General features: G+C 37.9%; 1 protein-coding gene across 7 annotated transcripts; it reads right to left on the bottom strand.

Annotated features, from left to right (window-relative positions):
* Positions 1-5,388: 5,388 nt before the first annotated feature.
* Positions 5,389-99,693, bottom strand: AP4E1 (adaptor related protein complex 4 subunit epsilon 1). 7 transcript variants are annotated; one of them, XM_067746868.1, is made up of 23 exons: positions 99,461-99,692; positions 97,404-97,475; positions 94,332-94,455; positions 90,561-90,634; positions 88,051-88,172; positions 85,291-85,450; positions 83,556-83,722; positions 80,062-80,135; positions 73,525-73,647; positions 73,313-73,422; positions 69,833-69,972; positions 68,677-68,789; positions 68,451-68,569; positions 61,752-62,054; positions 59,471-59,585; positions 50,398-50,521; positions 46,244-46,502; positions 36,317-36,874; positions 35,020-35,210; positions 33,335-33,492; positions 32,160-32,302; positions 28,605-28,728; positions 5,389-5,572 (listed from the first exon to the last, which is right to left on the bottom strand). In XM_067746868.1, the coding sequence occupies exons 1-23, from the start codon at positions 99,608-99,610 to the stop codon at positions 5,556-5,558; spliced, it is 3,540 nt and encodes a 1,179-aa protein (XP_067602969.1). In that variant the 5' UTR covers positions 99,611-99,692; the 3' UTR covers positions 5,389-5,555. The 7 variants fall into 7 exon arrangements, with proteins under 7 accessions (XP_067602969.1, XP_067602988.1, XP_067602958.1 ...); XM_067746887.1 differs by lacking the exon at positions 28,605-28,728; XM_067746857.1 differs by lacking the exon at positions 5,389-5,572 and having other exon boundaries at positions 21,012-28,728.
* Between the last annotated feature and the right edge of the window lie 20,256 nt (positions 99,694-119,949).

Here is a 119,949-nt window from a genome sequence, read left to right as displayed (position 1 = left end):
CTCCTCTCTCCACAGGTCACGGCACAGTGGGAGGTTCTGAGCCTCAAGCCACTGAAGGAATGGGGTGCAATGACGATGTGGACCAAAACGTTCTACCACCTTAGGCTTCTCCACTGAGGCAGCCAAAGGGCGCTCTACCACGAGGCCAGCCAGGTGTGTCTCCATCTTATCAACAGTAGCCAAGGGAACCTGGGTTACCCAGGCACAAGTAACCCACCACGCCTCTAAAAAGTCAACACCTATCCCGTGTATGCCTTTCAAATATACCGCTGGCATGTAAATTCATGTGATGATTGAGTTTCATGGGCCAACAGAAAAGCTTACAAATTTCAAATATTTTACATAACAATCTAGTGGCCAAGGAATCTCATTATTGGTTTATCCTGAAGACTCTAACCACGTCACTTAGTGCCCCTAAAAAGCTGTTTTGGTTGAAAACAATGTGACAGAGGCCAGCAGATGCTTATAAAAATAAGACTCTGTAGACATACATTTGTGCTTGGAACTCTGTACTAAATTTTCGATAGTGAAAACCCACAAAAGCAAAGTTACAATATCTACATGTAGGTGGCACCTTAAAGAAAACCGATTTCAAAAGAAGCAACAGTACTGAAACACTCACTTGCTCAAGCCCCACGCAAACTTCAGAGAGCAATGCCTGGCTCAGCAACCCAAGGGCAGAGACAGGACCCATTCTTTAAGGGTTGTGGGGGTGGCAGGAGCAGTTTCATCTGGAAACATCACTGAGTCTTCCACCATCCCTGAGCACTCAGCTCTGTCCCCAGGGGAGGACACCACCCCTGGTTGTGTCCTTCTTTGTGTGTCTGAACCCTACAGAAACACATTCCCTGCTGGCTGTGCCTGCCATGTGTCTGTTATCACTCTTCTTCCCTGTGTTTGCATTTGTGAGTCTTGACACCCTCAGCAACTCCAGGTCTCTGCTCAGTGACAAATCCAAATGAAAAGACTTCATCATCTGTACTTCTCCAAACTCCCATCTCACCCATCTGCACATTTTTCAGCAGCAAATCAGTACATTCATTGGCTGCTCCAATGAACTTCTTGTATCCATTTATATAAAAAAAGAAATGAGCTCAAATCAGGCCTATGCACCCTCTGCCCCAATATTTTGGGGGCTTTTAAAAAAAAATTCAACGTGGTCCCAGATGTCAAGAGCAAAACCAATCAGTGAAAATTCTAGATCAGCCAACTCTGGCTGCAAAGACATTGCATTAGCAGGAACTGTCCAGGAATGGAATGGGATATTGACAATAGAGTTATGAATCAGATGGCCTTTGAAGAAAGGGTTTCCAGGGCCCTCCCAACTCAGAACTGTGTGGTCAGTGGGTTTCCTTTGTTTAGTGTGATCCTGCTATTGGGCCACAGCTCAAACCAGGCCACCTCTTGCTCTTTCCTTAGAGGGAGGCCTTGCTTGATAGGGGAAAGACTCTTCTACAATCCTGTTCCTCAAAATGGCATCTGGAAATCCCTGAAAGTTCTGGGGGAGCAGGGGTGAGTGGGTTAAAGTCCATGAGTTCTAAATGGAGTTTTTAAATTTTTGTTTCATTCTGACAACTTAAAAAAAAAAAATCAAAATCAGGGACTTCCCTGGTAGTCCAGCAGTTAAGACTCTGCGCTCCCAATGCAGGGGGCCCGGGTTTGATCCCTGGTCAGGGAACTAGACCCCGCATGCCACTACTAAAGATCCCACACACTGCAACAAAGATCCTGCATGCAGCAAAGAGGATCCCACGTGCCGCAACTAAGACCCGGCGCAACCAAGTAAATAAATAAATATTTTTTTAAAAAAATCAAAATCAGCCTCAGTACTTTCTGAGTCACATAGGGATGACTACCTTATAGCCATGTGGTGCCATCCGTCTTCAGGGTCCGAGTTTCTCTTTGTGTTTACAGTGTTGTTCATGCTGATTGATCAAGTGAAAGAAGAGAACTTAACTTAATGCATTTCTCTAACTACCTGGGCATCCCCTAGGGGTCTGCAGGCATAGCTTGGGCATCCATGAGTTCTTCATTTTGAGAAATGTTGCTACAACATATGAAAGTATAGGCTTGCAGAGAATGAATGAGTGTTACCCTGCCCCTGACGGTGACTCATTTTTGGGGGCTCAAAGGTTGAGGGGTGAACCTGTGTCTGGGGGACACATAGGCCTTCTACGGAAAGAGGTGGGATCCCACATGTCCCGCCTTCCCTTTGAAAACTGGCCAGAAAAAGCTACCATAAGTAATCAAAGACTTGACCAACCCATCCTGGCAATTCTGATAATAAATCTCAAAGCACAAGAGAGGCCATCGCTGGACACACCAGACACTGCTCCTCCCAAGGAAGGGAAGAGTGGAGAAACCTTGCAAAACCTCCTTGTGAAGAAAAGTCACCTGCACCTGCTCATACTCTCCCAATCCAGCAGCAGCTGTTGGAGTGCAGAGGCCCAGGTATCAGTTGTGTGGTCCCAGGATCCTAGGAGCTTATTTCTTATCTGAACTTAAGGCGTGTGACACTCAGAATTCCTCCCAGTGTCAGAAGAAGGAGTGGTCAGCCAGAGCAAGCTCTCTTTCACACCTTACCTCCAGCACTGGTATATTCTCATTATAGTGGTATAGTGGTATATTTATATATTCCTCAGTGACACTACTAACCTGTCCTTTCCCTACCTTGTCATTTCTATGCTGAGCTGGGGCAGGTCTCTACAGAGGAGAGGTCTGGCCACTCACCCAGGAAGCTGGAGCTTGGGCAGCCAGTGTCCCCCAGGCTGTGGTATAGAGCTCCTCTTGCTGACTCTAAGGCCTTTCTGGACCAGCTCCTGGGACAAGGGAGTCTGGGGTTTGGCTCCGCCTTAAGGAGGAGCTGGGTGGGAGCCAGAGCTTGGCACAGAGCAAGTGCGGAGGCTAGCAAGGAAGCCGCAATTAGCCTACTTTATGGAGGGAGAGAGCACTCTTCCAGCCTCTCTCACTTGTGAAAGAAGAGCTTGTGGGCTGGTCCCTGGTGGGTAATTGGGGTCCTTCCACCTATCAGAGCAGCAGCTTCCCTGCTGAGAGGGTCATACTTCCTCAGTGATAGGATGGGGCTACCCCTGCTCTGTGATTCAGAAACAGTTACAACTTGATTTTAGAAACAGGTTGTTGAGTTTGGGTTTGGGGAGACCAGGGAGATGAGTATTTTGGGTTTTATTTTCTTTTCAGCTTTCATAAGCAGCAGAAGGTATAGAATATGAAACAAGCCATGAGTCAGGAGGTTTAGTCTCAGCTTGCCCAATACCTGGTGATTTCCTTATATCAATACTTCACTTCTCTGGGCCTCAGTTTCCTCAACCGTAAAAACAGAGAGTTGCACAAGGTCTCTAAGAATCCCTCCAGTCCCAAAATTTCACATTCCGAGTATTGTAAGAGGGAAGAAGCTCTGCGCATTTCTATATTGTATGTTTCTTAGAAGTGAAGCTGTTCATTATTTAAACGAAGCAATACTTCCAAATGGACTGAGAAATGACACCTCAATGATTCCCTTCTTCCAAATGGACTGAGAAATGACACCTCAATGATTCCCTTCAAGATCTTTGAGCATAGAAAGTAAAAACAAAAATGAAAACAGACAAACAAAAAACCTAGGAATAAACCTAACCAAGGAGGCAAAAGACCTATATGCTGAAAACTATAAAACACTGATAAAGAAAATTCAAGACAACTAACACAATATTGTAAATCAATTATACTCCAATAAAAATTTGAAAAAGAAAGGGGGTCTTCCCTGGTGCCGCGGTGGATGAGAATCCGCCTGCCAATTCAGCGGACATGGGTTCCATCCCTGGTCCGGGAAGATCCCACATGCCACGGAGCAACTAAGCCCATGAGCCACAACTACTGGGCCTGTGCTCTAGAGCCCGTGAGCCACAACTACCGACCCCGTGTGCTGCAACTACTGAAGGCCACGTGCCTAGAGTCCATGCTCCACAACAAGAGAAGCCACTGCAATGAGAAGCCCACGCACCGCAATGAAGAGTAGTCCCCACTCACCACAACTAGAGAAAGCCCGTGCGCAGCAATGAAGACCCAACACAGCCAAAAATAAATAAATAAATTAAATAAATTTATTAAAAAAAAGAAAACCAAGAAATAAAAAAAATAATTTAAAAAAAGAAAGAAAATTGAAGACAATTCAAAGAAATGGAAAGATATTCCATGCTCTTGGATTGGAAGAATTAATATTGTTTAAAAGGCCATACTACCAAAAGCAATCTACAGAGTTAATGCAATTCCTATCAAAATACCCATAACATTTTTCACAGAACTAGAATAAATAATCCTGAAATTTATATAGAACCACAAAGGCCCAGAATTGCCAAAGCAATCCTGAGGAAAAAGAACAAAGCTGGAGGCCTACCCCTTCCAGACATCAGACTATACTACAAAGCTATAGTAATCAAAACAGTGTGGTACTGGCATAAAAACAGACATATAGTTCAATGGAATAAAATAGAGAACCCAGAAATAAACCCACATACCTACGGTCAATTAATCTATGACAAAGGAGAGAAGAATATACAATGGAGAAAAGACAGTCTCTTCAACAAGTGGTGTTGGGAAAACTGGACAGCTACGTGTAAATCAATGAAATTAGAACACTCCCTCAAGCTATATACAAAAATAAACTCAAAATGGTCAACTATAAGACATGACACTATAAAACTCCTAGAAGAGAACATAAGCAAAACATTCTCTGACATAAATTGTAGCAATATTTTCTTAGATCAGTCTCCCAAGGCAAAAGAAATAAAAGCAAAAATAAACAAGTGGGACATAATTAAACTTACAAGCTTTTGCACAGCAAAGGAAACCTTCAACAAAATGAAAACACGACCTACAGAATAGGAGAAAATATCTGCAAATGATGAGGCCAACTAGGGGTTAATGGACCTAGAGAATATTATGCTTAGTGAAATAAGTCAGACAGAGAAAGACAAATACTATATGATACCACTCAAATGTGGAATCTAAAAAATAATACAGGGCTTCCCTGGTGGCACAGTGGTTAAGGATCCACCTGCCAATGCAGGGGACATGGGTTCAAGCCCTGGTCCGGGAAGATCCCATATGCCACGGAGCAACTAAGCCCATGCGCCACAACTACTGAGCCAGCGCTCTAGAGTCTGCAAGCTACAACTACTGAAGCCTGCACACCTAGAGCCCGTGATCCGCAACAAGAGAAGCCACCACAATGAGAAGCCCGCGCAACACCACAAGGAAGAGTAGCCCCCACTCTCTGCAACTAAAGAAAGCCCACACGCAGCAACAAAGACCCAATGCAGCCAAAAATAAATACAATTTTTAAAAATTAAAAATAATACAAATGAATGTATATACAAAACAGAAACAGACTCACAGACATAGAAAACAAATTTATGGTTATCAAAGGGGAGAGGGAGGGCAGGAGGGACAAATCAGGGGTATGGGTTTAACAGATACAAACTACTATACATAAAATAGATAAGCAACAAGGACTTACTGTATACCACAGGGAATTATATTCAATATCTTGTAATAACCTATAATGGAATATAACCTGGAAAACAAACAAAACTGAATCACTATGCTGTACACCTGAAACTAACACAATACTGTAAATCAACTATATTTCAATTTTTAAAAAAGATTTTTGACTGTAGATCTAAATTCGTGATTTCAGAAGGGAAAAGCTTTAAGCCAGAAAATGCAAGGTAAAAACCACAAAGACCAGTGAACTGCACAATGTGGGCCCAGGTAGTCAGCCAGTCACCAGCTTAGTAGGGGCTCACTGCTATTCAATGTTAGGACTGATCTTTTACTGAGACATACATTTTAAGCTGAAACGTGTCCAACTCCAGTAATGTATCTCTGTAGAGATAACAGGGTAATATGCAAAGTCATGAATAAGTCACTACCGATTTGAGTCAAATATCATGGGAAACTATCAGAATTACTTTAAAATATATTAATAAAGCCATTCCCCCCAAAAATGGGACATTTTATGGAATTCTCAAAACCTTCCCCTGCATTGTTTGAATCATCTTTAATACATATCTTTACACAGTATATTCCATGCACCTTGGTGTTGCGAACTCACTTTTTTATTTTTTTATTTTTAGGCATTTTATTTTAAATATAGCAGTGTGTAAATGTCAATCCCAAATTCCCAGTCTATCCCTCCCTCCCACCCTTCCCCACTGGTAACCATAAGTTTGTTCTCTAAGTCTGTGAGCTCACCTTTTTAAAAATAGCTTTATTGAAATATAATTCACGTAACATACAATTCGCCTATTTAAAGTGTAGAATTCAGTGGCTTTGGGTATATTCAGAGTTTTGTGCAACCACAACCACAGTCAATTTTACAACATTTTCATGACCTCAAAAAGGAACCTGGTACCCTTTAGCTATCACCTCCCAACCCCACCTCACCTTACTAGCAATATAAAAGTGGCTCGCCCCTCCCCCAAAAATATCATAAACAATAATTTATCAATATTGGAATTGCCCTATGATTGTAGATTCAGAGCAAACAAATCCTGATGACACCCATGACTAAGACTCATTATGCTGACCCAGGTTGAGCCTCCAGCATCCTCTGTTGAAGACAAGCCTCATCAGCCTCTGCATGGGGGGAAGGGGGGCGGATTCAGCTAAGTGTAAGGAAGAGTGGGTACTGAAGTCTCGAACTAGTATTGTAGAATATCTATTTCTCTCTTTGATTCTATCAGGTTTTGCTTCATGGCTTTTGATGGTCTGCTATTAAGTGCATAAACGTTTATAATTGTCATATCTTCTTGCTGTATTGAAACTTTTATCAATATACAATGTACTTCTTTGTCTCTTGTAACATTTTTGGATTTAAAATCTATTTTGTCTGATATTAGTATAGCCACTCCTGCTCTGTTTTGGTTTCTATTTGCATGAAGTATCTTTTTCCATCCTTTCACTTTCAACGTATTTGTGTCTTTGGATCTGAAGTGAGTCTTTTGTAAACAGCATATAGTTGGATCATGTGTTTTTATCCATTCTGCCAATCTCTGTCTTTTGATTGGAGAGTTTAATCTATTTACATTTAAAGTAGTTACTGATAAGGAGGGACTTACTTCTGTCCTTTTGCTATTTGTTTTCTATATGCCTTATAGCTTTTTGTCCCTCATTTCCTGCATTTCTTTCTTCTTTTGTGTTTAGTTGATATTTTGTAGAGAAATGTTAAAATTCTTTCTCATTTACTTTTGTGTATAACTATTTTCTTTGTGGTTACCCTGGGGATTACATTTGACATCCTAAAGTTATAATACTCTAATTTGAATTTATACCAGTTTAACTTCAATAACATACAAAAACTCTGCTCCTTTATAGCTCTGACCCCACCCCTTTCAGTTGTTGATATCACAAAATGACATCTTTATGCATTGTGTCCCTCAAAACATAAACAAATAATTCTTTTAAATGTACTAGTCCTTAAATCATGTAGAAAACAAAAAGCGGAGTTACAAATTATTGTTACATTAATATTAGCTTTTATAATTGCCCATGTATTTACTGCTATTGAGATCTTTACTTCATAAGCTTCAAGTTACTGCCTAGTGTATTTTTTTTTTTTTTTTTTTTTTTGGCTGCCTTGGGTCTTTGTTGCTGTGTGTAGGCTTTCTTTAGTTGCAGTGAGCGGGAGCTACTCTTCATTGCGGTGCGCAGGCTTCTCATTGCGGTGACTTCTCTTGTTGCGGAGCACGGGCTCTAGGCACATGGGCTTCAGTAGTTGTGGCTCGTGGGCTCTAGAGCGCAGGCTCAGTGGTTACGGAGCACGGGCTTAGTTGCTCTGAGGCATGTGGGATCTTCCCAGTCCAGGGCTCGAACCCGTGTCCCCTGTATTGGCAGGCATATTCTTAACCACTGTGCCACCAGGGAAGCCCTGCCTAGTGTCTTTTAATTTCACCCTGCAGGACTCCCTTGAGCATTTCTTCCAGGGTGGGGCTAGTGGTAACAAACTCCCTTAGCTTTTGTTTTTCTGGGAACATCTTAATTTCTCCGTCACTTCTGAAGGACAGTTTAGCCAGATATAGGATTCTTGGATGATGATTTTTTGTTGAAAACTGGACATTTGAATCTAATAATATGTTAACTTTGGAAATCAGGTTCTCCCCTTTCCCAGAGCTTGCTAGATTTTGTTGTTTCTGTTGTTGTTTTATTGTCATAGGCTGTCTCTGTGCCAAGCCTGAGGTATAAACCTAAGGTCTCCTCAGCTCCTTTCTGAGCTTGCACTTTTCCCTGGGCATGCATAGTCACTTTCTAATTTTCCCCATATATGAAGGTGATTTTGAATGTCCTTGTCTTTGATACCTGGCTCCCAAAAAGGAAAAAAGAGAAATATGACGAGGGGAAGGTGCCAGTTCTCTAAATCCCCTAGAAGTCACATCAGCTGGAAGATGAGGGACTTACAGCAATGGTGGGAGGTACGACAATGATCACCTGCACCTCTGTGATCAGAAGGAGCAATCAGTGATCAGAGCACAGATCCCCGATATTTGGAAGACAGGGTCCTTTTTGCCCACCTTGGTTCCTGCAAGCTGTGCGTAAGATGCTACAGGGACATGCGCACAGCTGCCTGCCACGTGGCTGGGGATAGGGAATGGGTAGCTACTACTGTGCTAATAGCTGAAATTGACCAAAATTAACCTTCCGGGTCTTCCTCTGCAAGTGACAAGCCTTATTCAATAAACTCCGGAGTTCCAAAATAGTTATGTAAGACAAATTCTGCCAGTGCAATTGTTATTCTAGGTGGGGAAACACATTTCCTGTTGCTTCTTACTCCACCACCTTCCCAGAATCCTCCTTGGCACATTCACCCTTGGGTCCCCTGTCTGTTCACCCCATGCCCTAGCACATCTATATATGCAGGACCTCCAGTTTTCCTGTTCCACCTCCTACCTGGGTGTTCAGACTATTGAAGAGGTCATGAATTCCTCAGCAAGGGGCATCACAGCCACATGTCAGGATTTATTGGTCCCAGAGAACCAAGGACCCACCTCTTTAAATCTCTCAACTCCTCCTCATTTTCTTGCAGTCATATATCCTGTTACATTTTTGCCTAATTTTCTGCCAATGTGATCAAATTCCTGAGAAAAAGAGAGGGATCTTCATGCTCTGTGTGTGTGTGTGTGTGTGTGTGTGTGTACACACGTGTGGATATACCAGCACCTTCTTCTAAATCACAAAACCATACCAAGTTTTGGGTTTGGTTTTCTTTTTTGTGTGTGTGTGGTAGGCAGGCCTCTCACTGTTGTGGCCTCTCACTGTTGTGGCCTCTCCCGTTGCGGAGCACAGGCTCCGGACGCACAGGCTCAGCGGCCATGGCTCACGGGCCTAGCCGCTCCGCGGCATGTGGGATCTTCCCGGACCGGGGCACGAACCCGTGTCCCCTGCATCGGCAGGCGGACTCTCAACCAGTGCGCCACCGGGGAAGCCCTTTTTTCATTTTTTTAAAGTTAAATTCTGTCAACAAATTTCCCCCAAGCTCTCTAACTACGGACAGTAGGGTTGTTTGAAGGATTCTTGGCAAAACGTAACATCTGCAAGAACTTGAACAAGGAAAACCAGCCCATGAGCATGCATGCTTGATGCCTCTGAGCCTGGAGCAGGTCCTCCGACCATGACTGGTAGAGAGAAGTGGTGACATGTCGCCTCCCATCTCTCCCCTCATTGCCTCTCACCCTCTGAGTGATGTTGGTCTCACTTGTGGACTAATAAACACTGGGTTGATGGGAGGGGAGACTGCAGGCTTCTTTACCCTGAAGAGAACTGCAGCTTGACTGGGCTGCTGAACTGGGCCTTTGTGAGGAAAGAGTTCCCCCGGCTCTCCTCCCCCACCTTGTAAATGCCCAGGGAGAAAAGGCCCACAGGGGAGTGAGTAACCCTCACAGTCGTAGCTGGCCAATTCCTTGCTTGCCTGTGAGTTCCCAGAGGAAATGCAAACAAATCAGACTACGCTTGGCTGCTGGCCAATGAATCTTTTAACTTCTTCAATAAAAAGTCTTTAAAACTTTGATTCTGACCCAAATCTGCTCTAGCATAAAAACTGCTGGGCCTCAAGTCTCTCTGTTGAGGGAAACAGTGTGTCTGTGGCATTTGAATAAGGATGTTTATCTCAGAAATGGTTCCTTGAGCTCTACCAGGTTCTAAAATAAGCTCACTGCATCTCACTTCAGCCTTCAAACCTTCCTGAATATCAGGTGTGTGCTTACCTACACCCCTTATAGCAGTTGTTGGGTGAATTTACTTGTGAGTGCTCTTAACTCCATCTTCTTTCTTTGTAAGCCCCCAATTTTGCTTTGTAAAAGGGCCCAGAGGTTGCTGAGTTTCCACTGAAACCAGGATAAGAGAGAACAAACACTCAAGCAGGAGGCACTTAAAAGGTGTTGGTCACTGGTATTCACTATCCAAAGTGGTCCTGGAGCTACCACATTACAAAAAATAAAAAATAAACTTAAAGAATTGGTGAGATATAAGGTATAGTTTTGTTTTCTTTTAGACTAAATGGTAAATTAGATTTTTTTTCATTCCCCCTTTGTTGCCGCTTACTTCCAAAGCAGATTATATGGCAGATACCTGCTCTCTAAAGCCACATCTCCTGCCCTTATAAACAGAAGTCTCAGGAGGAGGAAGAACCAAGTTTTCCAGACCTAGGCATCTCTCCTAGTCTCAAATCAATACTCTTACCACCTTTACTTCCACTTCTTCCTAGAAATAATATTATTGAGTTCACTTTGAGCCTTTGAGAGGAAGTCTGGAGGAAATCAGTTGCCAGCAAACCACTAAGCAGTGGTTTTTTAATCTACCCTGTCACCAATTTACCTATACAACATGGACATTCAAACAGCAGCTGAACCCTCAATGTGTCTCCTGGGTATTAAACTTGAACCTCCTCAACCTGAAATCTGCCAGCTCCAAACTTGTAGCATACCTGGGAACCCAAAGCCATCAATAAGGTTCCCCAGAAAATCTCAAATAGCTGGAAAAGTAACTGGGAGGAGAGGATTCCAAACTCAAAGAGAGAAGAGAGAATCACAGATCAGACCCCAGGCATATTTTTTCAGAAAACTGGCATGAGCAATAATTGTTAACCCATTTCTTTATTTTTTCCCTTAATTAACACCTTCACAGAGTCAACCCCAAACTGTTCATTTCCACCTAAATGACTTTTAGTGACAATAGATGGGAACCAACTCCATTTTAGAATTAATTTCCTTTAATGGCACACTTCCCGACGTGTCACAGGGCACTGAATATTATAAAGTAACATTTTTTGTTACTGTTAAAGTGCCAGTTTAAATTTATATATGTACATAAATGTGCTGAGTCTAGTCTGTTAGGTCCCCACCAAATCATTTCTAAAGATGAACACCATTAACCAGAGCGGGGGAAAAAGAGGTTCTAAAGATGTCTGCTCCTCGCATTCCCAATTTAGGCATCCTTTCTCTCTTTTAGCCTGGTGGCTATACACAACACACATCATTTCCCCCCACCCCACTTCCACCACACACACACACACACACACACACACAGACACACACAGACACACACACACACCCCCACACACAATTTACTTTAGTCACCCATTAAACAATTTCATTCTATCATAATGTTTGTGGATGAAATGCGATACTTGACCTCATTTTGTTCTGTTTTCATTATCTTGTTACCACTATATTGAAATATTTACATGGAAACTTCTAAAATTGGTCAGAACTTTGTTGGAGCAGACAAATTATGAAGCAGATGAAATAACATATTCGTAGATATTTATAATGTTGTAACTTTCTAAAGCACTATGAGGTCAACTCCTCATATGAAAATAATATTGCAAGTGTTGGTATTTATGGCAAGTCATAAATGACTATGTTGGATGCCTATTTTGGGTAATGGCTTTTCGGGTTTTGGAAGAATCCCTCACTGTAGGTCATTTTATTTGACATTACTCCTTTCCCTGGGGAATTTCTGGATGACTGTTTAAGGGCAGGCTGATCCTGGAGGGAGGCAGCCAAGGCTTCATATAAAGGGGTGTGGTCATTGTCACCTGCCCAGGTAAACAGTGGTTTCTGTTGTTCTCAGGTTGTAGCAAGTCCTATCTCAGGCTGTCTTGAGGCAGTTGAGGATTCACAAAGCTGCGCATTTGCCTCTTCTTCCCCTCTGCTTCCTCTGTTTCTATCCTTGTTCCCTACAAGAACTAGAACCTGATTGCTTTGGAGCTCAAACACAATTGCCTGCCCTGTCATTTCTCCATCTCACCATCCCTGCCCTCTCCTGAGCCATTAACCCAAATTCCTCCTCTATGCTACAATTTTACCCCTAGAGAACAGGACTTAGCTATTCCGTTGATCAGCAGACCTTGCTTGGAAGCCCACTTCAGAAAAACAAATAACAGAAAATTTCCTGCTGTTTTCAATCTATGGTCTCTCTGAGCCCATCTTGTTTCACTTCTGGCTTCCCAAATTCTGGTCCGTTTGAGAAAACGATAGTCTCTCAGCAGAAAGGACTGACTTAATGTAAGCACCACACACTTGGAGAAATTTTAGGAGTTCCTAGGGAAAAGCCTAAAATTCTAACACTGGGACTCTTTCTTTTGAGTAAAGCATCATATTGCCATACATTTCTGTGCAAAGTTTAAATATTCCTGAGAAGGATACACAGTAATCCATTATCATGTCTAACACCTTGGCACAGCTGTAGGTCAAATAGCTAGCTGTTTTCTTGGAAAACTATGTAATGGAATATTGATGTGGCAAGTTTTGATAGAAGATAGAGGACAGGGTATATAAAATACAGAAAACCCAGGAAGGCATAGCGCAGTAACCCTAAGTAGATTCCCATAATGGAATAATGTGGGCAACATTAAGCACTTAAAGATTATGACAAAAAGAAAATAGAGAAGAGCTCTGAATCAATCAAGGTTCAGTCAAGAAAACAGAAAGCACTCCAGACATTTCAAATGAGAGAATTTGGTACAGGGAATTGATTATCAAGTTGATGAAGGCTGAGAAGCCTAACAGGGTACATTAATGCACCCCATAGATTGGCAATGACATGAACCCAAGCTGCCACCAATCCCTAGGGCTGAAGGGACCATAAAAAGAGGGAATGTTACTCTCAAGAGCTAGGGTATCTTTTTTTTTTTTTTTTTTTTTTTGTGGTACGCGGGCCTCTCACTGTTGTGGCCTCTCCCGTGGCGGAGCACAGGCTCCAGACACGCAGGCCCAGCGGCCATGGCTCATGGGCCCAGCCGCTCTGCGGCATGTGGGATCTTCCCGGACCAGGGGCGCAAACCCGTGTCCCCTGCATCGGCAGGCGGACTCTCAACCACTGCGCCACCAGGGAAGCCCAAGGGTATCCATTTTTGAATAAAAATTTGCAGTAGATTTTAGGCATGTTCTTGCTTCCATTTCCATGTAACCCCTTTCTTCAGGATTCCCAGCCTGGGGGTGAAGATCTCTTTGTAGATTACATAAAAGATTAAAGAAAGCCACTGTACCCCCATGGAACTCAGTCTAGATCCCATCTGGCATCAAAGAAATGTTGAGTCCTTTCAGGTCTTTGAATAAACGTAAAGGAGAGAAATGAATTTGATCAACCCTTGCCCCAGCTGCCTCTCTCCCCCAGTCCATCAGAGGTAGGGTGACCATATATCCTTGGTTTGCCAAGGACAACCTCAATATATGCTTGTCCTGGTATCACATCTTTTTAGCATATGTCCTGGAATTTTCACCTTTTTTTTTTTTTTTGGTTTGTTTGGGGTTTTTTTTGCAGTACGCGGGCCTCTCACTGTTGTGGCCCCTCCCGTTGCGGAGCACAGGCTCCAGACGCGCAGGCTCAGCGGCCATGGCTCACGGGCCCAGCCGCTCCACAGCATGTGGGATCTTCCCGAACCGGGGCACGAACCCGCGTCCCCTGCATCGGCAGGCGGACTCTCAACCACTGCGCCACCAGGGAAGCCCATTTTAATAAAGTATTATTAAGAGGTAAAACTATAAAACTCTTAGAAGGAAATATAGGTGAAAAATCTGCATGACCTTAGATTAGGCAATGATTTCTTAGATATGACACCAAATGCACAAGCAATCAAACAAAAAAATAGATAAACTGGATTCATCAAAATTAAAAACCTTTGTGCTTTCAAAAGACACTATTAAGAAAGTGAAAAGACAACCCACAGAATGTGGATAGTATTTGCAAATCATCTGATAAGGGTCTTGCATCCATAATATATAAAGGACTCATGACTAAACAATAAAACAACAAATAACCCAGTTTCAAAATTGGCAAAAGGTTAACAGACATTCCTCCAGAAAAGACGTGATGTTGAGCACATGAAAAGATGCTCAACATTAGAATTAGAGAAATGCAAATCAAAATCACAATGATATATCACTTTACCCACTTCACACGCTAGATATAACAAAAATAACAGACAATAGCAAGTGCTGATGAGGATGTGGAGAAATCTGAAGCCTCATGCATTGTTGGTGGGGATGTAAAGTGGTGCAGCCACTGTGGGAAACCATGTGGCAGTTCCTCAAAAAGTTCACTATAGAGTTACCATATGACCCAGCAATTATACTCCTAGGTGTATACCTAGGAGAACTGCAAACATATATTCATGTAAAAATTTATATACAAATGTTCACAGTAGCATTATTCATAATAGCCAAAATGCAGAAACAATCCAAATGCCCATCAACTGGAGTGGATAAAGTAAATGTGGTATATCCATACAACGGAATATTAACAATAAGTATTGTTAAATGCTACAACATGGATGAACCTTATGCTAAGTGAAAGTAGACAGACACAAAAGACCACATATGGCATGATTCCATTTTTATAAAATGTCCAGGATAGGCAAATCCATAAGTATGAAATAACACTAGTGGTTGTCAAAGGCTGGGGAGACGGCAAAATTGGTACTAACTGCTAATTGGCACGGGGTTTCTTTTGGGGTTGATGCAAATTAGATAGTGGGGATGATTGTTCAACATAGTTAATATACTAAAAAACACTGAACTGTACACTTTAAAATGATGGATATTATGTTATATGAATTACATCTCAACAAAAAATGCTAAAATTTAACAAACATAGTCTTCAGAGAATATTATCAACAATTTCAAACTTATTAACTATAAAATACAACTTTGAAGAAGATTACAGGCAACTTTGAGGAAAAAGTTAATAACATATCTTTCAATGCATTCTTCAGAAAAACACCAGTGACGTATCTTGGGACAGAAATGGCTAGGAAATGTGAATATGTTCCAAGAAAAATAATTCTACTTATGTTATTTTTTTTTAAATGATCAGATAATCAGTGTAAAGATATAAACTTTTGCTTTGATATACATAGATTTGTGTTGTTTTTTTCCCCCAAATTTGTTGAAAATAGTTTTTTATTTTATTAATCCACCAATATAACAAAAGCAATTTGTTCATCAATGAATATTTCAAAAATTATATAATTTAAATTATATTTAAGCCATCATTCACTTTTAAGTGTCTCAGTTTCCACCACAGATTATATGATCACCCTACTTAGAAAGAAATAATCCAGAGTAACAGGTAATAGCTCCTCTGTACCCTGAGGAACCAGGACACTGCACACCCTTACAGAGGAGAAGGTCCCCTCTGAACACACTGTGGGGCTCCTGCAGTTACCTGTGTCCCTACCATCACTGCTCTCTGCCATTGGATAGTTCCCGCAAACCGAGAACTCCCTAAGGGCAAGGACCCGGTCTCATTCTCCAGGAACTAGCACGTAACTGACCTATAAAAGGTGCTCGAATGATGAAAGGGAAGAAATAAGGGGAGGAGGAAGAGAAAGAGGGAGGATTACCCCCACTTGCTCTATTCCTGCAGCCCCAATCCTCCAGAGGTCGTGCCCCCCTCTGTTCTCTAGTATGAGGTCTGGGAAGAAGCATGAGAAGCCTGGTGTGAGAACTGGCACTTGCTCCCTCTCCTCTCTGGGCTTCTGGACTGGCAACAGCACCTCCCCGGACCCACAGTAAAGCCTCACATCCAGCCTCAGACAGACTGCCCTGCCCCAGAGAGAGATACGCATCCCCTGACCTCTGGTCCTGAGGCCCTGGGTGGTCTGATAATTCTATACTATGCCCTGTTGAGAGCAGTCAGGGCACAATGGCCAAGAAACTTAATATTAAGAGGATCTCAAGTTGATGTGGCTGAAATAATTCTTTATTTCATTGAATAATTATATATGTACCTGTGTGTGTATCTGTATGCTGGATTAATCTGCTTATCACTCATTTTTGGTGGTGATTATTCCTCTAATAAAAAACAAAACCAAAAAAAAAAAATACCAGTGAATAATCAATTACCAATGATTAATTTGTTAAACATAGTTTTCCTCTGGCTTCACAATTATCTGTTTCAATTAAATAAAATAATCACAGCATTATATAATTTCCTGCCAAATTAATCTAAAGTAAAAACAAATTACTGTAATTTCTCAATTTTCTTTAGACTAGCTGGACTTTTATCATTCCGAATGGCTCCAAATCTGGAAGTAACCAAGAAAAGAAAAAGCAAAATGTGTCTCTCTCCAGTAGAAAAAGAAAAACCCTCCCAGTGACAGGCTTGTCAATCTGCTCACGGAAGTTATGGCACCTTCTTATTGGCAGAACACCTAAAGGGCCAGCTGCTCCTCACCAAAGCCAAGAGGTGTGAAAGAAAAAAAGGAAATAAGAAAATAGGCAGATGTTATTCAAGGACGATCATAAAATCCCAATCTAAGTCCTAACTCTACTGCTAGATATCTGTGTGACCTTAGGCAAGTCACTTAAACTCTCTGAGCCTCCGTTTCCTCATCAATAAAATAGGAAAATAATATCTGTCTTCAGGACTTTAGGGAGATTAAGCCCATGACAGTGTTTGGAACAAACCTCTGACCCAGTGGCACTCAGTAAATGTTTTCTGGTTGTTTTGATGACAAATTACTTTTCGTTGGAACCCTTTTGGATTTAATTAGGGGTAGAAAGTCATTATACATAGTAGATAAATTATATAGAGAAGCTTGCAGAATACAAGTTGGGAACCCCCTAATGTAAGGGAAGTTGACATTTTTATTTTATTTTATTTTAGCTGTGCCACGCAGCATGCAGGATCTTAGTTCCCTGACCAGGGACTGAACCCATGCCCCCTGCAGTGGAAGCGTGCAGTCTTAGGCACTGGACCACCAGGGACGTCCCGGAGGCTGATATTTTAAACCAGCTTTGTACTCTTTAAAACAGAGAGGACAAATAAGTTTCATTCTGAGTGGCAACTCAGACTAACTAGTAGTGGATGCCCGAAAGGATTCTGAAGCTGAGTCCTGAATCCAGGGGCAGGAGGGATGTGATAGATTGCGATGTCCACCCTGACCTCAGAAGAGGAAGTGATGGCACATGCCATTCCTTATCTTCTATGCACAAAGGACAAACCTGCAATGACTGTGGTAGCCAACTTGACAAGAGAAACTCAGACAAGTAATAATACTTCTTAAACCAAGATTTTAGTTGAGAAACAATTTACTTAAAAAAAAACTAACAGAAGTGCCAATACTGGTAAGATCTATGACACTACAGGGACAACTCCTCATGAATATCCTACTTTTCTGACTTCTGCCCTTGAAACTTGAGGGAGAGGTCAGGAATGTATACTCTTTTGGACAGCCCAGGAGCTGACAACACTTTCAACATTTATAAGTTTCATGTCCTTGGAAGGAAACTTTGAGAAACAACAACCCTCTCCCCCGCTCCCTCACTCCCCAAAATACCTACTATTCACAGACAAATCAGTAGTTCAAAGTCCACGGTATTCTCCCACAAAGAACATTCCCAAATACCACTGCCAATACTGGAGTTTTTAGCCTGCAGTTGTTCCAGCAAAGGCCTCTGCTTGCGCCTTTCTGGCCTGCCTGGCAATGTCTGTTGATGCAAGTCTTCAGAGGCTTCACTCTGATGGGAAGATTTAAGAAGTCCTCTTCTACTCCACTGTTTTCTTAATCAACACTTAGCTGCCACAATAAGGGGCTCTCCCTTTTGATGCTAACTGCACTCCCTAATTATAGGTTCATTATCTTTAATAACCTGGCCAAACCTAAAACATACAGAGGAGGGTTGTGTGTCTACAAAGAGTGACACATGCCTCTCCTTTCCAAATTTTATACAGAATTTGATCAAGTGCCTCAGGAATCCCTAGAACAGGGTAGGAATGTGTCCTTCATGAAGTCAAAACCTGGTTAGGGCACTACCTCCTTCAGCCAAGAGTAATAAGAACTGAATTTACCCTCTTGCCTTAAATAACTAGGAAGCTGGAGAAATTGTATGAAATCGTGATTTGTTTAGACTTTGAGAAACAACCAGCAAAAGATTCTAATTTCCCTGAAAGAAGGGGAACAAAAGCAAGGCAAGCCCTGTGATTGTCCCACCTTACTACCTGGAAGCAGTTTCCAGGGCACAGGATAGGGAGGAAAGTTCTAAGAGTTCAGGGAGGCCAGGATGGTTATATTTGGGGATAGAAATAGTTGATGTTTCACCAGCCAAAGTGCCCTCGTGACACAGAGGAAGAATCCTCAGAAAGGTGTTGCCTTAAGGGGGATAAACTAACCCTCGACTAAAGATTGTTCTGGACCAAGCCTAATAAACCTTAAAGGCAGGTCTTGAAAAGATCAATCCGATTCCAAGTACCTTAATCAAGCACCAGAACAAACCCAAACACCAGGTAAAAGAATATAGTAAAATCTAGTACCCAACAAGCTAAAATTCACAATGTCTGCCATGTTAAAAAAAAAAAATACCAGGCATGCAAAAAGGCAGAAAAATATGACCAATAACAGGAGAAAATACAATCAATAGAAACAGACACAGTCCCCATGTATAATGGTTAGCACTCTGGACCCTGAAACAGACACAGAAATGCCAAGAGATGCTGGAATTATTCAAAAAAGACATTACAACAGCTATCAAAAATACACTCCAGGGACTTCCCTGGTGGTCCAGTGGTAAAGAATCCACCTTCCAATGCAGGGGATGCAGGTTCGATCCCTGGTCAGGGAACTAAGATCCCACATGCTGCGGGGCTACTAAGCCCATGCACCACAACTACTGAGCTCATGTGCCTCAACTAGAGAGCCCACGTGCTCTGGAACCCACGCGCCACAACTACAGAGTCCACGCATCCTGGAGCCTGCACGCCACAACTACAGAAGAGAAAACCCACATGCCACAACTAGAGAGAAGCCCGCATGCCACTACAAAAGATTCCACATGCCTCAGCTGTGTGCTGCAACTAAGACCCAACGCAGCCAAAAATAAAATAAAAATCTTTTAAAAAAAATAAATAAATAAATAAAATTACACTCCATATGTTTAAGAAACTAGGAGAAAACCTGAGCATGATCAAGAGAGAACATGAAGATATAAAAAGGACCCAAATGGAACCTCTAGAGATGAAAAATATTATGTCTGAATTGAAAAACACATTAATAGCAGTTTAGACAAAGGTAAATTAGACAATTTAGGAAGGAGACAAAGACAAGAACAAATAGATATCAAATTCTTCCAGAAGCTGAGGGAAATTCTTCCTTTTATTATTATTATTATTATTATTATTACTACCACTTATGTTTTGGCCATACCACTCAGCATGTGGATCTTAGTTCCCTGACCAGGGATCAATCCCATGCCCCCTGCATTGGAACCGTGGAGTCTTAACCACTGGACTGCCAGGAAAGTCCCTGAAATTCTTCCTCTTAAGAAGACATAATTCTCTTGGAATTGCCATTAAAGTTTAAGGAGAATGGATTTAATGTTAGGATAAGCAGCAAGGAAGGAATAATCACTGATTGTTTTTTCTAGATTTGATCTTTTTAGGTCTATAAATTGAGATCTTGGTTGAATGTTAGTTCCAAGATAACACTCTTCCATAGAAATATAATGTAGTCACATATTTAAATTTAAATTTTCTAGTAGCCACATTAAAAATAAAAATAGGTAAAATTTTAGTAATATATTTTATTCAGTCTAATATATTTATTTGAATATTATAATTTCAATATTGTTAATATAAAATTTTACATTTTTGTACTAAGTCTTTAAAATCCAATGCTTATTTTATACTGAAAATACATCTCAGTCCTGACTAGTCACATTTCAAGGGCACAGTTACCACATGTGGCTAGTAGCTAACATATTGGACAGCATAAGTCTATGCAGTTGCATTAGTCAGGGTAATACTAGGTGTTGCAACAAACCAAAAAGTCACAGTGGCTTAACACAACCCAAGACTTATTGTAAATTCGGGTTACAGTCCAAGGAGGTTGATTGGGAAAAGAACTCTGCCTCATTCAGGGACTCAAGCTTCTTTTAGCCAGTGGCTCCGTTGTCTCCTTTCTGGAGACTTTCACCAGATTCTCTTTATCCAGCCACCTAATGAGCAAAGAGTAGGGCATGCCACTGAAGGAGCATCAGCTACGGGCACAAACTCTCTTCATAGCAAATCACCATCATACAAGAGCCCAGCCAAACCACATATGCACTTAAGACCTCTGCTTGTATTACATTCACTAACATTCCATTGGCCATACCAACAAGAATGGAAGGAGAAAGGAGAAGGGGAATGAAATATGCTGAACAAAGAACCATCACATCATGGACGGTTCAATTTGAAAAGTCTCTGGAAAAGGAGAAATTAAAGCTGAGCAACTGGTGTGTTTCCTTCTCCACTGGTAGTGGTAGCCTTGCTGCTCCCATATTCTCCAAGAAAAACAGAGCATAGATTAATAATAAGCAAAAATATGATATGAAAAAACTGATCATTATAGAAAGTGGCTCAAACTTCATTACTAGGGGCATCTTAATGACCTACAATCTTTTTTTGGAAACCCCTTTTTAAACAGTAAAATAAAACATAGATACAGAAAACCACACTATACAAATGGATAAGTTAATAAATTATTTTTTCAAATTTTATTGAAGTATAGTTGATTTACAATGTTGTGTTAATTTCTCCTGTACAGCAAACTGAATCAGTTATATATATATATATATATATATATATATATTTATCATATTCTTTTCCATTATGGTTTATCACAGGATATTGAATATAGTTCCCTGTGCTATACAGTAGGACCTTGTTGTTTATCTATCCTACATGTAACAGTTTGCATCTGCTAATCCCAAACTGCCAATTCTTCCCTTCCCAAAGCCCCCTCCCCCTTGGCAACCACAAGTCTGTTCTCTGTGTCTGTTTCTGTTTCATAGATAAGTTCATTTGTGTCATAGTTTAGATTCCACATATAAGTGATATCATATGGTATTTGTCTTTCTCTTTCTGACTTACTTGATTTAGTATGATCATCTCTAGGTCTATCCATGTTGCTGCAAATGGCATTATTTCATTGTTTTTCATAGCTAAGTAGTATTCCATTGTACATATATACCACATCTTCTTTATCCATTCATCTGTAGGTGGACATTTAGGTTGCTTCCATGTCTTGACTATCGTGAACAGTGCTGCTATGAACACAGGGGTGCATGTATCTTTTCAAATTATAGTTTTGTCTGGGTATATGCCCAGGAGTGGGATTGCTAGATCATATGGCAACTCCATTTTTAGTTTTTTGAGGAACTCCAGTACTGTTTTCCATAGTGGCTGCACCAATTTACATTCCCACCAACAGTGTAAGAGGGTTCCCTTTTCTCCACACCCTCTCCAGCATTTGTTATTAGTAGACTTTTGAATGACAGCCATTCTGACTGGTGTGAGGTGATACCTCATTGTAGTTTTGATTTGCATTTCTCTAATAATTAGTGATATGAACATCTTTTCATGTGTCTATTAGCCATTTGTATGTCTTCTTTGGAGAAATGCCTATTTAGATCTTCTGCCCATTTTTTCAATTGGGTTGTTTGTTTTTTTGTTGTTACTGAATTGTATGAGCTGTTCTTGTATCTTGGAAATTAAGCCCTTGTTGGTTGCATCATTTGAAAATATTTTCTCTCAGTTCGTAGGTTTTCATTTTTTTTTATGGTTTCCTTTGCTATGCAAAAGCTTGTAAGTCTGATTAGGTCCCATTTGTTTATTTTTGCTTTTAACTTAATAAATGATTAGTAAACGGGAAACTGTTGTAATACCACCCAGGTCAAGAAATAATACTTTGCCAACCACCCAAAAAGCCACTCAGTGGGCCCAATTCCAACCACAATCTCCTCCCTGCCCCAAAGTAACATCACCCAACATTTATTACAATCACTTCCTTGCATTTCTTTTAGTTTTAATAACCAACTATGCATCCTTAGACACTATAGTTTAGTCTTGCCCATTTTTAAGAAACTTGGTATGTCTCTTTTAATCCAAAGATTCCATTCCATCTCTTTCTTTTCCTTATCTGTTGAAGGTCTCTAGGGTTTTCCACAGTCTGAATTTTGCTGACTGCAAACTTGTGATGCAGTTTAACTTATTCCTGTCTCCTCTGTATTGTGAGTTGCAAGCTGGTAACTTTATCCAGAGACTTAACAAACTCATATTATTCTACCACTTTGGTTAAGATTATAGGTGATTTGTATTCTTTCATTGGGAGGCACAAAACATCTAGTTGCCTTTCTCTGTGGTATTAACAGTCTTTAGTGTTCAATACCTAGATCCATTTATTCACTGAAGATTACAAAGTATACATATTCTATCATTTGTTTTTCATTTATTAGCAGGAATAGTTTATTAAGAGATGCTTCTCTTTATCTACCATTTGGTTATCCAATGATTTAATCTCTTCATTTGCTAGTTTTCAACACAATGAATTTATTCCCTACAATCCTCCAACAGTAAGCATTATGAACTCAAGGATTTAAGCATATTTGGATTTCAATGTATACCTACATTGAAGCTCAAATTACCTCATTTTTGGCCAGTGGAAGCCTCTCTTTGTTATGACTTTACTGGTCTTTGATAGATTGTTACCTGGTATAAAAGATATTTCAGGCTCATCTCACATACTTTCTGTCCCAGACCTGTAATCAATCATTTCTTTGGGAAGCCTTAGTTTTTTTTAGTGGGAAATAGTGTTATACTTCAGGACCATAATCTGGGCAGCAGGGGTGTGTGTGTGTGTGTGTGTGTGTGTGTGTGTGTGTGTGTGTGTGTGTGTGTCCTCAACACAAAACGAGAACTACAGAATTTATACACCATCTTCTACATTATATCTGTATTTACTTTCCTCCACTCTGAGAATACTGGTCTCAAGGATATAGACTATGATAAAATTGAAATACACCATAATTACTCATTTGTTTTATCCCACATTACACAGAGTCTCAGATAATACTACCACAACTGTTAAAATTACAAAAAAAAATTTTTGATTTTGCATATGCTTTTTATATTTCCCTCCTTTCTTTCCGTTGTACTGTATCTGCATTGTTAGTGCATATAGCCACTATATATTATACCTTCTCCCTTTTAATTCTCATTTATTGCTAGTTCTACAAATAACCATACATTCAATGCTCACAACCAGTCCTTATGAATCTCATCCTCCAGAAGGGTTCATAGGAACAATACTCCCTGACTACTTATATGTTGATAGCAGTTTGTTCTCTTTAAACTTGGAGATCAGTTTTACTGAGTATAAAATCGTTGGTTCACATCTTCCTTTGAGTATCTAAAATATATTATCCTATTTTCTTCTGGTATAAGCATGTGTCAGTCTGATAATAATCTGACTTCTTTATAAGTTTCTTGCTATTTTTTCTTAGATGACTATGGAATTTTTCTATTTTTAAAAGAGTTTAGTAATCTTACTAGAATGTCTTGTCTTGGTGTTTATCAGTTGATAGTCTCAGGTATACAGTGTACTCCCTCTAGCTACAAATTTTTTTTTTTTTTTTTTGCGGTACGCGGGCCTCTCACTGTTGTGGCCTCTCCCGTTGCGGAGCACAGGCCCCGGACGCGCAGGCTCAGTGGCCATGGCTCGTGGGCCCAGCCACTCCGTGGCATGTGGGATCTTCCCGGATCGGGGCACAAACCCATGTCCCCTGCATCGGCAGGTGGACTCTCAACCACTGAGCCACCAGGGAAACCCCAATTTTTTTTTTAAATTGTACTTTCAGGAATGTCCCCTTGAGTTACCCTGTTTAGGATTTGTTTTGGTCCTGTGCTTTGGATTTCTTCTTCAGGAGCTCCTATAATGCATATGTTGGACTTTCTTTGCCTATCTTCAATATTTGATACTTTCTCTTGAATATCTACCTCTATTTCATTTTGTTTAAAAATATCCTCAGGCTTCCCTGGTGGTGCAGTGGTTGAGAATCCACCTGCCAATGCAGGGGACACAGGTTCAAGCCCTGATCTGGGAAGATCTCACATGCTGCGGAGCAACTAAGCCCAGGCACCACAACTGCTGGGCCTGTGCTCTACAGCCTGTGAGCCACAACTACTGAGCCCACATGCTACAACCACTGAAGCCTGCATACCTAGGGCCCGTGCTCTACAACAAGAGAGGCCACCGCAATGAGAAGCCCATGCACCACAAAGAGTAGTAGCCCCTGCTCACTGCAACTAGAGAAAGCCCGCGCACAGCAATGAAGACCCAATGCAGCCAAAAATAAATAAATAAAATAATTTTTTTTAAATCCTCACTTTCATCCTCTATTTCCTTTATGGCATTATTTTTTGTGTTTATTCACGTTTGTGTTTCTTCTAGTTTAGTTTACAGTTCTGAAATTTTTAATTTTTATTTCTTCCCTAATTTCTGTCACATTTCTGAGTTTATACAGTACTAATATATGCTGTCCTTTCACATCTTAAATCATTTTTAAAATTTCATCTAGCTTGTTCTGAAACAGTAGGTTAACAGTTTTGATCTATTTTGTGAGCATGTTATACTAGTGTGCTTTTATTTTCTGTAGAGATATTATCCCATGTCTTAATATCTCTCTCCCTCTCTCTCTCATAATAAATTTATATGGGAGTTGACCACAGTATTTTTCTGTTGCTTATATTTTTATAAAATTATTTTCCTAAATATTTAGAGACATACTTGAAAATAGCTTTTCTAACTTCACAAAGCTTTCTTTTTCTGTTTTTTCTATATTGTTAAAAAATATGGCAACTTGCTTTCTGATGTTTTCTGACTGCTAAATTTCCTCACTTTTATCTGGACCCTTTCTTTCCTTCATCTTTACTGTCCCCTCTTTTTTCTTTTTTTCCATAATGATGTTAATAAGCTGATATAAGAAACTGGTAAGATTATGATCACATGAACCACTATGTGCATTACCTCATTTCACAGTAACCCTATAAGGTAGGTATTATTATTATCCCCATTATACAGATGAGAACTGGGGCACAGAGTGTTTAAGTAATTTTCCCAAAGGCACAAATTAGTAATTAGTGAAGCCAAGAATTAAAATTTGACGATCCAACTTCAATTTGCAAGTTACCTAATGACTTCTACCGTACTTTCCCACTCGGACTTGAGAGACCCTCATCTCTCAAATCCTACCACGCTATCATTTTAAGAGCAAACCTAAGCCTGCTAAATTCAAACACTAAGCTGATACTGCCATAGGACCTACAGCTTTTTATATATTCACACAAGATTCCTCCTCTGTACCTACCCAATCTTTCCAAATAATGCCATTACTTACCTCCCACTCAATAGCTAATTACTTTTAATCAATCCCCATTGCAGGAAGGAGTGTGGGGAAAACACAACCAAAATAAAAATCCCACTGAGGAAGCATGGGGTGAGATAGCATCTAAAACTGGGCTTCTCAAACTTCGCTGCATGTTATAATTACCTTTGGAGTTAAAAAATAACTGGAGCCTATGTCTGACCCCTCAGAGAATCCGATTATGGTCTAGGGTATGGGATTTTAAAAAGGTCCCCAGTCTAGTGGATAGCATGGTGATTATACTTAGTAGTATTCATGTTGTATATTTGAAATTTGCTAAGACCTTAAGGGTTCTCACCACACACACACAAAAGTAACTATGTGAAGTGATGGATGTGTTAATTAACTTGATTGTGGTCATCATTTCACAATATATATTAAATCATCATGTTGGACAACTTGAAAAAAATCACACTGCACAACCTAAATATGTACTTTTTTTTTTTTTGGTCAATTGATGCATTTTTTTCCCCACACCACCAAGTAATTCCAATTCTAAGTGGACACACTGGCTGTCCTACAAATTAACTCAATTCTGACACTATCTACCTGGAGATGGCACCAGATCTTAGAAATTAAAGGCTGTTTCACAGGACTGCCCCACTTCAGACACCAATCACAAGTCCAGGTTGTCACCTATGCTAATGACCCAATGACTATAAACTGGAAGGTCCCACAACCCACTTCTCCGGTTCAATTAATTTGCTAGAGTGGCTCACAGAATTCAGAGAATCACTTACTTACGTTTATCAGTTTATTATAAGGGATATTAATATAAAGGATACAGATGAACAGCCAGATGAAGAGGTACATAGACTGAGAAACAGAAGCGTCCCAAGCACAGGAATTTCTGTCCTCATTAGAACTGGGGTGTGTCCCCTCCCAGGATGTGATGCATTCACCAACACAGAAGCTCATCAAATCCCTTTGTTCAATAGTTTTTTTAGAGCTTAATCTCCAGCCCCCAAACCTTCCCCTTCCTAGAGGTCAGTGGGTAGGGCTGAAAGTTTTAACTGTCTAATCACTTGGTCTCTCTGATGACCAGCCCCTTTCTGAGGCTGTGTGTGGGCTCCACTCCAAAGTCACCTCAATAGCATTAACTCAGGTGTGCTCAAAAAGGCTCCTTATGAGTAACAAAAGACACTCCTATCACTTCTGTAGGTGAAGACTCGTCCAATATTTGGGTTCAAATCATTTCACCTTTCCCATAGATCACAAAAACTCTTCCATTTAACCCCATCAACCATCAACTAAGATGAAAAAATTAAATTCTTACATCTTGATATCCATCATCAATGAGGACCAGTTTGTTCTAGTCACTGATATTGCCCTTACCTTTATTAAATTATGTGGTAGCAAGTCAGACCAAATGCCTCTCCCTAAGAATATATAAGCCTTGCCTCTGTTCCTATTTGTCACATAATATAAAGGGTGGAGATGTGCAAACAAATTTCTAATCACTTTTCTCTCACTGAAGCACAAATAATCTCTAGACTCTAGTCTCTAACCATTTGGAATAAGTCCTGTCAGACCCCATCAGGGAAAAAACTTCCTGAAGTCAGCCATTTAGTCACATTGGCAACTTAATGTTTTAAGAAAGGAAAAGTATGCATCCACTTAGGAAAACAGTTTAAAATAAGTAAAGGAAATTGATTCCCTCTCTTGGAAAAAAGCCCATAAACTAGCTGCAACCACTTACAAGGACCCATTATTTTTTCAGCATTATAGGTAAACATGTTTGACCCTCCCCACTCGTAGGGCCATCTGCTCTGCATCCAAGCCACAATCTTTAAGTTTTCACAGTTTTCTGGGATTCATTTTTGTGGGTATCCTCCTATCCTGGATCCATAAAGTTTCCCATGTGATGCAAATGAGACACATTTCCTTTTAAATAACTCCTTTTCCTGTGCTTCATCCCAGAGGGCCAGTTCTTTCCCAACTTTCCTGACACTATTGACATTATTAATGTCAATACAGTTGTCTCTCCCATTATCAGTTCTTACTTTGATAAAGAAATAAGTGATACTAATATAGCTGGTAAATCTGCCTTATCATATTCACTAGCTCCCTATCTTTAACTTCACTGACCAAATGTCTACTGCTTCCTGTCCTAGAACAAGTTCTTCTAGACCAGTAAAACTTCGTGGACATCAAAGTCCCCATTCTCCAAGTCATAACTTCTAGCTGTAATCACATTGCATTTGCAGAGATCTCTTAAATGACATGGCAAATTATCATGGGACTTAGCCTTAAGCTGGTAAGGTTCTCATCAAGTGGTCATATTTTCTCTCTCCTACCTGGTTCAAACTGGAACGAGCTATTTTCACTAGAACGCTTTTCTGCTGACTTACATCTTTAAACAAGATCAGATCACTTTTCTTTATTTCTGGGAGAGCCACAGGATCACTAAAATCAATCCCTGGATGTTACGTGCTCTCAGATTACTTATTTAGAGGGAACAGGTCTCTTTAGTCATTCATTCAATAAACCGAGTGACTGTCAGGTACCAGGCAAAAGGGACATAAAAATACACACCTGGTTCCTAACCATAAAAAGCTCATGTCTCTCATTATGCACACACATAACGAGTAACTTCCATATAATCATTAACTCCAGTCCATTTGGCTGCAGGCCACCCTTCTTTTTACTTACTGCAGTGGGTGTGAGGCATTTAAACCTCCTTTACCTTCTGTGGCCCAAAGATGGGGTTTCAAGTCCCAGAACATTTTTTCTGCTACCCAGTATAGCCAACAAGAGGCATCAGTGAGATCCAAATACCATTTCTGATCTAGCTTTGTGTTTTAGGATACACAATACAGAGATGGTCAGGAGACTCAGAGTCTTTGGACACTAAGTCACCACCTGACTTACCGTGTTTCTTGCATCTTGAGGAGAGGAATACAGAAACAAAGCACTCTGCTTTGAATGCTCTGGTCAGGCCAGGATGAAAGCAGGGGATAGGGACAGGCACCTGAGGATCGATCCATGCTCTAACCTGTCGGAAGCCCATAAAGTTTTCTCTGAACATCACATAGAAAGAGCAGTTATCTTTATTTTTAACCAATTAGATGACATTCTTTGGGGCTGTAATGAGTATACTACTCTTTTCATCCCATTCCAATTGCTTCTGCTCTTTTTAGCTAATGCCTATCTAATTACTGAATAGTATTACTTTTATTCAGCTATTTAGATGATAAAGCATATATATAGACCAAAGAACAATATAGATCACTTAATATTTATTACGTTTAAATGATTTTTTTCATATTACAGAATTCAACTCCAAAATAAGGTAATTAATGCCTGGTAAGTTGTTATTCACTTGCATTTTTCCCTCCTAAATTTTGAAAACAAACACCTTAAAAGACATGTGAATCGGTTCAGTGCACTTTTAGTGACTCAAAATCATGAGACAAAGACCACATTTATCCATTAAAAAAAAAAAACTCGATATTTTAAAATATTCATGACATGAACTAAAATAAAGGAACAAATAAAATACTGCATTTTCACCACAATTGTTTTGGTAGATGACAGAATATTGTCTTGAATAATGCTCCTCTGCAGAGCGTCTGTGGCGCTTGGCATGCTTGGCACATTAGCACTTGGTAACCGCTCGGCCTCCATCTGCAGTTTTTTCAGAAGGACCCTTACTCGGGGGCCCACATTCCCCTGAGACTAATCTGCCTGACTCCACAGGGACTATTCTGGTGGGAGCCTGATCCTTCTTGCTCCACCTGCTCTTAAGGCTTTCCTGTCTTCCCTTCATTCTCCCCAGATTCACACTTGTTGCCACCTGCATTCTCAGCAAAGATGCCCAGCACAGAACTCACACAGCTGAGTCTCCCCCACAATAGCTCTCACTCCAGATGTGGCCCCTTTACTTGACTAAATTATGACTAGAAGGTAAAGAGACGATCTGCCCACAAAACTTGTTCTTCCTACTTCATAATCACATCTCCTACAATGCAAAAAAGTTTGGTGATGCCTGATCTAGAACTTAAAACATTAATTAGTTTAGGTAGAATATATACTGCTCTAAAGTTCTTTAAAATCTACTCTTTCCTATTACTGTTTGTTTTTAAAAACCATAAAAATATAAAAATGTAAACATTCTACTAAACATTTCAGTAGAAACTGTTACCCTACTTTCTATGTAGTGGGTTTAGAAAGAACAAAAGTGACACCATGTTCCCCTTGGCAGACCCCAAATCATGCTCCCAGCCCTAACCTACCATTACACATTTCCCACCATTAGACAGAGCTGTAGGCCAAGCATGTCTCTCATGACAACTGCTACTGTCACCCATGAACACCCTGTAACAAAGCAGCATAGTAGCTCACTGTAATCTCTCCCAGCTAGCTGTCCATCTGCTTGCTGGGCACCTTACATCCACTGCTCCACACCCAGCCTTGGTGACCATGCAAACACATGGAAGCAGGGACACAAAAACCAGAAGCACCTCTTTTGCCACACTCTACATTCCTTTGCAAAGTGAGAGGGCACTTCCTATCTCTGTCAGAGTATCAGCAGAACCAGGTAGGGTGGTAGGGTGCTGCTGACAGACGCAGGAATAAAGAGAAAGCTGATGAGTCTAGCCACCAGTGTCCACCACTCCCCCATCATTCACATTCCCTTCATCATGACACTGCTGGGAGCTTGAGGATGAATCTGATCTTCTATTCAAAAGAAGAAACCTACTCAGGAAATTCTAGCCACTTCTCATTGCTCTTGCAGCAAGGTTTCACTGTATGTTTTTCAAAAGCATGAAATTAACGTGTTATTTTTTTTTATGAGTAACTTATAAATTAATTTTTTTTAATGCTGCTTTTGTTTTTAGGGAGAGATATGCTAAACACAAATGACTAATGAACTCTATCAGCTTTGGGGAATCTCCTCAGCATCTTTATCAGCTATGATTAATAATGAGATAACCTAAAACCACAATTCCACACCCAGGTGATAAACAGTACCAATTAACCAGAGTATTAACTGCAATGCCTTAAAACTATATTACCTGAATAGTTTCCATGGTGAAGTATCAGAAAAAGTGAAATAATAAATATTTTCCACAGCACCATAAGGTTTTATAAAATACTATTTCAGTTTTTAACATTAATGTATAATCTCAAGATTCTGGTCTATCATTCATGTTAGGCTTAACCTCTTTTCTGACAAAGGCCATATATATAGACACAACTATAACATAAAAATCATATATTTTACTGAAGAACCTGTATGGTATACTTAGACAGTCACTCTTCTGGTTGTATCCATTGAGTACTAGTGGATTCAAAGCCCAGGAAAGATGGTTTTGCCATTTATACTCTAATCACAAATTTTAATTTGCCAAAAAAAAAAAAAACCCAAGTGGAAACTAAGATATTTGCCATAACTGAAAAGTCCTTTTATACCTGTTTGCTTTAGTACTGTGTGCTCTTACAGGTTTTGTTTCTATACAATATTTTGTAAATGGCTCTGAGTTTGTAAAACAAGAATACAGTGATTCATTTTGAATTTTAAAAATAAACGCAAGTGGAAAACAAATTTTATAGCCTAACTGTCTGCAATTATGTGTAACAAGTTACCTATAATAAAAACTGTACCGGGCTTCCCTGGTGGCGCAGTGGTTGACAGTCCGCCTGCTGATGCAGGGGACACGGGTTCGTGCCCCGGTCTGAGAGGATCCCACATGCCGCGGAGCGGCTGGGCCCATGAGCCATGGCCGCTGAGCCTGCGTGTCCGGAGCCTGTGCTCCGCAACGGGAGAGGCCACAACGGTGAGAGGCCCGTGTACCACAAAGAAAAAGAAAAAAAAAAAAAAAACTGTACCACAGATTGGATCCCCCCAATATCCAACATGCTCATGGATCTCCTGAACTATTAGTGTGTGCTGTGTCAACTTAGTTCAATACTGATCTAAGCAAAACATTATTGAAAGTAATGACTTGCCTACCAAATAGCATACATTGCATTCCAAAGCCAAATTTGAATTCGATTTGGGATTATTAAGTCCATGTCTCCCCTCCACTAATGCAGAGAACTGAGACTTGGATTTACTATACATCAGGCAGCACTAGAGTAAATCTGCTATAAAATTATTTATAACAAAATAAATATTTTCAGTCCCTCTACACTAAGTGATATATAAATCATTAGCAGTTTATAACATTAGCTTAGGTCACTGTTTTAGGACCCAAACATACTGTACAATCCTGAGTAAAAGGTTAGGGGTACAGTTTCTTGGGGATCTTTCTTGATCAGGAATCATAAAGAAAACACATAAAACCACACTTATAATAATCCCCATTTTCATTAGAAGTACCATGAGTCCTTTTTACTTTGGTAAATAAGTTTATCTATGTAAACAATTTATTTTGAGGGAGTAAAATATAAGCAGAGCTTCTGCTAGGATCCTTCCATCACCTTTTGACACTGATATAGTAAATAATCAGGAAGAGTAGAGCAGGAGGATCTGAACCACAGGGCTAACATGTCACCATGAACTCGGAAATGCAGCAAGCAGGGGATGGATGGGAGCAGCTGACAGGCCAACAGCCCTTCATTGCCTACAGCAAAACAAATTGAGAAATTCTTTAATACAAAAAGACTTCAACAGACATTTCTACAAAGAAGATATACAAATGGCCAATAAGCACATGAAAAGATATTCAACATCACTGATCATTAAGGAAATGCAAATCAAAACTAAAGTGAGATACTAGTTCATACCCATTAAGATGGTGATTATCAAAATAAATAAATAAATAAATAAGTGTTGGTGAGGACGTGAAGTAACTGCAACCCCTGTGCATTGCTGAATGTAAATGGTGCAGTTGCTGTGGAAAACAACACAACAGTTTCTCCAAAAATTAAATATAGAATTACCATATGACTCAGCAATTCTACTTCTGGGTATCTAACCAAAAGAACTGAAAGCAGGGACTCAAACACAGATTTATTTGTACACCCATGTTCAAAGCAGCGTTATTCACAATAGCCAAAAGGTGGAAGTAACCCCAGTGTCCGTCAAAAGATTAATGGATAAACAAATGTGGTATATTCGTAAAATGGAACAATATTCAGGCTTAAAAAGGAAGGAAATTTTGACACATAATATAGATGAACCTTGAAGACATTATGATAAGTGAAATAAGCCAGTCACAAAAGGACAAATATTGTATGATTCTACTTAGATGAGGTAACTAGAGTAGTCAAATTCATAGAGACAGAAAATAGAATGGTGGTTGCGAAGGGCTGGAGAGGGAGGGGCAATGGGGAGTTAGTGTTTAATGGGTACAGTTTTAGTTAGGAAAGAGGAAAAAGTTCTGGAGATGATGGTGGCAATGGCTGCACAACATGAATGTATTTAATGCCACTAATCTGTACATTTAAAAATGGTTAAAATGGTAAATTTCATTATGTATATTTTACCACACAAAAAAATTCTTTAATAAAGTCTGAACAACACACTTATCTGAAAGATACTCATAACATGAAATACAGCTCTAAGAAATCTGACACTTCTAAGAATTGATTTGCTATCTGATTGTAAGAAAGCCCCTATAAACACAAGATTGCCTTTTTAGAACACTACAAACCTATAATGTCAACAACATGAAGTCTTAGTTCCTGTTGCAGGGCCTTTAAGGTAGAAGGCAGAGCAGCTTGTGATTCTGACATCTTCACATTTTGTTTCACATCATTTGCGAAGGATAACCAGAGTTTACCAAAGTCTTCAGTCGAGATTTTTAATGGCCTGAAAATAATTTTTAAAATTAGATTTATGTCCATTAAGAATGAAACGATTCTAAACAGACAAATACATTTCAAATGACTCATGGGAATAAAAAAAATCACTGTAAATCTAAATCCCACAAAATCTATGTTTTTTAAACCAAATATGATTAGAATACTTACCATTATCCTCCAACCTGAAGAAAATGCTGAAAGCAAATGTTATTAAAGAACAAATGTCTTTTCAATAAATCACCCAGTTCTCTCTTTTTCTGAGTATTAGTCATTACAGTAAAATTTCGCCAAGTAATTTCATGAATCATTCAAATATAAAACTTTTCTTTCATGCATACTTTAGATTTGGGGATGAGATACTCTATCAAAGCCATGTACAAGAGTAAGAATACAAAGAGTTAGCACCTTAAGCAAACTGGACCAAGAGAAAGGATTTTAATAAATGTATTTTTTAAATGGTTCAGGTGATTAAAGATCAAATAGTTAACAATGGGGTATCTCTGAGAGGAATTACAGGAAATTTTTATATTCTACTTATATTTTTCTATAGCATTTAAATCTTTATAACTATGTATTGAATTTATAATTAGGAAAAATATTTTTTTAAGATACAGAGGATTTTATTAATAAGCACAGAAGAACCGTCTGTGTCATATATGTTGTGCTTCTTCAGGTTACTAATGCTCACCATGGGACATACCTTCATAGTCACAAAATGTAAGTTTTTTGAAGGCTAGATTCTATCTTTTCAGCACCACAGGTATAAATAAATACTCTGACAGATTTATAAACATGTTCTTACTAAAAGACTTTAAAGAATGGGCAAAAATTATAGTAGTCTAACACAGGTAGATGTGTGAAGGTTAAAAAATTTTTTTACAGATATTCATTGGTATTCTGCATTCTTGGTTCAGGCAGGCTTCATTTTTAAAAATGTTTGAATACAGTATAATATATTCATAATACTAAATAAGAGCAGAAGGGTTAAAAGGTTGTTTTCAATTATTTGGGTAACTGCACAATGCTAGTAAAATACTAAATACTGTATGTCTAATAAAAGTTTAGTAACTTTGTTGAGCCATTTTCTTGCAGATCTCTAAAACTTTAATGAACAGACTTTACGAAAGAATTAATCAAATAAATGAAACACAAATGAAAAAAACTTTAAAAGCTTTTTAAAAAGTCAGGCAGAATCTTTGAAATTATTTCAGTTTAAACATTACTTTAATATTACTTTCTCTCGGAAGTTCTCCAAGATCACCAGCCAACTCGAACCTATATCAGGTCCCACACTGTAATGGCCCATCATATCATTTACTTCCTGTTCATAGCACAATTCACAATTATACATGCATTTATGTGATTGTTCGATGTCTCCTCCCTAGACTGAACACTCCCTAAACGCAGGGGTATGTGTAGTTTTGAGTTGTTACACTCCCTAGCACCTAGTACAGTGCTCTGTCCAGAGAAGAGGCCTAATAAATATTTGCTGAATGAAGGAATAACTTGAATTAATATTCTAAAAAATATTTACCTAATGAAATCTAATAGTGATAAGTTTACTGAAAATTCGAGCTGAACAGAATGAGTATCCATCACTTGATAATTTATAAAACCAGAAAGATTCCCTTCTGTAAAAGGTTTTTCCATCTGCACACTGTATTGAAAGTTTTGGGTGCTTTCTGCTTCTATTACAGGCAAGCAGCATCCAGGTTGCTCAGTGATCTGTAAATAAAAGTAATGTAAGTATTGAAGAAGGGATCAATACAGGCTATCATATGAATAACTATTTTCTATTTAATTGAAGTGGTACAAAAGCATACAATTGTGAGATGTTAATAACAAGCCACACCATGAAGATAACTGACAACTTCACTTGAGAAAAATTCACTAGCACAGACAATTAAGAAATAATAATACATAGGTCAGAATTAGGTAACAAATGGTATTACAATGAAAATGTCTGTATGGTTTAACAACAACAAAAAACAGATTAAACTCTAGTCCTGTGTCTCTCAATACTAGCTAGTATCAGTTTTTTTTTTTTTAATTAATTAATTTTTTTTTGGCTGCATCAGGTCTTAGCTGTGGCATGCAGGATCTTCATTGAGGTATGTGGGATCGTTAAGGCATGCGGGATCTTTCACTGCGGCACGCAGGCTCTTCGCTGTGGTGCGTGGGCTTCTCTCTAGCTGTGGTGCACAGGCTCCAGGGCATGCGGGCTCTTGTTGAGGCACATGAGCTCAGTAGTTGTGGTGCGCAGGTTTAGTTGCCCTGGGGCATGTGGGATCTTAGTTCCCTGACCAGGGATCGAACCTGTTTCCCTACATTGGAAGGTGGATTCTTTACCACTTGACCACCAGGGAAGTCCCTAGCACCAAATTTTTAAAGCTAGAAGAGTGCAAAAAAAAAAAATCTTTCCCTCTCATTCTCCACCCTTACTCAAGCTCTGGTGGTAAAGCTCAGACAACTGAATTGGGTTTTGTTTTGTGTTTTTAAGTTCCACAGGTGATTCTAATGCACATCTACAGTCAGGAACTTCTGCCCAGGTCAGGCCCAGGTAGTATCCCATTCAATATATTCTAGCTCATAGAATAAATTGGGTCAGTTTTCTCAGTCTTTCCCAATACAACTTTATTATGTTTCCTTGTCTCTTTTGAATAAATTTTTCCTACTTAAAATAATAAAACAATCTGTCACACCTTTCACTGTTTTTGCTAAAGAGGAAAGAAGGATGTGGGAGAAATTTACAAGCCATCAGATGACTCAACAGCAGAAACACTAAGTAATGTTTCTTACACTAAGAAACATTAAGTAATTCATTGTCTTACCTTGAAATTTTCTGCAGGAGCAATTTCTAAGTTAGCACTTTTCAGTTCTGAAGCACTCTTATTAAAAACTGACCAGACCATCAACAAACACTCATCTTTCCAAATTTTGTAAGAAGACACTGATATGGTTTCATTATTACAGACCTCCATAAGATCTGAATGCATGTGTTCAGTAGTTTCTTCCAACAAAGAAGCAGCTAAAGAGATTTCATTGGCAACTGAGGCTGCAGTGGACTGAGGAGGGTGAAAAACTTCCATGTTGTTATCAGCAAACAAAGAGGGTGTAGATAGCCTGCAATTTGAGATTTTCTCAACCAAGGGCAGTTCTGTGAGAGACTCAGAATCTAAAAGTTCTGAATTAAGAGAAAATTTCTTTACTTCTTTGTCTCCTCTATCCTGCAAATGATCCAAATAATAGTCTTCTTCATAAGTCACATTTGATGAAGAACTAAAGGAAGAACAGGTCATATTTTGAGCAGTGGTTGTTTGCCCGCTTTTGGTTTCCTTGACTTTTGATTTCCTTCTGAACTTGTGAGAAAGGGTATCTGCTTTTCCTAGCTGCAAAGATAAAACATAATAATAGAAAAAGAAACCATTCTACTACGTCATGAGTTTTAAACTTTTTTTTAATAATTTCAAATGAGCAATGTACTAACTTGCTAAGGTTCTACCTATAAAGCATAGATTAACAAAAATTCAGAGATGAATAAAATGTTAAGCCCTAAAATTCTGACAGCTACATAACTTTGAACAAGCTAAATCTATTTCTCACTAGAAACACATAAAATCAGAAAAAGAAATAACGTCAAAAAGTCAATCATGAACAATTCTAAAAACTTGTTAGACTTAAGAAAACTAGAGTACAAAACTGCACAAATTAAAAACAGTGAGAAAGCTAGCCATTTTTTGAGTTTCCAGAGTTGTCCTGTAGAAGCTAAGATACCCTCAAATACAGGGATGGGTCAAACTTTGGTTCAGTAATCCATAATAATCCTGTTTTCATGACCTGTGAGTCGATAAACAGGGAAGAAAAACTGACTTCACCTCAAGAATCAGCTAGTGTGGCTTACTGGAACACATGGCAGGAAAGAATTCTAAAAGTAACTAGGGATGTTTGGTACAGACTCAGGAGATGGGAACAGCAAACTTGTGATTCTTGCGCTAAGCCTCCCAAGGAAATGTCTGCGAATCCATCTAAGAAGAGTGATGGCTCAAGTGCCCCCTTGCCTCACAAAGTTCTATGTAGAATCAGTGCAGCAGACTGGGTCTACTTTAAGTTCATCCTCCTGGAGGCTTTAACACTGAGTGGCCATCTTTCACACGATTCTAGTTAACCAGAATTCTAGCTCTCTTCCAAGTCTCAGCAGCTAAGTTTGTCTCTTACCTTTCAATTCAGAAACCAAAAAACAAGAACTAACATTATATTAACACAAAAATGAAAACAAGTTGGGGGACTTCCCTGGAGGTCCAGTGGTTAAGACTCCGCACTCCAGGTTTGATCCCTGGTTGGGGAACTAAGATCCCACATACTGCAACTAAGCCCATGTGCCACAACTACTGAGCCCATGTGCTCTAGAGCCTGTATAATGCAACTAGAGAGCCCGCACGCCACAATTAGAGAAGACCCATTGCAGCCACAATTAATTAATTAATTAATTTTAAAAGTTGGGGGTTTCGGGGGGAGGAGGACTTCCATTTCCAGTAGCCATGGGACTCGAATTAGATGTACATTAGACTGCTCAATATTGTTCCTCAGGTCACTGATGCTCTGGGTTGGTTTTTGTTTTGTCTTTTCTTTCTCTCTGTGTTTGATTTTGGATAGTTTCTATTACTTTGTCTTCAAGTGTATGATCTTTACTTTTTAAAATATTTATTTATTTATTTATTTGGATGTGCTGCATCTTAGCTGTGGCACACGGGATCTTCATTGCAGCATGTGGGATCTTTTAGTTGCAGCATGCAGGATCTTTAGTTGCGGCACACGGGATCTTTAGTTGTAGGATGTAGGATCTAGTTCCCTGACCAGGGATCAAACCCAGGCCCCCTGCATTGAGAGTGTGGAGTCTTAACCACTGGACCACCAGGGAAGTCCCCGACCTTTTCTTCTGCACTGTCTAATCTGCTGTTAGTTAGAATTAACACAAGCCAGAAGACACCAGACAGACATCTTTGTTAAATTACTTAAAGAAAAGAAACAGTCGGTTTCCGCAGAGCTGGCACTCCCAGCTCGGGGGTCTCTTCCCTCCGCCGTCACGGAACTGCCCCGGAGCGCGAGGGGAGGGCGGCCTCACTGAGGCTACCGGCTCTGGAGGGGCCCCAGTGGCCGAAGCCGCAACAGTCGTGGGGACAGCTGGCCGGCCATGTGGATGAAAGGCTCTTGGTGCTGCAGCCAGGAGTCAGTGCTGTGCCTCTGAGGTGCGAGAGCCAACTTCAGGACACTGATCCACAAGAGACCTCTCAGCTCCACGTAATATCAAACGGCAAAATCTCCCAGAGATCTCCATCTCAACACCAACACCCAGCTTCACTCAACGACCAGCAAGCTACAGTGCTGGACACCCTATGCCAAACATATAGCAAGACAGGAACACAACCCCACCTATTAGCAGAGAGGCTGCCTAAAATCATAATAAGGCCACAGACACCCCAAAACACACACCAGACATGGACCTGCCCACCAGAAAGACAAGATCCAGGCTCATCCACCAGAACACAGGCACTAGTCCCCTCCACCAGGAAGCCTACACAACCCACTGAACCAACTTTAGCCACTGGGGACAGACACCAAAAACAACAGGAACTACGAAACTGCAGCCTGCAAAAAGGAAACCCCAAACACAGTAAGATAAGCAAAAGGAGAAGACAGAAAAACACACAGCAGATGAAGGAACAAGGTAAAAACCCACCAGACCTAACAAATGAAGAGGAAATAGGCAGTCTACCTGAAAAAGAATTCAGAATAATGATAGTAAAGATGATCCAAAATCTTGGAAATAGAATAGACAAAATGCAAGAAACATTTAACAAGGACCTAGAAGAACTAAAGAGGAAACAAGCAACAATGAACAACACAATAAATGAAATTTAAAATACTCTAGAAGGGATCAATAGCAGAATAACTGAGGCAGAAGAACGGATAAGTGACCTGGAAGATAAAATACTGGAAATAACTACTGCAGAGCAGAATAAAGAAAAAAGAATGAAAAGAACTGAGGACAGTCTCAGAGACCTCTGGGACAACATTAAATGCACCAACATTCAAATTATAGGGGTCCCAGAAGAAGAAGAGAAAAAGAAAGGGACTGAGAAAATATTTGAAGAGATTATAGCTGAAAACTTCCATAATATGGGAAAGGAAATAGTTAATAAAGTCCAGGAAGCACAGAGAGTCCCATACAGGATAAATCCAAGGAGAAACATGCCAAGACACATATTAATCAAACTGTCAAAAATTAAATACAAAGAAAACATATTAAAAGCAGCAGGGAAAAACAACAAATAACACACAAGGGAATCCCCATAAGGTTAACAGCTGATATTTCAGCAGAAACTCTGCAAGCCAGAAGGGACTGGCAGGACATATTTAAAGTGATGAAGGAGAAAAACCTACAACCAAGATTACTCTACCCAGCAAGGATCTCATTCAGATTTGATGGAGAAATTAAAACCTTTACAGACAAGCAAAAGTTGAGAGAGTTCAGCACCACCAAACCAGCTTTACGACAAATGCTAAAAGAACTTCTCTAGGCAAGAAACACAAGAAAAAGAAAAGACCTACAATAACGAACCCAAAACAATTAAGAAAATGGGAATAGGAACATACATATTGATAATTACCTTAAATGTAAATGGACTAAATGCTCCCACCAAAAGACACAGACTGGCTGAATGGATACAAAACCAAGACCCATATATATGCTGTCTACAAGAGACCCACTTCAGACCTAGGGACACATACAGACTGAAAGTGACGGGATGGAAAAAGATATTCCATGCAAATGGAAATCAAAAGAAAGCTGGAGCAGCAACTCTCATATCAGACAAAACAGACTTTAAAGCAGACTATTACAAGAGAAAAAGAAGGACACTACATAATGATCAAGGGATCAACCCAAGAGGAAGAAATAACAATTGTAAATATTTATGCACCCAACATAGGAGCACCTTAATACATAAGGCAAATACTAACAGCCATTAAAGGGGAAATCAATAGTAACACATTCATAGTAGGGGACTTCAACACCCCACTTTCACCAATGGACAGATCATCCAAATGAAAATAAATAAGGAAACACAAGCTTTAAATGATACATTAAACAAGATGGACTTAATTGATATTTATAGGACATTCCATCCAAAATCAACAGAATACACATTTTTCTCAAGTGCTCATGGAACATTCTCCAGGATACATCATATCCTGGATCATAAATCAAGCCTTGGTAAATTTAAGAAAATTGAAATTGTATCAGGTATGATACAATGCTATGAGACTAGATATCAATTACAGGAATGCTGACCACAATGCTATGAGACTAGATATCAATTACAGGAAAAGATCTGTAAAAATTACAAACACATGGAGGCTAAACAATACACTACTTAATAACGAAGTGATCACTAAAGAAATCAAGGAGGAAATTAAAAAATACCTAGAAACAAATGACAATGGAGACACGACGACCCAAAACCTATGGGATGCAGCAAAAGCAGTTCTAAGAGGGAAGTTTATAGCAATACAATCCTACCTTAAGAAACAGGAAACATCTCGAATAAACAACCTAACCTTGCACCTAAAGCAATCAGAGAAAGAAGAACAAAAAAACCCCAAAGTTAGCAGAAGGAAGGAAATCATAATGATCAGATCAAAAATAAATGAAAGAGAAATGAAGGAAACAATAGCAAAGATCAATAAAACTAAAAGCTGGTTCTTTGAGAACATAAACAAAATTGATAAACCATTAGCCAGATTCATCAAGAAAAAAGGGAGAAGACTCAAATCAATAGAATTAGAAATGAAAAAGGAGAAGTAACAACTGACACTGCAGAAATACAAAAGATCATGAGCAATTACTACAAGCAACTCTATGCCAATAAAATGGACAACCTGGAAGAAATGGACAAATTCTTAGAAAAGCACAACCTGCCATGACTGAATCACGAAGAAATAGAAAATATGAACAGACCAATCACAAGAAATGAAATTGAAACTGTGAGTAAAAATCTTCCAACAAACAAAAGCCCAGGACCAGATGGCTTCACAGGAGAATTCTATCAAATATTTAGAGAAGAGCTAACACCTATCCTTCTAAAACTCTTCCAAAATATAGCAGAGGGAGGAACACTCCCAAACTCATTCTACGAGGTCACCATCACCCTGATTCCAAAACCAGACAAAGATGTCACAAAGAAAGAAAACTACAGGCCAATATCACTGATGAACATAGATGCAAAATCCTCAACAAAATAATAGCAAACAGAATCCAACAGCACATTAAAAGGATCATACACCATGATCAAGTGGGGTTTATTTCAGGAAAGCAAGGATTCTTCAATATACAAATATATCTTCAATATACAAATCAATCAATGTGATACACCATATTAACAAATTGAAGGAGAAAAACCATATGATCATCTCAGTAGATGCAGAGAAAGCTTTCAACAAAATTCAACACCCATTTATGATAAAAACCCTGCAGAAAGTAGGCATAGAGGGAACTTTCCTCCACATAATAAAGGCCATATATGACAAACCCACAGCCAACATCATCCTCAATGGTGAAAAACTGAAAAAATTCCCACTAAGATTAGAAACAAGACAAGGTTGCCCACTCTCACCACTCTTATTCAACATAGTTTTGGAAGTTTTAGCCACAGCAATCAGAGAGGCAAAGGAAATAAAAGGAATCCAAATCGGAAAAGAAGAAATAAAGCTGTCACTGTATGCAGATGACATGATACTATAATAGAGAATCCTGAAGATGCTACCAGAAAACTACTAGAAATAATCAGTGAATTTGTAGCAGTAAAGTAGCAGGATACAAAATTAATGCACAGAAATCTCTTGCATTCCTATACACTAATGATGAAAAATCTGAAAGTGAAATCAAGAAAACACTCCCATTTACCATTGCAACAAAAAGAATAAAATATCTAGGAATAAACCTACCTAAGGAGACAAAAGACCTGTATGCAGAAAATTATAAGACACTGATGAAAGAAATTAAAGATGATACAAATAGATGGAGAGATATATCATGTTCTTAGATTAGAAGAATCAACATTGTGAAAATGACTGTACTACCCAAAGCAATCTACAGATTCAATGCAATCCTTATCAAACTACCACTGGCATTTTTTACAGAACTAGAACAAAAAATTTCAGTTTGTATGGAAACACAAAAGACCCTGAATAGCCAAAGCAATCTTGAGAATGAAAAACGGAGCTGGAGGAATCAGGCTCCCTGACTTCAGACTATACTACAAAGCTACAGTAATCAAGACAGTATGGGACTGGCACAAAAACAGAAATACAGATCATGGAACAGGATAGAAAGCCCAGAGATAAACCCACACACATATGGTCACCTTATCTTTGATAAAGGAGGCAGGAATGTACAGTGGAGAAAGGACAGCCTCTTCAATAAGTGGTGCTGGGAAAGCTGGACAGGTACATGTAAAAGTATGAGATTAGATCACTCCCTCACACCATACACAAAAATAAGCTCAAAATGGATTAAAGACCTAAAATGTAAGGCCAGAAACCATCAAACTCTTAGAGGAAAACATAGGCAGAACACTCTATGACATAAATCACAGCAAGATCCTTTTTGACTCACCTCCTAGAGAAATGGAAATAAAAACAAAAATAAACAAATGGGACCTAATGAAACTTCAAAGCTTTTGCACAGCAAAGGAAACCATAAACAAGACCAAAAGACAACCCTCAGAATGGGAGAAAATATTTGCAAACGAAGCAACTGACAAAGGATTAATCTCCAAAATTTACAAGCAGCTCATGCAGCTCAATAACAAAAAAACAAACAACCCAATCCAAAAATGGGCAAAGACCTAAATAGACATTTCTCCAAAGAAGATATACAGATTGCCAACAAACACATGAAAGAATGCTCAACATCAGTAATCATTAGAGAAATGCAAATCAAAACTACAATGAGATATCACCTCACACCAGTCAAAATGGCCATCATCAAAAAATCTAGAAACAATAAATGCTGGAGAGGGTGTAGAGAAAAGGGAACCCTCTTGCATTGCTGGTGGGAATGTGAATTGGTACAGCCACTATGGAGAACAGTTTGGAGGTTCCTTAAAAAACTACAAATAGAACTACCATATGACAGAGCAATCCCACTACTGGGCATATACCCTGAGAAAACCATAATTCAAAAAGAGTCATGTACCAAAATGTTCACTGCAGCTCTATTTACAATAGCCAGGAGATGGAAGCAACCTAAGTGTCCATCATCGGACAAATGGATAAAGAAAATGTGGCACATATATACAATGGAATATTACTTAGCCATAAAAAGAAATGAAATTGAGTTATCTGTAGTGAGGTGGATGGACCTAGAGTCTGTTATACAGAGTGAAGTAAGTCAGAAAGAGAAAGACAAATACCATATGCTAACACATATATATGGAATCTAAGAAAAAAAATGTCATGAAGAACCTAAGGGTAAGACGGGAATACAGACACAGACCTACTAGAGGATGGACTTGAGGATATGGGGAGGGGGAAGGGTAAGCTGTGACAAAGTGAGAGAGTGGCATGGTCATATATACAGTACCAAACGTAAAACAGACAGCTAGTGGAAAGCAGCCACATAGCACAGGGAGATCAGCTCGGTGCTTTGTGACCACCTAGAGGGGTGGGATAGGGAGGGTGGGAGGGTGGGAGACGAAAGAGGGAAGAGATATGGGAACATATATATATGTATAACTGATTCACTTTGTTATAAAGCAGAAACTAACACACAATTGTAAAGCAATTATACTCCAATAAAGATGTAAAAAAAAAAAAAAAAGAAAGAAACAGTCAACCTCAGGTTCACAGCCCAGAGAAAATACTTTTTTAAATGACGGTGAAATAAAAGGCAAAGATGGGAAGAGAAAAAAAAAACCTTAACCCCTACAGTGAACTATGTAAAAAAATTAACTGAAAATGGACCACAGACCTAAAAGCTAGTTAAAATGAAATACTCAATACAGCCTAGATCTATGTAACTGAGAACTTTAAACACTAGGAAACTCAGAAGAGAATCGGACTGCTAGAGAGAAGCAGCCATGCAGAAGGACTTATGATACAGATGAAGCATATCCAGTGCCAATCCTGTCTGCTTTGCCTGAGTGAGAGAGGAAAAGTTGGGGATGAGGGGTAAGAGAATACATGCTAATTTTATGTAATTATTTGCTTCCCCGCCTTTCTGCAAGGTGCCATCTGAGTTATAGCTCCTCACAGAATTCATGGCCCCATAAAACAGGGAAATAACCTCTTTTTTTTTTTTCAACTATTCTAGCGATAGCTGAGGAGAAAAGAAAAATGTAAAGGGGTAACCAAAAAAGGATTTAACCTAACTTAAATAGAAAAACATCCTAATTACATTTCTGATTTCAAGCCCACCACAAAAAAGTCTGGTAATTAATTTATCACCCTGAATGTTGTCCAGGGAAATACTCTAAGTGAAAGCTATGCACTTCGTTGAGAAGGCAGGAATCCTTCAACACCAGCAATAAGGTTCACAAATCAGGGCTCCATAAGCCTGGATGCACTCTGAACTTGATGCACTCTGACCACTGAGAACTTGCCCTATCAGTGCCAGATCATTCTCTGGTACCCTCAGCACAGCCTGCTGGAACAGCTCAAAGACCCAAAATCAGTCACTCTGCTGCTGAACTACAAATGCTGACTGAAACAGCATTAAGATACTTAGTAATACTTTTAGGCTGAATTTGCTTTTTCTCAGAAATGAATATCAAGTGAAAAAAGTGGGGTCTGGAAAAGAAAGAGATACAGGCAAAGAGTGTAGCCTACAGACTGGCCTAGTGTTGACAGAGATGAAGGGAAATTCCACCAAGGGAAATGGAGGATGAAAGAATTATGATGATGTAAAACTGAAGAATCACAGTTTTGCACTAGGTGGGATCATCTGCCCACCAAACAGGAAATTACATGTGGAATTCTCAGATACTCAAAAATAGCACTTGTCCTTCACTCCAGTTTTTTATTTTTTTACTAAGAGAATAATATATCAGCATAAAAAGTTTTGAAAATAATAATCATGTCTGAATATAATTTTCATTTTTGTATAATTCCTTTCAACCTCAATATACTTTTACTTAACAGTTTTAAGCAAGGTATAAGTAAAACTTCATATTCTGCTTTTTTTGCTTAATAAGTATTAATTTTACAATGCAATATTTATCATTTTTAATGATGAAGTAATAATCAGAGCTAATATAATTTATGTACCAATTCTCCTGTTAGGATATCAAAATTGATGCCTCTTTTTCACTATTAAAAATACCATTTTAAGAAGTACTTTTTCCATAGACATATCAATATTGTTGAACTATTACTATTGGTAATATTTCCATCAAGTCCCCTTTCCACTGAGACCTGTCCTCTCCACCAATGGGGGTGAGAATACACATAGTCATATTTTTAACTTAATTTGGACCCGGACTCTTGCCCCAGCTGACTGGACTAAAGAGAATACCTGACTGAAGCTGAGCCAATTAGATTTTCTCTTTCAGGAATATAAAAGGTATGTCACTGGTGGCTCTGGAGCTGGGGAAGCCATTCCTACCATGTGTATAGATAACAGTCACGAGCTTTTGTAGGGCCAGTTTTTTTGTTCAAAACAGGGAACACAGATTCTCAAAGGAATATAACTGACTACTTACCAAATTGATTGTACTTTCTGATCCTAGCCCAACAAATAATGATGATGCCAGCAGCTGCTTTTCTTTCTCTTCTTTAGATTGGGTAAGGGCTTGAGATTGATCGTTTTTTGTTATAATTTGATCTACATTCTCCATTATTATATTCTCTTGAGGGACTGGCAGAGCTTCTGTTTCATCACCAGTTTTGCTTTCCTTCTTGGGAAGATAGCCCTCTTTCCCCCACAATTTCTTTATACCTTCCAGCTTCAAGCTATTTGTCCTAAGGAGATTGATAATGAAATCAAGTCAATTTAAATAATTGCTAAATACTTACCTTCTTGAGGCGTTTTTAAAAACACATCATTGTCATGACCTTTTAGAAATAGCTTTCATATTATATTCTACGTGCCAGAAATAAAACCTAGATCTTTAGATTTTATTTTAGTTATAGCCAACCTCCCCTAACTCTCCAGCCAAAAGATTTAAGGCAACAGAACTCTAGACTTAGTTAAAAATTTCAGATTATTTAATTTTCATTTAATTCCTTGAATAAGATGTCCAAAAATAGAACTACTGTAAATCAGTTCCTTTCACCTATTGACTTTTCAAAAATACCTTTAATTCTGATGGGTTAAAGATCAGAAATGATATAAGTTTCATACCTATAATCACTCAGTGAAGGAATTAACACTACATAAATTCACTACATAAAATCCTGTTGAGAGCAAAAAAAAAAAAAAATCATTCAAATCTACTCCTGTGTGTAAATTTACCTTTAATCCACAAGGTTTTCTTAATGTGAGCACAAGCTACACTTTCAACTATTATAAATGTACACTTATAAAAATGAATGAAGTTTGATCTGTAGAAGAAAACAGTAGTATTTTTGGAAAAAGCATGAAGGTTAGGAGTTTTCTTATACCTGAGATGAAAAAGAATAAAGTTGTGATTAGAATTAGGTCTCACCTACTGTTGTCCCAAAAGCTACCGCTGTGAATCGTAAGTGCAGGCTGAAATAACCAAAGACTGCCTCTACTGTTTTCATATAAGAACCATGTGTCCTTGGCACTGGCTCATTTAAGTATCCCTCTCATGATCCAAAACTGAATTTTTAAAATTTGTACTACAAGATAGGCAGATCGTGAAATGAATCTAAAAGAAGGATTCAGAAATATCTGTACTATTATTTCATTTTAATTTGTTGGAATCATGGTCAGTTTGATTTTCTGTAGTATGCCAGAAACAAAAACAGATCATTATACTTCATACTGAGTGAAGAACTAATGCTATTAAGTACCAACTGGCTAAAAGAAAGTCTAATGTTAATAAAGAACGCCCTATAGGGAATTAGTCCATGCCTACTCAATGAATTTTACTGTTGAATGTTCCTTTACAAATATCTTCATTCATTCCTTTCTTTCAGGTACCAAAAGAGTTTTCTAAAAAGTTCAAAAAAAACTGTTAGTTATCTATCAAACCTCTTAGAAGAAAACTGGTTGATCTTGTGTGAGCAGACAAAAAAGTCATCAGGGGAACCCCTAAAATGACCCCAGCACTTCTAGGATGCTCAACAGCAACAACTCAAAAGGATTCATGAATGCCCACAGCAGGATTACAGTGTTTTTTGTAACCCTGTTTACCAAAACATATCCTTTAATTATTGGCGGGGGGGAATAAAAAAGAGCAACTCCCCAAATGATTCAAATATTAGTTTAACTAAAAAAAGGCAGGTGTGGTAGACCCTGGGATGTTCCATCCAGATCCCCCTTCAATGAAGGACTTTGTTGGCGCAGCTGTTAGGAGCATAGCACCCTTAGGGATTTGCCTCAGTTGCAGAGAGTCACCTCAGTTGCAGATCATGCCCTTTTCCAGGGCAGCCCATATCCAATAATTGATGAACAGAAGTATAGAGTCCTGGCCACCCATTTTAGCCTAACTTAGGACAGCTCAGATGGGCCATTCTAGCTTCAGAGCTTCCTATGGGGTCAGCAGACACTGTTGCTGGCACTGCATTGCTTAACTTCTTCCTCTGCCCAAACCCTCTTCTTTTCCTTTCCTTCCACAGTTGTTGATGCCAAGGGCACTCCTTAATATTCTGCATGCTAAATTCCATCTTGGAATGCACTCCCCAGGGAATTCAACCCACAATAACAGGCAAAAATGAGAAGGGGAAGAAAAAGGAGCCTGAATACATGCCTATTATCAACATAAATTTTCACTGTCATGCATTACATACAGAAAGTCTAAAAAGGAGGTAGATAAATAAGAGAGCAGCATAAAACCATTTCATACACAAAATATGCCTCTTTATGATATGAAACATAACATAAAAAATTTTTAAACATAAGTCATCTTTGCCTGGATTTTGACAACAATAATATTATAATTCATCGTTTTATACGGTATACCTTTGTGTTGTTTTTAATCAGACCATTCAAACACAGATGTAGATTATGGCCAAGCAATCTTCAAAAGATTAGGAATGTACTTTGAGCTCTAGAAATTCCCATTTGTGGTAGGGTGCTGCTCTGTAATAGGGCTTAAGGTAAGAAATGCTAAATTGGGCTTGCCCCACGTTATTCTCAGCTTGCCAGAGACTGCAGAAGAATGATCATCTCTCTAAAGCTGATACACCTCACCAATTACCACTTAGGTTCCTAATCTGAAATAATGTGTGAGCTGTGGTCCTCTTTGGAAAGAAATTTTAAATTCATCCCTCATGTTGCACTTCATGGTAATCCAGCATATGTATAATTCCTGAGCAGCTTTGCCAGATGTCATTTCTCTGAGGGTAGTACATGTACACATACAGGATTTACAAGGCCCTGTCAAGTCCCCCAGATCCTAGTTCAATACTAAAAAAGCAGATGCCATCATCTGTTGTGCAGGCAAAAGGGACTACGCTTCCTCCCTGGGTTTGGAGGGTTTCTGTCTCTCCTTCCCTTGCCCCTCTATTCCCTGTTTGAGGCACTTAATTGCTATCACCACCACCATCACATGCTCACAAACGGTATCTGCTCCCCATGCTTATAATACTGAAATTAAATATCTGGGAAAGAAAAGGGTGTCAACAGAGCAGGAAAAAAACGCTAAGAAAGAGATTTTGAACTTATGCCATTTCAATCAGCATATCATTCTACATTCCTCGTAATCTATGTGTCATTTTTCTGATAAATACTTCTTATAACCATATCACTGGAAGACTGACAAATGCAAAGACTAACATAAAATAAGGTTACTGAGTCTGTTCAAATGTCATCTTTCAAAGTTGTCACCTTTGAGATTTTATCATTTATTCTAACAATGTTGCCATTTCTCAAAACATTTTTGAACTCTTAGAAGAAGCTCCTTCACAAACAAGAAAGCCATTTTCATTACTTTATGTCACATTGGTATACTGACCAAAGTTATCCAGCTTGACTACTAATTTTATGTAGTAAATTCAGCTTTTGGATAATAACAATAATGATAGCAATGACAATTATTAATTTTAGTAGCTACCATTTATCAATCATTTATTACGTACTGGGTTGTATGAGGCACTTTACATAATCTCATTTTATTAACTTAGTCATATTTCTAGTAATTTATTCATATTTCCAAAATCAAAATTTACCTAAAAAGGATGAAGATTTGACTCCATGTTTAGAAAAATGTATCACCAATTTTCAAGGTGGCTGGAAAGATGGCTGAAAGTATTCAAGGTGGCTGGAAAGGTGGCTGAAAGTATTCTGAACAAAGTACACAGCTTTCTCAAGTGAAGTCCATCATCTTTATGTTCATCTATATATTCGTCAATCTTCCAATGAGATGGTTATAAGAAGTATATTATGAGGAATGCAGAATGATATGAACAGTCACCTCACTGGGTATATGAGTTCTGATACATTTCTTTAAAAATGTGTGTGTGTGTGTGTGTGTGTGTGTATGCATGATGTGTAGTAATAACACACACATCATTACTATGTGTAAAGCTTGTATACATTCTATACTGTCTTGGAAGTAAGCAAGCTCTCTTAAAGTACAAGGACAGGCTATACACTATCAATACCTCGAGAGCAATAAACAGAAACAGCTGAAACAACCACCCATGCAGAATTTAGCTTTCAGGAATCCTTCAACATGTAAAGACATTTAAACACTCCCATGTTCTCAATTTTAAGAAAGGAACTTACTCTTTTAGCCCGGTCTCTGTACTATTCCCAGATATATCTGAACCAAGAGAAATGCCAGCAGGAGACTGTCGTCCAGAGAAGCCAGATGAAGAAAAGGAGAGTCCATATGGTTCAAAACTGAGAACTAGAATTTTAAAACAACAACAGAGGTTCATATTTAAAACAAAGCAAAAATTATGAAAAAAAGCAAAATATAAAATAATAGAAAACTAGAATCCAGTGACAATTTTTAAACTGGAAGGGACTTTGGAAATGATCTAATCAAATATTTATAGCAATAATAATAAAGCAGCTATGATTTATTAAATCTCTACTACAGTCTTCATACAATTAGTTAATCAAAGACAGTCTTTCATTTTTCTTTTTACCACCCTTAAAAGCTAAAAAAGAATTCAATTAGGAAAGACAATTGATAAACCAGGTCTACTGAAAAGTTGCTGCTCTCATGCAAAAATGTTTAATGAACTATGAATGAAGACCTGACCATGTTTCTGTTTAACAAAATGCTCTTAGGCACATTCCTGTACCAACTGGACTGATGGAGCCCTCAATGTGAAATCCCCCTTACTGACAAAGAACAAGGTTTACCCAGGTTCAGATTCCTTTGCGTCTGTATACCCAAATGAATTCAATCAGAGCCATAAAATTCATATTGTTATTGTGGTAGAGCAGATACCGATATCCACTTTCCTCTTCTTTCTAAGCTACAGAACCTTCAATTCTTAGCTAGGTACATGGCCACCCAGAAAAGAGATGACATTTCCAGACTCCTGTGCCATGTGACTGAATTCTGACCAATGAAATTATATACACATTTTGTGTACAACTTCTGGGAGGAATCCTCCTGGAAGAAAAAACTTCCTCTCTCCCTTCCTCTTTTATGTTCATAAAAAACCATCATCAATACTAAGCTGCCTACTTCTGGATTTCATTAATGGAAAAGAGCAATAACCCTCCGCCTTGTATAAAGCCCTGCTTTCTCTGTTTTCTAATATGCTATTTAGCTAAACTTAATCCTAACTGGCACATTATCTCTTTGGACTGTCTGGATTATAATACAAAGGACCTTCTTAAATCATAAAAAGTATCTTAGAAAATAAAATGTGAACTTCTGTAATTATTATCCTCATCTTACAAATGAGGAATCTGTGGCAAAGAGCTTGCCAAAAAGTCACCGAAGAGTACAAAGACAAGAAATGAAAGAGGCAAATGAGAAATCAGATACTCTGGTTCCAGAACTGCACTCTCAACCATTATATTACACTGTCTCCTTCAAAGGAAACAGCACCTAATCCAAAGAGTACTAAATAAATTAGCTTGTGTGTTAGCTAAATGAATGATATGACTGTTCACTATAAAAAAATAATGGGCTAATTAATAAACAGGTAAAGGGTTCAGACTAGGTCAGCAGTTTCCAAGTGCTGATTTGATAACCAGGAACAAGCTGACTTCACAGAATCTCTCACGTATCTTTTTATACATACAATGAGGCTTTCAGAGATATACTTACAGAAGGTATAGGAGTAGGTCTCAAAAATCTGTATCATTTTTTTAAAACTCTCTATGTGATTCTGATTCTGAATCATGTTTGGAAACCAACTGTCTAAATCTAAGGTCCTTTTCAGATAGAATATCCTCTCATTTTAAGCTTTCCAATCATCTGGTTTAACCTTCTATCCCAAGGTTAGAAGGCCTCTTTTAAATAGCATCTGTGACAGTCAGTCACCCAGCCTCTGCACTGAATGTTGAGAATTCTTTCATGTGTTTCTTGGCAATCTGTATATCTTCTTTGGAGAAATGTCTGTTTAGGTCTTCTGTCCATTTTTGGATTGGGTTGTCTGTTCTTTTGATATTGAGCTGCTTGTATCTTTTTCAGGTTAATCCTTTGTCAGTTGCTTCACTTCCAAATATTTTCTCCCATTCTGAGGGTTGTCTTTTCATCTTGTTTATGGTTTCCTTTGCTGTGCAAAAGCTTTTAAGTTTCATTAGGTCCCATTTGTTTATTTTTGTTTTTATTTCCATTTCTCTAGGAGGTGGGTCAAAAAGGATCTTGCCTGTGATTTATGTCATAGTGTTCTGCCTATGTTTTCCTCTAAGAGTTTGATAGTGTCTGGCCTTACATTTAGGTCTTTAATCCACTTTGAGTTTATTTCTGTGTACAGTGTTAGGCAATGTTCTAATTTCATTCTTGTACATGTAGCTGTCCAGTTTTCCCAGCACCACTTATTGAAGAGGCTGTCTTTTCTCCATTGTATATTCTTGCCTCCTTTTGTCAAAAATAAGGTGACCATATGTATGTGGGTTTATCTCTGGGCTTTCTCTCCTGTTCCACTGATCTATATTTCTGTTTTTCTGCCAGTACCATACTGTCTTGATTACCATAGCTCTGTAGTATAGTCTGAAGTCCAGAAGCCTAACTCCTCCAGCTCCATTTTTCTTTCTAAGGATTGCTTTGGCTATTTGGGGTCTTTTGTGTTTCCATACAAATTGTGAAATCTTTTGTTCTAGTTCTGTGAAAAATGCCAGTGGTAGTTTGATAGAGACTGCACTGAATCTTTAGATTGCTTTGGGTAGTATAGTCATTTTCACAATGTTGATTCTTCCAATCCAAGAACATGGTATATCTCTCCATCTATTTGTAACATCTTTAATTTCTTTCATCAGTGTCTTACAGTTTTCTGAACACAGGTCTTTTGTCTCCTTAGGTAGGTTTATTCCTAGATACTTTATTCTTTTTGTTGCAATGGTAAATGGGAGTGTTTTCTTGATTTCACTTTCAGATTTTTCATCATTCGTGTATAGGAATGCAAGAGATTTCTGTGCATTAATTTTGTATCCTGCTACTTTACCAAATTCATTGATTAGCTCTAGTAGTTTTCTAGTAGCATTTTTAGGATCCTCTATGTATAGGAGCATTTCACCTGCAAACAGTGACAGCTTTACATCTTCTTTTCCGATTTGGGTTCCTTTTATTTCTTTTTCTTCTCTGATTGCTGTGGCTAAAACTTCCAAAACTATGTTGAATAAGAGTGGTGAGAGTGGGCAACCTTATCTTGCTCCTGACCTTAGTGGAAATGGTTTCAGTTTTTCACCATTGAGGACGATGTTGGCTGTGGGTTTGTCATATATGGCCTTTATTATGTGGAGGTAAGTTCCCTCTATGCCTACTTTCTGGAGGATTTCTATCATAAATTGGTGTTGAATTTTGTCGAAAGCTTTTTCTGCATCTATTGCGATGATCATATGGTTTTTATTTTTCAGTTTGTTAATATGTTTTATCACATTGATTGATTTGCATATATTGAAGAATCCTTGCATTCCTGGGATATACCCCACTTGACCATGGTGTATGATCCTTTTAATGTGCTATTGGATTCTGTTTTCCAGTATTTTGTTGAGGATTTTGCATCTATGTTCATCAGTGATATTGGCCTGTAGTTTTCTTTCTTTGTGGCATCCTTGTCTGGTTTTGGTATCAGGGTGATGGTGGCCTTGTAGAATGAGTTTGGGAGTGTTCCTTCCTCTGCTATGTTTTGGCAGAGTCTGAGAAGGATAGGTGTTAGCTCTTCTCTAAACGTTTTGATAGATTTTGCCTGTGAAGCCATCTGGTCTTGGGCTTTTGTTTGTTGGAAGATTTTTAATCACAGTCTCAATTTCAGTGCTTGTGATTAGTCTGTTTATATTTTCTATTTCTTCCTGGTTCAGTCTCAGAAGGTTGTGCTTTTCTAAGAATTTGTCCATTTCTTCCAGGTTGTCCATTTTATTGGCATGGAGTTGCTTGTAGTAATCTCTCATGATCCTTTGTATTTCTGCAGTGTCACTTGTTACTTCTCCTTTTTCATTTCTAATTCTATTGATTTGAGTCTTCTCCCTTTTTTTCTTGATGAGTCTGGCTAATGCTTTATCAATTTTGTTTATCTTCTCAAAAAACCAGCTTTTAGTTTTATTGATCTTTGCTATTGTTTCCTTCATTTCTTTTTCATTTATTTCTGATCTATCTTTATGATTTCTTCCCTTCTGCTCATTTTGGGGTTTTGTTTGTTCTTTCCCTAACTGCTTTAGGTGTAAGGTTAGATTGTTTATTTGAGATGTTTCTTGTTTCCTGAGGTAAGATTGCATTTCTATAAACTTCCCTCTTAAAACTGTTTTGCTGCATCCCATAGGTTTTGGGTGTTCGTGTTTTTATTGTCATTTGTTTCTAGGTATTTTGTGATTTCCTCTTTGATTTCTTCAGTGATCTCTTGGTTATTTAGTAGTGCATTGTTTAGCCTTCACATATTTGTATTTTTTACAGAGTTTTTTTCCTGTAATTGGTATCATCTCATAGCGTTGTGGTCGGAAAAGATACTTGATATGATTTCAATTTTCTTAAATTTACCAAGGCTTAAATTGTGACCCAAGATATGATCTATCCTGGAGAATGTTCCATGAGCACTTGAGAAGAAAGTATATTCTGTTGTTTTTGGGTGGAATGTCTTATAAATATCAATTAAGTCCATCTTGCTTAATGTATCATTTAAAGCTTGTGTTTCCTTATTTATTTTCATTTTCGTTGATCTATCCATTGGTGAAAGTGGGGTGTTAAAGTTCCCTACTATGATTGTGTTACTGTCGATTTCCCCTTTTATGGCTCTTAGCATTTGCCTATGCATTGAGGTGCTCCTATGTTGGGTGCATAAATATTTACAATTGTTATATCTTCTTCTGATCATTATGTAGTGTCCTTCTCTGTCTCTTGTAATAGTCTTTATTTTAGTGTCTATTTTGTCTGATATGAGAATTGCTACTCCAGCTTTCTTTTGATTTCCATTTGCATGAAATATCTTTTTCCAACCCCTCACTTTCAGTCTGTATGTGCCCCTAGGTCTGAAGTGGGTCTCTTGTAGACAGCATATATACGGGTCTTGTTTCTATATCCATTCAGCCAGTCTACGTCTTTTCGTGGGAGCATTTAATCCATTTACATTTAAGGCAGTTATCGATATGTATGTTCCTATTACCATTTTCTTAATTGTTTTGGGTTTGTTACTGTAGGTCTTTTCCTTCTCTTGTGTTCCCTGCCTACAGAAGTTCCTTTAGCATTTGTTGTCAAGCTGGTTTGGTGGTGCTGAATTCTCTTAGCTTCTGCTTGTCTATAAAGGTTTTAATTTCTCTGTCAAAACTGAATGAGATCCTTGCTAGGTAGAGTAATCTTGGTTGTAGGTTTTTCTCCTTCATCACTTTAAATATGTCCTGCCACTCCCTTCTGGCTTGCAGAGTTTCTGCTGAAATATCAGCTGTCAACCTTATGGGGATTCCATTGTATGTTATTTGTTGTTTTTCCCTTGCTGCTTTTAATAGTTTTTCTTTGTATTTAATTTTTGATAGTTTGAATATGTGCCTTGGCATGTTTGTCCTTGGATTTATCCTGTATGGGACTCTCTGCACTTCCTGGGCTTGACTATTTCCTTTCCCATATTAGGGAAGTTTTCAACTATAATCTCTTCAAATATTTTCTCAGTCCCTTTGTTTTTCTCTTCTTCTTCTGCGACCCCTATAATTCAAATGTTGGTGTGTTTTACGTTGTCCCAGAGGTCTCTGAGACTGTCCTCATTTCTTTTCATTCTTTTTTCTTTATTCTGCTCTATTTTATCTTCCAGGTCACTTCTCCATTATTCTGCCTCAGTTATTCTGCTATTGATCCCTTCTACAGTATTTTTAATTTCATTTATTGTGTTGTTCATCATTGCTTGTTTGCTCTTTAGTTCTTCTAGGTCCTTGTTAAACGTTTCTTGCATTTTCTCCGTTCTATTTCCAAGATTTTGGATCATATTTACTATCATTATTTTGAATTCTTTTCAGGTACACTGCCTATTTCCTCTTCATTTGTTTGGTCTGGTGGGTTTTTACCTTGCTCCTTCATCTGCTATGTGTTTCTTTCTTCTCATTTTGCTTAACTTACTGTGTTTGGGGTCTCCTTTTCACAGGCTGCAGGTTTGTAGTTCCCGTTGTTATTGATGTCTGTCCCCAGTGGCTAAGGGTGATTCAGTGGGTTGTGTAGGCTTCCTGTTGGAGGGGACTGGTGCCTATGTTGTGGTGGATGAGGGTGGTATTGTCTTTCTGGTGGGCAGGACCGCATTCAGTGGTGTGTTTTGGGATGTGTGTGACCTTATTATGATTTTAGGGAGCATCTCTGTTAATGGGTGGGGTTGTGTGCCTGTCCTGCTAATTGTTTGGCTTAGAGTGTCCAGCACTATAGCTTGCTTGTCGTTGAGTGGAGCTGGGTCTTAGCATTGAGGTGGAGATCTCTGGGAGAGCTTTCACTGTTTGATATTACATGGAGCCAGGAGGTCTCTGATGGACCAATGTCCTGAACTCAGCTCTCCTACCTCAGAGGCACAGGCCTGATACCCGGCTGGAGCATCAAGACCCTATCAGCCACACGGCTCAGAAGAAAAGGGAGAAAAAGAGAAAGAAACAAATAACAATAATAAAATAAAGTTATTAAAATAAAAACTAAAAAAAAATTATTAAAAATTTTTTAAAAATTAAAAAAAAAAAGAAAGAAAGAAGAGAGCAACCAAGCCAAAAAAACAAATACACCAATGATAACGAGCACTAAAAACTATACTTAAAAAAAAGGACAGACAGAACCCTAGGACAAATGGTAAAAGCAAAGCTATACAGACAAAATCACACAAAGAAGCATACACATACACACTCACAAAGAGAAAAAGGAAAAAAATATATATATCTTTTGGGAAGTCTGAGGACTTCTGCCAGCATTCAGTAGGTGTTCTGTAGGAGTTGTTCCACGTGTAGATGTATTTCTGATGTATTTGTGGGGAGGAAGGTTATCTCCATGTCTTACTCCTCCTCCATCTTGAAGTTCTCTGCAGTTCTTTTATACCTTGATCATTTGGCTATACCTCTCTGACCATCCCCAGCTGTTATTAATTTTATTTTTTGAGAGACTAACAGTCTAAACTTGATGTGGTTTTCAAAAATCCACAGTTCTGTAGACAGGAGATTATCCTGCTACTTCCCCTTATTATCTCTGGTTTTATCTAACATTGGGGCTACAACATATTCAAATAACATTTTAACAGAATAATCCACACTGATTCCTCAATGCTTTTCTTGGGTAGGAACTAGTAATAAAAGTTAGTTCCCCAGTATCCCACCTATGTTTTCTAATTCTCATTATCTTACAATATTTTCCTGAAGTTTATTGTTACGAACTTGGCATTTTTCTACCCAAGAGAGCTAAATACTGTATCCTTCATAAAAGTGACATTTGACTACTACTCTGCAAATGATTTATAAAAATCTCAAACAAGATCAGTAACAGAACCGACTGCCAATTGAAGGATTCCAGAATTAACAACTTTTTAGGCAGAAAATACCTATTTTTCCCCCACTCTTTACTTTCTGTAATAACCACAATTATAAGATCCATGATTTTATAACTTATTCTTCAAGTACATAGCATAAGCACTTGCTATGTCCTGTCTCGTAACTGATTTCCTTTTCCATGATATAAAAGACAGTTTAGGCTCATGAAATTTCAATTTTACTTTAGAGAACTTTTGAAAAATAGGTTTGGGAGGAGAGGGGAAGAGCCTAATTTGACAGTTTAACCCCATTTATAATGATGATTCCATGATCAAAAATGTACTTGGCAAATGTAAGTGGCAAATTTGCATCAGCCACTTAACTTATTTTAAGAAAGAAGAAAGGCAGTGCCAGAAATTAGGCTCCTTGTCCTACCCCCTCTTGCCTACCCTAGCCTTGAATTGCAGTAATAAGAGCAACTGATGGGGAATTCCCCAGTGGTCCAATGGTTAGGGCTCTGCGCTTTCACTGCAGGGGGCATGGGTTTGATCTCTGGTCAGGGAACTAAGATCCCACATGCCACACAGCACAGCCGAAAAAGAAAGAGCAACTGATGGCTCTCGGACATTTGAAAATAAGGAAATATGACAACTGGACCATGTCTCCCACTCTGGAACTCCAGATTTTCACTCCATGCCTTGGATGTCATAAGGCCTCTATATGCACTACAGTCAGAGGTTGGGCAACTGTAATTCAAAACTTTATTTCCCCTCACATATTCTATCAATATATGAGGAGTTAAACGGGAAGGAAACTGATTACCCTTTGAAAGAAAATTGTATTTTCTAGACCTTTAGGTATCGTTGTGCTAAATAATGTCAAAAACTTTAAAAGAACAAATACTTCTGCAAAAAAAAATAACATAAAGCCTATTATTAGTGTTTATACTTTTTGGTTTCATTGTAGGATGAACCATTTAGTTGTACTCATATGCCTAGCGCAGAACCTAAAAAATAATAAGTACTCTACAAAATCATTAAATAACAAATAGGAGAAAAAAAAAGACCTTTCAGCATTGCACTTTCCAGTATTAACATTCTGAATTCCTATACAAATAATATTCAATGGTCTCCCTTTATTCATACATATGTGTGTGTGTATACATATATATATATATATATATATATATATATACCATCCACCATCAAATATCTCAGTGATCTCCTCTTTACTAAAATAATGACAGAAGTCTTTCCCTGACAGCCTACATTTTTTAAATGTAAAGTTATTCTTTTCTTTCTAGGCTGTTCCTAAATTCACTGATCAGACATTTCGCTGGAGGAAGCATTTTAACACACTTAAGCTATACAAGATTTTTCAGAATAAAATGAAACTCACTAGTTCATAGTAACCAGAGTTTTCTTCTGAAACTCTTCTGCAGATATGCTCACGCTGATATCTGTAAGCCCTTTAGCACAGTGACCAACATGATAATTCCACCTTCAAGTTCTTTTAAAATTCCAGGATGGCTGCCATATCTTAGGTACTTATGTACATGAAACCTATGGCTTTGGGAACACCTCTAGGCTAACTTTTTTTTCCTGTTTACCCCAAATAAGGTCAGGGTGAACAAGACACAAGCAGACTTAACAAGAGATAGTGAATCTCCTTAGTTATTTACTTACATGACTATAATATCAATTGCATTAAAAAGTGATGTCCCTACAATCTAGCTTATTATAAACCCATGAAAAATTACCTTTTTCCTGAGAAAGCTTTTCCTCCTGCCGTTGGTGGTGAGGTTTGTAAGGTGCTGCCCCCTGACTTAGTTCTTCAGCCACAAAACCATCCAGAAAAGATAAGGAAGCATCTACCTATATTAAAGTAAAGCAAAAATTAGGAATTAAAAAAACTTACCCTAAACATTAGACTGCACATTCACAGAAGTGATTTCAGCCCATATTTCCTAAAAATAATTTTTAAGTGAAAAACAGAACTTCAACTCTAAAATTGCTACTCAACTCTCTATCTTTCTGAAACATCTATAATCAAAACACTCAGCTAAGAATCTAACAATATAAGTCATGTGCACTTATTATTCATTTCACTGCACTGCAGAATACATTTTTGAGCATCCAACATGTTAAGGCATCATGTTAAATGCTATAACTGAGACAAAGTAAGACACAAGTCCTGCCTCATGAGACTTGTAACCTACCAGAGGAGAAGACACATACACTATGAGCTATAGTGTCTACATTAGTTTCCTCCTGCAGGAGGCTAAAAACAAAGCCCCCAGCAAAGGCTAGTTCCTTCTGGAGGCTCCAGTGGAGAATAGGTTTCTTGTCTCTTCCAGCTCCTAGAGGCTGCCAGCATTCCTCGGCTTGGGGCTATATCACTCCAATCTTTGCTTCTATTGTTACTTGGCCTTCTCCTCTCTGACCTCTTGCCTCACTTTTATAAGGACCCTTGTGATTATATCATGCCTACTCAGATAATCCAAGATCGTCTTCCCATTACAAAACCCTTAACTTAATCAAACCTACAAAGTCCCTTTTACCATATAAAGTAACTTATGCACAGGTTACAGGGATTAAGATGTGAATATCTTGGGGAGGCCCATTATCCAGCCTCCCACAGTGCCTTTAACTATCCTATTCCATTCTACCTAAAAATGCTTTGTTACAAACCTGTGGAAAATTACTTAATTTCAATCAAGTACAAGAATAGAAAGGTACAAGAGAATGCTTAAATGAAAAGAAATAAAGAGATGAAGAAAGAGTAAGGGGAAAAGGAGAAAAGAAAAAGTGAGGAGAGAAATAAAAATGAGATACACAAGAGGATATAGCAGTAACGACCTCAGAAACCACAGATTTGCCTCTCCTAATTTAGCCAAATGTATACAAACAGCTCAGATAATTTAGAACAGCAGGTAATTCTCAAAAAATTTAAGTGGCATGTCACACTGTGCATTTGGCAAAGTTTAGTTTTGATAAGATTTTTTTTTTGAGTTTTTTTTCCCCATGTGGACCACTTCTAAAGTCTTTATTGAATTTGTTACAATATTGCTTCTGTTTCACGTTACAGTTTTTTGGTCACGAGACATGTGGGATCTTAGCTCCCCAACCAGGGATTAAACCCACACCCCCTGCATTAGAAGGCAAAGTCCTAACCACTGGACCGCCAGGGAAGTCCCTTGATAAGATTCTTAAGAGATGAAGCCATGTCATCATCATTATCTTTTATTGTAAAAAAGGGAAGTAGAGTAACTAACTAGTTTAATACTATGTATAGCATATTTATTCATATAGTCTCTGGAATGCCTACCAAATGTTAAACCAAGGCCTCTACCCATGAGGAGCTAATGAAAAAAATTAATGAACAAAGGTTCAAAATGAATACAAGCCATGAACATCTGAGTCATAATTAGTGGGAATACTGCCCATCCTCCCCTCTTCTTCAACTATATGACATCTAATATAAAAATCTGAACAAATCTGACTTCCTTCTGGAAGTTTTCAGATTTACACCAATCTGACAGAGAACTCAGAGGTGAGCAGTAACTAAGTGCTTTGGATTAAAAGCAGCACTGGCTGAAAGTAGGTGGGAGAAGAAAAGGCGGGTGATCAGGTTCCAAAGTAGTAAAGATTTAGATAGTAGATGGACAAAATAAAATGGAGAACTGTTTTTTTCTTACATTCTCAAAGAAAAGAGAGCAATAATAAAATGACATATTAGAGAAGTTCAAAGGAGATAAAATTTTTAAGTTCTCAAATTATTATATGTTAAAAGAGATTGTCATAGACTATAAACCCCTGCACTGCAGTTCTCCAGAACAGATTAGTCTTCCTGACTATTTAGGATCACTACTGAGTAGAAGCTCTCAAATGCTCTCTCACACTAATGTGAGAAAAATACCAACCTTCATCTAAAGTGCTACAGAAATTACATTTTGGCATATCCCAGATATATCACAAATGCAAGAATTATCTGTTTAAACACAATGCAATTTTGTAAAAGATGGAATGCAGATATCTTACCACCATGTCTTCACAACTCTTATCAACTGGAAGCAAGCCCTTCATAAATTTCACATTCTCATGCAAATGTTTTAATTCAAATGCATGCTGTCTCAAACAAGTATCCAAAGATGTGGTAAATTCCTGGATTAATCTCTCAACTATATTAGAAGAGTGTGCTTGAGGTGTCAACTTGGTCACAGCAGCAATTATCCAGGCTTTTGTTTCTGAAGAAATGGAGTCACTTCTAAGTAACTTGTAGAGCTTGGTTATAACTTCCTCTGGCGTTTCCTTATCTAAGAGGTAGGAATACTCCCCTAAAACCTAAAATAAAGAAATGTATATATGCAAATATCAAGTTATATAACAACTATACTCAGAAATTTAAACAAAGTGCCTACTGCCAGAGTGAATTTAATTTATACTAAACATATTCTCATGGTGAAGAAATTATTAAAGATACAATTGTATATTTTAGGTTCAAAATTACACCAAGAACTGGAAGTGAGTACAAAAAGGTTTTCCACATCTTTATCGTTAACAATATATAAAGTAGCATACCGTTACAAGTTAGCTTTCTTCTGAACTTCCAGGTTTGGATGTTGGTTTTTAAAAGCACTTTCACATTCTGTTACTATTTTTTCCAATAAGCATTTAAACAAGTGGTTCTCACATACTAGTATGCGTAAGAGCCACCTGAGGTGTTTCATAGAAATACACATTTCTATACTCTCCTCCCAGATAATCTGATTTAGTATGTCTGTGGTGGGGATATACAATACACATTCTGAAAAAGCATCAGCTGATTCTGATGTAGATGATCCACAGAAGAGACTCTGACGAACACTGATCTATTATTTTACACATACTCTTTCCTACATCTAATTTATTCAGGTGATATATAATCCTATCGGTCTAAGGATCGTTAATAAACTGATAATTCATGGAGTGTGAGATCTTTCCTAAGTAGTATTTATGAAGTATATTCATGTATAATACTGGGACCAGCAAGAAAAAACAGTGAGGTGAGGTGATAGGCAAGGGAAGATTTATGGCTAGTAACAAGAAGAGGAAAAAAAAAGAAATAGGACTACATAAATTCAATCCTTAAATAGTAAGATAACTTTCTGACTGGTTTAATAAAAGATGGAAGGAAGTTCTAGAAGAACAGGTAACCTAAATCCCCGTTCAAAAATCAATGGACTTGAGCTTCCCTGGTTGCACAGTGGTTAAGAATCAACGTGCCAGACGTAGAGAGTGGACTTGAGGACACGGGGAGGGGGAAGGATAAGCTGGGACAAAGTGAGAGAGTGGCATGGACATATATACACTACCATATGTAAAATAGATAGCTAGTGGGAAGCATCCACGTAGCACAGGGAGATCAGCTCAGTGCTTTGTGACCACCTAGAGGAGTGGGATAGGGAGGGTGGGAGGGAGACGCAAGATGGAGGAGACATGGGAATATATGTATATGTATAGCTGATTCACTTTGTTATAAAGCAGAAACTAACACACCATTGTAAAGCAATTATACTCCAATAAAGATGTTAAAAAAAAAAAAAGAGTAGCCCCCACTCACTGCAACTAGAGAAAGCCCGCAAGCAGCAACGAAGACCCAATGCAGCCAAAAATAAATAAATTAAATTAATTAGTTAAAAAAAAATCAATGGACTTAAGCTTCTAGGAAGATAGAGTAGGTGAATTTTTTCCACTATTCTTCCTGCTAAGTATGCCTAAAAACCCTTGATGTTATATATAAAACACATATACAAAGACTGAAAGGTAGAGAAAAAAAGGCAGATCACTAAGAACCTTGGGACCTAAGGAACAATACAGTGGGTTACCTGTTGCCTCATATACCTCAGACTGGGTACTTGAGAGCCAGCAACCTAGAAATGCCAGTGGGAAAGGACAAAAAAGCCCCAAGAAAAGCCTGCCCTCTAGCCAAAGGGCCAAGAAGACAGAAAACTTTCAGATAATAATCCTTCTACTCCAGCCAAGCACCAAACAGAAAAAACTGTAGCCCAACCCATACCAGCAAAGGTGGAGTGGAGAGTCAAGACTTCAACCCCTACCAGGTTGTAAAAAGCATCTCAACTCCCCAGCAAGGGTGGTAACAGAGAGACTGAGTGAAAACCAGGAACTTCATCCCCGCCAAGCTGTAGAAAGGCCCACTCTTCCGTAGTGTCTGTGAAGACTACATAGGAAGCCTATACTTCACCTCCACCCAAGTTTAAATAAGTAGCCCTCCCCCTCTCTGCTGGAGTGGTGTCAGGGGAAGCCTAGCAGAGACTCAGGCTCAGTGGAGGCCACATAGTTAGAGATATCTACACCCCATCTCAACACCATCACCGAAAGAATTAATCCACATCTATAGAACACACCACCCAACGATAAGCAGAATACCCACTCTTTTCAAGCACCCACAGAACATATAAGACAGATCATATCTTAGGCCATAAAATAAACCTCAAAAAACTTAAAAGAACTGAAATTATAGAGTACTTTCTCTGACAACAATGGAATCAAACTAGAAATCAGTAACAGGAAAGATAACAAGAAATTTTCAAAACCCTTAAAAACTAAACAACACCCTTGCACACAATCTTTCCAGGAAACAGAAGAGGAAAGAACACTCCCAAGCATTTTATGAAGCCAGTATTACCTTGATACCAAAACCAAACATAGCAGAAAAAAACAAGAAAACTACAGACCACTACCCCTCATGCACAGAGATGCAAAAATTATTAACATGGTCTCAAGAAATCTACAAAAAACAATTCTAGATTAGTAAGTGAGTTCAGCAAGATTGCAGGGTATAAGAACAAAATACAGAAATAAACCTATACACTAATGTCCACTAACCTACAAAAAAAGGAAGCAAGAGTATAGGACAGACAAAAAAGTCTTTTCAATAAGCGGTGCTGGGAAAATTGGACAGCTACATGTAAAACAATGAGATTAGAACATTTCCTCACAACATATACAAAAATAAACTCAAAATGGATTAACAACCTAAATGTAAGACCTGAGACATACAACTCCTAGAAAAGAACACTCTTTGACATAAATCGTAGCAATATTTTCTTGGATCTGTCTCCTAAGGCAAAAATAAACAAATGGTATGCAATTAAACTTAAAAGCTTTTTGCACAGTAAAGGAAACCATCAACAAAATGAAAGATAACCCTCATAATGCGAGAAAATATTTGTAAATAATGCAACCAATTTGTATATTTTGGCTTAATTTCCAAAATATACAAACAGCTCATATCAAAAGAACAAAACAGTCCAATGAAAAAACGGGCAGAAGACCTGAACAGACATTTTTCCAAAGAAGACGTACAGATGGCTAACAGGCACATGAAAAGATGCTCAACATCACTAATTATTAGAGAAAAGCAAATAAAAACCACAATGAGATACCACCTCACACCTGTGAGAATGACTATGATCAAAAAGTCTACAAATAATAAATGCTGGAGAGGGTGTGGAGACAAGGGAAACTTCCTATATGGTTGGTGGGAATTTAAATTGGTGTAGCCACTATGGAAGACAGTACGGAGGTTTCTTAAAAAAATTAAAAGTAGAGTTGCCATATGATCCAGCAATCTCACTCCTGAGCATATACCTGGAGAAAACTATAATTTGAAAAGATACACGCTCTAGTGATCATAGCAGCATTATTTACAACAGCCAAGACAAAAAAACAACCTAAAATGCCCATCAACATATTGAATGGATTAAGAAGATGTGCTATATATACACAATAGAATACTACTCACCCATAAAAAGGAATGAAATAATGTCATTTGCAGCAACATGGGTGGACCTAGAGATTGTCATACTAAGTGAAGTCAAAGAGAAAGACAAACACCATATGATATCACTTATATGTGGAATCTAAAATATGACACAAATGAACTTATCTTCAAAAGAGAAACAGACTCACAGACATAGAAAACAAACTTATGGTTACCAAAGGAGAAAGGGGTTGGGGGAGGGATAAATTAGGAATTTGGGATTAGCAGATACAAACTACTATATATAGAATAGATAAACAACAATGTCCCACTGTATAGCACAGGGAACTATATTCAAAATCCTGTACTACATCATAATGGAAAAGAATATGAAAAAGAGTATGTACATATATGTATAATTGAATCACTCTGCTGTACACCAGAAACTAACACATGCTGTAAATCAACTATACTTCAATAAAATGAAAAGAAGCAGAAAACAAACTAGTGGTTACCAGTGGAGAGAGGGAAGGGGAAGGGGCAGGTTACGGGTAAGGGATTAAGAGACACAAACTACTATGTATACAATAGATAAGCAACAAGGATATACTGTATAGTACAGGAAATTATACCCATTATCTTGTAATAATCAATAATGAATATAATCAGCAAAAATAATGAATCACCATGCTATACACCTGAAACTAATATACTATTATAAATCAGCTATACTTCAATTAAAAAAATTTTTGAAGTTTCTCCTGAATTTGTATCACTTTGCACCATCGTAAATTTGAAAAATCATAAGCTTAACCATCTTAAATCAGGGACCATCTGTACCTAAGTATAAATCTAACAAAACAGGTACAGGATTTGTATGCTGTAGAAAAAGAAACACTCTAAATATATGAACATATCGTGTTCATGGAGGAAAATACAAATGGCCACCAAATACAACAATCAATTTAGACAAGGATTATCAATGCTAAAACCATTGATGAAAGATAGTTGAAGAACAGATGTTCACAAAGTCTCACAGAATCACCTCACAGATTAGTTCTAAATTAGTAAGGAGAAACAGCACGTTTACAATGGCAAGAACCTTTACAAAGGTCACCATCTTAACCAAACAAAAGAATTTACTATCACCAATAATTGGAGGAACTGACATTATATGCATCCTGATACAATGCAGTGAGAAATACATATTGACAATGTAGTATTCTTGCTAAAAATGTTTAACTGAACTAGAAATAGTCCAATTCAGAATGCTGGACATTCTGCAAGTCAACAGTATTCATCCAAAAAAATCAATGTCATGAAAACAAAAAGAAACTGCGCATCACTGTAAAATAAAAGACATAGCTAAATGCAATTTGTGAATCTTAACCTGATATGGGATTGGGAGGAGTAGAAAAATAGTCATAAGAGACATTTTTTGGACAACTGGATAAGTCTGAATATGGACTGTATATTGGGTGATATTAATGAATTAAGGTCACATTTCTTAGGTGCAATAATGGTTTTATGGTTATCTAGAACATCACTCTTGGGAGAGTCACACTGAATTTTTTATAGGGTAAGTGTCATGAGGTCTGCAACTCAATTTTATTTTTATTTATTTTATTTTATTTTATTTTATTGTGTGGTACACGGGCCTCTCACTGTTGTGGCCTCTCCTGTTGCGGAGCACAGGCTCCGGACACGTAGGCCCAGTGGCCATGGCTCACAGGCCCAGCCACTTCGCGGCACGTGGTTTCTTCCCGGACCGGGGCACGAACCCATGTTCCCTGCATCGGCAGGCGGACTCTCAACCACTGTGCCACCAGGGAAGCCCCTGCAACTCAATTTTAAATGGCTCAACAAAACAAACTCTATATAGGTAGACCTAGCTATAGCTATAGATGTACTGGGTTGGCCAAAAAGTTCGTTCGGGTTTTTCCATAAGATCTTAGGGAACCAAATAGATACAGTAAAGCAAAGGTGGTTAAAAATATTAACTGGGAATCTAGGTGAAAAGTATAGGGGTATTTATTATGCCATTTTTTCAACTTTCCTGTAGATTAGAAAAGAATTCTTTAATAAAAGTCTGGGTAAAATTATGGTTAACATGCTAACATTTGACAAAACCATAAAATATTAAAGTGTGAATATCCTATGACCCAGAGCTGCACTTCTCCAAATCTCCCCCTAAAGAAATGCTCACTCATATGCACAAGAAAGAATATACAAAGGTGACAGGATGTATACGATTATGTAGGTTTATATAACGTAAAACTGTGACCTTGTTTTGCAGAGATGATCTCCTTGCTGGCTTTGATGAAGCAAGCAGCCGTGTTGGGAGGCCCACCTGGCAAGAAACTGAGGGCAGCTCTTGGAGCTAAGGGCAGGCAACAGTCAACAGTCTGAACCTCAAACCCTCAGTCTTACAGCTGCAAGAAACTGATTTCTGCCAACAACCACATGTGAGCTTGGAAGCAGATCCTTTACTAATCAAGCTTCAGATGAAACAGCAGCCTCAAGTGACACGATGATTGAAACCCTGAAAGACCTTAAGCAGAGAACCCATGCCTGGACTCCTAACCCACAGAAACTGTGAGATAACAAATGTATGTTGTTTTAAGTTTGTGGTAACATTATTATGCAGCAATAGAAAGCTAACATAGCACAGATATATGAGTATTCACATATTCAAAAACAGATTCACATAGAAAACACAACAAATGCATTGTAGACACAGACAGGCATCTAAATAAATACCCGTATTTAAAAGACTAGTCAAGTGAGATGGCCAGAGAGAACGAATAGATAAGTAAATAGTTAAGCGATAGAAGGTAGCCACTGGGAAAGAAAATTGATAGCTGAAGGAGTTAACTGAGTAGAACTGAATGATTTCTGAAGAAATATATTATTAGTATTTGACTTTATAAAAAAATTATATTATAAACATTTATGATTCAATGTACTTTGCTCACCCAACTCATAACTTGAAGAAATCTCTGTGGGTAGAACACATTCTCCACATCTAGTAAAGTGAAATAAGACTGAACTGCATAGAGCCTTAATTGTTGATTTTCTGTTTCATCATCAAAACCTACAAAGAAATTAATATACCATTTTAATTTCTACTAAATTCTCTAAGGACTCTGTAATAAAAACATTTAATTTTAAAATCTTTGCAGAATGCAACAGTTTACTAACCTTCTGCTAGCAGTCTCAGAAAGTTATTGGGAATATCAGGATGCATAACATCTCCTCCTACTGAAAATACAGCATTCATTGTCTGAATAAACCACGCATTATCAGGAGCATATGTGTCCACAGTGTTAAGAACAAGTACACTTCCAAATGCCACTTATTAAAATTATCCTTTCTGTATAAATCTTAAAAAAAAATAACCCTCAGTTCATCCTAGTTTGGCATTTATACCTTTAACTTCTGCCAATAAATTGTTCTCTACTCCAGCTTTATGTAAAATAGGTGCTCAGTAAAAGCTTATTGAATAAACTTAATAAACCAGTTCATGGTGCTTTATCTAGCACCATATATTGCACATAACAGGTGTCCAATAAATAACTCTGAAATAATTGAAAGAAATGTTTCAGCTAACTATGGACAAAAACATAATGGAAAATGATATGCACTTCAGAAACTAAATGTTGTGACATGTCTATCTGAACAAGTTGTTGACCCTCTTTTCTAATCTGTTCTTCTTCAGTTCTAAAATTCTATCATTCTGCTGGCCAGAGCTATAGCACCGGTTAGGACAAAACTATACTTAAGCAATTTCCAAGATACTTTGATCAGCATTATTCATTCATGCAATCTTAGATTTAAACAACAGACATCTTAAAAAGAATGATGAGTAACCTCATGACCTGCAAAGTTCCTTTGACTTTTAAGAAACAAATGTGAAGGAAAGTAACATGTAAATGGAGTTGCAACTACTTCACTGTGACAATTTCTAGTATAAACAGTAGTGTAAAGGATAAATTTTAGCATCCTGATCCCCTCAACAATCCCCTGAAAACAACAAGAACTTTTACTCAGGAAAGAAACTGAGTAGGAAGTAAAGTCAAAGACAAGGAGGGACTCTAAGAGGAATCAGACTGAGATTCCTGTATCCTCCTGCTGATAATACTGACCAATGGAATAAAAAGAACCAGGAAAAAAGTCATCCCCTAGGAAGTCTACACAAATTATTGCTTTTGACAGCAAGAGAGGCTTGAATATCAGGAATGGAAGTTATTGCTGGGCCTCTGAACTCAACCTGCAAGTGACCATGCCTAGAGCAATTATTTTAAAGTCACTGTGTAACTAAAGGTATTTTATGACTCATGGTGCAAACAAAGGATATTTCTCAGCCAGCTCAGCTATTTTGCCAACCAAATTGACAATAATATATTCTTCTTTGCTCTGATGTAAATATTCAAGCATTTTCTGGACAATCACTGTTATATTCTGTGCATTAGTAATTCTGTAAAGAAGTTCCAGAGTCTATTTAAGAAAGAAAAATAAAAATAGTATTATAAAACTATGCATGATAACAAATAAATACTGTAACATATAAGTTTATAACAGTTGATTCTTCCACTTTTATGTAGCTCTACTGGGCAGTTAATAGGTGCTCAAGAAATGCATTTTAACTGAACAGCACTTAAGAAAGGTTAAGACTATTGTCAAAAAAAAAAAAAAAGGAATTATAATCAATTCCAAAGTCTAAAAGCCTTCTATTGATATAGATAATAATCATCTGACATCGCTACATGACAGGCCATGTAAAGACTAAAAAGTTAAAAGGTTAATAATCTATTTTCTAAAAATGTAACAGTTTCTTAAACCTACATTACTTATACCTGTGTGCTATGCATGTGCGTGCGTGTGTGTATACATGCATACACATATAAAAATCCAGTCTTGCAAAATGCTTTTTCCACACTACCCGAACAACAGAAAACCACACTTGAATGGATTTGTCAGCTAAGGGCAAATGGTCTCTAATGGATGGATAAGGTAGTGCAAGCACTTCAAACCCCAGCAAGGCCTACGTTCAGAATCTCGGGTATCAAGGAAGAACCATTTTACAGCTTTCTCAGTGATGAGGCATATACCTCTTGCTGCCTGAAGAAAGATGAAGGAAGACCAGTACCAGAGTAAGCTCCCATTTGGCTGGCTTTCTGAGGCCCTACATCAGGGTTGTAAAAATATCACAGTTCCCAGAAATCAGTAGGAGACAAAGGGCAATGATGAGAAAGCATCGTTTACTGGCATTTCAGGAGCAACAATATTAGCTGCAGGAGAATTTCCACATATCCTTCTCATCAAACTTGTTCATCTATCTTTAGGGTTCTTTCTAATTTTTCAGTCCTATACCCAGGACTTCAAGTACAAAGGACAACAGATTTTGAATTTTTTTTAAACTGTTCCAGTTAATCCTTAACACCATTTAAAATCTATAAATACATAGGTTCCCCATGTATTTATAACTTTCAACCTATGAAGCTGCTTCAGACATGCTTCCTGTAGACTCTATATGTCACATATTTTAAGATAATCTACACCAAATTTACTTCCTACTCTAAGACCATGAAATTTAGCATTTCCAGGACTGAATGGGGACTGGTATTATGAACTGCATGGCTAGAGGTCTTTTCTGTTAACTCCTTCTTGCCTTCTTTTTCCCTGCTACGAAAGAAAAGTAATAAAATCAGGTAAAAGGGAATCCCAGCCTCAAGCAACAGGTCACTCCATATCCCAGGACCAAAGTTCTTGCCATATGGTTACTGATGGAGGTTAGAAGTGACAGTGGCATCGAGGAGACAGTACTGCAGTACCTTCTTGGGGCACCACTGATACTCAGTACCCTTCCCCAAAAATTCAAGCTACTTTTCTCACTACAGATCAGACTTCATAATTTTAAAAGTTGTCTAGTTTCCCTTTGACCCTCATTTTTAAATGAGATCCCAATAAATAAATACAGCAATAAGAAAACTGTATCTAAGTCAACCGTGTTCAATTTACTTAACGACACAAAGAAAATGCATGCTCTATGTCTGTTCAAAGTGGAAGAGCAATATAATTATTTGTTACTGTCCCTTGGCATCTTCTCATTTTTCTACAATGTCCACACATAGAAATTAGTACATCTGTAAACTTCCTGGATTCATTCAAGGCAGGTAACAATTTTCAGAAGATTAAAAATATGAATGCAAAAAACATATATGTATATATATGTAGATGGCAATTTCTTGAAAATATTATTTCAAAAATAGTACTAAAATTCAAAATTCATAATCTTATCTTTTAAAAATTATAGTTGTTTAATGTAATACAGTGTTCTCTCAATAAACTACTTTTAATTCACTGCTTTTAAGTAATTTAGATGTTTAGTAGATTCTTTTTATCTTTATTATTTTTAAAATCAGAAATAAAACTATCTACTCTTCTTACCTAGGTCCCATATACCATTTTAAATGAAGGTATAAAGTGATTCTCTACATAAGAATTAACAGATATACCTACATGGACACCCAAGTAGATATTGAAGCAATTTTATAAAAGGAAAAAGTTGAAAAAAATTAAGTAAATTATGCAACTTTCCTTCCAAAAAGTTCAAAACATTTTAGGGATATCTTTATTAATTCTTTCAACATTCCTACATATTCAATAGGGACTGCATTAGCCTAGTTTATAGACGTTAATAATGGAAAAAATTAATCATCATAAATAACTTCTTAAAATTGTACTAATAGGAAGACCTGGGAATAGAGTTCAGGTCTCCGATTCATACAATTCTTGGACCAAAAAAGATATTAATGAATCCTATACAGGTAACTGGACCTAACTCCTCCAACTCATAATTTATTTTTTTATTATTTTTTTAAGAGTGCTCTTGTCTTGACAGCATTTGTTTCATTTTCTATTTTATTTATTTTTAAAACGTATTTATTTATTTATATTTTTGGCTGTGTTGGGTCTTCGTTGCTGCGTGTGGGCTTTCTCTACTTGCGGTGAGCGGGGGCTACTCTTTGTTGCGGTGTGCAGGCTTCTCATTGCGGTGGCTTCTCCTGTTGTGGAGAGCCCATGGGCTCTAGGCGCATGGGCTTCAGTAGCTGCAACACGTGGGCTCAGTAGTTGTGGCTTGTGGGCTCTAGAGCACACGCTCAGTAGTTGTGATGCACAGGCTTAGTTGCTCTGCAGCATGTGGGATCTTCCCGGACCAGGGCTCCCCTGCATTGGCAGGCAGATTCTTAACCACTGCGCCACAAGGGAAGCCCCAACTCATAATTTAAAACCATTATTGTCGCAGATGTAGAGGATGGATTTGAGGACACGAGGAGGGGGAAGGGTAAGCTGGGATGAAGTGATAGAGTGGCATGGACTTATATATACTACCAAATGTAAAACAGATAGCTAGTGGAAAGCAGCTGCATAGCACAGGGAGGCCAGCTCAGTGCTTTCTGACCACCTAGAGGAGTGGGATAAGGAGGTTGGGAGGGAGATGCAAGATAGAGGAAATATGGGGATATATGTATATGTATAGCTGATTCAGTTTGTTATAAAGCAGAAACTAACACACCATTGTAAAGCAATTATACTCCAATAAAGATGTTTTTAAAAAATAAATAAATAAATAAAGCATTCTTGTAATTACTGACACAAGTGCTTTTTAGAAAAGTTCCTTAAACTTCAATAGAAAGAATAAAATGCACTCAAAAGTTAAAATACACACGTGTGCACATACACACTGCCCACCATTTTAATCTCTCTCCATAATACCAACAAAAAGTTTAAAAATTGTAACACTTCACATACATTACTCAAAATACCAGTTTACCTCTCTTTTAATAATGGGATCAGGATGGTCTAAGCATTCAATTATTGTCATCTGGTGTTGAAGAGCCAGAGTGGGATCCTGTTGGATAACATAGGTAAGAGCCTTCAATCCTAGAAGCAAAGATTACATTATAGAAAGTGACATAAAACAAATACCCAGCAAATTTCAAAAACTTTCTTGGTAATTTCCATCAAAAGAACCAATCATCTTACCTAAATATTTGAGATTTATTTTAGGTGACAAAACAAATTTTCCAATGCACTTGGCAGCCTTCTCAAGTAATTCCGATTTAGGATAAATAGAATAGACTGTATGTACACATTCAAACAGAATAGCTACAGAAATAAAATATTATAATGTCAGGGATCATATTAAGGCATAATAAAAGAATATATCTGTGTAGAACTCCTAACAAAACAAACTAATTGGAAGGTCAGTTTTAGTCAAAAATCTTACTTATGGAAATTTTTCAAAGATAAGAACTTTACTGTTTTCAGGCTTTATACAGTTGTTAGGATTATGTTACCACAGTACAATTTAAAGAGAATGATATATATTAATAGATAAGAATGATATATTCAGTCATGCAACAAGTATTTTCTGAAACTTCCTATGAGCCAGACATTGTTCTACTAGTATGGATACAGCAGTGACAAAAACCCCTGCCCTCAAGGAAATCACATTCTAACGGACACATAAGTAATACATTCATTGTTCCCATATAAATAGATACTTCCAACACTCCTTGAATGCTTAAAATAATTTATTCTTAGGCATTTTCTACCACTTTTACATAGAAACTGTATATGTAGTTTATTTCAGTGCAGTTTATTTCAACATAATCATTTCAGGATGCTCTAGCATTTATTTCAAAATAGGGCCACTACTCAAAAATCTTCAAACCACTTTTTAACAATTAACCTCCAAGGATATAGAAAATCTACTGAACATCTTAATAGTGTTCAAATTTGATTTTCTGGTCTCATCAAAGATCTGATAGCTATATTAGATGATCAAAGTGGATACTAAAATTTTTTTCAAACTCTCTTAAAGAGCATAAGTCAAAGAGCTGGAGCTTCGCCATGGTAAAGAAGAATCATTTAGGCACCATTAAGTCCTGCATGTCCTGTGGAATCACAGAATGAGAAGTGAGACACAGAATCAGCAGACTTAAAAACAGTTCTACTATATAGTTGAAGCATATCGTGTCTTTGATAGAATCACTCCTGGTCTTTTTCCAAAAGCTTAAAACGTAACAATCAAACATTTGTGTACAGGATATAAGATAGATCCTGAATATTCAACTAACTATGTTTTACACTGCTAAGCTGCCTATCAATTGATACACATATAAATTTCTGGTAAAAAGCTTTACATAAATAAATACTTTCTAAAGAAGGAGAGAGAAAAGAAATCAGAAGGAAAGATTTTTAAGAAATAAACAACTCTTTAAGAAGGGAACTGACTTTAATTAAAGGAAAACCTACAAACTAAGTCAACTGAACCTAAAAAGATTCTTTATATATCCAGATGTTATGCTGTAAAAAGTCGTTACTCTGTGCTATGAAAAAAGCTGATTTTATGACTTCACGAAGTAAACAGAGAGAGCCTTAGTCAACTAACTTAACTAATCAACTAAGGCAGGAGTAGGCAACACATCGTTAAACACAGCCCTCAGCCTATGTTTGTAAGCTGTGAACTAAGAATGATTTTTACATTTTTTGAGATATAACTGACATATAAAATTATTACTTTTAGGTATACAATTACATTTTTAAAGGTTTAAAATAAACAAAGGAGAATATATGACAAAAACCTATATGACCGACACAAAACCTAAAATATTTACTATCTAGCCCTCTTTTCAGAAAAAGTTTGCCAAACCCTGAACAAACGTGCTAGTCCTAAGTAAGATTAAAAATGATGATGTTCCATTTTCTATCATAACTGACATATTTTCCTTTATGGATTTCTACCATTTAGAGCTCTCCTATCAAGATGTTTTACTGACAACAAAAGCTTCTCATTACCCATCTAAAACCTAAACTTTTATATTTAGATGCTCGCTCATAAGATTTCTGAAAAGCTAGTTCAGGTAAAATTAATAGTTCAAAAATTGCACTTATTAGTCAACCTAGGCATAAATGAGCTGAAATGAACTTAACAGGTTTTTTAAATTATTTTTAAATAATTTAGAGGCTAATAGCCTTTATTCTCCAACTCTACAAAAGTCTAAGTCCATAAATGAAAAAGCAAGTACTCTGCTGTCTCCTCACTGCAGTGGTTAAAAGAATACAGTAAGTCCCCTACGTACGAACCTTCAAGTTGCAAACTTTCGAAGATACAAATGTGCCCCTGTATGCCAGCGGTTGCACTGTACTACCGTACTTTTCAAGGTACTGTACTGTAAGATTAAAAATGCTTTATTTATTTTTGTGTTTGTTTCTTATGTATTATTTGTGTGAAAAGTGTTATAAACGTATTACAGTACAGTATATACAGCCAACTGTGTTGGTTCAGTACCTAGGTTAACTTTGTCGGACTTACGAACAAACTGGACTTACAAACGTGCTCTCGGAAAGGAACTTGTTTGTACGTAGGGGACTTGCTGTAGAGCCTCTAAGGATTTCTAAAGGTAAAATGCATCGTGGAGCTTTGTTTACTCTTCCAGAGGAAGCCAGGTCCTAATCAAGATACCATCAAGTAAAAAATTAACAAATTAAAAATTAATAACATTCTAACATTTGTGACACTGTGGTTTTATCATAGATATTTTGGGTAGGATTATGCACAAAATTTGAAGAAGTTCTACTGACACTGTATCCTTCAGACTAGACTTTACTTTCATTTTAAATAAGTTAACTACTGTCACCACTCTGGCAGGGAGATGCGGGTACCATGCTATAAGGGTGGCAGTCCGCTCTGCCTCCTTTAACACTTGGAGAGGCAGGGGATGCTGGTTCCTCCTGGATGGGGGATGGAAGTACCCTGCCTGGAAGAGGGAGGGGCACCCCGTTACTGCTCCCTATATGACCTGCATTGAGATTAAGGGGGTGGCCCTGGTATACGTGACCAGTTTAAAAGTCCTAACTCGTCACTAGACTTCTTCTAACGCCACCTCAGGAAAGATGGGAGGGGTACCTCATTATTCCCTGCTCCTGGATAATGTGAAATCCAGGCTTCCCACATCATCTCCACTGGCAATGCCAGGGAGGGTCCCCCTTAACATCTGGCAGGATGAAACTGCAGCTGCCCCTCTTGGTCTTCACCACTAGCCCCATGGGAGGGTTGGGGCACCTCATTGTATCTGGTGAGGGTGGAAATCTTGACTCTCCATTCAGCCTCTGCCGCTGTGGGTGGTCCACAGTTTTTTCTGTGTGATGCTTGACTGTAATAGAAGAGCTATTGTCTAAAAGTTTTCTATCTTGCTAGTTTGCCCTTTTTCCCTTAGTCCTTTGGCTAGAGAGCAGGCTTTTTTCAGGGCACTTTTGTCTGCACCTGTTGGCATTTTCAGACTGCTGGCTCTTCAGTACCCAGTCTGGGGTATATGAGGCAAAAAGAAAGCCCAGGGTACTCACCTTGGTGTTGTTCCTTGAATGCAAAGGTCCCTAACCAGTCTACCTTCATTTATCCACCTTTCAGAGTCTTATATGTTTATTTTACATATAATGTCCAGAGTTTTTAGGTGTACTTAGTGGGAAAAGTACTTCTATCTACTTTTGATGGTTCTATCCCTTATACTCCATTTTATGTAATTCTCCCAACTTACCAAATAGTTTACTAAAAATGTCTTTCTCATCTTATCAGTACCCTGCCCAAAACTATTCCATACCTCCAGATTTATACATTATAAAGTTCCTTTGGCTGCCATGGGAGGACCTCCACAATATGGGCTTCCCACTGCTTCACTATGAACTGTCCAAACAGGCTGGCAAGTCACCGTTCTCTGAAACTGTTTTAAACACGCCTGCCTCTGCACCTTCTCTCATGTTCCCTCTGCCTTAGAACCACTTTTAACCTCCCTTCTGGCTATCTTAATCCTATCTTTCAAGGTCCTATTACATCAATAAATCTTTATGTGCCCTGAAGCCCAGAGTGATCTTTATCGCCTCTGGACTCCTGTAATATTTATTGACTTTATCTCCCCTTTGCATTCTGCCTTATACTGATATTATGCTTTCATAAATAAGTTATCTTCTCCATTATACTGTAAATTCCTTGAAGGCAAAGATTATATTTAATACTTCTTCATATCCTCTACATCACTTTATGCAATGCCTGGCACATAGCAGATACTCAGTAAATGCCTCTGATGTGATTTATTTCTTGATTTGACACTAAGTTATAATAATGAAACTTTCATAAAAATACAGTTTAAAAAATATTAAGACTGAAACCCAGTAAGATAACTGATAAAAGTAAAATAACTTTCTCTTCCTTCAATTCAATTAAAACATATTACTCACTGAGTAATCCAGTGCCAGATACTGGGATATGCTGGCCAATAAGACAGACACAGTCCCTGCCCTTATGAAGTTTATAATTAAAATTCACATTTTTAAGTAATAAGATATTTATATTAGGTTTACTAGAGAACACTCTACCATTGATAAACTCACTGTAAGCTATAAACTGTATCAGTACAAATACAGGGGGGGAAATGTAGAACAAAGAGAAGATAAATAAAGGAAAAAAGGGAAACAACAGAAACTAAGTTTCTCTGGCAAGGTGAAACACTGGACTGACAGACTACAAAGAAATAAACTGTTGGCACTGGTCCCAGCAATCTTAATAAAAGAAGGATGTCCTAATGGAGAACATTAAAAAATATTTCCTCAGGTATACAGTATTCTCTAAATCGAAAGTAGTAACAGTGGTTATCTCCAGGAGGGGGAACTGGGTGGTGGGTCATAAGGGTCAAAGGGACACTTACTGTTCACTGTATACCCTTTTGTACCTTTTGAATTCTGAACCATGTGCATATATTACCTATTCAAAAAAATTTAAAAATTAAAGCTGAAATGTCAATTACAGAAAGAAAAAAAACTTTCTGCAAGGAAGAAAAGCAGAAAATTGATTTTAAACAGAATTCCTTGAGAGCCTTTCAAACCCTTATCCTAGACCATGATTATATCTCAAGCAAAACTTTTTAATTTACTTTAGCTGCCTCCAAAGATTCTGACACTACTCTGGATACACTGACAGCTCCTAGCCAAACCACCTGCCTCAATAATGATCATCCTTATCTCTGGCACCTTATTCTTCTCATTACATAGCAGGATCCTAGATGATGTCAACTATTCATTATACTATACACTTATAAGGGCAGGGCCTGTGTCTACCTTATTCTTCCCTTAAGCTCCCACACTTACCATGGAGGAATACGTTAAGTCAATCAACTCTTTCCTCAATCTGTACCTAGTTTACAAATTAAATTTTTGTTTTGTAGGCATTCAATAAATACTGGGTGAACAAATGAATACACCACACTTATTACCTTAATTACCATTTATACACGCAAAACATAAATCTATGCTTCAAAATTTACTATCCCAATTCACTACCACGTGCATTATTTTTTCCATACTAGTCTTATGCATGCAATCCTTTCTTTTTATTCCTACTGCATTTTTGTCAAGCACTTTTATTACAATTAAACTAGTTCAATTTCTGCCCTCTAGTCTACTCTGCACTTCTACAACCATTGTTCTTAAAGATCCACAGTTTACCATTGTCTGAAAGAACAAGACTCCATCCCCTACTTCACGGTATTTTACCAGACTAAGAAATGACTACTCATTTGAGTTATACCTCTCTATACCTCTTCTACTGCCCTTCTCCATACCAGGTGAGATTCAAACTGTTTTACTTCTATCCTTTAAATATCTCCAAATATCCCAATTTCTTCAACGAGCTTTCTCAGGCTGATCAATAAAGAACTAAGAGTTCTTCCCTCTGGCTATTAAGACTGGAAGTTTTTTTGGTTACTTTTCTCAGTTCTCCTCCCTCCTCTCCCATTTTACTCTTGTCTCTTATCACTAAATTACTTTGTAAAATTGTATTTAACATAAATAGCTATTGTCTCTTCATTAAAAAGTACATTATTCCATATCTATATATTCTTATCTATATCGTACTCATCCTTCAGTTATCTTCTTAAATATCACTTTTTCAGAAAAGCCTTCCTTGTTCTCCCTCTCATCTAAGACTAGCTGTTGTGTTCTCCAGAGTACCTTGTAAATTCATTTCTGTAATATTTCTAGTACCTGTCCCCTTCCATCTATTTAGGCTGTGAGCTCAACGATATTATTTTATTCACGACTGTATTCCAAGCATCTTTCACAGGGTCTGATAAATAACAAAAACTTAAGAAATATTTGGTGACTAGTTGACTGATTATTTCATTTAAGAACTGTCTTAAGTATGGAATGGACCTACTAGGTTATCTTCACAGTCAATTAGATGCTTGATGGACATTTTCAATACAGAGACAATTTCTCTTTAAAAATAAAGACTTGAAAAGAGAGACAATTGTAATAGTCAATTTAGGTCAACATTTAAACAATGGCGTAATTTCAAATTATTTTTATTAGTTATTCAATGCTTCCAGTGAAAAATAATAATCCCAAAACCACCGTAAAAATTAACATTTAAAATTCTATTGAAATTTATAATATTCTAACACAGATTTAGGTATAATACTGAAAACATTATTAGTCATTAGAGCAGCATTTACATATGTTACCTACCATATGTGACATTGTGATTTAACTCAGCTCTTCGTAAGGATTCATCGAGAACATCATACATTAATTCACTTGTCCTGTTTAAAAGATATTTTATTTGCAGTAGAATTATAGTATTATAACCCAATAAAACATAGTTTTTCAAACTTCTCTCTCTTTAAAACTGAGGATCTACAGAAAAGAAGTGAAAGAAATTCATTTTATGAATTGGGAATTTCACTTCTTAAAGATTCCATTTGTTCTTTTTCATGAGTTTAACTTCCTGCTTTATCAAAGCTGACTAGTCAATGAAGAGATAAGTCAATCAACTCTTTCCTCAATCTGTACCTACTTAACAAATAAAGTTTTTGTTTGGTTGAACATGCTATCTTTTATAATTTTCTTCGTAATATAATATTTCTACCTGTTTAAAGTTACTACTCTAATACTTTACATAACCAGATTACTCCAGACAGTATATTATCTGTATTTCAAACACTTAGTTTTTAAAAAATATTCAAATATTAGTCTTTCTTTGAGCAGTACCAGGTTCATCAGAAAGAAAATTTTAACTTTCATTTATGTTAAATATAAAGAAATTATATTTTGTGCAATTAACAGATTAAAACCATTCCTATGTCTTTATGGTCACTGATTACAGTTATAGTTACTGGGTTGAGGTAGATACTACACAAAAATGCAGTGTTTTATAGAGCCCTAGCACTCTGCCACCAAGCCTTTTCTCCAAGGAAAAGTCCTCTCCAAGAGGCCAGTGTGAAAACTATGGCTTCTCAGCTGATATTTTTGTATGTTTTGTAAACTCAAAAAGCACTAATAGAAAAAAGCACCATCAAAACAGAATACCCAGGGACTTCCCTGGCAGTCCAGTGGTTAAGACTCCACGCTTCCAATGCAGGGGGCATAGGTTCAATCCCTGGTCGGGAACTAAGACCCCATAGGTCACGTGGCGTAGCCAAAAAAAAAGTAACAACAAAAACAGAAAAAACCCCGACCCACAGAATACATAGTTGTTTCTTGCAGAGAAACTACACTATAAAACAAACAAAAAGATGAAAATAATCTGGGGCTATACAAATTACATATCATGTATGTTACAACTTTCTCAGAAAATGTCTTTTTTTCCCAAATGTACAGCTGTAAAACTCAATATGAAATGCATGTACTTCTATTGCATCTTAACTAAAGTATAAATATCCAGTGAGAATCCAGAACCATATCCTAAAATTCCTCATTTTATTATGTAAGCATTTCTTGCACAGACAACAACCATATAGTAGACATTACAAATCCTTCCCTCCCTAAATTTGGTAATACTACACTTAGATTATGGTATAGTTGCCCAATTTTAAAAGCCAATGTCTGGCATAAGAGTCATAATTAACCACACGAAATGTGGAAACATTTGCAGACATGATTGAGCTAAATGTTAATAACCTAAGAAGCAGAATGCTATAAAACACAAGAAAATATTCAAACAATACATACAAAAGACCATAAATATAAGAGATTTTTCCAGTAAGTTCTTTCAATTAAATACATTAGAATCCTGTTATAAAATAACTTAACATTTTTACTTTGCCACATTGAGCTAATCATAACTTAAGAAATATACGTTAACATAAAATCTTATTAGAGTTCAAACAACAAAGGAGGGAACGAACATTCTAATGTTCCATAACATTATAAGAGAGTTCTACTCTTTATTCATTTAATTAAGCCTAATTTCTATTCAACTGACCTCTCTGAACTCTATTCAACATACTCATCTTTGTACATATTCTTCAAATTCATCCATGAAGGAAAGAAGGAAGATAATGAGTTAATGAATTTAGTAAATTCACTAAATGCCTCCAAAGTTACTTCCTGACAACATATGATGGCATTAAATCCTTTTGGACCAGTGAGGTCTGAATGCATTACTATGAAATTCATGGTTTTACAACAGAATTCTAGTGAACTCCAACTAGAGCTCCAAAATAGGACAAACATTTCCAATGTGTGTGTCTGGTCCATCAACTCCAGGTTTTCACCCTAGGTTTCAATCAAGGTTGAGATTCATAAACATAGAAAAAAGTAAAATAGCAACACCAAGAGTGATATAGCCCAGTTAGCGCTCATCAGGAGCTCACCAAAGACGGATGCTGACATGACACTGAGGAGACATTACTAGGAGCAATAATAGCCTAGAGGACAATCCCTTAGTAAAGTGAGACTAAAGAATTAGCATATAGGAGTTCCCTGGTGGCGCAATGGTTAAGAATCCGCGTGCCAATGCAGGGAAGCCCTGGTCCGGGAAGATCCCACATCCCGCAGAGCAACTAAGCCCGTGTGCCACAACTACTGAGCCCGTGGGCCCTAGAGCCCGTGCTCCACAAGAGAAGCCACTGCAATGAGAAGCCCGTGCACTGCAACGAAGAGTAGCCCCCGCTCATGGCAGCTAGAGAAAAGCCCACACACAGCAACGAAGACCCAATGCAGCCAAAAATAAATAAAATTTTTTAAAAAAGGATTAGCATATAAATTGTACCCTACCGTATAAAACAAAACCACATCTCTAAAGTCAGAACCTGATCAATAGTATTTTCTCAAGACAGAAACACATCAGGGGCTCAAACCATGGTCCTTGCTCTCAAGGGGACCAAATCTAGTTGCTCTTGAACAGTTTAAAAAAAAATTCTTAAATAAAAATAACAGGTGTGCACACATGCACACACAGAGAGAGAAAGAATGATAAAGCAAATAGAAATAATTGATGAACAGAGGTAGAGAGAGCTCCCTGTACTATTCTTGGAATTTTTCTGTAAGCTTGAAAAACTACAGCAAAATTAAAAGTTACAAAAATATATGTAACTGGAAAGGTACCCATAAAGTTTAATAAAATTACTGCCTAAAAGAGTAATTCAAACAAATGAATTGTTCCAATTAGAGCAACAGGGTAAGCAAACTATAGCCTGCATGCCTAATCTGTCCAGATGCCTGTTTTTGTATTGGCTACAGGCTAAGAATGGTTTTTACATTTTTAAGTGGTTGAAAAAAAATCAAAAGAATAATATTTCATGACACAAAAAGATTATATGAAATTCAAGTTTTAATGTCCTTAAAGAGTTTTTTTGGAACATAGCTGTGCTCATTCATTTACATATTATCTATGGCTGCTTTTGAGCTGTATACAACAGCAGAATTAAATGGTTGCAATAGACAACATATAGCCCACAAAGCCTAAAATATTTATCTGGCCCTTTATAAAAAAGTTTCCCAAGCCCCAAACTAGAATGGTTAAGAAAGTTTCATGGAACATATGGAGCTTCAAAGGTATCTTGCACTGTGAGTAGGACTGAGATAACCAGAGAGCCAGGATTATCCCAGCAACCTGAATTTTTACACTTCTTATAGTGGCTTATTTATCACTATTAAGTCAATTAAGCATTGGGAGAAGCTGGTTTATCATGAAACCTCTAGATGACTAAAGCCTATCAAATTTACCTAGAATAGTTTACCTTTGATCATCTTTTCCTAGAAGTCCTAGTATTCTCAACAGCTGAATTTGTAACCATGGTGCTGGTACACTGTGGTAATTGAAATCTGCAGGGAGTTTTCCTCCAACCACTTGCTTCAAAATTGTTACAAAACTCCCAGTCAAGTCTTTATATGCAGATGAATTCTCCTACATCCAAAAAACAAAGTAAAGCAAAACAAAAAACTTTCTGTTAATAATAATGTCTTAAAAATAAAATAGACCTGGTTGAAATGCCATATAGAATCTAACTTAATACATGCTCACTTAATAAGTTTCATGTTCATATTTAAAGAAACAGTCCTCTAACTGTGTAATTTCTTCCACCATGAAACTCCTCTGGCTACCAGATCCAGAGCTGAATCATGCCCCAAAAAGCTTCCACCACTTCCTACTTCCTATACAGTTTAATCACATTTCCAAAGTTCTATAATTACATCTTAGAACCTTTAAAAGCTAGTATCAGCAATTAAAGCAAAAATTGAAAAGAACTGACATACTGAAAAAAGCAGTAATACCTCTACTTTTGATGAAAACCAAGGTCTGTTTCCAATCTCTGAATTTTGTTTTCAAAAGACTTCTCATGTGATTGAACTAAATATGTTCCAGGTGGAAGAGCATAGCCAAAATTACTCAAACATTTAAAACCCCCAAAATCAGTAAGCCTGCTTATCAAAAATTAATTAACTCTATAGTATTTAAACATATTTGTGATTCTGAATGAGTATGCCTTGATTATCTATCTGACTAATCTCTTGGACTGGGGAAATTTTTTTTTCATCTTATTTTTTTTAACTGAAGTGTAGTTAACATACAATACTATATTAGTTTCAGGTGTACAACATAGTGATTCAGCATTTATGTATATTACGAATTGATCACCACTATAGGTCTAGTAACCATCTGCCTGAACTGGGGAAATTAAATACACATTCCTCAAAATGAATGTTAGACTCTTCATTGTAATTTTTACTGTGTATCAAGGACAAATTTTTGGAAGGGAAATAGTAGCTCTTTCAGAGTTTAATAAATGTTAGAGGAAAAATAAGATTTAATATCAATTATCTATTTATACCACACTATTTTGGAGCACACAATGCATAAAAGTAAAGACAACCTTCAGTTTCTGTAATTTTTAATTGATTTCAACAGCATATTCCATTTCATTATGATGTATGATGAAATCTCTCACAAGTATATACTTTCAGACACAAAGGGTTTCAGGCAATACACTGGGGTTGAATTAGTATAAACCCGTATCATCATTTAGAAAAATTTTTTACCATAGTATCCAATCCCCCTTCCTCCTCCAACACAGTATCAATGTATGGAGTCAACACTGTAGACTATGCATTGCACGTTCTCCACCAGCTCTCCTCATTTCTATAAATTGTTATATGTATCCCATGAAGTTGTATAAAAGGGAGGCACTGCTTGAAAAACCACAAATCTGAAAATTTCAACCACTTTCCAGAGCTACCATTTTTCCATGCTTCTTTCGTAACATGAAAAAATTTTAGGCATAAAAAAAGACTAAATCTATAATCTGTCTACAACTCATGCGATCAACAACATGCAAAAATTACTATTAAAGTGTCAATAATACAAATTTAAATGTGACTTAAGCATTTTACTGAAAAATATGAGTTTTCTTTTAATTACATAATTACATTTTTCTAATGGTAGCTACTCAGTACCTGCTCAAAATGCCAACTTACCTTAATCATCCTAAGGTATATGTGCAAGGATGCAGCCATGACCCCAACATCTCTGTCACAAAGTGCTTTCCGAAACTTAATATGGATATGCTGTACTTGATTAGGAGCGATAAGATAGAATTTATATAATGCTAGGACAGCTTTTCTTCGTATAATCTCCCTAAAGATAAAAAATAAAATCTAAATAAACCATCTGAATTATCAGGCATTTATTAGTTTGAAAAGATTATGGACCAGATGATTGTAAAATACCAGCTGTTACCTGAAGCTAAAAAGAAAGAATTACACATTTATTATTAATTTTTTATTCTAATCTACCAAACTATAAAAGCAGTTATCTCTAGGAGGTAAGACCTCAAGAGACTTTAACTGTCCATGTTATGTATTTCTCTAGTTATAAAATTTTTTGGTAACAAGCATATATTACTTTTGAAACCAAAACAAACCAGGAAAGATAAATTCGTTAATTCCCTAATTCCATTTTTGAAAACCATATCTGTAGAAATTGGGAAAAGAATCAACAGTAAATTTAAATGAGTGAGAGGTAATTTCTGCCAATAACATTAAACAGTCTCTTCATCAATATTAAAAGTCTCCTCAACATTCTAGCTTTTCATATTTCTTTTTTTACATCATGGGCAAGCATACTCCAAATACTTGAGGGGGGGCAGGGGAGTATAAGGGGGACTTACATTAAAAGATGTTACTCCTCTCCTTGCCCAGCTCATGTTTCAAAAACCTCATTACAATGAAGAGGAAAGTATACACAAGTCTTGCACTTCATTTGTAACAGATAATGTCTAGCACACAAGAAGCAAAAATAAAGAGTTGCTATCCTATGAACATAATGTAGTTTCCAAGGAATTATATTCTTTGTTTTTGTCTCTTATGCCTATTTCCACATAGTTCATATTTGCAGACTATGCTGGCAGTGCCCACAACAGCAGTACAGAAGTATTTATTTTCAGGGTTCCTTAATATGTATTTCTGTTAACTAAAATCACAGAATCTCAAAATTGAGATTATTCAATGCAATCCTCTGTGTTTCACTCAAGAATACTTTTTATAAGATTCCTAACAAATGGCCACCCAGCCTCTGCATTAACAAGCAACCTACTATCTTCCTAGGTAAACTATGTCATGCTGGAAAATTCTTTTCACATAAAAAGAAAAGCAGATTAACAAAAGATTTGCCATTAGTATTAATACTACAGTAACTGTAAACTATATCCCAATGTATTGCTATTGGGCATTAACCAATATGAGTTCCGGGAGAGAGTAAGTAAACGAGGTGAGGGAAAAGAATACAAACTCTGAACAGGCTCAGGAATCCCTAGGTCTGGCCCAAAGTGGTGGCAATAACACAAGATATCAAAAAACCTGGATTCGGGCTGTGAATTTGGCGTGCTGAAATATAACCAGGGATTCAAAAGTCGAGTCCAAGCCCTGTCTCATAGCTTCGTTGTGATATCTACCGGTTTATCTGTAGCTCTGTCCCACAGCTCTGTCTTTAGCTCTTTACTCCATAGCATGGAGTTAGGTATGGCCATAATTGCAAAAGCAGAGTTTCAGAAAGTCTAAACTCTAACTGGTAGAAGACAGGAAAGGCCAGGACTTGAAATGACAGTAGATGGGAAGCAATAAGGAAAAAACTGAAAGGGTAAATGGGAAGCAACAAGGAAAAAATTCAATTCTTTGAAAGATTTCATACAAAGGATAAGTATGGCTACCAAAAAACAGTGGTGGTATGGAAAAATTTCATAAAAATATGCTCTGCTGTGATCATATCAACCTCTAATTATCTAAGAAAGGCTAATATTTTATTTCCAGTAATTAATTTTCCATACCCATCATTTGTTCTAAACACAGATTTGATATAAACAAAATATTACAACTCTGAAAAATCTCTGAAGTTATTCCATAATTCTTAGAAAAAGCTATCATTTTTAGCTGAAATATTCATGGTCCGAGATTTAAAGAACACAAACCATAAAACAACATTTTAAAATCTTAGAACACTAAAAATACTGACTTAAGCCTATGAAATATTATGAGTAACAAAAGAAATCTTTATCAAAAATGTATATATAACTAAAATACTGCAATCACAAAGGAAAAATGGCAAGTGACTGTAAACTTTTCCCTAACTTTAAAGATTATAAAGTTGAGGGGCTTGGTTAAAAACAGAATAATTCCAAATGTGGTGAAAAAGTAATCAAGTTGAGAAGGAGAGAGTTAAGGAATCATACAAGATTAGCAAAATACAAGTTAAGGTTCATTTGGATATATTCTGCTATAAAACAGAATTTGAAAGCTGCAGTTTTGATATAAAGCATCCCCAATACATTGAAGGTCTATGTTCATAGCACTTGAACCATTTCCATATGTTTTCCATTACTTCACTTTATCCTCAAAACAACTCTGTGAGAACTAAGGATCTTCAACCAACCCCATATAGCCAAGAGAAAAACAGGACCCCTGATGGTTAGCAGAAGAAGTGGGAAGAAAGCCAAGGATTCCTGATGCTAAGCCTCACTGACTCTCAGTTTAACTTTAGAAAGTTGCCTAACATTTTTCTAAACCCACATAAAAATAAAGGACAATAAAGGACAAATATCAGGGATTTTTGCATTATACCTGGCAGTCAAAGAATATCCTCTATCCTGGTAGCATTAAGTTAAAGTTAGAATAAACTTCTGAGTATAAATTTTCCTTTTGAAATACATAGTGTAGACACCTATCCAAAAAGAATTTACTTACTTAGAATGTTGAAGTTTATCTTCTATTAATGGAAGAACAGCTGGAATCATTTCTCGAGGGAAAATCTGGCTGACGATAGTAAGTGCCATACATACTTCTACTAGGTTAGTGCTCTGCAAGTCCTAACATTATTAAGCAAAGAAAACATTCAGTGCAAATTCTGAATCTAGGGACATTGAGCTCAACATTGCAATGGTCCTACACACTTAATAGTTTTCTACTAACGTTTTAAATTAATTTGTACATTTAGGCTTACCTCATATTTTATAGGAATATCCCTGTTTCATTTGCCTTAATAGAGTCAATAGATAAAGATAGCCAAAAGACAACTGAACTAAAGGAGACTGTACTTCTGTCCTGACAATGACCAAAGTAGTCTTCCTTATTACAGCCTTTAAGACTTTTCTAAACTAGTAACAGAATAATTTTATGAATTCTTCTTGTTAATCAACAATATGAGTGGAAGTTTAAAAGGAAGCAATTCTTGAATATATACGATAAAATGCATGCATTCATATATACTTACATAAGCACAAAGTTTACAAACCGTTCTAATAGAACCCAAAAGTACGTTTTTGAAAGTTTGCACAAGTTTAAGCTATGAGTAAACTTAAGAGAGTATATAACTTAATTCAGAAAGTATTGATACTACACACCCACACACACACTCTCTCTCTCACATATCAAAAGACTGAAACAAGATAAACATGAAAAAGGTCAACAATTCAATTATACTTCATTACCAATTTTGTTTAAACGTTTAACAGGAAACAATACTGTGTATGCATTAAATTGTGTTTTTATTATCTGTACATTTCAGTTACCCAATTAAACTCTGTTCTTCTTTAAACTGACTTTCAGAATTTAAAAGACTTCAATTATTCAGTTTATATCACATCCCTTTAAAACAGATCCTAGAGAAAAAGACAACAGCATGGAAGATGCATCTGACTAAGAGTCTGGAGATCTGAGTTATAATTCCAACTCTGCTTTTTTTTTTAATGTATTCTTTTACTGAAGTATACTTATTTATAATATTGTATTAGTTTCAGGTGTACAGAACAGTGATTTAGTATTTTTGCAGATTATACTCCACTATAGGTTATTACAAGATAAATGGGTATAATTCCCTATGCTGTCCTTGTTTATCTATTTTAAATATAGTAGTTTGTTATCTATTAATCCCATACTCCTAATTTGTCCCTCCCTCTCTCCCCTTTGGTAACCACAAGTGTCTTTTCTATGTCTGTGAGTTTGTTTCTGTTTTGCATATACATTCATTTGTATTATTTTTTAGATTCTATATATAAGTGATATCATACAGTACTTGTCCTTCTCTGACTTATTTACTAATATTTAATTTCAATAGTATTCTCTAGGTCCATCCACAATGCTGCAAATGGCAGTATTTCATTCTTTTTTGTGGCTGAATAATATTCCATTGTGTATATATACCACATTTTCTTAATCCAACTGTCTGCTGATGGGCACTTGGGTTGCTTCCATGCCTTGGCTACTGTAAATAGTGCTGTTATGAACACTGGGGTTATGTATCTTTTTAAATTAGTGTCTTCATTTTTTCCAGATATATACCCAGGAGTGAAATTGCTGGATCATGTGGTAGTTCTATTTTTAGTTTTTTAAAGAACCTCCATACTGTTTTCCACAGTAGCTGACCAATTTACATTCCCATCAACTGTGTACAAGGGTTCCCTTTTCTCCACATCCTCACTAACATTTGCTGTTCACAGACTTTTTCATGATAGCCATTCTCAGTGAGGTGATACCTCATTGTGGTTTTGATTTGCATTTCTCTAATTAGTGATGTTGAACATCTTTTCATTGCCTGTTAGCTATCGACATGTCTTCTTTGGAAAAATGTCTATTCAGGTCTTCTGCCCATTTTTTCATAGGGTTGTTTGTTTTCTTTTGATATTGAGTTGCATAAGCTGTTTGTATATTTTGAATATTAACCCCTTGTCGGTCCCATGATTTGCAAATATTTTCTCCCATTTCATAGGCTGTCTTTTCGTTTTGTCAATTATTTCCTTTGCTGTGCAAAAGCTTTTAAGCTTAATTAGGTCCCATTTGTTTATTTTTGCTTTTTCTTCTGCCTTAGGAGACTGATCCAAGAAAATATTGCTACAATTTATGTCAAAGAGTATTCCACCTATGTTCTCTTCTAGGAGTTTCATGGTTTCAGGTCTTACATGTAGGTCTTTAGACCATTTTGAGTTTATTTTCGTTAACTCTGCTTTTTTAAATGAAACAATAATAACAGCAGCAGTAGCAACTATTATTCTCTACAGTGTTTCATTTAACCCTAACAACTTGGTTAAGTTCTATTATTATCCTCATTTTACAGATGCAGAAACTGATATAAAAGATCTTTCTAAGCCCATTCTATAAGCTTACCTTCTTTGAAAAATACCTAATTTAATATGATTGATGAGAAATGTCAGATGCCTGAAGGAATAATTTAAGACTTCATATTAACCAGCATACAATACCTTTACAACTGTATTCACAAGGAGAAGCAACAGTTCATGACTTTCATGTAGAAATAAAGAAACAGCCAAATAACCTATAAAATTTGAGAGGAAAAGTCTCATAATTACCTGCCAAAAATTAACATTTCCCAAGAAGTTAAACAAAGCAATAATATATTCCAAAATTTAAGTGTCAAAGATACCAGTTACAGGTAAATATAAAAACAAATAGTAAAATAACAAGGTTCAAAAAATTCAGTAAGGAAGATTTCAGATGTTCTTCATCCTGAAGTCTTTCACAATTAGGTATTTCACAGGATATAACTGAAATGGAAAAGAGGCTATGTGCACCAACTTAAAGTCCTGTAAATGACATTAGGAATATATGCCTCCCATCTTCTGTGCAAATCTCTACACAATCAATCAATACATTTTCTGTCTTATAGCCAAATATAATTATTTAAAAACTAATAGCTACTACAGTTAATAAATAGTGAGTTACTAGCTATTTGTATTACTGAATGAGCTACCTGATACCAATCCATATGATGCAAATCATCTATCAGCCATAAACAATACCTTATTTTCTCAATTTGACGATAAACGAATGAATAAAAGTTGTTGAGGAAAGAAACAATGTCTACCACATTAAATGTACTCATTTACTTAAGTACTTTTATTTTAATAATATCAAAATATTAAAAAATACAACTTAAAATTGAGGAAGTACATTAATACACTGACAAATACCATGTGCATGGAATCTAGATGCTCCATGTCATTTTCCTGTCACCCTTAATTTCGATAACATTTGTTAGACAGTTACTGTGGGTTAAGTACATTACAAGCCTCACCTCATTTAATCCTCACAACAACTCTATGAGGCAGATATTATTATTATCCCCAATATAATAATGAGGCCCCAAAAGGATAACTGCCCAAGGTCTACAGCTACTACATGGTGGAGCCAAGACTACAACCCAGCCAGTAGGAGTTAGTTCATGTTTTTAACCCCTGTGTTTTTCTGCCTCTCACACAGTCTACTTTAAGACCTTATTCCCTGACTCCCATCCCCATTGTTTTTCATTCTTCTCAATTCTTCCAGCCTTTTTATTAGGAATTCTAGTGTTAACTATCCCTATTACTACCCAGCATCCATAATGTGTCTGTTGGGGAAGATGGGAAAACTGTTAAAAATTTCCTGTTCTCATAACCAAGGAGTAGCAGCATGATCCACTGCAACATCTTCACTGAAGGTCAGAGGAGCAGAGCTATCACTCCCACAATCAGGAGAGACAAAAAAGAACAAACCAGGACCAGGAAAGAGAAAAACCCTAGACAGCATTTAAAGCAGAAATTAGGTCTTATCAGATTACATCTGTTCAGCTAAGATATCACCCCCTCTCAAGTCACCAATATCAAGATACAAGAACTAAGATCAACAAACTAATCCAAAGACCACCTCAAAACCTTATGAAATCTTAATTCTATCTGTTAAAAAGAATATCCTATTTTGACAATCAGGGAAAACAAGGAAACTGTTTTGATAATCAGGAAACAGGGAAAAAGATATTCTGTGATTCAAAAAATTTTAAAGGTTTCAGGAAAACAAAGAATAACAATTATGATTATAGAATACATTTGATATGACTAAGACTGAGGTACAGGATAGGAATACAGGCTTTGACTCATAGAAACTTGGGTTTATATTCTGGCTTCACCATTTAGTAGCTCTATGACCTTGGAAAATTGACTTGACCTTTCTGAGCTTCAGTTTTCTCCTCTGTCAAACGAAATAACATCTCACAAGATAAAGCACCTAACATAATTCCTGACTTAGTGGGTACTGAGATTTATTTACTCAGCAGTATTCATGTGAAAAATAAGAATGCATTATCCATCAGAGAAAGCACCAAAGCTAGCCTTAGAAATCTCAGGAGAGTAGATGAGGCAACGATACTGGAGTAAAGGCATAAAAAATTTAAATGCTACCTTAAAAAAAACTTCCACTCATTAGCACACATAAAGAATATCTGATACCCACATACACGTCTTTCTAGGTGTCAATAAAATACTTTCCTAAGGAAGATCATGAATCTCAGTAAAAATGACTGTGAGGTTTCCTTAGTCACTGTAACTATGAAATAACCCACATACAAGGTCCTTCACTGCAACATTATTTATTAGAGCAAAAAATAAAAACTACCCATATATCCACCAATAGGGACCTAGATGAAAATACTACAGTACATCCATCCGCCCACTGAAAACTATGCAATTGTATAAAGGTATAAAGATGTCAAAACAAGGTGTGGAGTAATTTCTGTAGCATGCTATCTTCTGTGTAAGAGACAGTATTTGAGTGTGTACTCATGAATTTGCTTGTTTTTTCAAAATGAAACAATGGAAAGATTAATCAGAAACTAATGAAAATAGTTACCCATGGGGTAAGGGGCAAAGCTGGTAGACGGGTTAGAGATAAAAATGAAATTTCTCTGACTATACCTTTTTGTCAGGTCTTAACTTTTGGACCATGTATAAATTACAAATTACATATGTAATTTTTACATATTTTAAAAATAAAATTTAGGGAATTCCCTGGCGATCCAGTGGTTAGGACTCAGTGCTTTCACTGCCACGGCCTGGGTTCAACCCCTGGTCAGGGAACTAAGATCCCACAAGCCACGTGGCGTGGCCAAAAAAACCAATAAAATAATAAAAATAAAAATAAAATTTAATTGAAAATGGAAAAATTACATGAAAGTCTAAAAAGCAAAATACAGCAACAGATGTACAAAGTACAGACTATTGTTTTCTAAATTTCCTGTTGTTAGGGATCTCAGAATTAGTTTGGAAAAGACATGAAAAGACAAACACCATAAGACAACAGATGGTAGGAGCCACCTGAGAGATCACAGAAGAGTTAAAACTTGGTTTGGAATACAGAAAGGGAGAGACAGGATGCCAGAGGACACTCTAGTTGGAGGGAAGAATGTAACAAATCTAGAAGACAAAAGAGTATTTTCGGTGGAGTGAGATTCAACAAGTGGAATACTGTGTTCATATAGTCTCAGAGTCTTTACCAAGACATCTCCCACGCCGTACCCATCATCTGACAGCACAGGTCAATATAACTTGAGAAGAATGTTGGTCCCTGACAACATGACACTATCAACTTCTTTGAATAAAGAACATGTTCTACTCCTATATTATTCCAAAGTGCTTCCTTCTTAAGTTTCTGATATAAAGCTGTACATATATGTATACAAGATTTAAGTCCTTGTTTTCCTAATAGACTTAAAGGTTGATTATAGAAACAAATTTTTTTAAAAGATACCTCAAATCCTCATAGTTAACAATTGTGAAACTAGGAGTAGGATATCGAAAATTATTCAAGTCAATTTCAGTTTTTATCTATTAAAAAAAATCATCCCTTATCATTAAACTGATGAGGTTATACAGACCTTTTAAAATCAGCTTTACTGAGGTATAATTTACATATAAGAAAATTCACCCTTTTAAGTATATAGTTCAATGAATTTTGACAAAGTCATCTAACCACCATCACAAGAACAGGCAATTTTTCATCTTTTCTATAACTCCAAAACGCTATGAATCAGGAAAATTGATTCCATTTTAGGCTGTGAGTTTTTGAAGTGTTATCTTTTAAAGCTTTGGAAATCACAAGGCAGTGTTCTAAAAACATACTACACACCTGCCACCATTCACTTTATATAATAGCCAGAACTTTAAGGACAACATTAAGTGCAAAAGTCTTAAACACATACATACCTACTCTTTTTTCTAAAAGGTTTCCTTGTTGTGCCAACTTGATTGCATGTATGTAACCAAAGGAAGCATCATATCCAAGCATTTCACAATATATAAGTCTCACCATACATTCCTTCATCATTTTCTGAAAAACAAAATATCCAGTAACAGTATAAATAAATAGAATCCTTTGACTTTTTTTTTAGTATGTTGTAATCATTTAATAGGAGAGTTCTTTAATCCTGGCACTGAAGAAATAACATATATAAATTAATCACCCAAAGTCAGACTTTATAAATAAAGAGTTTCTCCCAAATTTAACTACCAACAGTACACATTTTAGTAAAATTATCTCAATATTTTGTTACTGGCAACAATACAAAATAAATCAAACGTAGCTATTTCTAATTCTAGGTGTCCCTCCCACAAAATCTGGTTATAATGTGACACACATGGTCCTCAGACAAAATTTCACTCGTGGTACCCTAACGTGGCTTCTAGAATGTAGCACATCATTTTAACATACTTTGTCAAATGAAAGCATACATAGAGTTCCCACAAGTTGGTAATAATTTCTGTAATGAAAATATTTTTCACATTTAAAGACTAAATTGCACCTGGAGTTTCTTCAGAATTACTGTGCTATATTATAATAGGCGATAGTTTGTTTTATAAGCATTACTTTTTCAACAATTCTCACAACTATTATGATTTCATTAATGGTATAATCATTCCAATATTTAACTTAACTGGATCTTTCAATATTTACAACACGAGCTAATAACTTGTTTTAAGAGATTCTATAAATCTGTTTTCTTAGTATGAGAAAATCTGCATCAATATTTATAGCAAATTTTAATCAACAATTTAAAATATAAATGTGTTTCAAAATAAGAAAAGCTCAGACTATTTTAATATCTAAAAATTAATTAGGTTGATATATTACAGGATTACTGAATCACAAAATGCTTAAGAAACAGTAAAATAAAATGTTTTAAAGAATAACATTTAATATTTCATACATATTATATAGAGTAGATTTTATATATATATATATATATATATATATATACACACACACACATGTACATGTAAATATGAAGAGTTTAAAAATAAACCATAGGAAAATCTTAAGGGAATAATGTTTAATGATTTAATTTAGGTCCCTTGTGTTTAATAAAAGTTAATCCATCAGCACATTAATTAAAACTACTAAACACTGAGAAAACAAGCTTAAAGTATACTGGAAGCCTCTTCAAAGGCTTCTACATCAATGAGTGAAAGTGTTCATTTAAGCCATTAAGTATCAACCCTGATTTTGTAACATTTTATCTCATAGTTTTTCAAAAGTCATTATGGACTTTAAGTAAAATTCTATTGCATTTACATTATTATTCTCTTATTTTTGGAGAAGAAAATGCTTTTCCCAATGCAGGAATTCACTCTAAAAGATTTCTTTAACAAATTATAATCCAACTTCTACATGACCACCTCAGGGACAGACTATTCTGTAAAGTATGCCCAGAGCTGGATGGCCATAAATACTATAAAATCTTCCTTCAAACTCTGGCTCCCTAACTTCTACCTACTTATCTTAATTCTGTCAACACCAGGTTTATGCCTGGTAACATGAAAACTGTATTTACTGATGCCAATTATAGAAAATGGAAATCAAACTAAATGAAAAGAGAGAAGCCATTTCTCTGTAACATTTCTATCAAGTATCATAACACACAGTGATTTTATACATACACATAAAAACATATACATATCTATACATACACATACGTATACACATACACGCATAGATCCCATTAACTATGTTTTGAGTTTCATTTGTCCACATATTATTATGACCATAAAAGGAAATATATACATTCTCTCAGACTTTACAAGTGTTATTCACATACATAATCATGTATTCATGCAAAATGATCACCACAATATTTTTATTAGAAGTGTATTCCACAGCAACTTACACAAAGAAGGCACTCACAAAATATTTCCTAAATAAACGTTGCTTGGAAAAATCTCATTATCTGAAACCACATAAAAATTAAAAGAAAAAAAAAGTAGGCCTTAATCTAACTATGTAGGGACAGTCCCACAGTCCTACAGTGGTCTGCATATGGTGGTCACAGCTTAAATAGTTGCTGAATGAATGCTGTTTGAAAATCAAATTATATGGAACCAAGTTTTTTAAAAACTAGATACTGATTTAGCTATTGTGCAATATACTCAGTTTTACAGCAAGAAAATCACTTTTCTACCTTGTCAGCCAACCTATATTCCAAGATGTAACAGTAAAATGAGAGATTTACAATATATCAATTCAGGTCTGAAAATACTATTTTATTTTTTACTTTTTTTTTTTTTTTTGGCTGCGTTGGGTCTTTGTTGCTGTGCGCGGGCTTTCTCTAGTTGCAGCGAGCGGGGGCTACTCTTTGATGCGGTGCGCAGGATTCTCATTGCAGTGGCTTCTCTTGTTGCAGAGCACAGGCTCTAGGAGCGCAGGCTTCAGTAGCTGCAGCACGCGGGCTCAGTAGTTGCAGCACGTGGGCCCTAGAGCAGGTGGGCTCAGTAGTTGCGGTGTGCAGGCTCTAAGGCATGCGGGCCTCAGTAGCTGTGGCACACGGGCTCAGTAGTTGTGGTGCATGGGCTTAGCTGCTCCATGGCATGTGGGATCCTCCCGGACCAGGGACGGAACCCATGTCCCCTGCATTAGCAGGCAGACTCCCAACCACTGAGCCACCTGTGAAGTCCCCTGAAAATATTATTTTAAATGATGTGTCCTAACCTTCTCCCAGTGCACAACATTAAAACAATAGGATCAGCCTTGGGGTCCCAGGAGTCCCACATTTATGTAACTATCATCATGTTGGCACTGAACTGACAACAGTCAAGCAAGTCTTGCTCTGGTGCAGCCAGTCAGCAATAAAAGGCTAAAATTAATGTCTGACTTGTTACCATCCATAACTGATCTTGACTGTGATAAATTAGATTTTAGCAACTGATCAATTAATGCCACTACTGAGTCCACAGTGGACCAGATTTCAAATTCAAAATGTGCTGGCACTGACTATGCAAACTTACCAGAGTTGTAGTAGGAGCAGAAACAGTTGCTTTCAGATTACTCAGTTCCTGCTGGATTAATTTCTCTTCCTCCTGAAAAAATGAAAATATTTGAATGCATGAATAACCATCTTTTTAAACTGTAACAGTATTTTTAAAGGGAAAAATATAACTTATAATATTTTCAATAAAATGATACATTATTTTAAAGGAGAGTTACAAAAACTATGCACTTAAGATTTGCCTACAGGCATTTCTCAAACTCTCAGAATCATTCCTGGAAAGAATAAATATTTTCATGCTAACTCACCATTCCTCTTTTCTTCACTCAGTTACCGTCCCCTTAAGGACAGGTTAGCAGAAAACCTTTTTTAAAAAAAATTAACAGTGGAGAGAAAGTAGAAAAGCAATTCTTTATGTAGTGGCCCAGAATAAGGTTCTCACACCTTCTCCTTCTTCATGGAATACAGAAACAGGGTAAGAAGGCAGAAACAGAAACTGTTCTTTTCCCCTTAAACTATACTCTTCTTCCCTATCCTTTTTTCCTTATTCTTTGCATCCTTTTCCTCACTTCCCATCTCTCTCTCACACACACAGAATAAATACACTAATATGGTTACTTCTACTGTCTGCATTGTATTTCACCTCCTTAAGCACTTGAAAATTGACCCCAACTTTGACGAATATCATGCTATCTTTAAATTACACATTGAATTAGCAGGTGCCCATTAGGTGACTAACCAAGAATTAACAACGCTAGTGAAGTACAGCTACATTTAGATACCTTATGTACAGTTTCAAACTGCAGTTTAAAACCAAAAGTATTGGGCTTCCCTGGTGGCGCAGTGGTTGAGAGTCCACCTGCCGATGCAGGGGACACGGGCTCGTGCCCCGGTCCGGGAAGATCCCACGTGTCGCGGAGCGGCTGGGCCCGTGAGCCATGGCCGCTGAGCCTGCGCGTCCGGAGCCTGTGCTCCGCAACGGGAGAGGCCACAACAGTGAGAGGCCCGCGTACCGCAAAAAAAAAAAAAAAAAAAGTATTTTATTTCATTCAGCCACCTCATAAAAACTAGCAAAGGACAAAATTTTAAGACAAGCAATATCAAGTCTACAAATAATTGTTTTTTTGTGATTTTTGAATGTGAAGCAGATCCTCCCCAGTACATCATCTTATTTCAATTTAAAAAAGAACGTTTTTAAACCCTCAGAGCACTTTGAAGAAAAACCTTCTCTCTTTGTCTTTTCTTCTCTCCTGACACATATTTCATTGTATACTGCTTACAGCTGTCTTAAGCCCAAGATGAAGGACCAATTCCTTGGGAAAAGGAAATGTGTTTTACACTGTTTCTTTAGGGTCTAACACATAGTCTCTTCCACAAATATCTTTTGAACAGATTTTGACCTACCACATGATCTTTTTTTAAGATACAAAATCCTTGAAGCTTTGAAAAGTCTGTGGGAACTTAAAAACTTCCATTATAACTGCTCGTTTTCAAACCCCATCTGAGGCAGAGACTTACTCAGCAAATAGTGCATTTGGGGAGAATTATGCTTTTTCTTTGCCCAACCCGTAGGTCTAACCTAAGAACCTCAAGCTCCCCAAATATACTGAACAACAGGTTCAAATGGCAGGGTCTGTTTTAGTGTATGACATCTAGCAGTTGAAAGAACCGGGAGCCAGAAAGAACCCGAGTGCGAAAGAAACTTTTTAGAAGAATAATGCTGACATTTCCATGGCACCTGGTAGTTTCACACGCTCAATGTCTCATCTAACTCTCGAAACAACCTATGAAATATGTATTGGTACTCCGTTATGTCAACGTTCAAGAAACACACGGAGGCTCAAAGATTAAAGATATCTGCCCCAGATAATAATGAGTCAGTGTCAGGGCCAACCGTGGAAACCCGGCCTCCCAGCTGTCAGTCCGGGCAGCAAAGTGACGCTTCCGGACAGACGCCAGGACCGACAGACACACACACCTCATGGCCAGCCCCGGAGGCTCGCCGCCGGACCCGAGCCTCCCAGCGAGGGGGCCTCCCCGAGGCGCCCCTGACCTCCCGGCCCGGAAAACACCTACGTGCTTGGAGGTGAGAGCGGTGATGCCGCGGACCAGGCCGCCCAGTCGGGAGGAGAAGGACGCCTTGGCGGCCGCGGGCCCGCTAGCCGACTGGTTCTGCAAGAAGAGTCCCGGCAGCGCCGTCAGCGTCTTCTCCACAATGTCGCTCATCGCCGCCGCCGCCACCCGCGCTCCGCTCACCGCCCGGCCTCATACCCAGGCCCTGCCCCGCCGCCTCCCCGGCCACCGTAGGCACTTCCTGTTTGTCTGAAAAAGAAATCTTTATTCGCGTTCTGCGCGGACAAGCACAGTGTCGTTCTAGAGAGACGCCACGGGAGGGCGCGAGAGTCTGCAAGCGAAAGACAGCGCGCCAAGCCTGTGTGGACGTGGTCCTCCTGTGGAGGAGCAGAAGGGCCGGACGCTCCCGGTTTCGACGGCAACCCCTGCGTCCCGAGCTTCTCTGGGTCCTCCTGAGGTAGCCGCTGCCGTCTGTCCCTCTTATACTTCGGCCGCAAAAGTCTCCCTTTCCCTTTGGCCGCCTCCGCGCTGCCCGAGACCGCACGGGGAGGTGGCCATTCCTGGCCCTCTCTCGGCGGCCTCTCACTGTCTGGGGGACCACCGGCAATCCGCCCACCTCCCTCGGCCGCACTCGGAGGGGCGGAATCGATGCTGGGCCCCGGCGCCACGCGCGGCCCTGGCCCTGGCGGTGCCGGGGACCCTGGTGGTGTTGAATGACGGCGCGGCAGTCCTGTGGATTCAACCTACTGGGTTCAGCGCCCGCCGCGTACGGGGGACTCTTGGCCACTGTCTCTTCCCCTCCGCCCCCCTTCTCCTGGGGTTTGGGGAGGCAGCCAGGAAGGGGAAGTGGTCGGTTGGCCAGCCCCGCGCCCCCCAGACCCCCTGCTCCTGCCCAGCAGGTCGCAGTCCTATCCTCTCACAACGCTGTGTTCTTTTCCATTCTAGAACTGATGGCAGTTGCCACTACATAAATATGTATCTCTCTGTCTTATTCATTGCTGTCACCTCAGCTTCCATCTACAGAATCTAGTGCAGTGCTTTTGAGAATGTGGTCTGGTGAGTTCTGAAGGAGACCCTAACAAAGGATCCAGGAAGTCAAAATTATATTCATAATATTACTTAAATGTTATTTGTTGTTTTCACTCTTATCCTCTCCAGAGCATATAGAGAAGTTTTCAAGATAGAGGATTTAGAACCTCTCAACTGACTGATGAAGTGTGTGCTTGAGTACTACTCTTGTATTTTATAGATTCGTCTAAGGTTTAGGGTATAAGTTTTCAGAGTTTAACTCAGTTTGTCCTCAGTACTTCTAGTGTGTTCTTACAAGCTATCTTTATGATGAAATAAAAATTCATATTTTAAGGCAAGATGAGAAATTTAGACATAAAATTTTTCTCCGCCCATTTGGGCCTCCTCTCTCCCCTCTAGTGTTCATTGTGCATCTGCATCATGCATTAACCAGACTTCCCCAATGGCAGAAGTATCTGCTCAGCCGTAAAGATCAGTTTTCCTTCTTCTGGCTCCAGCCATGTAACTCTTAGAAGATAACATTCCTTTCTCAATCCTGTAAGGGGTCACAGTGCTCCACCACTCACCTTGTATGTGCAGACAACTTTGGTGGACTTTATGTACAATGCCAGGATATCATTCCCCTTAAAGATAGCGGGTGGTGCACAACAGGCTGGTCAGATAACCTGGGGAGATACTGGGCCACACCTAGTGGAAGTTCTTAGCTTAAATATTTACTTAGAACGTTACTTGTATTCCACGTATTTTATAAGATTATTGTTTTTTTGCATCACCAAATGTGTGGCTGAGCCTCAGATAAAATTAATGATGATTAGGTGATTTGAAACTATTGGTCAAATATATAGTCCTATAAGATCAATGATCTTAATAGTGTAACTCCAAATATGGGAAGAAGCAACAAGATGGAACCGTTTCCTGGACCGTAACAGACTAGTAAGACAGGCAGTACAGAGGCTTTTGATTACTGTTAACAGGGCCTAGTCCAGTAATAGCACAGTGAGGAGCATATCAATGAAATCCTTGTCTGACCTGGGAATGAGCATTCCTAGCACCATGGGACAAATTGGTCATGAAATGACTCCCAAATCTTAGTCAAAAGTAAGACCAAAAGGGAAGGGATTATAAAATAAAGAATGTTACCTATCATCCAGTTATACAAAAATCAAGTCATCAGCTGCTGTAGTTGCTGACCTACAATATACCCTGAAAAGAATTCAGCATGAGGCACTTTGTGCTCTGGAAAACTGACAGAACTGGCCCTCAGATAGTTAGATATTTTTAGGAGAAAATTTTATGAACCCAGCATCTTCTTATACTTAGAAAAGCACTAAAACCATTAACTAATATATCTGTTCCTCGGAAATAGCAGTAACTTTCTACCAAGGTGAATGAATGCTTGATTGCACATACCCCTACGCCAAAGTCACATATACTACTGGCCTCCCCCTCTACCTCTTCAGAACAGTTCTCAGAGCTCTCTGAGAGACTGTCTCCCAGGTGGTAATCCTCAGTTGGCTCAAATAAAAGTTTCCATTTCTCCCTAAGAAAGAATTTTGTCAACATTCATTTATACTTATCTCTCCTCATTTAATCATCTAATAAATGGTATTTTGAAATCCCTAAATTCTCCTTGTGCCTGTGTAGAAACACAAGAAAAAAGTTCATTTTGTTTACTTGTTTTGCAAGAATATTTTTAATTTATTGAAAACTTTTCTAAATATTTAAATTTTTTCCAAAACTGTTACTTTTTAGAATTTAATCTTTTATTCTAAAATAAAATTTTGTTTATAATTTTTTTTTATTTTAGATTCTTTCATTGATTCACAAGAGGGAGATTAGAAGACCTGCTTTCTCAATCTCCCACATCTAAAGATGCTGAAAATATGATATTGACATCAATATCAGAGGATTCTGAGTCAGGTAAAGGGAATAATCTGGGTGAAACTGTAAATAAGAAAGGAAAATGTGACAAAAGCTTATTTCTTTTCCTCAATGTTAGAGATGTTAATGATTTTTTTTTTTTTTTTTTTTGTGGTACGCGGGCCTCTCACTGCTGTGGCCTCTCCCGTTGCGGAGCACAGGCTCCGGATGCGCAGGCTCAGCGGCCATGGCTCACGGGCCCAGCCGCTCCACGGCATATGGGATCTTCCCGGACTGGGGCACAAACCCGTATCCCCTGCATTGGCAGGCAGACTCTCAACCACTGCACCACCAGGGAAGCCCAGAGATGTTAATGATTTACCTTATTTTGTCTTATTCAACAGAATATTTTCAAGCACTATTATGGTGCCAGGTAGGTTGAGGCATCATTTTGAGACCAATCATTCAGAGTTTAAAGAAAATTGAATATTTAAAATATGATAACCTAAAAAAAATAAAAAATTAGAAAACAATAAAAAATTAAAATGATAACCTCTTTAAAAGCCAAAGCTTTTTTTGTTACCACTTTTCAAAGTAGAAATGAAAAACCAGCTGAAGCATTTTACAGGTTAAATTATTGTATTGCACTGGCTGGAGAAGGGCATACGATAGCTGAAAGACTAATAAAGCCTGTACATTACTGAGTGAATGTCTGCTAGATGAAAAATCAGTCAAAGAAATCATGGCAGTGCTGTTTTCCAAAGATGCAGTAACTCACCAAATTAGAAATTCCGTTGCAAACATAAAGACTGGGTGAATATCCTATCTGCAGAATTATACTGTCTTTAAGATGGACAAAAATTATATAATTATAGATGTAGCTAGTCTTGTTGCTTTGCTTGTATCTGTCAGGTGGCAGCACCAGCTAATACTTGAAGATCTATATAAATGCCTGGCAATAAACTAAAGTGATGCTGAAATAAAACATTGTACAATTTTTTTTAATCTCATAGTTTATTCTGGAACAACTGTGCTGATATTTGCACTAATTGTATAAAAGCAATACTGGGCAAAACTGCTGGCATCTTGGCACAAATCAAGGCAGAGGCTCCCAACTGTACTCTTCACCGCTGACACTCACATTTTTTAAAAAAGCCAGTTTCACAAAAGAATATCTTTAATGAAGCAGTAAGAATTTTTAATTTTATTAAATATCAACCCTTGAGTACATTTCTTTTAAATACTGTGTGTGACAAAATGGGGAGTACACATAACGCAGTTCTGACATGTAACCAAGGTTTCTCAAGGAAAAGCACTGGTGCAGTTTGACTTGAAAGCTGAACCAGCCACTTTTCTTCATGGAATACAATTTTAATTGAAATAATGATTAACAAACAATGGCTTTCTTGAAAATGAGCAGTGAGTCTGTCGCCTCAAGAGAAATAACTGACAGTATTCATTACCACTAATAAAATTCAAACTTTCAAGAGTAAATTGGAATTTTGAAAAATGTGTATCTGCTACCAGGAGTCTGGTAATCTCTAATATGTAAGAACTGTTCTGACAAGATCAGTGGTGATATTAATGAATGTTATTTTTTGATAGTGTATAATTAAAAGTGTCAGTATTCAGAAGATCTGTATAACTCAATGAAACAATATTTTCCAAATGTTCAATGCATGATGTTATAAAATTATGCATGGACTGAAGATCTATTTAAAATGAATATAGACCAATGATTTTAATGTAACCCTATACAAAAAGTTCACTGATATAATTTAAAATTGCAACAAACCTTTAAGAAACTACTGCTTGTTGAGTTTTGGTATGGTATCAAAGAAGAACATCCACAATTATTTGAAAAGGCTATTAAAATACTGTTTTTTCCTGAACTACATATCTGTGTGAGACCAGGTTTTCTTCATAAACTTCAAACAACATACCAACCTGTGGTAGGCTGGTACTGTCTCCCAAGGATATGGTCATATCCTAATCTTTGGACTTTGTGAATGTTATATAGTAAAACTTGCACAGATGTGATTAAATTAAGGATCTTGCAATAAAGAAGTTATCCTGGATTATCCCAGTGGGCCCTAAGTGCCATCATAAATGTTGTTATAAGAGAGAGGCAGGGCTTCCCTGGTGGCACAGTGGTTGAGAGTCTACCTGCCGATGCAGGGGACATGGGTTTGAGCCCTGGCCCGGGAAGATCCCACATGCCACGGAGCAACTAAGCCCATGCACCACAACTGCTGAGCCTGAGCTCTAGAGCCCGCAAGCCACAACTACTGAGCCCACATGCCACAACTACTGAAGCCTGCGCACCTAGAGTCCGTGCTCCGCAACAAGAGAAGCCAGCACAATGAGAAGCCCCTGCACCACAACAAAGATAGCCCCCACTCACCGCAACTAGAGAAAGCCTGCGTGCAGCAACAAAGACCCAACGCAGCCCAAAAATAAATAAATAAATAAATTTATAGAAAAAGAAAAAAAAAAGAGAGGTAGAGGGAGATTAGCCACCACACACAAAAGAGGAGAAATTGATGTAAAGGCAGAGGCAGAGATTGGAACAAGTAGTCACAAATAATGCCAGCAGCCACCAGAAGCTGGAAGAGGCAGGAATGAATTTTCCTCTCGAGCTTCCAGAGGGAGTGCTTCCCTGAGCACACCTTGATTTCTAACCAGTGAGACCGATGTTGAACTTCTGGCCTCCAAAACTATAAGGGATTACATTTCTGTTGTTTTGAGCCACCAAGGTAATTTGTTACAGCAGCCCCAGGAAACTATTGCAAACCCCACAGTGATAGATTAAATGCAGAACCAAGCATGCGAGATTCCAGCTGTCTTATATTAAGCCTAACATAAAGAGATTTGCAGATTTGTAAAACATTGCTACTTCTCTCACTTTTTTCATTTTGAATATATAGTTGTTTTTTATTTTTTTATGTTGTTAACATGTAATAGGTTTACTGTTGCTATTTTAAAATCAATAGCTTAGATTTTTCTCAGTTTTACTTTGTTAATTCAGTAAATATCTATAGATATAACCCATGTAAACAAAAGCTTTGTGGGGGGGCCTCAATAATTTTTAAGCATATAGAAGGGTCCTGAAACCAAAATGTTTGAAAACTGCTTATCTAGTACATAGTAGGTGCTCAATTATTTGTTGAAATAATCATTATATTTATAATTCAGTCACAACAATCAATATATGAGTATAGGCCAGTGAACAGCAGGAGTTTAGGGGTAGGGTGATGTTTGCAAGGGAAGAAGACAAAAGAGTTCTCAGAAAAAGAAATTGCGGGGGAGAAAAAGACAAAATTATCTCCAATTGACCAGGTTATGAAGGAATAATTGCTGAAACGACAACCAGAACTTCCTACCCTGTGGCCCAGGCACAAAGATTGAATACCCACCAATTCCTACTATTCCTCCTCTAGCTTTCACCTCCCGAAACTAAAAGTTGAAAGTAGAGCTAAGAAACAAATGTTGAAAGCCCAGTAGTGAAATGGCTATTAGGAGAAGCTACAGAACTATATGGCAAGCCCGGCTAAGATTTAGAATTATAAGATGTGGAAACTGAAGGAATATTTGGAGTTCATCTATACATCCAATCAGCTAATTTTGTAGAAAAGGATACTGATACTTAGATTTTGGAAGCCACTTGACCAAGGTCGCACAACCTTAGGGGTAGAACTGAAATTACAGCCCTAAATCTAGATTCTGAGCCTGTAATATTTCACCTGTACTTTCATGGTATTGACAGTAAAGAGGTTGTCTGTGGCTTCCTGTTCTGAGACTCTGGCTCCAAGTCCTACCCTAAAATGTAGGGGATATGGATGTTCTTTTTTAAGCTTGTAAATTTAGACTGTATATTTTTCCTGTAAATATGGGCTCTTCTTTCTCCTTTTCCTGTCTCTACCTCTATCCCAGGTAATTTCACTCAGAATGACATACTGTCACAGGGATTGAACCTATTAAATTAAACCCTCACGAACTGCATTTCCTCTGTCTCTTCTTCCAATCAGGGAGGAAGGTGGCTCTCACTGAGCTGAAAATAGGGCAGAGAAGTGACTCAGTACACTTTAAGAAGGTGCAGTGGTCCTAGGACAGTAGGGGGCAAACTAGTTTATTCCCCTACAGGAACAAACAGGGCTGTCTAAGCAGGGGTGTCTCACCTGAAAATACATACAGATGTGTGAAGGGGTGATGAGTATTTTTCTCCAATACATTTCCTCAGCTTCCTGTTTTAAAACTTTTATTTTGAATAGATGTTAAATGCAGTTTATTCAAAATTCAAAATGTACAAAAAGTTATACACAGAAAAGTCTTCCTCCCTTCCCATTCCCCAGCCATCCACTTCCCTTCAGTAGAAACAACTGCTATGATCTATTTCTTCAGAAATATTTTATACATAAACATTAGCTTTCACTTTGAAAGCCTTAGATTCCACCCCTGTGCCCACAGAGAATTCAACCCACTTATTTTCAGAGTTTATCTCTAGGGAATCATTCCTTCATCTAACATTCTTCCAAAAATTCCTGCCCTCAGTTGATGGGACTGTTGAAGACAGACAACAGTTGTTCACACTCTCTTACTCAAAGGTTTCCATGCTGTCCCAGGAATGTGCACGGGAACCACCTGCAGAGGAATTACAGGACACATGCATACCCACGGCCCCAGTTCTCACCCTCTATCCTTGGCCAGACTCTCACCTAGGCTCTAAGTCATCCATCCCATTCCCAACCCCCTCAACTTCTAAACTCCATTTAGCTTTCTTCATCCCCTTGCTCTTTGCATTTAACATTTGGCAGTGTTTTCCCTGCAAAGCCCTTGTCAGCTCTCACCAATAATTCTGATTTCCCACTCAAGCTAAATTGCCTCCATTTACCCCTGATAACATGCTTAAAACATCCCCATTGCTCCACTTCCCCTGCCATCTTGCTTTACTATCTCATCTTTGTCCTGGATTATTATAAAAATCTTCTAATTAGTCACCCACCACCACCAATTTCTTCTCTTTTCAGCTAATCCTTCAGAGAGAGCGTTTTATTTCAGAATCTGATCATATTATTCTCAGTTCAAAATAGTCTGATGGATAAATTGCAAACTCCTTATTGGGGGATCTAGACCTCGATAACTTTCCCATTGCCCACCTCTTTAGCCTCTTTTCCTGCAAGGCTTAGGTTAGCGTTTTTGTTGTTGTTTTAGGGATATTGAGCTGTCGATAGTTCCATGAACATGCCTCACTTTTAACTCCTCATGTTTTTGCACATGCTGACTGTTTGGAATATCCTTCTACTCTTTACTTAACTAGAAAATTGCTATTTATCCTTTAAAACAGAACTCAGGCATCACTTCCTCTATGAAGCCTTCCCTGCCCCATGTTTGTACCTTATACAACCTCTACTAAAATTGAATTGAAATGATCTATTTTTATGTCTCTCCCCTATTAGAACTGAACCCTCAGGGATAGAGAGCATGTTTTTATTATTCTCAATTCCAGAACAGAATCTGTATCTATCGTCATGGAAAGATATTCATGGTACATTGATATAACACCAAAAATATAGTAAAAACTTAACACAGGAACTAAAATGGGATACAAAAAATATTAAACATAACAAAAGACAATAAAAGAGGAACAGAAAAAAAACACATGGTACATAGAGAACAAATAGCAAAATGGAAGACATGAATCCAGGCATATGCATAATTATATTGAATCTGAATGAGCTACTTCCTCATTCTGTTAATGTGGTATAGTACATTGACTGATTTTTGTATGTTGAATCATTCTTACATTCCAAAAAGAAATCCCACTTGGTCATGGTGTATAGTCTTTTTAATGTGCTGTTGAACTCTGTTTGCTAGTATTTTGTTGAAGGTGTTTACATCAGTATTCATAAGGGATATTGATATATACTTTTTTTTTCTTGTAATGTCTTTCTCTGACTTAGGTATCAGGGAGGAATTTGAAGAGGATTAGTATTCATTCTTCTTTAAGTGTTTAGTAGATTTACCAATGAAACTATCTGGTCCTGGGCTTTTCTTTGTTGGGAGGTTTTTGATTACTGATTCAATCTCCTTACTAATTATGAGTGTTCAGATTTTCTGTTTCTTCATGATTCAGTCTTTGTAGGTTGTGTGTTGCTAGGAATTTATTCATTTCTTCTGGGTTATCCAAATTGTCGGCTCACAACAGTTCATAGTATTCTCTTATAAGCCTTTTCATTTCTGTGGTATCAGTTGTAATGTCCCCTCTTTCATTTCTGATTTTAGTTATTTGTCAGTTTTGTTGATCATTTGAAAGACTAAATTTGGTTTCATTGATTTTTCTGTTGTTTATCTGTTCTCCATTGCATTTATCTCTGCGCAAATCTTTATTGTTTCCTTCCATTAGCTTTGGGTTTAGATATTTCTTCTTTTTTAGTCACTTAATGTGTACAGTTACATTATTGACTTGAAATTCTTTTTCTTTTTTAATGTATATGTTTACAGTTTCCCTTTTAGCACTATTTTTCTGCATCCCATAAGCTTTGTATGTTGTGTTTTTGTTTCCATTCATCTCAAGGTATTTTTTAATTTCCTTGTATTTTCTTCTTTGACCTATTGGTTAAGAGTATGTTGTTTAATTTCCATACATTTCCAGTTTTCCTTCTGTTTTTGATTTATACTTTCATTCCGTTGTGGTTAGAAAAGATACCTTGCATGTATTTATGATTTCAGCCTTTTGAAATGTATTAAGATTTGTGTTGTAGCCTAACATATACTCTATCCTAGAGACTAGTCCATCTGTACTTGAGAAGAATGTGTATTCTGCTGTTGTTGGGTACAGTGTTCTATATATGTCTGTTAGTTCTAATTGGTATATAGGGTTGTTCAAGGCCTATATTTCATTATAAATCTTCTGTCTGGTTTTTTTGTGCACTATTGAAAGTGGATATTGAAGTCTCCATCTATTATTGTAGCACTGTATTTCTCTTTTCAATTTTGTCAGTTTTTCTTTCTGTTGATAGGTAGGAGATATAAGTGAATGGATAGATACTCCATGTTCATGGACTGGAAAGAATCAATATTGTTACGATTGCAATTTCTGCCCAAATTGATCTATAAACTGTATGCAAAACCTTAGCAGCCTTTCTGGCACAAGCAGACAAGCTGATCCTAAATTTTATATAGAATATCCAAAACAATTTTTGAAAAAGAAGAACAAAGCTGGATGACTTACAATATCCATTTTCAAAACTTACTGTAAACCTAGAGTAATCAAGACAGTATGGTATTGGCATAAAGATATATATATTAATGGAACAGTATTGAGAGTCAGGAATAAATTCTTACATTTGTGGTCAATTGATTTTCTTTCTTTCTTTCTTTCTTTCTTTCTTTCTTTATTTTTGGCTGCGTTGGTCTTTGTTGCTGCTCAGGCTTTCACTAGTTGCAGCAAGTGGGGGCTACTTTTCATTGTGGTACACGGGCTTCTCATTGCAGTGGCTTCTCTTGTTGCGGAGCACGGGCTCTAGATGCACGAGCTTCAGTAGTTCCGGCACACTGACTCAGTAGTTGTGGCTCGCAGGCTCTAGAGCGCAGGCTCAGTAGTTGTGGCACACGGGCTTAGTTGCTGCACAGCATGTGGCATCTTCCCAGACCAGGGATCGAAGCTGTGTCCCCTGCATTGACAGGCGGCTTCTTAACCACTGCGGCACCAGGGAAGTCCCCATCAATTGATTTTTAATGAAGTAGCCAAAACAGTTCAATAGAGAAGGGACAATCTTTTCAGCAAATGATGCTGGGACAATTTGATATCCATATGCAAAAAAAATGTTAACTTAGACCTTTATCTCACACTATACACAAAATAATTAATTCAAAATGGATCTTACACCTAAATGTAAAAGTAAAACTATAAAGGTTCTAGAAGAAAACATAAGATAAAATCTTCATGAACTTAGGCTAGGCAGAGTTTTTGTCTGTTTGTTTGTTTGTTTATTTACTTTTGGCTGTGTTGGGTCTTCGTTGCTGCACACAGCCTTTCTCTAGTTGTGGCAAGTGGGGGCTACTTTTTGTTGCGGTGCACGGGCTTCTCATTGCAGTGGCTTCTCTTGTTGCAGAGCGCAGGCTCTAGGGGCGCAGGCTCAGTAGTTGTGGCGCACGGGCTTAGTTGCTCTGTGGCATGTGGGATCTTCCCGGACCAGGGCTCGAACCCATGTCCCCTGCATTGGCAGGCAGATTCTTAACCACTGCACCACCAGGGAAGTCCCAGAGTTCCTAAATATGACATCAAAAGCACAATCCACAAAAGAAAAATTTGATAAATTGGACCTTATCAAAATGAAAACTTGTGTGCTTCAAAAGATAATATTAATAAGTTGAAAAGACAAGATACAGGCTGAGAGAAAATATTACAAATTGTATATCTGATAAAGGACTTTTATCTAAAATATACAAAGAACTCATAACTTAGTTATAAGAAGACTAACAATCCAATTTAAAAATAGGGGAAATATTAGAATGCACATTTCACCAAAGAGGATATATGAATGGGTAAAAGGCACTTAAAAAAAGATGCTCAAGGGCTTCCCTGGTGGCACAGTGGTTGAGAGTCCGCCTGCCGATGCAGGGGACACGGGTTTGTGCCCTGGTCCGGGAAGATCTCACATGCCGCGGAGCGGCTGGGCTCGTGAGCCATGGCTGCTGAGCCTGTGCGTCTGGACCCTGTGCTCTGCAACGGGAGAGGCCACATCAGTGAGAGGCCCGCGTACCGCAAAAAAAAAAAAAAAAAAAAAAAAAAGATGCTCAACACTATTAGTCATTAGATAAATGCAAATTAAAACCACAATATGATAGCATTACATACCCACTAGAGCTATAATCAAAAGAATAGACAATACTAAGTGGTAGACAAGATGTGGGAAAATCTTCATGTATTTGTTGGTAGGAAAGTAAAATGGAAGAGCCACATTGTAAAACAGATTGATAGTTTTTTTTTAATAACCTAAACAAATTTCCCAGAAATTCTACTACTAGGTATCTACCCAAGAGAAATGAAAATATATGTTCACACAAAGACTTGTACATAAATGTTCATAGAGGCATTATTCATAATAGCCAAAAGCTGGAAGCAACCCAAATGTCCATAAACTGATGATAGATAAACAAAATGTAATATATCTATACAATGGACTATTTTTCATCCATGAAAAGAAATGAAGGGACTTCCCTGGTGGTCCAGTGGGTAAGACTCCACGCTCCCAATGCTGGGGACCCAGGTTCAATCCCTGGTCAGGGAATTAGATCCCGCATACATGCCGAAACAAGAGTTCGCATGCTGCAACTAAAGAAGCCCGCATACCGCAACTAAGAGGTCCACATGCTGCAACGAAGATCCCTTGTGCTGCAACTAAGACCTGGCGCAGCCATAAATACATAAATAAATAAACAAATATTTTAAAATAAATAAATAATATTTTAAAAAGAAAAAGGAAATGAAGTACATGCTGTATGGATAAGTCTCTAATACATTGTGCTCAGTAAAAGAAACCAGTTACAAAACACTATATATTGTATGATTCCATTTATAGGATATGATCAGAAAAGGCAAATCTGTAGAGACAGAAATCAGATCAGCAGTTGCCTGAAACTGGAGGTGAAATTGACTGCAAATACTCATGAGGGAACTTTATGGGGTTTTGGAAATGTTCTAAATCTAGGTTGTAACAGTGGTTGCACAGCACTATAAATTTACTAAAAATCATTGACTGTACACTATTGTAAGTGAATAATGGGTAAATTTTATGGTATGTAAGTTATATCCCAATGAAAGTGTAAAGTATTTAAATGAATTTTAGAAATGCTCATTTATTATTGATTCACAGTTTGCTGGAGGATCTTTCTGGGACTTAGTACCAGAGATGCATGTCAAATGGAAAGAAAGAATTTGTTAGAAAAATGAATATATTGAGGACGGCCTATAGGGAGTGGCCAGAGAAAAAGTTCAAGAGAGCAGCCTTGGGAACGGCCAAAAGTTAGTCAGGAAACGCTCCACACTGAGAGGCAAGGCCTAGAAAAGGAGATGTGATGGGTAGAGTTCTGGTGACTGCAATAGTCGGGATTTAGGCAACTTTAGAGAACACCTTCATGCCCAAGGGGGCACCAGAAGAGCAAGTCCCAGTTGTGACTGCAGACATTCTCAGCTGAGGGAGGGCAGTCTCTTAGGTTCATTCAAAACCCCACCCAGGTTCTTCAGAGACCAGTACTCTCAATTTCCTTTTATTTTTTTTCTTGGGAGGAAGGGGGAATTTGCCTGAAGGTGGCTTCCTTTTAAATCTGAAAATGGGGCAGGAAGAGCCAGCTGAGGCCCTGTGACTGTCTCCAGGAGAGAGGCAACTGTTATAGCCAAAAGAAACTGCCCTTAGAGGAGCTTTTTCAGAATGACACATACTATTTTCTTCCTCTCCCTCTGTGACTCAGATTCATATTTCACACAGACCTTTGCCTATGTTTTCTTTCCTCTGCCTTGACTGCTAGCCAGCAGACTGTGTCCACAGTGTTTTCCCACTCCTGTTCCCCAGTCTGAATCAGCCTGGTGAAAACATTAGCTGGAAGAGATCTGTGTTTACCAGGTAAATTCCTCTAAAACAAATAAATTTGCAATGAAAATCTTTATTTAACCAAGAGTCCTCCACAGCACAGCTTATGCTTAACCTAATTCAAGCCACAGTCAATGAAACAAAATTCTAATCCATACCATGTATTTGGACAGTCCAATGGAGCTTACTTGTAAAAAGATTTGACCTGTAGTACTTTCTTTTCCCCAAGGAGCTTGAGAAATAAGTAGAGGCAAAAACAGAGCCCCTTCGTACTTGGAGAGTATTTTCCCACAGATAACTTGTTTTAAAAATCCAGTTCCCAGGAAACCCTTGTAAGGACTTTTCCCAATAGTCTACCAGATCCTGAACGAGAAAAAGAGATAGACTGTAGATTCAATAAGCAGGATCTTCTCAGAAGGAAACCATGGGAACTTTTTCAATCTTCAAGGAGGCTCTAATCCAAAGCACTGTAAAAAATGATCAAGAGATCAGAAATGAAACAAGGTGAAGGAAACAAAAGTAGCATTCCAAAGAGGTGATAATATACTATCACCTGAAGTAGTATTAATCACCTAAAGAGGCCTGAGGCTATACTAATAAACTAATGAGAGTCAAATCTTTAAAAATACAGTACTTAGATCATATGAGAGAATTAATTACATCAATTGTTCCTACTGCTAAGAGCAAGATATTCCTCAAAGGGCATTATTGTGGAGGGAGGTCATTCTCTCCCTCTCCCAGGTCCATAAAATAGAATCTCCACTTCTTCAAAATTGTGAAAGACATTTGCCTTCCTGATAGTTCCCTCTCGGTTCGCCCTAGGGCAGGAGGGACTCAGCTGACTGGGCCACTAGGGAAAGAACTGAGCACACTCGGCCCCTTCTTCGTCTTCTCCTGGGACTAGCCTGCCCGCCAGACAGGTGCCTCCAGCCCTGAGCCCCCGCACACATGCATCCATCCCTGCCTCCCCAGGAGGTCTAGGGGGCAAGTGTCAGGAAGTCTGGTTGTAAGCCCTGACCTGTGGGGCTCTTGCACTGTGACCTTACCCTATCAAAGATAACGCTTCTATCTCCATGTCTGTTTTTCATAAGGTTCTGAACGCAGAGGGGGTAAGAGCTGCAGTTTATTGGCCTCTTCAAAGCCCCCATATTAAGACTTTAAGGAGCCCTGCCACTGAAGAGTTTAAAAACCAGCGAATAACCCAAAGAAATGACTTTAGCAGGAGACTAAATTCACCATATGCCCTTGAGCAAGAGCTGAGCTCCTCAGTCGGGAAGGGAGCCACCTCTTCCAGAAGAGGATGTAGCATGAGGGACTTGCACATGGGACAGTGAGGAGGCAGAGACAGCTTCTCAGGAGCCAGAAGAGGGGAGACTGACGTCACTGCGATCCCCTCATGTCTGAGGTGTGAAGTGGTGGCAAGAGTCATGAATTGGGACCCAGAAAACTTGTGTTGAAGTCCCAGCTCTTATCAAATGTGCAGCCTTTACTATTCTGAGCCTCAGTTTCCACATTTGTAATGAGCATAAATATCATTCCCACCTACCCTGTAGGGGTACTTTGAGAAATACATTATGTCGTGTATGTGAATGTTCATGTACACTGGAAAGCATGTTAGAAATATAAGGCAGCATGAAAAAAATAGTGAGGACAAGGTACTTGAAGATATTTTGGGGTGGAAGTGCTGGTATTTTCCATTTGATCTTCTACATCCACTCTCCATTCTCATCTGTATCCTAGAGGCTGAACTTTCTGAATTGCATCAATGGGTTCCCTTGTCTTTTGGCTGCTGGCTGAGTTTCATCAATGAGGAGCAACAGAAGAGACTGGAGAGGGGGCTATTCAGCTGCTTGGATTAGACTCCCCTGGTCTCCTCCCTGCTGGTTCTCCTCCGGTTGGCTGCATCTCTCTATGGAGGGCACAGCTAGAATCAAACTGCCTTCTCCACACAGTTTTCTCCCCAGACCAGCAACATTGCCATCACCTGCGAATTTGTGAAAAATACAAATACTCCAGTCCTACGCCAAACCTACTGAGGCAGAAACTCCAGCGGGAGGCCCAGCAATCTATGTTTAACAAGCCCTGCAAGTAATTCATACACAGTTTGACAACCACTGCTGTAACTAACTACTCTTTTTTTCTCTCTCACAGCTACTAACCCTGCGATACTGTCCAGTCCTTTGTTGTTTTCCCCCAAACTCTGTTTACCTTTGTAAATAGTCCTTTTACTATACTCTCCTCAAATTGCTCATTTTGAGTATGCCATGGTTTCCTGCAGGACCCTAACAATGTCAACAAGGGGCTTCTTGGGATCCAAAAAATAAGACAGCTAACTGCTTTGTCCTCTGCCTGTGAAAAGTACAGGCCCACTGACCAAGCTGAAAGAAAAAACCTGTGATGGGATAGCCAAGTAAGGAGATCTAGTTACAGATCACCCCAAAATCCTTTAGGCAAAAGCTTGCAGTGGATCTCTGTGTTTCAGAAAATGTTTGTTTGGTAAACTAAGAAATGATGTAATATCCTTGTGAGACATATGACTAAAATCTGAGGTTTTTGTGTAGGCTTGGGCTGTAATGTTGGTTTTTACCAAGGGCTTTAGTCTGAGGAGGGAAAATGCTAAAATAAGTTGCTACTTGGAAAAGGAAGCTGATGGTATTTCTTTCCTTTGGCCTGGGCCAAAGCTATAGCAAGCTAAATTCATACCATTTATTTTTCATCCAATATGAAAGTCGTATAGACCAAGACATAACATTTGAGCACCAATAGAGAATAAACAAGTTCAAAGGGTCAGTCTGACTAGAATGTATAATGCCTAAGACAAAGGGAGACTGTTTCTAGGTGTTTGTTTCCTCAGGTCTCTTGTCACAAGGAGTCACCTTGTTTCCAGGGCATAAATCCAAGGCAGAAATATTCAACAGAGGTCAGGAAGGTAGCCTTGAGTAAAACTGAGAAGCCCCACTCCAGCAAGTCATTTCCTTTGGAAATGTAAAGGTTAGTAAGCCTGGAATCAGGATAAGAAAGAGGCTTTGGGAAAACTTAGCCCAAAGTGCTAAACTAACACAGGTTTTTCTTGCCTTTGTGGAATGAATCTATTGCTTTTCCTACAAATGAAGAAACTGGTTTTCAAAGTAACATCTCTTATTTATGCTTTATAAATTTGGCCAGTAATAACTGGACCCTAAAAAATGGCGAGTCAGGCTAGGCTTGTCTTCAAATTTTGTCTTTAATTCACTTTTTAAATACAATTCCCCTCCATCTCTCCTTCCCTTCTCCCTTTTCCCCCCTCCCCTGCCCCAGAGATCCATGGTTTCCTCAAGCTGTAACCTGTCTGTTCACAGCCCACCACTTGAACAACCTTCCCAGGTTTTCCCCTCTTTGAACTTTTCCAGAGCGCACTCAGAATTTAAAGGAACAGGGCCCTATCCCTCAGGGCCTAATGCAGATTATGGTTATCTACTTCCCACTGGGTAAGGGATTGCTTGGTAACCCTCTTACCTGAGGCAGCTACCAGAGTGAACTGATCTCAGGGACATAAGGCCCTGCCAATCAGTAGCTGTGTGATCTTGGGAAGGTTACAAAGAAAGATGCAAAGAATCATAGATTCTTGGGGTTGAAAGGGATCAGTGCTTGAATACATAGTCTAATACCTTACAGAGGTTTTATCCACCTTCTATTTAATGTCCTACTGAAAATAACTTCTGTCATTTATTGAGCACCTCCTATGGGCCAAGGCCTGAGTTAGGCATTTGTATATATTGTCACTAATCCTGAAAATAACCCAGCAAGGTAGTTAGCACTAGCCCCATTTTACAAGTATGAAACTGAGACTTGATAGGGTGACTTAGTTAGTCCAAGTGGCAAAGCCAGGGTTCGTACCCATTGCAGTTGGCCTGGAAGTCAGTGCTCATTCCACTTGACTGTATGATCTTCTAAGAGATCCCATTCTAACCCTATAACGGAAGCATACTTTATTTTTTTAATATTTGATTTATTTATTTGGTTGCACCAGGTCTTAGTTATGGCTTGCAGCCTCCTTGGTTGCGGCTCGCTGGCTCCTTAGTTGTGGCATGCGATCTCTTAGTTGCAGCATGCATGTGGGACCTAGTTCCCTGACCAGGGATCAAACCCAGGCCCCCTGCATTGGGAGCGTAGAGTCTTATCCACTGTGCCACAAGGGAAGTCCCTGAAGCATACTTTATAATGAGCTAAATTTGTCTTCCTCTACCTCCCACCCACCTTCACCTCCAAGTTCTACACCTCGGTATAGCAAAGTCGTCTTCCTCTTCTACATGCCACTCCTTCAGGTATTTGAATACTACAGACTACTTTGACCATCCTGAAAATATTCAGCCTTTCCTCCTATGAAAGTTTAAAATCCCTTCACTCTCCTACTGATTCCTTTTCAGTTCGTCTGTGTCCCATATATCAATAACAAAAACCTGAAGCTTAATATATGTACAGAAAAGTGCACAGATAATATGTACACAGTGAAATTTTTACAGTCACTCCTTGATCAAGCAACAGAAGCATTACCAGAACCCTAGAAGCCCATGCTATCTCATCTGTGCCTCCCCCAGAGGTGACCCACACCCTGACTTTTAATACATGGATTATATAGAGGGAAGCACACAATCTGCATCCTTTTGTGCCTGCCTTCATTTGCTCAACATTGTGAGAGTTTCATGTCATATTGTGTGGAGCTATAGTTAGTTCATTCTCATTCATTCCTTTCTGTGTACTTCTTAAAATATTGTGGTAAAATATGTATAATATAAAATTTACCATCGAAACAATTAAGTGTACAGTTCAGTGGAATTAAGTATATTCACAAGATTGTGCAACTGTCACCACCATCTGTCTCCAGAACTTTTTCATCTCCCCAAACTGAAACTCTGTGTTTATTAAACAATAACTCCCCACCTGCCCCTCCTCTAGCCCCTGGCAACCACGATTCTACTTTCTGTCTCTTTGAATATGCCTTCTTTAGGTACCTCATGTAAGTGGAATCATATAGTATTTGTTCTTTTATGATTGGTTTATTTCACTTAGTATAATGTCCTCAAGATTCATCCATGTTATAGCATGTGTCCGAATTTCCTTCCTTTTTAAAGCAAAATAACATTCCATTGTACAGATATACCATGTTTGGTTTTTTTTAATTCTGTGTGCTTTTTAAAGTGTGTTGAGTCCCCAGTGGATCTGGCATGAGCAGGTCCTTTGCACAGCTCCACCACTGCATTCCCACACTCTTTTTTCTTGCTTTCAAGTCTGGTTCCCATCTAGACAGAGTGCTCTTTGGACCTTATGCATCTTTGCTTCCCCAGCACCTAGCTCCAAGTAGAAATTCGGTGAACAATATCTGGTAATAAATGAATGAAAGTATAACAGCCCCGTGAAGTTCCTCCTCTTTACCTCTCTGAGCCTCAGTTTCCTCATTCTTGAAATAAAGCGTTCAGACTATTGATTCCTTAAATCTTGCCTAGCTTGACATTCCTGATTTTATGACAGTCTTGCATTTCACAAGGCTCTTTGGTGACCTATTCCAAGGGTTTGACAAACAAAACAACAGTAATTTTTTAAACTACTTTTATGTGTTTCAGTTTATATATCAATAATTTCAGTTTATCCCTTTGGTAACCCTGTTAGGAAATGTGAGACTTGAAGGCTCTGTGAGAAATTCTTCTGGACAAGGAAAAAGACTTGCAAAGTGGGTCATTAAGGAGGTCTCTATTAGGGAGAGGTTTGCCAAGCTAATTTCTCTCCTTCAGTGGCTCAATTGAAAAGCTTCCGGGGCTGTAGGGAAGCTGCAATTCCCAACTCAGTCAATAGGTGGCCATTTAACTGCACCCAGAGGGAACAGATGAAAACAACTCCAGCCCCAGAGCCAGGATGGTCCCAAAGTGGCAGTCAACCAAATTAGCATTTTTCTAGGAGAATTTGCATGTATAAAATGGTTAGAAGGCCCTGAGCATTCTGAAATATGCTATCACTGGCAATAGACTTAGAATGCTGCCCACTCTGTTCCTGGATAAGTTGAAATACAACAACAATATTTTATCCTCCATCTTGTGACTTCTGGTTCTTATTCTCTCCTCTCTTCCTTCTCCCTCAACCAATTTATGAGAGGCATGAAGCCAAATTTTGATAGGCCCATGATTGAAACACACTGACTTAAAATGTTTCAAGGGACAGTAAGTTTACAGGCAGATCAGTAGCTCTCCAGCTGGAATTTTTAAAGGAGACTGAGTACTGTCTTATGAAAGAGAACACACTCATACATATTTCCAGAACATTTGGAAACTTCTGTGTCAGATCAGATCAAGATCCATACAAATAAATATTCTCTTCTTGCCAATTGCTGCTAATAAAGGGATGTATATGCCTCCAGATATTCTTTCCTAAGTACACACCAGCATGTTTTCTTCTTTATAAAAAGAAAAACTAGGGCTTCCCTGGTGGCGCAGTGGTGGAGAGTCCGCCTGCCGATGCAGGGGACACAGGTTCGTGCCCCGGTCTGGGAAGATCCCGCATGCCGCGGAGCGGCTGGGCCCGTGAGCCGTGGCCGCTGGGCCTGCGCGTCCGGAGCCTGTGCTCCGCAATGGGAGAGACCACAGCAGTGAGAGGCCCGCGTACCGCAAAAAAAAAAAAAAAAAAAAAGAAAAGAAAAACTAACACTTTCAAATAATCTTTAAAACTTTATTATAAAAAGGACTATTGGTTAAACCATGACATCTAACAGTTAACCTCACTCTCCATTCTCTTCTCTTACTTTGAACATTCATGGGTTTTGGTAAAGCTGTGTTCAGTTATTTCTTATTTTATCTTTCGAAAAATTAGCAGTAATTTATTTTGGCCTCCTTCTGAATCTTTAAGTGCTATGGGCATTTCTGCTACAAAGGTATTTTTGCCAATTCCTACAACTTTCTCTTATCCTTTTGAATTACAAATTTGATGACTGAACCTAGGTTATATTTTTTAGATTGATTCATAACTTTTGAAACATTTGTTGCT

This window comes from Pseudorca crassidens, chromosome 1, assembly GCF_039906515.1.
Source record: "Pseudorca crassidens isolate mPseCra1 chromosome 1, mPseCra1.hap1, whole genome shotgun sequence".
Taxonomy (NCBI): domain Eukaryota; kingdom Metazoa; phylum Chordata; class Mammalia; order Artiodactyla; family Delphinidae; genus Pseudorca; species Pseudorca crassidens.
This window is presented reverse-complemented; position numbering and strand designations above follow the sequence as displayed.

Excerpts from the sequence above, each read along its gene's own strand:
- AP4E1 (XM_067746857.1), bottom strand. The coding sequence starts at position 99,610 with ATGAGCGACATTGTGGAGAAGACGCTGACGGCGCTGCCGGGACTCTTC. Across the intron at positions 73,648-80,061 it reads AAATCACAATGTCACATATG|CTATTCTGTTTGAATGTGTA; the intron begins GTAGGTAACATA and ends TTATTTCTGTAG. Across the intron at positions 68,790-69,832 it reads ATAGCTGAGCTGGCTGAGAA|ATATGCTCCTGATAATGCGT; the intron begins ATATCCTTTGTT and ends CACTGTGGACAC.